This window comes from Cygnus olor, chromosome 6 (assembly GCF_009769625.2).
Source record: "Cygnus olor isolate bCygOlo1 chromosome 6, bCygOlo1.pri.v2, whole genome shotgun sequence".
NCBI lineage: Eukaryota > Metazoa > Chordata > Aves > Anseriformes > Anatidae > Cygnus > Cygnus olor.
Window position 1 is genome coordinate 17,122,099 of NC_049174.1, and position 144,179 is coordinate 17,266,277.

Sequence of the window (144,179 nt, forward strand, 5' to 3'; positions counted from 1 at the left end):
TAGAAGGAATTTGAACTTTCTCTAACATCACAATAGTAGTTGGACTATTCACTCTCTTGTATTATTTCTGTCTTAGAAACATCTCAGAACAAGAAAGAAAAAAGGAGAGAGAAGGAAGGAAGGAAGGAAGAAAGGAAGGAAGGAAGGAAGGAAGGAAAAGAAAGGAGAAAAGGAAAAGAAAAAAAAGGAAAAGAAAAGGAGAAAGAAAAAGAAAGAAGGAAAAAGAAAAAGAAAGAAAAAGAAAAAAGAAAGAAAGAAAGAAAGAAAGAAAAAGAAAGAAAGAAAGAAAAAAGAAAAAAAAGAAAGAAAGAAAGAAAGAAAGAAAGAGAAAGAAAGAAAGAAAGAAAAAGAGAAAGAAAGAAAGAAAGAAAGAAAAAGACAATTCTATTATACTTTCTGAAAGGACTCATTAGACTACAAGAGGAAGTGTGCAGAGGATAATTGCATAAGAACAAGCCAAATACTGTAATATTACTGTAGGTCAGAAGAAGAAGGCTATGAAATGTGGGCACCTACACACATCACGGCTGCTAAGGAGAAAGGAAAGGTAGGTAACCCTTTACTGCTACAATACTTTATTTCACTTTAAAACGTTGAAAATAGTATTTTTTCTGCATTAGAAATACAAATGACACATTTTTCCATGATACCCTGCTGTCCTGCTAGCAAATGTTTTCCGGTCAATCAATCAGTCGCTCAAGCAGTCAAAATCTTTAACCACATAAAAATCTATTGAGAACAAGTTTTATTTACAGTGGTGACCTGGCCAAGAAAGCTCACAAACAGCAATATGTAACATCACTTACAGACATACAATCACTATTGTATATTACTAGAAAGTGCCCAAACATATCACCAGGCATAAATCAATTATATAAAATACCACAAACATCAAATAAACCAATAAAAGAGGGAAGGTCATAACACCACCAGACATGTCATGAATAACTGCTACAAACATCAGCCAATGATTCATCCAGAGTATGAATAAATATATATATATGTGTATATATATATGCAAGCAATTCCTTTTAGATCCTTTTGTATTCTGTTAAAAATGCGTTGCTGTCTTTTGATGTCTATTTTACAACATTACTTCTATTTATATTTCACTAAGGACATTGATTATTTTTAAAGTCTATGTTAATTAAAATTGGGGGTGTTACTTGTTATATAAATGTGCATTTCAGCATGTATGTTTTGCTTTACAAATCATTGCATATATTTCTGTGCTTGCTTATAAATGGTAATACTTTGCATTTAATATTATAGTTCACTATATTATTATAGCTTTGTCTACTAAAAGAAACTGGACCTAGAACACTATAGGGAACATAGCTTGGTATAATTGTCATTGTCATTCCCCCACCCCTGCCCCAGATTATGAATATACATAATTCAAAAACCACTAAGATTTGAACTCTCTGTTTGAAATAATATTACAGATGTGTTGTAAGCTTCAAGTCTTCATCACCTCTTAGAGTCTGCACCAGTATTTGTATATTAGCAATAAGGAGTGCATATAAAACCATCATTAAATGTGGTCTTTAGAGAGCTGAGAGCTTATACATAGAACAACATATCTGTAACTGTTAAATACGAGAATTGCAATCAACCCATTTTTAAATGCTGGACTATGGTTTTCTCAGTATGTCTGCATTCATCTGTGTCTTATTCCCAGAGGTCCATGTTAAATGCTACCAGTCTAGAGGGTCCTATTCCTCCTTGCTCCCAACTGGAATATACATTTACATTTTCGCAAGGGCCACAAGAGTTTAACCTTCACAAATTCTGTTTTATTTGATAGTTTGACTCATGCTTTTCACAGGAATAAATTACTGCATTCAGAACAGATGTCCCATGCATATCTCATCTATTTGAATGGAATTTTATGAAATAAATTATATAGAATGTGCAAATTTCCACCAATTGCTTATTCAATATGAAGATAATGTAAGTAAGCATTACTTTCAATCTGTCAATCAAACTTGGCAGAAAATTAGGTAGTATCTCTCATCAGATCTTGTTCTTAAAGGGGATGTCTCTGAGCAACCCACAGTTTACAAGGTAGTGATATTGCCCATCATTTACACTCCAATAGTCTTCAGCTACTATCAGCAAGACAAACCTGTCTGCTAAATTGGCAACAAAAGTGTTTCATTGCTGAAAATGAGATTTGCTTTTAAACCTCTTTTATGGCTAAATTGAATGTATTTGAATGGAAAAAAAAATGTATGAAAACATTTGGTTTATTTATATACATTCTCTTCCAGATATGGAGCTTATTCTGAAATTCAGAATAAATAGATCATCCAGACTCTTAATCTAGATCCCCTGCTTTTAAACTGATGATATTGGCTGAAAATCAGACTGCCATCATTTCAGATTAGTCATTTTTGCTTCATTGATAACATATGCGCTTAGAAGCAAGTTCTGCACATTTAAAAAAATTCCAACCCTTCTATGCATGCATTTTTCAGATATAGACCCAACTAGTATATGCTAACACTAAGCAATTTGTTTTGCAGCATGTCACATAATTCTCTTTTTTTTACACCCAATATCTATGATTAAGAAATGTAATACATACTAAGAAAGTCTTAGATAATTTACACGATGCATTAAAGTGTTTTGCATGAGAATATAGTATGATGCAGACAGCAGAAGAATTATGTCTTTCATTAAAAGGTTTGCAACTCAGTGTGCTATGATATAACTATAGCAGTTTTTCTGTCTCGGTGAAGGTTTTTTATTTTAAACACTGCCTTGAAAACCAGGGGATGCATATGCAATAGCACTACTTTAGCTATATGTTTTAACTTAATATCACCTCTTAGTAATTACACACTGTCAGTTTACCTGCTGTCCCAGGGTTATGGGTGAACAGCTATGCTGTCACTGTTCTTCATCTCTCTGAATCTTGATGTAAGCAGTAAAATAAGATGGCATTTTTTCATTATTTAACGTTTTAAAAAAATCCTAGTTCAAAGTCTATTTGAAGCAGTTCATCAAGAATGATATACATTAAGGTCAGGATTAAAAGAAAACCAATTACGTGAAAGAAATATGATTTTTGCCATGGATCCTTTATGTGCAAATTAGCATGTGTACTTGCTGCCTAATTTAGAAAGCACCAAAGGTCAACTTACAGGGATGCAGAGTGGCTTTTGGAGGAGTTCAGAATTGGTGTTTCCTGAAGAATTTAAGCGGGAAAGAGGAATGATTCACTTGGCAAGAAGGCTTGTGCTTGGGGTAAAACCTAGTCATCATTCAGCAGGGCTTACACTATCTGAAAAAAACATTTTAGCTGGGGACCTGTTTTAACTAGCAACTTGGAAGCTTCTCTGGGTTGGAGTAATCTCCAAGTGTACACGGAGGTTGTCCTGCACCCTATTCATACCTTCACTGTATTGCTGACAGAATAAAAGTGAGAGCTCTAAGCTGATGCAGCATTTTGATGCTGTCTGGCTGTAAGAATGGCTTATAAGGCAGAAAAGGCTCAGCTCTTTGATTTTCAGGATCTGTTTCAGAGAAATTGGGGTCTATTCCAGGAGCACTGCAAAATATGCCAAAAGCCTTAGAGGTGTCTTCCCTCTCTCCCATCCACTGAAGTTGAGATCGACTTGCTGTAACATTTTCTACCAGTTTTCATTCTTCTACATTGTCTTCTCATCACTTGTCTCCTTCATTTTGTATTCATCAGTTCTTCATGTTTTCACACTAAATATTTGCTTGGAATATGTAGCTATGAAGCTGTTCTTTCTTTCCACTTCAAAAATCCTCTTCTATATTTTCAGGAAAAACAATGGAGTGTACTTTTTTATAACATCCAGACACCATAACTGGCATTTTATGGAGTCTTTATCTCACCATGTAGATCAGCATGATAGGTAGTTATACTAGTATATTATCACACTATATATTTGAGCTTCTGGTGAAGGTAAGAACGATAATATCTATCTAACATTGGTGGCTATAAACTAAAATGCAGGAGATTGAGTTGTGTATCTGAAAATCCCTATATAATAATATTAGATAGTATAAGAGCTAATACCATTTCAGCTAACTTGTAAAAATGCTGCAGTATCTTGTGCTGAAACAGAATTCCTCTGTTTTGCTGTTTTTGACTAATATAACACACAGACTTAATAAATCCAAGGCGTTTAAAGGATATTTCCATAAATTATTCTGTTAGTATGTGGACTTTGGTGAAATTTGTCAAGCTGTATTAAAAAACAAATTGAAGAAGCAGTAAATCTTTTGTTTGGCCAGAGCTTACTTCTACTTGTGTGCAGAAGGATAATGTTCTACTGTGAGTGCAAAGCTGCCAACACTGAAAATCTGTATGTCCTCCCAAATGCTTGTTTATGAAGACAAGAAAACAGCATGGCTTGTTCTGCAGTGACACTTCACTATAAAGAGGTTGTTGTATTTCTTCTGCCTCCTTCTCCCCACAGACTCTGGCAGGTTGGAGTCACAACCCAGAGGCCTTGGGCAGCAGTGTATTCCCAGAGCGTAGGAGAAACCCTTATGCGACATAGAGCTATAACTACCCCATGCAACACCATGCTCTCAGATTAATGAGAGTAGTATGCAAATTCTTGACTACTGTACTGGTTTTGAAGGGTGTGGACATCTGGATGTCTTTTAATCTGATGGAGTGCTCAATTCACCAATGATACCATGCACAAAGATGCCAACGGTATAGGGCTATTTTAGTCTCCTTCCTGCTAACTGAGCTGAATTCCAGACCCCTGTAGTGAGGTCCCCATCCTCACTAGGCTTGCTGTCTAGTTAATAATTGGCTGCATGAATTACAAACCATCTTCCAAAGGCTCTAGGAATCTGAAATAGTGAAAGTGACAGTGATTCACCTTTTGAAAATGTGGTAAATTAAGCTACAAATGAAAACTGTTATTAAGCTATGACTGGCAACTGCTAGTAAGGCATTTGGCATGTCCTGGGGGCACGGGAACTCAGAATGGGTTGTTGCTACTTTTCAAGGGATGGCCCTGTGGAAATGTATTTATTTCATACCCAATTAACTCAGATAAAAAAATAAGTCTTCGGTCTATCCAATTGTCCTTCAGCTCAGGTATTTGGAGCCAGTGAGCCTTCACCTGATGTAATTCTTCCGAGCCTTCTCCAGACCAGAGCTATGGCAGAACTGGACTATCTCTGAAATTGCTGTTGAAAGATGAGGAATTAAAATTAAGCTCAACCAAATGAAAACTCTCCATAGATTTTCTGGGTTCATCTCTGACATCCATTGTCTTAGTGATGCCACATATCTTGCTCTGCAGCAAATTTGTATGTGGTCTGTAACTCTGTGTTCCCCTTTTTCTAAAGTTCCATATCCTGTGTGCCGTGACTTTCAGCACTGAAGATTACTCACAGCAGAAGTCATTAGAAGTTGAATTTTCAATGTACTATGTCCTACATGTTACTAATTACTCATCCTCACTCTTGCCAAAATATGCCATCTCGGATAAGCACCCAAGTTTATTGGAAACTTCTAATTTTAATATCAATCTACCTTAAGTCAACAGCTGTGAAATAGAGGTAATAGCGCCTATTTAACTCAAAGAGAGAGGAGACGGGTGCTTCACACAAAGTACTGTATTGATAAGGACCAAGGCATTCACCTGACAAAATGAACTCTGTCTTCAGAACGTGCTTCAAATACAGCATGGGAAATAATTCCTGGGACAGTACACCTTTGGTTAGGGGCATACATGCAACAGGTTTGAGTTATTTTTGGGCAGACATCCATTATTCTACCATTTCTTAACTTTAGTGTTCTTGGCTCTGTAACCGTATTATTTGGGTCATCGGTGAAATGTTGAATCAGAGTTGAAGGTCAAGTGAAGAGACAATTTGTCTGTGGTTTCCAGCTTAATACATTAGTTAAATCGCATGTGTTCAAGGATATTCTCATTTAAAAATAATCTAACCCAAAGTTATTCAGGTTTTTAGTATTGTCATTCAGCTGCTGCAGAGATGTCATTGTCACTGTGTGGCAAGTGCTCTGTAACAGCCTTGTTCTGTACTTCTCTTGGTTGCTAACAAGTTTCTACACACAAGGAACTGTAGAATAGTTTTTTAGTTTGCCTTTGTGTCTGGGCTTTACATATTAATTTGAGCTGTAAATTATAGAAACATGCAAATTATATGGTATAAAACCATTAGAAACACTAAGTTCCACAGCTTCAAGTTATCTTAGTTCATATTTCCACAACATTCTCCTCAAAAAACTGGCTGCTCGTGGCTTGGACTGGCGTATGCTTTGTTGGGTTAAAAACTGGCTGGATAGCTGGGCCCAAAGAGTTGTGGTGAATGGAGTCAAATCCAGTTGGAGGCCGGTCACTAGTGGAGTCCCCCAGGGCTCAGTACTGGGGCCAGTCCTCTTCAATATCTTTATCGATGATCTGGATGAGGGGATTGAGTGCACCCTCAGTAAGTTTGCAGACGACACCAAGCTAGGTGCATGTGTCGATCTGCTCAAGGGTAGGAAGGCTCTGCAGGAGGATCTGCATAGGCTGGAGCGATGGGCTGAGGTCAACTGTATGAAGTTCAACAAGGCCAAGTGCCGGGTCCTGCACCTGGGGCGTAACAACCCCAAGCAGCGCTACAGGCTGGGACATGAGTGGTTGGAAAGCTGCCTGGCAGAGAAGGACCTGGGAGCACTGGTTGATAGTCGGCTGAATATGAGCCAGCAGTGTGCTCAGGTGGCCAAGAAGGCCAACAGCATCCTGGCTTGTATAAGAAGCAGCGTGGCCAGCAGGTCTAGGGAAGTGATTGTCCCCCTGTACTCGGCTCTGGTGAGGCCACACCTCGAGCACTGTGTTCAGTTTTGGGCCCCTTGCTACAAGAAGGATATCGAGGTGCTCGAGAGAGTCCAGAGAAGGGCGACGAGGCTAGTGAGGGGTCTGGAGAACAAGTCTTACAAGGAGCGGCTGAGGGAGCTGGGATTGTTCAGCCTGGAGAAGAGGAGGCTCAGGGGCGACCTTATCGCTCTCTACAGGTACCTTAAAGGAGGCTGTAGCAAGGTAAGGGTTGGTCTATTCTCCCACGTGCCTGGTGACAGGACAAGGGGGAATGGGCTAAAGTTGTGCCAGGGGAAGTTTAGGTTAGATATTAGGAAGAACTTCTTTACTGAAAGGGTTGTTAGGCATTGGAATGGGCTGCCCAGGGCAGTGGTTGAGTCACCATCCCTGGAGGTCTTTAAGAGACGTTTAGATGTTGAGCTTAGTGATATGGTTTAGTGGAGGACTTGTTAGTGTTAGATCAGAGGTTGGACTGGGTGATCTTGGAGGTCTCTTCCAACCTAGACGATTCTGTGATTCTGTGATTCTGTGATATAAACAGAAAAACTATTTTTAACTCTAAGAGAAAATGATATACTATCTCAAAAACTGAATATTATGTCTTGAAGGAGTAGTTAGCAAGAACACTAAAGGACACAGGAAGCTCTGTTCTTTCAGTATATGAAAAGCTTTTGAAAATTACTTGCAGAAGCTCCTGACATCATGACAGAAGAAAGAAAAGAGCTTGTCCCTGGTGGTTAGTAAAATCTAGGATCCTGAGTTCTGTACTCCGAGGTCTTGAAGATTTTGTCTCTTAATGTATTTGACTAGTTCGAAAAATGGAGCAGAAAAAATGATATAATTGTTTCATCCCACAGCCTTACAGTTTGTACATGAGTATGTATACCCATACTGTTAGAATTTGGTCCCCTATTTACAGTTAGGCCATTTTCATAACCTCAGGAATAAATAAGATATTCTCTACAAAGACCAATCAGATTTTTTGAACAATGCTTATTGTTAAGATTTAAATTCACATAAAGAAGGGCAAAAAAATTTGTTGGCTTTTTTTTTCTCCCTGTGATATTACAATGTAGATATGTGATCATGCATAAATGTGACTTTTAAAGCCAATGGCAGTCTTTGACGTCAACAACCTGATCATTGTAATTATTTTAGCAGAAGTTAAGTGCTTTGTTAAAGACTTATTTTTAAAAAACAAAAAATCAAAATCCTTACTTTCATATCATTTTGTTTATTCCAAAACCATCCATTTTACCAGGTGGATTGAGAAAATGCCATAGCAACACAAATCACTTGAGTCCTACAGCAGGGGCTTAATATTAGAACTGCAAGACCAAGTAAGCAGTTTCTGGAAACTGAGAAAACTACATTTCTAATAACTACCCCACTAATTCCCCGGTAAATATACCAAACATTGTCTTGTCATAGCTGCCTGTTGACTGAGGAACGGGCCCTTAGACTACTGAGGTTGAATGTACGTTTTCTATTTCTGCAGAAATTCCAGAATTAAAGTCTTGCAACCACTAAGGTGGATAGCAAAATTCCCATAAACCTTACCAGACTCAGGGATTTATGCAGATACTTCATCACCAAATGGGAGTTTAATGGTAGTCTCTAACACCACCTGCAAAAATGAAAAGTACCTCAGAATGAGATCTGTACTACTTTGCCATATACTTAAAATTCTTATGCAAAACATACTGATCATAAGTGAAATATGTTATTTCCTAAATTGACCTTACCTCACTATCATTTATGCATGTTTCAGCATGTATGTACAGACCCATTACTAAATGAACAATCTCTAGGCACCCCTGTAATAAATGAATGACCCTTTACACATTTATAATGTTTTAACATTTATGACACTGCTGTCTTTAATTTTGAGAAAAACAGAGTTTGCCCATAATTTAAAATTATGTGGCTAATTTACTAAATGTATAAAATGAACAATGCTTTATTTTAACATTTAAATTCCCTTAAACAAGGACAGAAGAACAATGTAGTTTATGTTAGCATTTTTTTTCCAATTATAGTGCAGATACTGAATGTAGCTATGTGATCATGCATAAACATGACCCTTCCAAAAGAGGCCCCTGGCCTTAGAACAGTTCTTACTAGTGAAATTATAGAAGCTTGGATGGCCAACAGTATCAAGAAATAATTGCGACTTTATCAGGCTGTTCTCAAGTAAGTGCTGTCACTGCCTGAATCTGGTGATAAATTGCATTGATCATGTAGGTTACAGAACCCCTATCAGTATCAAAGCAAAGACATTATATTTTGACAGTGGTGCCTTCATTGTCAACTTCTGGAAGTATTGTACTGTACTACATTGAATGGCTCATTTAATAACTGTTTATAAATTAAACAAGCAGAAAAAATATTAACTATTTGAAATACTCGGGAAATTTTTTAGAGCACTTAGTTTTAAGAGACACTTCACATTAGGTAAAAGTTTGAATTCTGGATATCGCAAAAACATTGGCTAATGTTGTTGCAGATAACAAATTGGTGAACATGCATTCTAGAAGGCAACATTAAACATTTTTTTAAACATATATATGGGTGCTTATGGGAGGGTATTATGGTGTCTATGTCATGGTCAGTTAATAACAGTTACAGAGGAGTTTCCACAAGCTGCATGGAAACCCTGGCTTCAAATCTGACAGGAGTTTTTCATATTATAGCAAGACTCTGATTCTGTATTCCCTTCTTACCTGTGAGTGGTTTAGGATTGCTGTAAAACTTTGAGATTGAACCCACAGTCCTAATATTTAATTTGAATGGTATAGCAGCAGGCTGTCATGCTGGATACTGGTATAAACAGTTAAAATGATATTTGAGAGTACTTCATTAAATTTAGACAAAAGGTGGAATTCACAGTAAAGTCAAATCCACCCAATAAACCAGACAGGTAGTGCTCATAAGCCTTAAGGAAATCTTTTGTCACCCCTTCTGGCTTGAACAGCTAGCCAAAATTCTGACATTTTTTTTGGTTATTTTAGGAGGAAAATTAATGATCGTCAGATATCTTTAATTTAGAATTTTCAACTTTCTTAATATGGGAATATAATTTATCAAAATGTGGTGGAAAAAAAATTTAGTTTATAAGTAGTGTAAAGTGAGGGTAGGTGTTGCCATTAGTCTAGGAACACTTTTTTTCTTCTGTACTCAGTATTGACTCATACAGAACAGACTGTTTTACACCAAATCTGTGACTAGAAACCGTCTCCTTGCAGGAAAAAATCCGATATCCAGTCCCTTGTGCTTCTAGTGCCTAATAGACAACAGAAGTTTTGTGTACTTGACTACAGCTTCCCTCAAACCCTTTTTTCACTAATTCTACTCCAGGTCTTCAGAAATGAGTGGCTTCATCCTTGGCCCACCTTAGCTTGCTTCAATAGGGAGAGTTAGGAATTCAAAATAAAGTGTCTCATAGGTTATGTCTGCTAACAAATTTCCACTAATTGACATCAAACTGGTTAATTTCCATATAATAAGTGTTGATTGATTCAAGGGTTTGACTGAACTGGCTAAAACTGTCCTTACAATGATCACTTATGGGCTACCTTTTTGGAACACTGGAATATTTAAGGTCTTGCCAGATTTCAAGGATGCTGGGAGTTGGAACAATGTTTTTAATCTTGGCTACTAATTATGTGGCAAAGGTATAAACTGGGCTTTGCAAATCATTATTTCCATTAGAAAGGTGTTGGAAGCAATTCCACTGAGGGCTTCCCTCCTATTTATGCAGCTGTTATTCCCATGGGAGGAGGCCATTGCAGTCCTGGCTGAAACATGGGCTTCTGTTCTGTTTCCACAGCACTTGGAAGAAAAACAAAACAGGACTAATGAAAAACACACACGGGAAATGCTTTATTATTTCATCATCCTCACCTACTGAGATCTGGCACCACTCTGTGTTTAGGAAGAACTTCTCCCGCCCTCCCTCTCTCGCAGTGTGGTTATATAAGGCTGACACTCTGTCATTTCCTGTCAGATCATTTCAGAGGAATTTGCTCTTATTTCCTCCCAGCCTCATCCCCTCCTCCCGGCCTCAGCCTTGGCTGCATGCCCCAGCAGCCATGCTGTGTTTACTTAACCGCATGGAGCGCTGGGCTGTACGGCTCGAAATTCTTGGGCAACACGCACACACGCACATCGCGAGCAAGCTCGCAAAAGTTAGCATTCCCACTCAGGAAACAGACAGTGATTCTTTTGTAAAGAAAGTATGCAGGGGCCAGTGCCAGACCTTAGTCTTTGTAGGCTATGGAGAGGCCTGACTGTTTTCACTAAATGGGGACAAAAATCTTGGATTTCTGTTGGCCCCTATGTCTCCAAGTAAATTTCTCTTGGGAGATACATTTTTGATCATTCCACATATTCAGACTAGGGTCTATTCTCAACATCTCTGTGCATCATGGAATTCATAGAGCATCACTAGCAGTTAACTTGACATTCAAACAATGTGTTAGTATTTGCTAAACATGTCTGGCTCCAATATATGTACCTACAGCACTGCACAAATACATGGTTACTCCTAACATTTTTCTACTTTGGCATACCTGTAACAGACTGGATAGATTAGTTAAAATGTCCATGCCTTATAAATGGTGTAAAACTATTTTAGCACCCAACAATGGTGTGAAAATAAACCATGCAGAAACATACTTGAATGATGTGTGAGCTTTTCAGTGGGTAAAGTGGTCACAGTTCATTGTTTGAAAAAAAAAAGAAAAAAAAAAAAAGTAATCTTTAGTCACTAATAATCTCCACACTAAGATTTATGGCAATGGATAAAAAGAACTAAGTAAACTATCTGACTGAGAAGTCATTTCTTCCTTCCCTGGCAGCATAGGATTTGTTTAAATGCTGTTAGGAGAAGGCTAATTAAAATAATTTTGCCAGAAGTCTAGGAGATCACTAAGTCCAACACGCGTGCTCTTGATCTAGAATGACAACTTGTTTCCTAACATAAACTAGAACTTTCTTACCAATACAGAAAATTAGAAATCAGAGTGAGAAATTCTTCCCTCTGTCGTAATTATAAAAATAACCATTATTTTGGGTAGCAGTCATAAAATAAATGACAATTGACATTTTGGGAAATTTAAGTTTTATTTAATATTATTGCTAATATTTATTTAATGTAAAGGTAGTAGGCTACCTTCCAGGCCAGGTCAGGATTTAATAGTTTCCATTCTACTTATGATTGATTTTTCTTGTCCAGAAGACTATGAGAATTTTAGAGCAAAATCATCGAATCATGATCTGTATGAGACTGTTATCACTAGCTGGAGTTAACATTTAATACACGTCCCCTTGTACACTAATACAACATAAGAAAAAAATTTGCAGTTTTTCATTTTATGATTCATATCTGTTTTGCTTTCCCTGTTCTATTGTACTCTAAGTAGAGGGAAATAATTGATGTAAAGAAGAAAATAGTATTTTTCCAGTCCCATTTCCACAGTATAGAGATTTCAAGTCTAAAATTAATGCAACTTTTGGAATTTTCCAGTTTCTAAATATATGAAATGGAAGTTAAAGAAATCCTAAATTGCCAAGCTAAAATTAAATTACAATAATGGAATTTTTGCATATATATTTGGAAGTGTATATATCTGGAAGAGTACTTTTTTTTCAAAGTAATTATGTCAGATAGTCACAGGTCTTTCTTTTATGATGTGATCTACTAAATAAGACATTTTAATGTTTCTGAGAAATGGTAGCAGAATTTTAAGCACATTTTCTCTATTTTGTCTAATTTGAGTGATGTCCTTCATAAGTCAGATTACTATCATATGCCATTATTTTCAAGATTATCACTATATACTTTCAGATTTCTTGAGTTTCTTTATATTCTTATCTTTCTAAGTCCTTCATAGTGATGACAGATCAAAAACAATAAATAATCTCTGTGGAAATATTTCAAACCAAAAAGAACATTTATTGTTGTTTAGCTCTCAATGAGAGAGAGAGAGAACCTAAGGAATGCAAGAGTAACTGGCTATTTGTAATAAAATAGTATGGAAAATTTATCACAAATACTGTCATCTCATCTAAACACGATTCTGCTCACAATCACCAACAATAATGTTTTTCTTAAATTTTATTCATTACTTAAATGAATTCAGGAATTCTTTTTAACTCTGTTGAATTTACTATGAAGAATTTCCTATAAGTATTCATTACATGGTACTCAAAGTCTGAGCTATGTTTCACAGAGGTGATTGGGCAAGGCATAATACTAGCTTTGACATTTTATGAGTTCCGTTATGGACTGTATGGTCTCACCATCTCCTCTTGAAGTACTGTATTTCTTTCTTGCTGGAAAAATCTGCGGAAAGGTAGAAAACTGGTTACTGAAATGCTGAGATCTGTTCAAAGTATCTATAACAGACAATTACTGTGTTTGAGTCCACTGTCTTCCTCCAAAGCAGGAGTATCCATGCCATTTTAGTAGATGCTTGTCTAATCTGCTTTTAAAGGTTTGCAAGGATTAAAACTCCTAATCTGTAGATTCTATAGCAGCTGTAAGGTACACTAGATTTTTAAATATCGGTTTTCTGGAGAAGAGAAGAATTGAGGTTTTCCAGAGAGGGATAGTTTACCTGAGAATTTGCTGAAGTTGCCAGGAAAAGACTGTCACTAGCCAGCAGTGACTAAGGCCTCAGAAAATATAGGAAAGTGGACAAAAAGGAAGGCGGGATGGAAAACTAGTCTTGAAGATAAAAATCCAAGTCATCTCCATTAAATGTACTTTAAAAATATCTATAAAAAAATCCAAGGCAATAAGCCTAGATAAAGAGGGCTATCCTAGGACTGTGATGACTCATTCCTCTGAAGACTCTGAAGAGAATAAATAAGATGAAAGAGGATCTACTGCAACTTTCTGTAGTAACTTCTCATATGGTAGCTTTTTCTATTCTGGGAGCTATAACTAAAATAATTTTGGCAGAAAAGACATACTTATCATGACAGGCTTTATGACAGGCTTTATGACTTATTAACCAGAAGCAACAGAATGACTGAGACAGCGTCTACAGCAGCAGAAAAATTGGAAGATTGTTCTACTGGGAATACATTTTGTGATCTAGTATTTTCCAAGGAAATGTTATTAGACAGAGGGATGAATTTCATATCTATTTTGATGCAGAGTCTGTAGATGAAATCTAGGATTGTACTGCTGTATTAAAAGTACTTTATTATGATTCTAAAAACCTCAGTCAGTATATGCCTGCATTTATAGGGCACATAGTAACTCTAACAGCAATTGTTTACCTCAGGATGACCTAAGAGTCCACAAAATTCCTCTTCTGAAGTCATGTACAGAAATAAAAGGGGCTGTTAGACCTGATAGTAAATGATCAGAACAGAGAAGTAGAAATATTTTTTAAATCCATGCTTTGACAAAGATTTAAAGGAAGTGAAAATGCACATTTGGGCAGTAATCTTGAAGTTATATCTATGCAGCTGGGAAGAAAATAAGAAAGCTGTTCTTTATTGCATAATTAACCCCAAACCTACTAAAATTCCTGGAGAACAGAGCAATACAATGATTTTAATAGTACACCCTGAGTCCAAACATCAAGCTCTGCTCTGCCCCATAGATGTGCTGAGATCCTCCTGTAAGTGTAATGGTGGCCAGGTGGAGGAGAGGTGGAGTGTTCCCTTTATGAATGGCATCAGTGGGAATGAGATTTGACTGGAGATGGAGGTAACCACTGGGATGATCAGGAGCAGCATGCCTATGTGGATGAGTCTAGAGAAATGAAATGCATCTAAAACTTTCTCTCTGGCCATCACAGAAAATTATAGGAATTATGATGACTTAATGGTGAGGTTAATTAATTTATGGCATTTTTCCAAGTAAAAGTTCTAGATAGGCACAAGGCAGCATCTATATATGAGGATTCTGCAGTTGCCAGTGGGTGGCTGGGAGTTGCGTCAGAACACAAGAAAACAACAACAGGTGTTTACTTCAGCAAAGGCTTCTGGAAGGGAGGTAAGGGTCTGTGATAATTTAATCAGACCGAAGAAGAAGTCAAGGAGCAATTCTTTGCACTGTTGAAAATGGTCCATTAAAGCTAAGAGGAGAGTTGTATTGATTTCAAAAGATAGAGGAGATAGTGGAAATTGGGATGCTTCTCTGACGGGGACTTTTAAGCTTAAAAAATAAAACAAAAAACACATACACTCCTGTATGTGAGACAGAACCAGGGACACTGTTAGATAAGGTGTAAATAAAGTCCTTCACTTTTTAATTGTAAGTAGAAGGCAGAAGACCATTAAGCCAGTTGGGAGACAATGTGAACCTGTGAGAATGCAGAGGGGTGTTCCTGCTTCCCTGCTCAGAGGGACCTCTCACTCTGGACTCTGATGTGAGGAGGCCCAAATGTCCTCTTATCAAATGCTGGGGGCAGGAGCCAGCCAGGCTCTAAGTCAGGAGAAAGGCAGCTGCCTAATTAATCCTCTTCAGACAGGTAGTCAGAACATTTTGCCAAAACTGAATATCAGAATTTGAATTATTTGTTTGTATTTGTAAGTGCTGACAGTGTGCTAAGTAGCACAAAAGAGAGAGTTCCTGTTTTAAGAGGCTTCCAAAATAAATATAATCTAATTTTTTTCTGGAGTTTGGCCCAGTGCCTATTAGTAGCCAAACTGTGATACAATCCTAGAGCATAATGACATACTGTGCTCATTTTCCTCTGAGAAAAATGACTGATGATATTGCTTATGAAGAATTTCAGCTCTGTTACATGGGGACACGTGTGCACAGACTGCAGGGCCATGTGTCATTTGGGAAACAAGCATGCATTCAGTATTTTTCAGTGTTGAGGCAGTTGCGTTAATGACCTGACTTTTGCTGGTAATATTCACATGTGTAAAACTCACCAGGAAATAATTAGGAACACAAGATAAAATCTTGATCCCATTGGAGTTAAAAGGAATTTTCCTTTTGAATTAGAAGTTTGCAATATCTCCATTTAGCTTCATCAAGAGCATTCACCTTTTTGTTTTGCTTTTGTGCTTCCTATGTCCAAAACCTACAGCTATATTATGTAACTCCCTTTTACCAACTCCTTAAAGAGGAAAATTAACCTTATCATAACTGTTATATAACATAAAATTTCACACTGTTTCTTGATCTGATTTTTGGAATTTAAAATGATCTTTTTAATTAAAAATTAGAAATCAGGATTTCACAGTGCAAAAGATATAAAAAGGTCCTTCTTATTCTGTTACCTAAATTGGTGGTTTAAATTTAATTGTAAATCATAAAGAATGAGATTCAATATTTGAATATATGCAGGAAATCCAATTATATACTTTATGCAATGTAGTAAACTGCTATTACCTTACCTAGGAACATTTTTAGCACACACATAAACAGATATGTTTCATCCATGCCTATAACAGGGAAAAGTGGTAGATACTTTTAACATGTTTTACTTCATCGGATTTGAATAGGGTCTTGTTTTTGTGAAATCTGGCTTGAATTCAAGTTAAAACATTGTTTGCTTTCTTTTTTTTGTCTTCCTGCCCTTAACTATTCCTTTGCAGTGTGAAAATACCACAGCCTATGGTTGATGTCTTCATCACAGTGGAATGCTTTTAAACTTAATGAAGAGTTGCAATAAATCAGTATACTTCATTCTGCTTTCTATCATCAACACATATATACTTTCTTAGGTATTAATCCCCTCAGAGATTATTAGAAGTCAATAAGACATGTTAAAAATAATTATTATTAACTTTGTAAAGGATTGTATCTAGTATCTTAGCTGGTAGCTATCTTGTCTCCAATGACGTAACATTTATACATTATCCATTCATGTATTCCTCAGAAGATTTAATATATATATATATATATATATATAGCTTACGGCATTTAACCACAGTCTTGCCTTAGGATGCTGAAGTTGAGCATATGCATTTTGTGCAGAACTGGGGCTTTAGTTTAATGGCTCTTTCAAGCCAAAACTTTATGCCCTCCTGTGTTTGTTCAGCACCTACTATGAAACATTATTTTTTGATGCTTCTTAGTTCTAGATGTGGTAAATTACTTCAGGGATAGGCTTTTTCTTTCCCCTTAGGTTAATGGTTCCAGACTTTTTACCCCAAACCCACAGTAAATTTTCACCTCAGCCCTCTTTCTATAATTGTGGAAAACCAAAACAAGTTGCTCTCTCTCTTCTTAGCTGCAGCCTTTGCAGAAATTGAAAGCTGGATCTTTCAATTGACCAATTTCAATTGAGCAAACAGCTGGTCAAGTGATTCTCCAATTACTTCTAAACTTGCAGTTTTAATATTCTTGAAAAGGCTTTGGTCAATTTTTGGACTAACACTCAGGTCAACTCCTTTACTATTAGAATTTTATTGTCTTTTTTCTTTTCTTTTCTTTTCTTTTCTTTTCTTTTCTTTTCTTTTCTTTTCTTTTCTTTTCTTTTATTTTATTTTATTTTATTTTATTTTATTTTATTTTTTTCCAACCAACCTAGTTAGATCCTAATTAAATGTGCTGTACCTGAAACGTGCCTTTTTAAATACTGAGAGTGATGGCTAGGGCAGGTTGTTTGCTTTTGCCTCAGGTTTTGCTTCTTAAAGACAACAAGGAAACTAATAATTGGGTAAAGCATTTGTGAAAGCAATACAAAGCCGAACAAAGAGAGTGTATTCATTTTGTCTGAGAAATTTCTACAGTACATTTGCCTATGGGGTTGTCCCTAACCAAGGTTACCAGCTTATTAAGGAGGTTACTATGGCAACAGTGAAAAAGGGTTTCACAGATTTCTTGATGGCCCTTCTCAGTTAGGCTTTATTCTACTCCTTGTTACAAAATTAAATATACTTTTTCCATGAATAAGCAAGTCTCTCTTGATGGTAAATAACTTCTTGACAATTACAAAACATTAGAAGTCCTTAGAAATCCGTTTAATAGTTTATGCTCCACAAGGATATAGCATATTTTATGAGATTATTTTTTGGGGGGGTCTAGAAACAAGTTTTATGCTACCTTTACTAGCAGCAAATTGTTAGTATTCAGTTTTTCTTTGAGCCCTGCGTAATAAACCTATAGTAGAGAGACACCTGACTGATAGGCCATATAAGACAGAAAATATCTTCACACTTGAATTAAAAGCAACTTTTTAAAAGAATACTAAGTCCTTAAAAGAGCTATTAAGAAAAAAAAAAAAACTTTCATGTATATTATGAACATCTCCCGTCGGATGACACTGGAGTTATCTCCATGTTGCACCCATGAAAAGGAGTAACCCTCCCAAACTGGATATAAGCAAGATATCAAGCTAGAGCTTCACTAGGGAGACTATGCAGATCTCTGGTCCGCTCACTTTTTTCCTACTTTGATACTAGATGTATCCAGTACTTAAAGACATTTATATCTCAGAGTATAACAGGAGAACAAGAGCAGTTCATCCCTCTCAGTACTTTTTAATACTTCTCCAAAAGTAAAATTACTGCTTGAAGTTCTTGGAGACATGAAAAGCAGTGGTATGTTGGATTAGACACACAGTGTTACAGTTTTTTCCTCAGCCATGGGTGCTCCTTGTATTTGTAAATGCAAGCTGAGATTTGGAGTAACAGCACAGTCCCTAAAATGAGAGGAGCTGCCCGCCCCACTCAGGTTTCACAGCATCCACATTTGTGGGAAAGTTACTCCCTCACAAACTCATTCCAGTCTAAACGTAAGCAGAGCTGTACCCTCATAAGTTTCTGGCATATGAAACGAAAGCCTAAGAACCAAAGACTTTTCCTAGCATATACAAGAAAGTCTGCTGAATTTCAAACAGATTGGATCTGCACCACAGCAGTTTTGGAGCCTCTCAGTGGGTTACTGTTACTTCGGTGATGACTGGGAGGAATGTCATCTGCCCTGTGCAGCAGAATGGAATTAAGAGCGCTGTTTCATATAAAGAAATAGTCAGAGAAACTTTCTCCCAATAGTTTTAGCTTTGAAATGCCTTCTTTACTTTTGAAGATGTATCAACTAATATATAGGCTAAAGGATTTCCAGTTGTCTCTGCTATTAACATATAACATATATTCTTTTTGCTTTGCTTTGGACTTAACCAATTTTCTCTAAAATACATCCAAGACAGATAGCCAACATCTAAGTTCATTTGGGGTTTGGGAGGTTTACACATTATATATGCTAACTTACAGGAGCCTTGGTTACCTGGAAGTCTTAAAATTAGAGCTCGACTCTTTGTGGGCACTGAATTGGACCCATTGCATTGATTCACTGCCCAGTAGTTTTCACACTGAAATGCATAAGTTACATGTTCATAAAATAGACAAGTCTGCTGGCTTTGCATAAATTCACCAACAATTTACATTGAAACATGTGAGTTTGCCACTAGCTTGCTGTTTGTTTTTGTACGAAGATAGCTGTGTATCTAACTGCTGACTATACTGAACAATTGCATTATTGTAATGTTTAAATTGCTCCTAGAGGCCTATTTTAGCCTGATAAAAAGTATAAATGAATAAATTAAACTGTGTTTCAATATTCAGCATTTTACTACTGCTAATAATTTAGGAGTTGATTTTCTTTGCCTATTTTATTAATGTATTTATAGTACACAAGGAATAGGCAGAGGTTTAATTACTTTTTATTTTCAGTGCTTACAGAAATTCAAATTCTGCACTGGACCAAATTCCACTCTCAGGATAGGATATAACTTAAGATTTACCCTTAGCTGTGTCTGCAGGGAAAAGGTTTGAGCCTACTGTGATCATTCTATTTTCTTATTTTGTTTTAATTTTTTTTTTTTGGAGAAGCTGAATTGAAAAATTTTAAATATTAAGTAATCCTTCAGGGTGTCTAACATAATCTTAACAGTTTTTTTGAGGAATGCAGATAAGGAATAATATCTTGAAAATTTATTAGGTATAGATGCTTTTTTTGCAAAAAAAAAAAAGACAGAACTAAAAAAGAAACAGTCAATTTGTCAAAACCAGTCTTGTTTGAAATATATGCAACACAAACTGCAGAAACTTCTTGTGTTACAGAGGAGAATAAGTGCTGAACAGAAAAGGTTGGCTCTTATCACAGACATCACTTAAAACCATCTTTTATAGTGCCGTAGGTACACACTTTACACACTTTACAGGGTTATAAAAAGTCCTGGTGGGTTTACAACCCACAACCATGTGCTTAAATACCTTGATGGATCAGGCCCTTAATAAGAACAAACTCACAGTGAGATGAGGTAAGAATGGCATCTAGGGAGGACTGATGGGAGGTTATTAAATGGGAAGCAGTGACACTGTGTGTGCACCCTGAATGAAAGAGGGTCTCTGCCCCAGAGACCCACCTCTGGAGGGCAGTCCTGCTGAGACATGGTGTATTCCAGGCTCTCAAGACACATCTTTTTCTTTCAAGTATCTTTTTGCTATTGAACACTGTGAGGCTTCTTGGAAGAAACATTGGTCAAAAAGTAAAGGAAAAAGAAGTTTGTTCTGTGAACAGGGAAATACCTAGCTCAAGCACCACAGAAGCAGGAATACTAGACTTAGCTGAAAATAGGAAAAGTCCATAAAAATGACATACTTAGTGCTTTTTCAGATATCAGAGGACAGAACTAATGCAGACCTAGTACAGCTTTTCATGCAGCAGACTACAACATTGAAAATAGTGGGTTTTGCACAATTAAAGCAAAAATGCAAACAAACAGATAATTTTACTCATGCTTCCACACACAGTAACACACTGTGTCTCTGTCCTCCAATCTGCTTTTCAGCCAAGCAAAATAAAAGACCAAATACAAGAGTGAAGAGGAAAGTTAATAATCAGTGGAAAAGACGTGTCACCTGTGTGTTGTGACAGCCATGGCATGAATCATGTGCTGCCCAGCCTTTCTCCACACTGGGGGATAATAATGTTCCAAACAGCAAATGGGCTTTTCAAGGATGCACTCTCAATCCCGACCTGTCTCTCTACAATCTCGTTGTTCTTAAACCAAAATACTAATATCAAATGTATCAATTTCTAGCTAAAATTCATTTGAAATTATTTTGCAACTCTTTTCTCCAGCTGGCAAGAAATCTGGGATTTCTCAGATAATACCTTCAGAGCAATAGGAATGTCATTTTTTGTAATATAATTATATAATAAAATGGGGCTGATCTGTGATGGAGATTTCCTCATGTACTTAAATAAATCAAAGCGACTACCAAATTCACTATACAGCTCAAGTCCCTCAGCAGAGTTCCCTTCAGGCATATGAAACCTATATGTGAACAGTTCTTTATACTGTTGCCCACATGAGACCTGAGGATCTAGGACTGTTGGAACAGCCTCTACCAGCAAATTGTGGAAAAGAAAGAAAGTAGGAAAGCTAGCATAATCAAATCATATGCACTGCATGTCAGAACTGCCAGAACAAAAAGTGCTGTCAATCACACAGCCAATGAGTGATGGATATGTGTATTGCACCTTGTCAGAGTCCTGAGTTTGCCTACAGAGCCATTAACCAATTTGCTAGCTCAAACCATAGCAGCCTCAATTCAAAGCAAAGGAATTCACAAATCTTCTGGCAGTAAGCCTGAGATAGATAACTGCCCTTAATAACAGCAGAGCTATGGTGCCTAGATTTTTCATGTTAATTCACTGAGGAAATACATAAGAATAATATGGTTAGCTATCCAATGTAACCCTTCCTCCTGAATGCTCTTTCCTTTGCAGGTACATGGTATTCTCTAGAACAGGGAATTTATACACAACTATTCACTGTTTTGAAAGCATATCATGGAATACAAATGTAATTCAGAGACTGTAAAGGCCCTAACACAAGCAATATTATCATTCACTTGTGACTGGAGAATTTTTGGATATTCAAACCTAGCAACTTACCGAAAGAGAAAGCTAGTCCATTAAATGGAAACCAGGAACAAAGGATAATCTTAATGCACTATCTGATTGGCAGCAGGATGTATGGCCAAACCTTCTGGAGCATGTCAAAGTTGTGCCAGCAGATTAGGGAGTAAGAAAGTTTTCTTTATTCCCAACCATAATCTTGCAACACGCGTGCACTGCTTAGACCTCAAGGTAGGCCTAAGAGATATGTCTGCAGTGTTCAAACCATCGCCTGTTAGAAATTAGGATATGTTGGCAATATCAACCTGTGCTTCAGTAAGAGTCTTCCTGCTAAATTGACATGTATCTCATAAAGATGATGATGAACTATTGTTTGATAGCCATGGTATGAAAAGTGGTGTAAATTGAGCTTTTTTGCATAGTTGTGCCGGTTTGCGTGGGCACACATCACAGAGGCTCTCAGGCCAGGCTATGTGATATTGTTGACATTCAACAGAGCTGCACACAAGATGAACACAGCTTTCAACCTGGGGCAAATTTACAGGGATTTGAAACACTAGTGTCATTTACACAAGGGAAGAAAGAGGCAGTAACTGCCAGAAAAAAAAAAAATCACTATTAGAAGGGCACACAATAAAACAAAGTATCCCCAAATGTTTCAGCATCATCTATGGGACCAAATTCAGTATTGGCAGCTCATGGAGCTCTGTAGAAAGGTACATTCATTGTACATTGTCGATTCTCATAGACCTGTAACTTTCAGTTTCCAGGTCAACTGAATGATAGACTGATGTGTATTGTCACTTTATTTATTTATTTGCAGTAATCCCAATACATATTCAATCTTTTTTCAAAAGCTAAATTTAACCCACACAGTTAGCAAGGGTTATTCCTGCCCATGTTGTTGCAAGAGACTTTCATGAAAAGCACTTGGCTCTGTAGTTCCTGCTCTCTGACAGCCCCTTAGCACTCAGTTGCATCTCTGCACCAGACCTTTGTACACCCCTAGCCAGTCTCCAAATAGCTGGCTCCCAAGATTTGTGTACCCCAATGCTATTTGCAGAAGCGTCCAAGAAGCCCAATACTTCCAGCACATCTATCAAATGATGTGCAGAAAGACCTGCAGGTGATTCTTATTCCAAAGAAAGGGGCATAATTTCACAGAAGTAGGCAATTTAGCTAAGTTAAAATAACAGATCTTTTATGAGTGATATCCAGTAGAGGAAATTCAGAAAGTGAATGGAAAGCAGAAAGAAAACAGACTTAATATCTGTTTGCCAGCAGGGCACGGTAACTTCAAACCTTAATTAAACTAAATGCATGACTGAATTAAATATATTGTTCTGAATGATCCTCCAGGTCAATGAAATTATTAACTGATTGATCTGCAAAATTGGACAGGTGATGAATCAACCCAAATTTACTCAGTTTTCACCCCATCCCCCCAATGTAATTTGTTCTCGACAAACTGCGTAAGTAGATAAAAATGGATAAGTCGTTCAGCTGATAGCCTGTAAGAGTGCTCCTTCCCAATGTGCTGATAGTGCCTAGGTGTTTTTAAGATTAACACTAGGCCCTTTATTCATATATATTTTTGGGATGCTGGGGAGGGGCATGTAAATGACTGCAAGAAAATAAGTAGACTGCAGAAGTTTTATTCAGGTAGCCTAAGCTGTCAACTGCAGATAAGGGGATGGTTATGGTGCAAAAGTCATGGATTTACCCATCCCATGGACTGATAGCCCCTTCAGTCTGCCACTATTTAGAGGTTCAGAAACTCTTTTAGAGGACCAAATATAGTATGACTCTACTTTTAATAGTAAATTTAAGCAAAAAGAAACCCAAAAAACCTCCCACACCAAATAATCCTACACTCCCTGAAAAGATGAGGCACAAAGGATAATTAAATCTCTATTTCCATTGGTTTTGTGCTAGCCACAATTACATTTCTGTAATCAAATGGAAGGTGAAAGAAAACATATAGCAATGCCTCATGCCATAAATAATGCATGAGTGGCTGTCTGAAAGAGTGAAAAACAGTTAACAAACAGGCCAGTTTTGTGAAATGTAGTCCTGTAATGTTGCCAAAGACAACTGCCTAGATTATCTGTGTTGTGAGGGTTGGCTGTGTAAACTAAAGTCACCTGGGGACATGTTAAATTGTCCTCTTGAAGGTCTTAAAAATGTTCAAATGCTTTAAATCATAAATCAGGATCTTTTGATCACTTACTCCCCTACTTTCTGGTCTCTGAGCCTGTCAAATTTCAAAAGCTAAGGGGAATGGAAAATAAAAGAACTTTTAAGTAACTTTTAAGTAAGGCATAGGCCAGAAATGATGATGTCTTCTGTGAGTTTTGTTCTTCCTTTTGAAATTACACAAAATGACAATTAATTAGGGAGAATGGTAGAATGCAACTAGTGGTGTCATTCTCTAGATTGAGGTTTGAGGCCACTGGGGTCACTAATGATCCCAGATTTATTTTCAAAATGACCAAGTGATTTAAGAATCTTGTGTTTTATTTTCAAAAGTGACTCTTTCCCATAATGAGGTTTAGGTTCCCAGACCTCTTTTGAAAATATACTTATGCACTTTGATGCATTTTGGTGTATATGAATAGAGGTTTAATATTATTTAAAGCAAAGTAAATTTAGGTGCCAATATACCTTTAAACATTTAACTCTACGTAGGTCTTGAGACCAGAGATTTAAGCTACAGAGTCACTTCTTTTTTAAGGACTTTCCCTCACTTCACACCATATATGTTATGGTTTCTTATCCAATTTGCTTCCAGTTAAATCTAGATGAATATTTAAAACATTGTGAATACTCAGTGGAATTCTTTGGGTGCACTGACACTGCTAAACAAGTTCATTTTCAAGTTCTACATCCTGAAGATTCTTCTTTGCAGGAAAGCACAACAAAGAAACATTCCTTAGGTTTTGTTTGCAGAATAATTAGTCATGTTTATTTGCACTGGAAAAATTATTAAATAATACCGCTTATCTATGAGGCATGTGATGCTACATCTATGTGGCACACTGAGCAAAAGTCCATTCTAGATGGAAGCCTGTGCTCAGCCCTTGACGCTTTTTGTTAGGTCTGGGAGAGCAAACAGAAAAATTAGAACTCCCATCACTTCCCAGGGCTTCAAAAGCCTGCTTGTTGCTGTGGCAGAGACAAGACAGCCCTGGTCACAAACCTGCCTGCCTGGGCAGAGCCCTCCATCCCATATCCTGCAGAGCATCATTTGACAAAGGTTTAGCAATTCAAACAGCTGTGCTTCTAAGCATTTCATCTAAAGGATGTGAGTGGTGAGAGCATGCGAATTGCAGGCACCCAAACAGGTGTGAACCGTGGGGCACGGACCAGCCCCTGTGCTTCTACAGACAGTGAGATGCTGTAGGCACTCAGACACTGCTTCTGTGAGACTCTGGTAGGTCAGCCATATTTGTAACAGCATTTAGTCTGTCCCAAGGTGCATGAGTTATATGGTGGAGATTTTAGAAATATAACATTGAAAAAAAGCCTTGTAGATCTATTCAATCCTACCTTTTGCTTTGCTTATAATTCAGGTTGAGTATAGCAAGTACAGCTAGTTTTGTTTGTTTGTTTTAATTTTCTGTTTCTCTGCTGTTAGCCCATAGGCTTTTAAACATTTCTTGTGTGTTTAGCAGTTAACTCAGAAACAAAATAGAAGTACACTGATTTTTCTGAGCAACTCATGAAAATTGATCTCACACTGGTAAGGGTTTCAGAAGTTGGTGCTGCTTCTTGGTGTGTGTACATAAACTGCCTCATGGTGAAAAGGGCTGTGTGACATTTAGTTAAATGAGATTGATTGCATTAGATTATACAGATTCAATTAAATCATCTGTTATTCTGAAAGCAATGAATTCACACTGTTCATTAAGAATGTGAAAAACTGATGTTGTATCTGTCTTCCTTTATAACTTGCTCTGTTATAGTCTAGCAGGACATGCTGAGCTGTAGCGTAGTACATTGGTTTAGATTATACTGAATACTAAAATTCATCTCTATCTATGCTGTTCCTCTGTAGAAATGTAAGCCTTTCTGCAGCATTGTTGCAAAGCCAGAATGCTAAGGAGGCAGACTTATTTTGTTGGTTTTCCATAACTACCATCCTTCTTTACATTTTCATGGAAAAAACTCAAAGGAAAATTCTCATTCCATCAACCATCAGATAAGGCCTGGAAAAGGCCTGCACAGTTGCTTTCTCTTTCCAGCCCAAATTGCTTTGATCAGTCGCCCAGAATGCCAGCATGGGGACCAGAAGGAGCAAACAACTGTCATTTAGTCAGCAGCACATCATGCTCAGTAACACTGATAGTATCAAGGCAAACTGAAGCCTACAAAGCCACACAAGTGTAGAATGGGGAGGGGGCCGTGACTTTATTCCTGTAGCAAACTGACCAGGGTCAGAAATGGCTCCCCAGAATGGATCTTGTATTTCTTTATAGCCATGCTAGCATTCTAAAGATACCCACTATTACAAAGAAAATATTTTTCATCTGATCCAAAGTCATCTTCCCTATCCAGTACACAATTCTTTCCCAGATGATTCAGTGGGCTAAAATCATCTATAGTGGAATTTTAAGAGTCATTTAAAGGAAAAATATTTCTTCTGTTTGCCTTTCAGAGTCATGTAAGATCCTTCTGGGGAGACTGCAGATAATATGCTTCTGTCTGTTGCATGTCATTTTGCAATGCACAGGGTCCAACTAGTGTCTGCTCAGAGGCATAACCTGAAACTTGGAAATAAGTGTTTCTTTATACTGGAGATAAAATAATTGCTGGTGTCTTGATAAGGGAGATGATTGTAGCAGTGACTGAGCATGCTGTTGGTGGCTCTTTATTAAGCAATAAGACAGCACACTAATTCCTCTTCAATCTTGGATAAACTCCACACTTATTTTCCTGGTGATGGTAACAATCATTGAGCTCTTGTGGCGTTTCAGTGTCATACTACAAATAGGAAACCAATTAACTCTTTGCTTTGATGGCAGTATTTAATTCTGTATTATTAATTTAAACCTTACTGACTGTGGATTGCCACACACAGTTGGCTTTAAGATGCATGCTGAATCAGGCTCCAAGAAGTACGCAGGCTGAGTTCCCTTAATATTTGCAGCTTTAATGCAGTCAATTAAAATGTGATCAAATGATAAATCACATTCGTGCGTTTCATTTGCTTTTCTAGGGAAAAAAAATGCAACAGCTTGGATTTATGAAGCAGATGATCCTTCTAGGGATTAGTGAACTGAGTCTTGAAATCAAATGTTGACCACACTTTTAGAGCAACAAATACAAATTATTAATCTATATTCTTTTCTGTTGTTGCTGTTTGTTTGTTTGTTTAAACCCATTTCCTTAGAATAAATGCTCAATATAGTAAAATGGAAATCTGATGTTTAGAGCCCTGGTGTATATCAACTATTACTGCCTTTTCATATAATGTGAAGTGCAGCAATCATTCTGTGATGTCAAAAACTGTTTGGGCTGTAAGACAGATGGGACTTTCAAAATGAAATGTACCTATGACTGTTTGCTACTATATATATAAAACATCACATTTAGTCTCATCTGTGATTTTCCAAGAGGAAAATGTTACCACAAGTAATTTATCTCAGTCTCACAGGTTTGGATAATTGAATGACCACCTCCAAACAGGTCTAGCAATTGCTTTTTTTTTTTTTTTTTGCCTTTTTTTTTATATTAAACTAGGGATTTTTCTTTGATTTATCATGAACACTTTCATGCTTGTAGAACAAACAAACAAAATTAAAATAAATACCTCATAACAAAGAATCAAACATTTCCTCATTCTTCCAAGTTTTGTTAGTGGGGTGGTTTGTTGTTGGTTTTTTTTTACAGACCTTAGTTTAGTAAGGTATATGTGTGACTTTAAACCCTTTAATCAAATTAATACATAGGGCATAAATAAAATCGCAAGGAGATATATTTCAATACATAAAAAATTCAGAAAGGTCTTTGGTCAATAGGACAGACAGTTGACTACCCTGTCAGGCGCCTAGCTGAAATCCAGAGAAGGAAGGACAGGAAGGCAGGCTTACTGTTTCTGAGGTTGACCTCGAAGGTGGAATTTTTCCAGAGCCACTCATTACAAACTTGGACGCTGGCACTGGGGATATTCACCTAAGGAGTGAATCTTCTGTATCCCTTGATACAGCCACTTCAGCAAGTAACTTCACTGTTAATTCTCTTCACAATGGAAATAAGTAAAGGAGTTTTATGTCTAAAACATTGAAAAGGAACGTTTACTCATTTTAGAAGAAAATGGACTTTTTCTCTTGTGTAACAGTCAAATATTTTTACAACAATGAGGACTAGGTGACATGGAATAAATATTGAAGATTTAATTTTATTTTCATTTAAGCAGAGGCTATCTTATGATAAATTCTTTCTCTGTATACTGAATCATTTAACAACTATTCACTTACTGACCTGCAGAGCATAAGGATGGTTTGCTAGAGAACATTGTTGCAGTGTCTGATTCTTAGGCAAGTGAGGTAGGAGTCTTAAAAAACAAACAGAATACTGGAGGAATATAAAAGACTTGCAGTATGTTCCCTATGTTGTAGTTTGTATGAAAATTCCTGCAGTGCTCTTTTATGAAAGGTAGATTATTTGGTGTTTATAAATATTTTAATGACTATTGTCCTGTAAAATAGTGATTTTACAGTTTTAAATTATGTTTTATCTACCATATTCTTTCCTTGCTGTCTCCTTCTCTCAGAAGTTACGTTGTATTTTGTATTGAAGGATGTAATTTGTTGTTCTGCATTTCTGTATTTAAACTTTTGTTTAAGTACATTCCTCCACACATTTCTTTAATTATTGTGTGGAGCTTCCCTCCTATGTTGATACTTTCTCTTAGAATTTTAAATACTGTAATCCAACAAACAATGAATAAACCTAACCAAACTGCCTTTTTCTCACTATGAGGGCAGAAGAGGGCCTGACTGTAAAAGTACCTTTGCTATTATTGGAGAAAAAAAAATGTTTCTGGAAAATATCTAAGGGGAAAAATAGCAACAGTCCCCAAGAGATAATTAAGTAACATGTCCTACTGTTGATCTCCAACTGGCAGCTCCAGCTACTTCTGATGACAGAAAGCTGCACTCCAATGACAGCAGGAACACCAGCAAGCCAACCTTGCTAGCACTGCAAGCACAGGATGAAGCATCGCTCTGAGAGCCTTGGATGAAGAGTGGGGTGTTGAGAGCTCTGCTCCCAGGTCTGTCAAGAATTGACTGGGATAAACCAACAAGGCCACTTTTAGAGGACTGGAGCCAAAACAACAAGCTAAAGTGTCAGGGGGAAAAAATCAATTTGCAAATGACAGTTTCCAGTGGTAGAGTAATAGACAGTTCTCAGTGATTAAAAGCTGGAAATGATGTTTCAAGCCAAAGGAACAAGAACAGTGATTTGTTTACTTCTTTATGGTACAAGTTTCTCTTTATACCACTTTGGAAATGGGTATTTTACAACAGTTAAGCCACAATCAAAGTTCACTGAAATCAAAATAATCTCAGGCCAGATTAGTGAATTTCTGGCTTGAGGAAGCATGTCAATACAGAAACACTGACTGCTTAATGTCATGACCTTTCCCCTAAGCTCTTTCTCTTTGGTTCCTGAGCTGCACTTGTTTCTTTTTGCCTTTGAGCCCATGGCCCAGCACCATGCCCGTGCCCCACCATGAAGCACAGGCCAAGGTCATGTTTCTGCGGAGGTCACAGGGCCACCAGAATTCACATTTCTTTGTAGTCACATGTCATTTCTCTCCTGTCATGGAAAAATTAATTAGCTTTCCTTGTATACCCCCATACTGAGAACGGAGTTCTTCATTTCCTTTGAGAGGAAGGGTACTGCTTCCTTTCTTTACTGGGTGAACATCAGCAAATGAAAATCATTACTGGGCTCACTCAATGTATTTGTCAGGAGATATTTTAGGTGAAGGGAAATTTCTTTCACAGGACGTTGCCTCACAAATGCTCAATCTGAAGTTCAGAGGAAAAATGAAGTGAAAATGTTGGCTTTCACCAGCTGAGATAGGAGCCTTTTTAAGGCCAGATTCTGTAAGTAGCAGGGCAATTTCCATTACATGAGCAGTTCCGTTTATTTTTGCACAAATGTCATTATGCAGAAGCACACAGATCAAGGATGAAGCTTTCACTACTGCTTTCCACCAAAGCCATTATCCAGACTTCTTTCCCCTTCTCCTGGAACTTCTGTTCATACCAAACCTGAAATCTTCCATTACCATCTCAACATCCTACATGGATGAATTTTGATGTGAAAATCCTGATTGTTCCCAACTCTAGCCATTATTCCACTGAGCTGAAGTACTCAGCTTCATGAAAATGACAAGGGGGATGTTCCTACACACAGGCTGTTCATTAATCAACACTATATATTTAATTTTTATTTTTATGGTGTGACAATGTGACTACATCCACTCTATAGTATTAGTGAATAATTAGCAGAGAAAGTCTCTGTGACTCAGAAATTTCCTCCTCCTTTACTGGAACAATGTGAGAATCTCTGAATCTAAGCATGTGGAGATGGACATCAGAAGTCGCTAGCAATGCGCCCTCTTTGACTAGCTGTCTTCTTTATTTCCTGTGAGATGGTCTTTACTAGAGTAGTGTAACAAATAATAAAGACAAATTTACATCACTGAAGAACATTTAAGTTTTTAATTACACGTTACAGTGGAAGGACTGGAATCCATATTGATGTGTTATAACAACCCTTATGAATGTATTCTAGCACTGCCATACAATACCTTTTGCAATTTGAACAGTGCTGTAGACTTTCCACAGTTAACTAGGATGTTTTCTTCCACTGATAAAGGGCCATAACATCCCATTTCAGCTACTGCTCCTCTTTTGAGACATGGCTATTTCCACCTTTGAGGGATGGCCTCATCTTCAGCCATAATAAGCCAGGCTATTGTACATCCAGCTGTTACTAAGAAATGCAAGGTATTGTCATTGGCCAAAATTTTTAGCTCAGTTACTCCACTAAATTTACTTCATTTCCTGGATCAGTGTTAGTCTAATTTACACCACAGAGCAGAAATGATCATGTTTACTGTTTGTGCTGTTGACTTAGGGCCTGTAAAAGTTCTAGTCAAAGCGCTCTTGTGCTTGGTGCTTCTTATTACACTGATGGCATAACCCCTGGTTCACAGAAGCTTAGTATCAAAATCTCTGATGAAGCAGACAAGTACACCTGCACTAAATTTATCACTTCCCTGTGAAAAATCATTGTGACTACTTGCACAGCCAAAGCTGGGCAAATGCTACTCTGCCTAAAGCTGGTCGGGGCTTAGTGGCTGTACAAGCAAGAAGAGGGTGATCAGTGTATCAGTGGTGAGGTGTTGCACCTGTACAACTTAACAAGATGGCAGGTGGGTACAGGTAGTGACTCCTAAATAAAAGGCTGCATTATCATTCTAGTATGTCTACAAGGATGAATGGAATAAAACTGTAACAGTGAGTGCGTTTAGGTGTGCAAATATACATTTAAGAACATTTAAAGAAGTCAATGCAGTGTAAAATCATCTTTACCACGTTTTGTCTGAACCATAGATTGCATTGACTGTTGAAGATCTACATGAAAAGTGAATCAAGTAGCAATCTACTGATAATTGTTACCTTTATTAATCTTAGATCTATTATTTCAGTTCCAGATATGACCAGCCTTCCAAAGGCTGGAATTAATTGACTTCCTATAATTCACATGCGGTAGAACTTTGTACTCCCTTCTGCAATGCTTAAACTTGATATTTTGCTTATAAACATACTGAAAAGATATATTCACTCTTTAGCTTCCTGGAAGAGCTAGGGATGTGAAAGGGCACAGACCAAGGGGCATTTGCTGGATCCTGGGTTGAAAGGCCAGTTTTACTGCCAAGAACAGGCTAGTAAAGGCCAGATTTAGGTATGTTTCCTTGTACTTAGTATTATCCCCCCTTCTCAAGTAATTTCATTGATTTCAGTAAGGAAGAATTGTGGACTGAAATACTAGTTGGTCTTAATAAGGAGAGTGGAACCTAACTTTTCAGGTTCTCTTCTTTTAATAGAGCTACATTTTTTTGCCTTATCCAACTATCTTATTTTTAATTCTGACAGCTGTGCTTTGCCTTATATGTCTTTCAAAAGGCAGAGTACTAACCTAGCTGAAGAAAATGCTTCACAAATCTGACATGTTCAAACTATCCGCATCAAAAGATAACTTTTTTATCTTCAATTTATTCCGAAAAAAGACTCTGGGGGGTTTATTTCAAAAAATGAAAAATGGGCCAGCAGAAACGGTGGTGTACAGCTCCTCTTTATCTGCTTTACAGCTATCAGTTTGATTGCTGGAATAGCACTGGAAAACTAGATGTTTTCTTGAATGTGGTATAACCAACATTCTATTAATACAAAATGAAAATAAGTTAAAAGCGGAAAGATAAGCCTGAGATTTCATTTTATGGACAGTAAAAGATTTGACTCATGAGATCTCTTCAGTTTACCTGCAGAGGATACTGCTCCTGCAGCAAGGGAAGCAGAGCGGGTGTTTTGAGTTGCTTTGTCTCGCGCTGAGGTATGTGAATGTGACCTGCAGCTGCTTTTGGTGTGCATCCACACAGCTGGCTGTGCACTGTGGGGCTGCAGAGTGGGCACAGAGCTCACTGCTGCCCTGCAGGGGGGGCAGGCTGGAGGACAGCCTCTGCTCACACAGGAGTGCTCTCACTCTTTTCCCCAACTTCCTCAGGCTAAATTAAATACCCTTTCTAATGGACTGTTACCTGAATTATCTCATAAAAAATTCAACATGTTCTAGGCACCAGAAGCACAATTAAAAAGTCTTCTCTAGTAGGAAATCAGGTATTTTTAACAGCCCATTTCTTTGATACAACAGTTAATTTAACCACTGCTGTCTGCTTCACATGGGCTGTGATCATTGAAGCTGTTCTATTTTCTGAGCAAAATGGGAAGTGCATGGAGGTACCTCTGCTTCTGTTACAGACGCGTTGGAACAGCTTGGGGAGAATTCAAATCTGTCTGATGATCAAATTACAAACCAGCAATAACAGGATAAAGAAACACGTTTGATGCGTTATTGCAGTTAAGTGAGAGCAAGGACAGTCATTATAAGACATGTGTATCCTGTCCTGCTACAGCTTTTAGAGAAATCAGAGATCACTTAAAGTTCATAAGACACTTACTTATTTTTTGATTTTTTTTTTCTGACACTAGTTGTATTTAAGGGATTGCAATCAGAAATAATCAGTAGCGATGTAAACAAACTCTAAAAGCAGCAAGTAAAACAGGGCTTTTATGATATTTGAAAATTTCTCCTTTGTGGGAGAAACTCTAGACTGCACACATGGTGCCTTCAGGACACCAACTGAGAATAAAGCTGCTTTCAGAGGCAGTAAGTGATTTCATTCTATTAATGTCCAGGTGATTTGTGGTGCCCATTACAGCATCACTAATGTGATGGCAAACATTTCCTGGGCATGCCATGTTTTCAATGTTCTGCAGAACATAGTCAGCTCAAGTGCTTGTACAGTGCCTGATTGGAAAAGACAGCCCCTGGGGTTCATTCTTTTCATCAGTCAAGTACTAATTCTGAAACAAAAGAGGATCTTTTCATTTCCAAAGATGCTGAAATAAACCTGGTGTAAAAGAGCAGAAGGACAGAGTAAAAGAGCCTGGAAAGCAGGTGTATAAGAGTCAATGGAAACAGTCACAGAAAATTTCCATATGCTATTCTTTTCATATAACCTTTGTCATACATTTGCTCCTTATTTTTCCTAGTTGAAAAATCAAGTAAATGTTTAGGCTATATGTGTATGCATATGTCACCATTTAATTATGTTTGAAAAGACGAGCAAAATAATGAGACGCATTTTGAGTGGAAAATAGAAATGAATGTAAATACATATCCACACTGCACACGCAGCCTAGAGGATCCTAGAGGATCTCACTTGCCCACTGTCCTTCTCTAGGGCAAGTGATTCAAACTTACCTGTTTAAAGCTGAATAAAACAGGTGGCTAACCAATCAAAGCACATATATTGCTCATTGTTTTGCTCAGTGGAGAGAACAAGGAAGTTCTGCTCTATGGGACCGGAAGGAGTCAGCTGGTTGCTTGAACCACTGGCTCCTCCACAGCACTGGGAGCCCTGCATGGTTGCACCATGGCGGTGTCCATCAGCAGGAGAAGCCTGGGCACGGGGAGCAGACCAGGAGAAGGGAAACTCTGTGACTCAGCCTCTTCACATGCAGTAGTGTTAATAGTAAGAAAAGTGGCATGGCATCTACAGGAGAAGATAACTGAGTGTGCATTAGCTTGTGATGGTTGTGTTACAGCTCCTGAAAGAACAGTAGAGCTTGAAAAGCCTGATGGAGCGGATGAGCAGATGGGATAGACAGCTCCCTTGCATCTGCCTGCGTTACATGGAGCTGTTTCAGGAAGCTCTATTTTCTATGGGGATTATATAGTAAAAGCTCCATGTAGGTCAGTGTGTTGAGTTTCCTGAGGTTTGTCTCTTGGGCATTGCAGCAACAGAGTAGGCTGCAGCTGCAGATGAGATGTAGACTCAGTGATACAGTGAATGAAGCTCTGGAGCACAATGAAAACGTGAAGGGATGAGCACAACTTCAGGTCACTGAACAATGCTGCTGCTAATCAGCTGTCTTTCTCCCACTCACTACACTCTCACTACACTCCATTCCTACTAACAAAGTGAGATTTGTTTCATCTATTTAGTGCTGTAACAGAAGTAGCTATTGAAGACCTGGAATAATTGTCTAAAACAATATGATTTTAGAATGAAAATATTATCGTTTTATAAACTCAGTCAAGATTTGGATTCTATGTAAACCAAGAGAAACTTTTAAAAGGATGATAGGGTAAAATCAATATTGATTATTAGGAGTAAAAGTGCTATAATTGAGGCCATAAAACCTTTTAAGATCCATCTGAAATTTTCCAGTAAAACTACAATAAATTATTCCTAAAGAAGTAGAATATTTGCATGGAATTCAATGTCATTATATCAGAGCCTGTTTAATAAAAAAAAAAAAAAAGAGTATTACTAATTCTGCCATGAAAGCTATTATAAGAAGAGGATTAGCACAGCTATTTTGGCAAGTTACCTTTTTCTACTAATATTTCATTGTATTCTACAAGAATCTACTGTAAAAATCTCTACATGCTTTTAGGATCTCACTTTTCATTGCTGCTTGTTTTTCTGCTTCTTGGACCTTTCAAATCTGACATATTAGATCTCTTATTATAGCTCAGCAAGAGCAAGCCCTTTTAATTTATGGAGGGCCCTAATTTTTATAATCTGATATCAGTACCAGCTGTAAATCTTTTTAATGATAAAATAAATGGAAATCTAACATGGCATTTTTGTCATCACTTCTTTAATAGTTTCTATCTTTTTTTTAAAGAGTTGTGATAAGTAGAGTTATACACAGGAATAAAATCAAATAATATTTTGAATCTACATTTACTGTGTTTAGGAGGTGTCTTACTCATGCATTATTCCACGTCTACTGCAAAATAACTTGGAGGTCGTGGATTTAACTGATAGCATGTACTTGTTCTTTGTTCAGTGGAAGGACATCCCAGAACTTTTAACTGCTATCACATGCGGAAGCAGCCATAACTAAATCCTGTTCTGTTTTTCACTTACATACAGTGAAAAGCTTTACAGATTGCTTCTACCAACACAGACTTTTTGATCACGCTTCCTCCAAGATCAAATAATGCAAAATCCTTCCTGCTATGCACAGGAAATCATCCAGAAATCGAAGATGAAGGAGGGCACAATGGCCTGATGGTTCAGGGAGGCTTCCTTCTGCAATCTGACCACTGACTTATTGGGCATACTGTAGGTTTCTGCGTGAAACTGAGAATTTTGCTTTTAATCTAGAAAGTTCTGTGCTGGTTGAGAACCAAAGGACTGAAAGACAGCTTCTCCTGTGTAAAAATCAGCACAAGCAGGGCTGGTAAAATCAGCACAAGCTCCTCTGTACAAAGGAGAAGAGGCCAGAGGCTGAGCTGAGCATGGCTTCTGGGCACTCTCTTCTACATTTTGTCTACAGTAGCTTTGTTCTGATGGGCTTCATAGAACAAGGCAAAGCTCTTCAGGATGAGCTGTTGATGCTGCTAGATGAACTGCTAGCTTAGTTGTTAGGAATTATCCTACTTTGGCAAGCTGTACTTGCAAATATTGCTTGATGCAAGCTTGTTACAGTACCTATAGCATATGATTAATATTTACATTCAGTGAATTCCACTGTGCAAAGGTAATTATCACAGTAGTCAGTTTATGTTGCATTAAACTTCAGATGTGTAAGAGTCCCCTGAAGGAGCATATTAGTATGATATGTGTGTACCCAACCCTGGAGGGGAGGAAATCCCTTTAGGCTTAGACAAAGAGCTGGGCTGCTTTATGGTGGTATTAGTCCTCTGCATCTCAGGGTGTCTGCTCATGCAGAAGGCTGAACGAGCCATGCTGTGAAGCGCCATGTAAGCTGGCATGGCCTTGCTTCAGGTGAAGGTGTTGTGCACAAACTGTCTCCCAGCACACCTGTATAAGCCTTTCCTTGAAAGCAGCTCTGTTTCCCTAAAGAACAGTACCCATCCTGTTGTACAACTCATGCCAAGATGTGCAGAGCAATGTGGGAAAGGAGGTGTTCATCACCTTGCAGGCATGAACTTCAGAAGAATCATCTGTTTGATTTAACAGTGACATTTGTGAGAAAAAAGGTCTTTGTCTGAACAAGGGTCCTTCCTGTAGACTGGTCTGTGCATGGGAGTTTCTTACCATGGCATGCTGAGAGCATGGAATTTTTCACACTGAGTTCTTGTGGTTTCACACCATGAGGCTTGAGCCTAGCATGGTTCAGGAAAAAAGTCTGGATGGGAAACTGGTGGGTGGGTTTCATTAAATTAATTGGTGGTAAGAAAGCCTCCTGCTCTGCAGCTCCTGCCATCTGGAACAGCCTTTCTTTATCTCTCTACCTCATTGACTCTCGATCTGATTTCAAATCTCAGCTGAAAACATCTCTCTTCTCCTGTGCATTATAGCCTGCAATTTCTCTTTCCTGTTATTATTTCTTATTTAACTCTAACATGTTTTCAGATGGAGCATTAGAGTTACCACACAGCGTTTTGTGACACAGCACTGTTACCCAATCTGCATTAGGCCAAGCAGCAGCAGTGAGCATTTTCCCCCCAGAATGTTAATAGATTTAAATTACCCAGATGCCTGTCAATCATGTCATTTAAAATGTATGTTTCAATTGTCATTTTAATGAATGATTTTGTGGGAGGCTTTTATTACTTTTACTTGCAGTATGCTCTGTCTTTCCTCAAGCCTTAAGGAAATCAGAAACTATCCTGAGTGTTAAGGAATCCAGACACTATTGGATTTTTTTGTCTCTTGTTTATAACAGTATATCTCTACTACAGTGAAAAATATGACTTTAGGTCATGCACATATCCCAAAATAGCATTAGTCTGAAAAAATTAGGTTGCTCAGACTATAGAGTTTGTAGGCCTCAGCGCTCACTGTAAAAGTACCCTTACAAAGAGGGTTGAGCAATGCATGTGTTGATGATGATGGCCCTCATATCTGTAAAGCTTTTCAACCAGAACACATGGGAATGGGGGTGGATAGAGGAGGGAGGTGAAAACAAATATTCACATTGTGCCTCATAATAAATCAACTGTATCACATTAAATCGAGGTATCTGTTGGAAGGCAACTCCTAATGGCCACTAAAACTGCAATAAACTGTATCAATTCAGTATTAAAAAAGCAAGGGCCCAGATTACAGAACTGTTTGTTGCTGTTCAGATAGGGCCAAATCCTGAATAGTGGTCATCTGACTAAGTGACATTGCTGTGGCTGGGATTTACTGTTACAAGTGTGTGAAAGTCAGAACGTCAAGTTTATAGGGAGGAGTAATATTTTATTAGAGCTATTGCCATCACTGAGAAAAAAAAGACACTCTAACATTTGAGTGCATAAACCCTCCTTCTGGTCTAAAATCAAAGCTGGAAATGTCAAAGAGCAATAATCTATACTATCCCCATGTTGCTTCTTTCTTGGGAGACTCATTAGTCTCTCAAGAAACTATCAGTGTAGACACTGTTGTCTAGAGATAGCTCCACTGATTTCTATTTCCCTTGCTCATAATCTCCCTTCCCACAGTATATGACAATTTTCTGTAACTGGAACTTCATGGTAGGCAGTGAGTGTTCACACCTCCCCTGCGTTTTTAGGTGTGCCACATAACTGAGCCATTCAGCTTAAGCTAAGGTCTTCTATTTTGGAAGCAAGGACAGAATTTAATGGCTTCTCTAATAACATCCATGATATTAAGATTTAGTTTAGAAGAAAATGTGTGTGCAAACCACATTGGCTCTCTTGTCTCCCAGAGATAATGGCAACTTCTAGGTAGAAGACCTTCTTTGAAAGTGTTGAGGCATATAAGCTTATTACCAAAGGGGCCATGAGCAGATGTTAGGCCATTTTGTTACTTCTTTATAATGTAGTCTTTGTGCTAGACCTATGAATGTGTTTCCTAATCTGGGATTGTCCCAAGCAGTTTGGGACACATGTTGGGGTAATGTGCAGTGGACTGAAATCACTGATCATAAACCATCTTGAAAAGAAAAATATGTGTGTTTACTGCCAGAGATTACGGAGAGTAAAAAACCTGTTTTAAATCAAGAACTGGAGCGATTTCAATTCCTTAAACTAGCTTTGTTTTAGCCTGGAAGCTAGCACTGCTTTTAAATCTCAAGCATCAGATTTAGCCCTCTGTACAAGCAAAGTACTTTGAAATGAAGTATAACCTTGTTTATATAATTTTTGAACATGACCAATGACACTGTAAGAATATACTTTCTATATCATTTATTTATAATTGTCATAAGTAAATAAAGTATGCTAATAACAATTGGGGTCCCAATCCCACACACTATCTGCACTCTTTGAGGTGATTCAAATGGGAATCGAGGGCTCTGCCTTGCTTCAGGGTCCTTTTGCTGCAATTTTCTACTTTCTCCCGATCCCTCTATCTGCAGAATGTAAAAAAAGGAATTCAACAGCCAGATGGTCACCTTTACAGTGTGGTCATCTCAGATGATGGCTGTTTTTTAAAAAAAAAGTCACTGTGAACTCTTCAATTATTTCTAAGCATGTCATTTAGATACTCCTTAGAAGGGAATGGATTTCTGAGCCTCCTGTATACCAATCTGTTAATTAGCCTCCTTATCATCCCCTAATCAAAGGAATATTGCAAGTTGTATTTTACAGAGTATTATTTTAGCAATGTTTTGTCATGCTTGGTCATTTCCTTATACTTAGAACTGCGTCAGTCAATAACTGTGGGGATATGTCTGCCGTGAAGAGACATCTGTTTACTCAATAGATCTTTTTATTTAATTTTTAATAGAGCTTTTCTTATTTTGCATGGCCATTTGTTGTTAATATATTTATAATGATTACAGTAGCTATAACTCATAACTAATGATTTTTTTTCTAAATCTATAAATATTATTTATTAAAGGATAAAAAGTCAATGTTTCTTGTAGCAGCCGTCACAAAAAAGTCAGTTGTTGCAAAATGAAATAAATATATTTCACACCTGTACTGCAACAGATCAAAAAGATAAACCTAAAGCAATGGATTTATGTTATCTAGCTCCTAAAATAATGGAGAGTAGAATTTGTCCCTTACTGTATTATGTTGCAACACAGTTAAATTTCTACACTGCATATTAAAAAACCACTACATTTTAATAGTTTGAAAAAAAAAATCTATAGAAGTGAAGTTGATTTTATAGGTTTTATAAAACATCTTGATATAGAAGGAGCCAGATTCTGCTGTCTGCTAGCCTGATGTAGTTCAGTGGTTAGAATAGTGGTCTGTAAGAAGGTATGGGGTGAATTCTGCTGTCAATTACACATTTGTACATTTGGAGTAAGTCTAAGGAAGTTAGTGCAATTTAAAACTGCAAATAAATATGGGCTCAAAATCAATTTCCTCACTTACCTGCCAAAATTGAGTTCGGGGTTCAACACACACAGCACTTTTTCCATCTAAAGAATTCATAGCACTTTAGAAAGGTGAATTAATATTACCCCCACTTAAAAAGCTGAACGACTAAGACAGACAAGTGTGTTGGACAGAATCCATGGCAGATGGGTCTAGAGATTGAAGCTCCTGTTTTTTCAGATCCATGATCTCCTCATTCATTCCCGTACCTGAATTTTGAAGGAACATCGTGAATGTTAAGAAATACCCATCTATGGGGATGTTATCCTACTTTTGTTAGCATGAGATTTTTTTAATGACTTTTACACAAAAGGAGAATAAGCCTGTGCATTATTCACCCAAATAATCTTTTGTTTCAATAGATATTATGGGATAAAGCCCCAGTACTCATTCCCAAAGTGCCGAGCTCACAGCTGCTAGATGGTCAGTGATGAACTACAGCCTAGTTTGGTAGTAGACTTAATTACTAGGCAGTTTGCAGGTAAATTTAATTTTGCCCTGAAGTGAACGTGTACTCCTGAGTCCTATTCTGTCAGTAGAACCAGCTAGAAAGCAGGCAGCTTGATGGAAGCCTGTTTGTTGTGAACTGATGGAAAGTCCAGTGAGGACTGCTATATCTTGCTGTGTGCGTCCAGTGATTTCTGCCCAGGACATGGTCAGTCTCCTCTGAAAGCTCTCAGAAAACATCAGTCTCACAGTGGTTTTACCCTGCAGAGTGCATTTACTCACATCAGGCCTGTTCTTAGGTGAAGACTCCTCCATCCTGTGTGACGTTTTGGTCGGTAGACCTGACTGAGACATTCCTGTCCTTTTTTAAAATTCCCAAACTGTTATTAGTGATTGAGGCAAACACTGGGCTCTCTAAGCCACCAGTTGGCATGGTTGTTTTGAGTCTGGCTATCAAGAAGTCAGACACTAGTCAGGTATAAGGCACAGCTCTGCAAGATGAGCAGACCTTGTAGATTAGAATTACAATTGCATGTATCAGTACCAATACATGTCAGCATGTAACTTTTTTTTTTCCAGTAATTTCACTTGTGGTTTTTTTTCTGTATTAGTTTAGGTTTTCCAGTAGGGTGCTAGTTTGATTATTCCCATATTAAAAAGGACAGGTGCAGAGGTTATTCTGTTCTATATTAAACAAAGCTGTAATGCAAACTGTGCAGTTCCTGGCCATCGCTAGTTATGCTGTAGAGCAACTACATGGGGATCTCCATAACTTATATGCAATAGAAAATGCCTTTGTTCAAACCAGCCTCATACACCAGCCTCAGTGAATCTTGCCTCCATTAAGTGTCAGTTGCCAATCACCAGCACAGATGTCCAGATAGCTCCGCTCATAACAGATAACCATTAACAAATATTTTTGTTAGGTGATTGCTCAAGACTGTATATCAGACTTATACCAGAGAGCACCTCACTGTGAAGGCAATATGTGAATTCTTCCCATTTTGGGAGGAGTTCTGCAACAAGTGACCACTCAAACATACAGAAGTCTGCACTGGGTAGTTGACTATGCAGGGGGAATAAACTTTACCTTCTATTTTATTTTAATGCACGCTAACAGATGGATTAGAAAATATAGCTAAACATCTAATTCCCTTGCACCTTAGAAAATAACAAGTCATACCTGATATTTATGAAGTTATACCAAAATAGTTATTGAATTTGCTAATAACAATATTCTTTAAAACAGACAGACGTCATTCACTTGACCAATGGGTTGAGCCATTCTTACTTAATGAGTGCTACCAATGTATGAAACAATAAAATCAAGACACTGAACATGTCTGAGGGCTACTTTAGGCCAGTGGCGAAGCACTGAGCAGTGACTCAGAGCAGGTCAGAGCAAAGGAACAGATCTAGGCAGCTGTAAGCCATGAGAGCAAACAGGGCAGAAAGGGGAGATGGTTGGTAGGGCTGGGAGTAGTAACAGCGAAGGCTGTGGCAGCACATATCCACAGCTCGAAAAAAAGGGCTAAAATAGGAATTTTCATTGGAATTTTAATGAATTCAGCCATGCTTACACCATTTTGCATTTTCTCCTCGTGGTCATTTTTTGTAATTCCTTTGCCTTGACAAGAAGAAAACTTTGTGTGCAGACCTTTATAGTAACTTCATGATTTCTTCAAACTAGAAGCCAGGAAAAGGATTAGAATCACATGACATTTTACTATTAGAATCACATGACATATTTTACTAAAGCCAAGTGCATCTCAGCTATTATTTTCTTGCCAATATTAAACCACAAATCAAAACTTTCTTGAAAAATTGCTAAGTCATTACAAGAGACATGTGACTGGCTGAGATGTAGTCAGCCTACAGAACAGACCAAACAGGTAAAAAGAGTTTGTTTGTCTTTGCTCAGCTGAAATGGGGAAGCAGAACATAATATACTGAAAACAAGAAACCAGCTGTAGCTCTTGTGAGAAAGAAAAATTATTTCAAAAGGACTAAAACCACCCCCAAAATTTAATATTGACATCTGAAGTGGGCAAATAAAAATTTGCCCAAATTTGCCAAATTTGCCAAAAATTGCCCAATTTGCCAAATTTGCCCCCATCCGAGGGGCAAATAAAAGTCCAGGGCACTTCATGATCTTGCTTTTTGCCTTTAAATTTGACATAGACTTTAAAAAAATAAACAATGGAAAATAGAGCATAGGCTTTTCTTAATTTGCTAAGGAAGTTATCTGACAAACACTTATTCTTTAGTAATCCTAAGAAACTCAAAGTTGATTTCATTTAGCTATTGTTTGGTGCAAGGTTTATGAAAAACACATAATTCATCTCTAGACAATAACTAATTATTACTGATTACTAAGAAATAAGTCAACAAAGATATTTTCCTGTTTACATTCTTATTAGACTGTATCAAGACCATCTGTATTTTCAAGTCCTTTATCCCTAGGGATAAATAATTTGTGTTGTTCATTGATTATACACATGCAAACATGTCATTTGGATTTGATACACATTTACGAAGCCGGACTTAAAGAACTGAAATGGGAAAACAAGCATTAATATACAGGAAGAAAAGCTTAAGTGTGTTGTCACAGTTGATAGAAAAGTAAATACCTCAGTGAAGTGATTCTGCAAAACTGTTATAGTGATTGCACTGCATCGGAGTTTGTATCTGGTGACTGTTCTAGGAGTTATTATTTCTATTTGCTGCTGCTATTTTTGTAGATGCCCACCACAAGAACATACGCATGCGTGTGCATGTTCATGTGAGCAGTGCTTTGCTCACAGCAGTCACAAATTGCCTGAGCTGCAGAATTCAGATCTAGATCCGGGAAGAGAATGAACAGCTGCAGAAACTGGACATTGAACATTTTAGAGGGTGCTTATGCTTAAAGGCCTAAAGCTGCTGAATAGGAATATGCTTGCTCTCTATGTCCCCCATTGGCATCAGCAAGCAGACTGGTCTCATTTCCACTTTGTACAACCTCTGTTCCTTCAAACACCACTCTGCTGAACCTTCTGCCACAACTGGAAGGATTTTGCCCTTCCCAGCAGGCTGGGATTCTCAAACTCTGAGCTCATTTCCTTTCTGCCACTGTTTTCATATCCCACCCTTGCACCTTTGCTCTCACATATTGCTAGAGTGATGGTGGTAGTAATGTGAACACTCTCATGCAGCTCTGGCTCTTTTTTTCCTCCCTTTCCTTTCCCTAATTTTCCTGGCTTCAGAAATGGATGGCTCCGGAAAAGGCAGGGAGTGCTGGGGGACAGATGCACGGGAAGAGAGGTTTCCTAGAAAAGGCAGGCAGAACTACTGGGGGATGAGCCTTGCCCCACCCCACACCAGGCAGGAGCTGCACCTTCCCAGAGCACGCAGGATTCTCCCTGCTTCCCCTTAACCTTCAGAAATGACATCCCCATCCTGCAAGTCAGCAGAGTGCCAAGTCTTCACTCAGCAAATGATGCTGAAAAATAATCTTCAAGTGCTACACATTCATTCCCCTTGCAAGAGTCAGACATGTGAGAGGCCATGGAAGGTTATTATGTTTTCTTTTCATTTATTTGTGCTCTGTCTGTGGCTTTACAGTGATCTTTTGTTTTGTGGCTACATTTAAAATTTTTCAGTCTCCTAATATAATGGGATCTGCTATCTATTGGCAATATCCAGTACAAAATAGTAGCTAATAAACTGCTCTGACTGGACTGGGGACTGCTGTACTCATGTCTTTGTATATGACAACCCCCCATGCCCATAGGGATACAGTCACAGCTCCCTAGAAGCCAGCAGGGATGACTTGTTTTTATCTGCTGATCTTTAGTTTGATGGCACAGTGTTCTTCTCTTAAATGAAGTCATAGTACCTGTGAAGCTTAGAAAGGAAATAGCAAAGTACATCTTTTCATCACCACAGTGCCCAAAACAGAAGAACTATGCTTGAGTTGAGCCTTATGTGAGCTACATTATGTTAAAAACACACCTCATTCAAATGGAGTGAAATACCCATTTTAGCTGGTGGGGCAATACGGCTCAGTTAAGTAAAAACCCTTGGAGGGCTAGTGGGAGATTATGTGTCCTGAAGAAGTAACAGGCTTCCTTGTGGCAGTGAGAGTGAGTGTGCTGATCACTGCAAAGCCTTGATTAATGGAGTGATTAAAGCAGCAGAGGGTTAGTGCTCTGGCAGCTGGGGCATAGGAAATGGGCATGGAAACTACTGGTAGAGGGGAAATACACAGCTCCAGAATCACAGGCCTGACTTGCCCTAGCAAACACTTTGATGTCGGAGGTGGGGAAGGATGAAACACATCAGGCAAAAAGGAAAAAAAAAACCTCCCACCCTCCCACCCCCCTTCCCAGCCTTGTGCTTACAAGGGAAAGCCCCTGACTTTTGGCTCACTTAGCAGAAGGCAATAAAGCTTCCTATTACGAGGCTTCCTCTGATGTATCGTAACTGGTCTCAGGCTCCAGAAATCTGATCTGTTGGAACAAAACTTACAGTAGATGCTAATAGATTCTCTAGCCCAGCAATGCTGCACAATGCCCTCCATGGCCCAGAAAAAAAAGAAAACAAAACAAAACAAACAAAAAAAAAACTTCTAATTCAGACACAGACACAGACACAGACACAGATTTCTAGGTTGGAAGAGACCTCAAGATCATCGAGTCCAACCTCCGACCTAACACTAAGCACTCCAATTCAGTCACATCCTTCTTTATTCTTCATCTTTCCAAGTCCCTGACCTGTTTCTTTTTCTTGGGTTACTCCACTTTTAAACAGAGATGAGCCAAACTCAGACTGCTTGTGCTCAAGGACTGATTTCCCCCAAAGCTACAGACTGAGAGCCAACTTATTTTGCTGGGTCCTTTACAATGGCAACAAATCTACGTGTGGCTGTTTGAGTTGATCCCATTAAAGATAAGGATCATCTGCAGAGCTGGAACCTGCATCTGGAGTCAAAATTCCCAAGGCTCAAAGGCTTTAGATCAGATGTCTGGGAATGGAGCCCTTCTTCTTTGCCTTAGACATCTGATCTAAAACAACTTCAAACTTGTAACTTCCTTCAGATTAACCTCAGCTGTGAGAGGCCTGGGGATTCACATTCTTGGCTTACTAGTGTGACTTCTCCATGCCTCATATCACCACAGTTGATTAGAAATATTTTATTAACTTTCAGCTCCTGTCTCATGCATGAAGGTTAATAGCCAAGAATATCCTTAGAGAAGGTACCTTGTATTTAATAAATGAAGACCAGGATGGGGCTTGAAAAGGGGAATAAAATTCCCCATCAGTCCACTAGAGGGTAGCTGCCTCCAGATGACAGCTGAAATCCTTCAGCCCAGCCCCAGACAGTGTGCTGTACTTGCCTGCGCTCTGCTTGACGTGACAAAGCAGCGTTAATAGGATTTCTCTCCTCCTTTTACCCTCAGTGAGCTCTAATTTCAGATTTAATAACCACAGGAATAAAAAATAAAAATGCATCAAAATTCTATAATGACTTTCCTAGAGAAAGATAGGAAAATTAGCACCAGAGAACAGTTTGCATCTGAAATTGCTAGACCTTTAAACAATAGACAAGTCGCCACTAAACAATGGGATTCTGATATATAACCTGCATTAACAAGTTTAAGTCTCCTAATTTTATATCCCTGGTATATTATTTAGTGGTATTTGCGGGCTACAAACGTTGATATGAATAGGATAGTTCATGTGCATTATGTGGAAAGAATCTACATTATATATAATGCATAAAGAAATCTACACAGCCTTCAGCATGCCAGCTGTTTCTGTTTATGACACTGAGTTATTCATGAAATCCAGGAAGACATTTTGTAGTAAAATATGCTACCTGCTTGCTTTTAAACTGGTGGAGTTGTCTGTCCAGCTAGCTAAATAATTAAGGGAGTGATGTGAAATTAAATATCACGTTTCAATCCACCTTTTCCCTTCATCAATTCTTTCTTGTAAGAGGAGCCAGGAACTAGAGAAAAATATGACTCACAGGGGCTGTTTAGGTGTTGCTATCATATGTACAGAAGGTAAAGAGAATGATAATATGCCTTTCCTGTCTGTAATAGTGTTCACTGTAGCAAACCTTTCTGCTTGTTACAGTAGAGTAAATGGGGTGTTTAATTTGGGATTCAGTGTAGTCTGGAGTCAAGGTGCAGCAGTTTTATTACAGAATACAATTTTATTGGAGACTGAAGATTTAAATTCCACCATACGTACATCTATACATGGAAGTTCTGCTTTGCAGATACAAGCTGCATACACACACACATAGTTCCTGTATGTTAAACATACTCTCTGATTTTTCAGTCTGAAGGAACCAGGGAATTATGATATGTTTTCTAGTGCACTGAAAACCCTTGTTAAAATGCAGCCTCCTTTCCTCCAGCCATCAAGAAAAGAAAACACACACGTGCATTCAAAAGGAGCAAGTGCTATTTTTCATTTCCTCTTTAGATTTTTGACAGTACCCGCAATGTCTCCAGTTCATGACCCCCAGAAAGAAGCTTTTGGTTTTGGAAAGTACTTTCTTTGTTTATCTTTTTTTTTTTTTTTTTTTTTTCCAGCAAACAGCAGCATACCCCCCACCCCTTCCCCCAGAAAGGTGTTTAGATCATGTAATCACTTCTCCTGTATTTAGTCTAAATCTTAAGATGGAAGTCTTTCAATGGAATGATTTTCTGGCAAGGCCACAATATGATGTATATATTTGGAAATCAAATTTTTTAGAATTATGACCATGTCATCAAAATAAGCTGTTTTGAAATGCACTGCTAGCTCTCCAAACAGATTGTATGGGAAAAATTGGATAACACTTGGCTTGAGCGCTTAGAAGTCAGTAAAATCAAAACACTGGGGACCGTTTCATTTCATTTTCGTCAAAATACAAATCCATCTCCGTGCGCGCGGGGGCTGCTGGTGGGGGGGACCCGCGGCGGGGGCCCCAGCCCCGCACCCTGCACCACGCCAGCCGGCAGGTGGTGCCCGCAGTTTAAGGACATCTGTCTGCTCCCTTCCTTCCCCAAGATTCGGAGATAAATAACATCCGAGCAGGAATCCTGGCTCAGATGGAATATTTAACACCCTCAGATCAAAAAATGTAAAGCTTTTACCTACCCCAGTACAATAAAAACAGCTTTAAGAGCCTTGTTATTCCTAGATTTAATAGCTTAGGTTTTTTTGTTTGTTTGTTTGTTTCTATTTACAGCCCTTGCAAACCAAAGAGAGAAAATAGTATTGCTGCATAGACCATAAATACTGTTGCTGTGGATCTATTTTATACCAGAGAAAACTACACAAAGGTTCTCAACTGCTAGCATATTTCTGTATCATCCATGTTTGCTGGCATGCTGTGAAGCTGCCTTCTCTAACCTACCACAGTAGCTGTGTACCTGGCTGAAAGGAAATTATTTCTTCACAGGCAAAAGAGGGGGCTCATCCTGCTGTGGGTAATCACAGACAATTTCCATTTAGTTAGCATTTTCCTAACCCTCTTTTGTTGTGCTCTTTGATATCTAGCTAGTGGTAGCCCAAGGTCATTGCCTGGCAGGGCTGCTATTTTGCCAGCAACGTATTTACACCAAGGTTTGGGATGAACAGTTTTTATCCAACTACTAAGAAAAAAAAAAAAAAAAAGCTGAACTCATCCCTTATGAAAGAGACATACTGACAGTCCAAGTATTGACTCCTTTATTCATATGTGCGCATAGCTTTAGAGTGAACTAACACCTAGATCTTGCCAATGACCTCAACCTTGATCTGGAGGGACCATTTATTCACTAGCAAAACATTCATTCTCCATACAAACTGGTCCTGGGACTGCTGCTTGTGTGATATTTGGTCCTCTATTACTAAACACTCAAGACACAAAATCACTGTGATTTTGTCCTCTCACCATTTGGGGCTGCGCGTCATGCACGCAGCACCATGGCTACTCCTGAGGAACTCTAAATTAGAAATCAGCATTTGGTGGCTTTGTAGATCTCAGAGGAATTACGGGCAGTCCTGAGGCAAGTGAGGGCTGTGAAAGCACTGAGACACACACAAAGGCAAGTACAGGCAAGAGAAGCCGGCCTTCCTTTAGATGAGGCAAGGGCATTTTTCATGACCACACGAGGAGCATATTACTGGTCCTAGCTCATCAAAGCCTAAGAACCACCATTTTGCAGTCACAACAGCAATAAAATGGTGGTTTGGACAGGCATGCACACCCACCTCGGCACCGGAGTTCCTCTGCTCACTCAGCAGCCTAGCTCTTTTTCTAATTATTATGAAATGGCAATAGATTTTAGATTAGGAATGAGACAGGAAATGAGGGGAAAATCCTATGTGCATCTGGAAAACACACAGGGTAAAAATTAACCTTGAAGCTCAAAGCAAACAATGTATGTATACATGTGAAAGCAGTCTCTGTATGAATTTTCTAATAACTGTAAGGTGTACCTCCATCTTAAAACTCGTGATTTTAAAATTGAACACAATATGTGCTGTTGTGATGCTGCAGAAGCCAATGAGGTATTTTTAAAAATAAAACCGTATAGCAGAAATAATTGCATCCAACTCTGAGCAGGAATTAGCCTGGCACTGCAGATGATGAACCTTGCTTTATAAGAAGAGGGCTTCATAATATGATGATTTGGCAATTTGGAGGGATGGTTATTTTCATTTTAACAGGCCTCTGCTTAATATATGTCCCCTTGGGGATGTAATGAAGGTTAACAACTTACATGTGGGAAGAAGGGATTTTAGTGATTAGGGAAATTGCCGGCTCCAGTTTGTGTAAGCATGCATGTGGCTGAGACAGAGAGCGCTTCCTCCCCATTTGTGACACCGCTGCACAAAATGTGTGTAAATGAAACATTTCTGGGGAAAAACTGTATGTAATAGAGAACTCAGTCCACCAGGGGCTGAGCTGAAGCTGTGAATACCAGCCTCTGGACCTGAGCTGGTGTCAGATCAGGTGTCAGAGGGGTTGACGGATAGTTCACATCTAAGGGTGTATCAGCATTTTAGCGAAATTCTTGCCTTGACAAAACAATGCAGGTCACATATTGGGCTCAAGCAGACAGACTGGCAGCTCAAAGAGGCAGAACAGATCATCTTTTTTGTGTCTAATGCAGCAGTGTTTTTCAACCAAACTTCCTATGTATTCCACGCAATCTGAATTCAAAGCTCAGAAGGGACTCCAGCTGAATTTTTCTCTGTAATGTTTCACTTTATAAGATTTGTTATTAAATTACTTCATAATTGATTTGGTATTAAACAGCAAATCAGAACTCTACTTTCAACCAAAACCAGCTGTCCACTTACATTTCTGCGCATTCTTGACCCAGTGTGACAATTACCAGGGGAAAAACATCCCTTTACAATATTGAATGCAGTCCTGCGCCTGGACATTCAACAATATTCATTGGCCCATATAACTTAAACAAGAGCAGTTTGTTAGCCTCATAAATCCAAGATTTGGGCTGAGAAATAAAGGTGCTGTCAATAACCCTTTAGCCAGATAATAGAAAGGGGATTATGTGATTATTCTGTCAAAAAATTAGGTTTTGTGCTTTTAATTGGCATCATATCCTGTCATGAGTCTGTAGGGTTTAAATCACAGTCCACCATGTTTGAGTGAGAAGGAAACCTAATAGTAAATCCTTTCATCCCAGAGCCTGTAGGGTTTTTATGTGAAGTCCTAATTTCTGTTAAAATACTTCCAAAGAAAGACAACAGGAAACAGTAAACATGGCAACACCGCAAAAATACTTTTCTGATGCACTATTTCTGTCAGTGTTCAAAGAATAAGTTGTATGGGCTGGAAAGGAAACTGCTGTATCATTAAAAGCCAAGCAGGCTAAAACAGCCACCCTTTTGTAAAATGGCCCCCCTTCCAACCATCTCTCATAAATCTTGTTTCAAACTAGACTAAAGCCATGGATTGACTTTGCCTCTTGCAGTAATGGCTTGAAACTGTTGTGTATCACAGTTCTGCGTTCAAAGGGAAGCAAGAGTATTTAAAAACAACTTCTGGTGCAGGACGCAATTATAACTGACAGCCAGATGTCTGCCCTGTCTGGTACAGCAAGCTGAGGAGAGATTGCAAATGGTCTTGAGACCTTTGGATCTAAACAGTGCGTCCAAGTGAGTGATACACAGATAAACAACAATACCACAAATCACTGACACCAACCGAGGGGTTGCTGGTACTGATAAAGATTTTAGATGTCAGGCAGCGGCTGACCCTTCCACCCTCCCCTCTCCGATTTTTTACTGGGCCACAAACAAAGCACGTTAGTGGAAAAGGATTCAGCCTACAAAGTGTGTTTATATGTCCACTGCCAGAAGTCCATTTTGCAAGGAAAGTCTCATGAGTATTTGTTTAGTTTACAAAAGTTAACTGGACTGCGGTGAAAGGTATTTGATATTTTGATTAAATTGAATGTCTGGAACATTTGTTGCGTCTTCTGTAGTGCAGGGGGTTCCCCCCAGGTATATTACCTACCAAAAACATTTAAGAATGGACTAACACTAAAAATGGACCCTCTTTTCTCCACAGACTGATTTGATTACTTTAAATAAAAGGCACTGCTTTCATGTCAAAGTATGTTCCTTATGGAACTGGGAGCAATTTTTAGAGACTTCTCACTCTCCACAAAGTATCCTATCTCACATGTCTTTTGTGAGGAGCGTACACACACCTACTGCCTTAGTGAGCACAGGCTTAAATGGGAGTACTCTGAAAATTACACAAAGCTTGTGGGAAATCAGCAGAAACCACTCATCTTCATATTCTTCACTAATATTCACTATGGAACCAACCAGTTCAAATGCTTTAGAAGTAGCTGAAGAGCTTTTATTGGTTTTCTGTATGCAATGGGTTGGGCCTTATCTGGCTCTTACGGCATTTTTAAAAGAATGTGCTGTTAAACTGACATACGTTCACTGTATCAGTGTTAGCCTCCAGGGAAATGGCTGAAGAGTGTTTGGACAGGAGTAATTTGAAGCAGTGAAGACATGCAAATAATGTGAACAAAACAGAAGCTAATTTTTCAAAGACTTTTAAAATAAGTAGTATATTTGATCCACCTTTAGGATCACCTTCTCCCTGTGATACTGACTTTTTAAAATATCTTACTAATACAAATTCATCTGTTTTGAATTATCTTGTGTTTTGAAACAAGATTTTGTAGAATTAAAAAAAAAAAAATCTACAACGAAAACAAAGGATGTCCAGGAGACATCTTTTTCTTATGTCCCAGTGAGAAAATTCACTGCATCACTTTATCACAGGTCTTCAGTGTGGCACAAAGACAGGTCTATATCATTATTATATCATGCAATATCATTAGAATGAAAGATAAGGGACTCCATAATAAAAAGATGTCATCAGTGATGGGAAAATTCCAATTTTGAAAGAGGACCCCATTCCAAATATCAAGCTTGAAGGATTTAGTATCCTGAAACATTTTTCAGGTTGGTTCAATGTCATTGTGATAAAAAGGATGTCACTTAAATCACAGAAACCTGATGCACAAAGTTGTCCTGCTGGATGAATTGCCAAAACTTTTATTCACAGAAGACTCAATTCAACTTGTCTAAAAACTGACCAAAACCTTTGCTGTTCCTACAGCCAAACTTACTTTGTGGAAAGGTAAAGAATGACTAGGAAGGATTTAACCTTCATTCTCTTGCTTCCTCTTTACCCCTCCTATTTGACTCCCATTCCTACAACAGGCACTGCTTGTTTGGACATCACCATTTAGGCCTTTACTGCACTTGACCCATTCAACACATATTGCTATAACCTTTTCACTTTATGGGCAACAATTTTGCAAAAAGTGTTGTTGCTTACCCCTAGTGAATTAGAGGCTTGGGCTAAGACGTGTGAACAGTCTGTGAAACTAGGACCACAGTTTTTCGCTGACGTTTCTGAAAAAGGTGGAGATACGTCTTGACTATATTCATTCAGCAAAATGGCAATTTTCCTTGAGAAAGGGCCACTGTAGCAAAGCCATTCTGTATGATGCTATCTCAGGGACTGTTGCAGCACACTGCAGGCTGTGGTGTAGACGTGCCCTAGCAGACCTTCACACTAAGAGAAAAGGCCCTGAGTTTATGCTATGCAGCAAGAAAAGGCCGCATTACTTGAAGTGTTAAAGCACTGCAAACAAAACCTTTTTTAAGTGTGAATGAAGATAAAGGCACTAGATTTCCCTGAGGAAAATAGAGTTGCCAAGAGTATGGGTGTGACAAGAAAGACTGTCAGGTTTGAATCTTCTGTGAAAAGACAGATCACATGGAGGGAGGGAACTGGGGCCAAGTGATGGCCATGCTTTGGCCAGCATTGGAGTCTGGGGAGTAATTCATGAAAGGCTCAAGAAAGCCTCTGGAGTCTTTTTTACATCAAACTGGGACATGGACACGTGCTGAGTTTTAAGCATTCCTGCTTAAGTTTGTCATTTTAATAAGCTTTGAATGGTCACATAGCCCAAATCCATTTTGATGTGGTGAGTTTTATTTTGTTTGTAATAATTTTTAAAGCTAATGATTACAATGTAATATTATGCATGGGACTCTTCTTGGAGACAGACCTTGTTTACATGAGAAACTTTTAAATAGCTTTTGCAGTGTAACATGTTCCTTGCTACAGCACTTCAAAATGGTATTTTAAGATCCTGGTATCTGTCATCTATATGACAGATATAAATATCTGTTCAGCCTTGCCTCAGAGTGCATCAGTAAAGCACTGTACACCAGAGGTCAAGAGGGAGAATAAGGCCTGCAGGTGGTAGCAGCCCTCCCCCTCCCCTGTAAACCACCCCAGCAGCATGGCTGGGAGTGGGAAAAGGAGAGGGGAAGCCACAACATGGTCTGAGACCAGGGTGGGCTACTGACAGTCTTTGTCGTGTTCTCTTAAAGGCAGAATTTGGGTCAATACGATGATGCTTGAAATTGCTCCTGGCCCCAGCTACCCCAAGGATGGCAGAGCTGCCCCTCCAGTACAGAGCCAAAGGGAAGGCTCTGCCTCATGCATAGCTTTCACAGGGCACATGCATAGCTTTCACAGGGGTGTTGAACGCCTAATCCCTAAATGCTCAGCAGGGTGAATACAGCAGTCTGATAAGGGTTTCCAGTATAAGGTAGGAAGTTCTCCAGTTGTGTTTGCTGCTTATAATTCCTATGGCTAAGTACTGCGCCTCTGTAGTTATGCTGAGTTTGGTGCTTTGAGGCAGTCGTGTTAGACTGTTTCTGTATTGCTATGTTCACCATTTATGAAATTGTCTCCGTAAGATACCAGGAAACACACTAAAGAAATAACATTTTCTTGAGAACTAGTAATGAGATACATATGTGTGTGTGTGTGTAGCGCAAGCAAAGGAAAAGAAAATGTGACTAAGCCAAAACAATAAAGAATGAAATGATTCCATAACCACCTCTCAGTTTAAGAACATAAACTACATTACAAGTGATAACTATGCTACTAAGCAAGGAAGAAAACCTCAAGCTTTGTCTAGACAATCATAAATGCTATCCCTTTCTGGTCTCGGATGTAAAACTTGTAGTCTGGAGCTACCATTTACTCCCTGGGAAGGGTTTCTGGACATTCAAAATTGCCTCACTCATCAGAGGAATTTTGGATCCAGCTTGTGCTTTAGATTAGAGTTCAGAAAGAAAAGCCAAGGACGTGGGTAGTATCGAGTTAGATAGGAGTTGCATTGATTGAATAATCTGTAGCTGCAGAAACTACAGATATTTTTCTACCTAGTTTCACTTATCTGACTTTCTTATCAGGAAAGCTTTTATGGGGGACATCTATCAGTTTGGACACAGAGGCACAGTGCTCATTGGCATATGCCCATTAAACTGTACTAAAACTACAATGCAGGTACCATTGCAACTGTCTTATTTTTATAAACTTTAATTTTAGATCATTATCTTCATGTATCTTTGTCCTCTTACACATCTGCAGTGTACTAATCTCTGTAGCAGATGACTACATAGGAAAGAAAAGGTTAAAGTTTTGATAGGAATGTGCATTTTTTCCAATCTAATGATCTAGTCACAGCTCCAGACTAACTCCCCAGCAATGTAGCCACCAAACTTCAGGGATTTTGATAAAAAATCATGGGACTGTTTATTTAAACTTTGCTGTGATTTTCTCTCTTCCCTTGGTCGCTCCCTGGAGAGTCCTCACTGGGAGGCCTGTTTTGCAAGACTCCATCACCTAGGCATTGGGCATTCATTTGGGAGGTGGCAGGTGTGGGCTCCAGTCCATATTTGGACCTACAGAAAAAGGATTTGGCTTGTGGTCTCCTGAATATCAGGGGAGCATAATGATATCTAACCTATATGAACCAGGTCTTTCTTCTCAAGTTATAGTAACCAAGTCCCTGGAAATGTTTTCATTGCTTTGAAGGACCCATATTTTTCGTTACATTTTCACCTGACTTGCGAAATGGCAGTTTTCAGCAAATAAATGGTTTCCCTAACAAAAAATAAAAATAAAAATAAAAATAACAGCCCCAAAAAAGTACTTATCACTTGTTTTGCAGGCAGTTTTGGTAAAAGAAAATGAAAGTCCTGATTGAAGTCCCTTTAACAGATTCCAGAAGGGAGTATACTTGACTTTGTGACTCCATCATTATCCTTAAATTTATTTTCAGAAATCAGAATGGGATTTTGCTGCACAAATCCAACTTTAATCAACTCAAACAACTCTCATAGAGCATCTTGTCTTCTTTACCTAAAAAATTCTGGATTGATTTTCAGAATTTATTGTTTTCACAGTCGTTTTGTAAAACTGGCTGTGGTAACCATGCATATGATAGTGTTAAATTACTACTAATCATTTTATCAGTCCATAGCATACCATAGTTCAGCTTTGTGCTTGTTGATATTAAAAAGTCACTACGAAGCTCACAGAGAAATGCTTTTAAAAACTAAAACAGAATAACATTGTCTCATTGTAGACAATAGAAAAAGTTCCACTGACCCGAACAGATCTAGGATCTGGCCTGTTACAATGATCAATACGCATCTTCTCATTTCCACCGGATTGCCAGTAGATTCGGCACTGTGCTATGTGCCTAGACTATGCTGTTTCACAGGTGCAGTCTGCTTGATCACCTATTAAAGAGAATACCAGGACATAGACAGAGGTTATGTGTAAATACAGTAACAGTGACTTCAGATTTCCCCCCGTACACACATTCCCCATGTCTCTAGTCTCATCTTCCAGCCATCCTTGGTGGAGGGGAACATTCCTCCCCACAGAAGTGACCTGACAGTGCCCGTTGGCATCTGATGGACCTCTTGTGGGGCCAGCCTTTGTCCCCAAAGGGATTAGGACCATCCCTAGTCATGCTGCTCCCTCACATTATTCCACTGAGGTTGTCCTCTTTCGTCCACGACAATCCTGCCAGCCTTGCACATGTGCCAGCCCAGGCATGGTTCCTGCATCCTGCCCTTCTGCTTCTTTTTCTCCATGATGATGGCATACTTGCTTCCTTGTGCCACTTCTGCTGGTTAAGAAGAAAACTCAGGCACCTAGGAAAGTGTTAAATTACTTTGATGCTTCATTGATTAAACAATCTGTAGCATATACATATTTATATTCAAGGAGTTTCTCAGTTTTTTCTTTCTCTCCAAAGAACAATTGCAAACGCTCCTCTTCCAAGGTTAACAATTTCCAGTCCATCACCTCTTTCACCACATCATTTCATCCTGCAGGTTTCTGATTTGATGGCTGTTATAGGTTTAAAAAGTTTAAATTGACCTTGACCTGCAAACATATGATTTACAGTAGATGATATTGTTCTGGAAAAACAAAACTTCTGTCCTGAAGCAACACTGCATCAAATGATTTACAGTACTTCTTCTGGGTCAGCTTCTGGTGTATTTACTAACACTGTACATTATTTTAATTCCTCCAGAAGCCCCGTTGCTTTTGGAGGCACTCTTCCAAGAGTGAGGCAGAATCACGATATGAATAAATATATCAAAATGTGGTCCACCATTATATTGTCATGATTTTGAAGGTAAATTCTCTGATCACTTCAAACTTTGTCTTCAGGTCTGTTTGCAAAGTCTCTGCGAATTCTTCAAATGTATTTTTAAAATACACAGATAGTACCTGCTTTCTTTTAAAGAAATCCCTATTGGCAGTATCATGAGTTACCTTGAAATATGCTATATATGTTTCTGTTGGAAGAGAAAAGTTCTCATGCTACCTTAGAAATGTGGAAATACAGTCTCACTGCAGGCTTTTGTGGGGCAGGTTTTCAATCACAGTGCATTAAACAATTAATCGTGGAATGATGAAAATATGTCTTTGTGGTGTCCCTGTGAAGCTTGAAAGTTTGGAACAAAGCATGTTAAAGAGGCAAGACTGGCATTAAAGTGTTCCTGGTATCATTGCTCCCTTTTATCTTTTTTGGCATGCTCCTTAGGAAACAGCAGAGAAAGAAAAATATGAAATTGAACACAGCGAATTTAATTATAAAACAAAGCCACCCACCTTGCTTTCAGGGTCAGGAAGTATAATCGCCTCCTTTTGACGCAAGAATGAGTTTAACAACATATGTTAAATGAACAATTATTTAAAATAAAAGGAAATGACCTTAAAAACAGCTGCAGTATCTCAGGCTATAGCACAGACAGCAGTGCAGAAAAACAGCCCATTGTGGAACGAGGGCACATGCACAAATGAGAGCACTCCTGCAACTGTACCCTTTCAAAGACAAAGCAAAAAGCAATCATTGCACAGAAGACTGTAAAATGTCTTGCTTGTATTCATTCTCACCAACTTGTTCTGCCTCTGCTTTTTTTTTTTTTTTTTTTTTTCTTTTTGGCTGCAAGACCAGATCCTAGTGCCCAAAGCCCCTGTTTACTGCACAATGGCACTATGACACTGGATTTTTTCCAGCAAACTGTATTTTAATGAATGTTGCAAGCAGTGGAAAGAACAGAGCAAGCACAGCAACACTGAATGCATAGTGAAGAAGAATAAAAAGAAAACAGCTTTTTGCAACAGAATAAATCCATTTTTATTGAAGCCGCCCACAGTCACATGACGGCGTGGTTGCCTTAAGGACAGCGCAGAACCAGCCCGAAATGGTAAAGAAATTAAGCAGGTCTGCCTCCTCCTCACACAGGCTTTTTAGCCTGTCGACGCGTTGCCTGTCCGTATCCCTCGCAGCGCATCTGTAGAGCTATTAAATTGGATAATCCCTCTGGCCTTTGATACATTTCTGGACATGATTATTTCATTACTCGCAGTATATCAGTAGGATCATAATAAAAAGGACTTCTGACAACCTGCCAAGAGTTTTGTGGCCTTGTAAACACAAAAGTGCTCTAATAAAATTTTATTAAGTGTTAAAAAGTCATAAAAAGTGAAATAACATAAACTACAAAATTTACTGTCCTCAGCAAATGCTGAAAATATCGTCCATAGTAAAATTAAATTAGCATGTAATAGACAGAGAAGCAGTGTGGAGTGGGTTTAAAAGAGGATCCAGGAAAAAAAAAAAAAAAAAGAGAGAGAGAGAGAGAGAGAGAGGGAGGGAGAGAGAGAGAGGGAGGAAAAAAAAAAAAAAAGGAAGAAGAAGAAGAAGAAAGATTGCACTTGAGCTAAATACGGGTGGCGGGGCTGGTTGCCGGAGGCGGCTCGGGCCGGGCGCCAGGCGGCGCTGTGGGAGCGGGAATGCGGCGGCCCCGCAGCGCGCAGCGCCCACCCCCGGGCCGCCGGGGGCGCTCCCCCACCCGTCACGAGCGGTCTGCAGGGATTTTTTTATTTTTTTATTTTTGAGGGGGGTGGGAGGCTTTTTTTTTTCGATTTCGTGCAAATAAAAAAAAAAAATTTAAAAAAAAAAAGAGAAAAAATGAAAAAAAAAAGGGAAATGGAGTGGGGAAAACAATGCGGGGAGAGCTGGGCTGGAAGGCGCCCGGCGGGGCCGGCAGCGGCTCCGGGCAGGGCCGGGCAGGGCCGGGCAGGGTCCCGGCCGCCCTCCCTCGGTGCCGCCGCAGGAGCCACGTAAGTTCATCGTTTCATTTGCCCTCGGCAGTACGGGGGGAGAAGGCGCAGCTGGTGCCGGCAGTGCGGCGGGGATGGGGACGGGGAGGGCGACAGGGACGGGGACAGGGACGGGGACAGCGCCAGGATGCGGCGGCGGGTGCGGGGGCACCTCCCGGAGGCACCTCCCGGGGGCACCTCCTGGGCTCCCGCCCGGTGCTGCCGCAGCTGGGCGCTGCGCCGGGGTTCACCCTCGGTCCGCCGGGAAGGGAACGGAACCGCCTGGCAAAGCAGCCCGAAATTTACCCGGGGGCTGGGGGAGGATGAAACGAGAATAACACAACGGGGAAATTGACTGCATTTTTGCGGGTAGAAAATACTTCAAGTTTCGTTGTAGGCAGGTGAGGAGGAGAAGTGATTCTCATGTGGCCAGGCTGATGTTCAAGGCCAAATCCCGGAGGGATACGAGTGGCTCGCTGCCCACGCCTGGCTCCTCTTCGAGCCCGGGCTGGGAGCGGGGACCACAAGTCCAGGACCGGCCCCGAACGGGAGCGGGCAGCTCTCAGGCAAAAACTGCCCCAAAGAGATGTAGTTCGAGCAGGGAGAGACAGCGTTGTTCTCGCCAAGAGGCAGAGGAAAATAGCACGAAGCACTTTTTAGTAGAAATTCTAAAATTCTGGACGTAATTTGCATTTTAGTAATCTTGGATTCATGCACTGTATATTAAGGGAGGGTTAAAAAGAAAAACTGTATACATATTGTGATCTATTTTGAGTCACATGAACGAATGGGAAAGTTGTAGGTGTAGTGCTTGCTTTAGTTTGAATGTCTTAAATTAAGCGTGGTTTCCAAAAATAGGCATTCATGTTTGAATATAAAGCTGGCTAGACCTGTGTGCATGTGTGGACCATACAGCATAAAATGTATATTTATCTCACTGATTCAAAACTTGTAGTGTTTTATATACCCTTGTGTTCATCACCTGTGATTAAAAGAATGGGGATATTACTGTGTAATTTATATATATCTTTACTGGAAAATGCAGAAATAAAATATATTTGAATAAATAGCAAAAAAACTTTGCTTTTCTTCCATCTCAGATTTTTATATAAAACTTCAGTAGTCTTACGGTAATGACCGCAACTCATAATGTTCACAGAAAGGAGTTGCACCTTTTAAGCTGAAGAAAAATACCACATGACATTGTCTACTACATTGAAAAAGATCTGAGCTCTGAACCATCTACAAAAACGCACAAGTTTTCCATGAGAGCTGAATAATGATTTTCTCTGCCCTCTAATGAAATTTTCAGTCTTCTGTCACCAGATATAATGTAAAGACTGCAAAAATGCAAGCAGAAAGTGTAGCAGCAGTGTGATCAAAACATCAAACTTACATGAATTAAAAAGCGAAGCATTACAGACTTCCACATGCATATGGCTAAGGTGTGTGAAAGCCTACATTACTTTGAAGAGTTTTAAGTGAAACAAAGGGGTTTGGGAGTTACTTTGCGTTCCTGAATGACTCTTCAGGAACAGCTGTGATATCTTCTGGCTTTTGGCAACTCTTGTAAGTCCCTCTTTATGGTGTGGTGTGCAGAGCCACACCACCATTATGTTTAAATCCACTCTTTAGAAATCTAATTCTGTCTCCCAGTTCATCAGTGGTTTGTTATTTCGTGCTGCACTCTGCCTGAACAAGTATGCGTGCAATATCACAGTGTGAACAAGCCCGTTTATTCTCTGGGGTTCGCGGACATGAGTCAGATTATGTGCTTGTGTGTGCAGGATCCAGGTTTCAGTGGTGAGAGAAATTATTTTTTTTCTAAATTGAGCCTTCTAATTTATGGCGGGCGGTGCAGAGCGTGTGACGTTACTTTTGCAACTGAATTTTTATATCAGCTTCAAGTGATGTAACGTTCCAACAAAAAGACATGGCAGGCAGCTATATGTTATATTTAAATGGCCGCAATAAAGGTTCGATGGCCAAGTGTCTGATTCTGCATTGAGGCACCGTGGGAGCTCCCGCTGTTTGCACCCAGTTTCAGCCCCGCTCGTTTCAGTGCCCCACATTGTGAGCTGCATCCCTGGCCGCAACCGGCAGTCACACGAGCCCTGCCTAGGAAAGTTTGCAGTCTGCCTGCCAGAAGGGCCTCAAAGGGTGAGGAAGAAAAGCACAGCCATAGCCGACCAGGATGCTTGCAGCAGGCAGGATGGATGTTGTCTGGGCTCAGGGACCAGGGCTGCACATGTGTCAATTCTTTTGCAGAGCTTCTCTAAGTGCTTGCAGAATTTAAAGGCACACACCAGCCAACGGAGGCCTATCTTCCAATACATTAACCAGATCTTTCTGAGTTGATAAATGGTTTCAGGCTTTTGTTGTTGGATTTTTTATTTTTATTATTTTTACTGTAACACAGCTGGGCCCTACACTACAGAGATAGATAATGGATGAAATCTTGGCTCTCCTGAAGTCAGTCACAAAACTCATTGACTTCATTGGAATCACGTTTTCATCGACTGCATCGTAATGTTTGGTATCAACCATATGGAAGAGATTTAGTATTGGCTTTAGAAGAAATAGAATTAGCTCCTCTACAAATGATTTGCATGGGTTGTTATCTGTTTATTTCTCCAGGTAATATAAACAGCAACACTAAGTATAAAATAGACTAATAGCTGCAGAACATTTTGATATCCTGTAACTACAGCATAACTTGACTGAAATCTGAACTTCAAATCAACAAACTTGGATTACTGTGTGTAAGACCACCAGGTCTGCTCTGGACTGTGTGAGGGCATGGGAAGACATTCAAAGGCAAAACTGACTATTTACAGTTCGTGACACTCTTTAGGACCACGGCGATGTGAAATTGTATGTCAAAGATGCGTTAATACAAGAGGCAGTTAGTTAAACAGGAGCAGCAGTATTAATTTGCAGCCCTCACCCTTGTACATTCAGTGTTATTGAATTGTGCTTCCCCTTGATATTTTGAACAGATGCATCATAATGGACTCCTTAAAATCTGATTTAAACCATAACACCAGGATGTACAATTATGTTAAAAACTGGAGGGGGGGTGGTGGTGACTGTTGGACTCCCAGCCACTCCCACAGTCATCTTTTCACAGACAGTTTTTTCTGATCTATTAGCCTGCCAGACAAGGATGGCATCTATCCAGTGTAAATACTACATTTTCAACATTTGGATGGTGTTTTGAGCAACATTTCTCATCCCCTGAGAACATATTCTTTATAAATACAATATTATCTGCAGCTCGGAGTAAGATTGTGGTAGGATGTGACTTTATAATGCAAAAGGTATTTAGAGAACTCTGTGTATGGACTCATTCTAGAATAAAATTTCTTCCTTTCAGATATTTTTATTTACGGTGAAAATGACTTAAGCACAGCATCAAACACACTTTTTTTTTTTTTTTTTTTCTGGAATAGGGAGGATCCAGACATAATTTTGGAGGAATAACTCCATGTGTAGACAAGATCTTTTGCTACTTTTTAGCAGCAGAATCTGCACTGTGCATATCTTAGAGTGGAAAGCCTCACTAGCATCTTTGGGACTTAATATCCTCATTGGACTAAATTCCTTACTGTGTATTCCAGTAATATCCCACTGACGGTGCCAGATGCTGACAGAGCTCCGCATTGGAAATAATTATGAAAATGAGTTGATCTACATCCACAGCAATTAGTGGATATTATTAGAGAAAGAGCCCATTCTTAAATTCTCATCTTTGTTTTAAATCCTTCTCTTTCTTGTCAAAGGGAAAATGGGCAATATTTGAACTGAGACCAAGTAAATTTCTTTTTACATATAGTTATTTAACTAAAACCAACTTGGCTGCTTTGTACAGTCTTGTGTAGGGGAGGAGGAATTGCACCCAGCATGGCAGTTAGATTGCAAGCTTCTGGCTGGTGTGGCTTTACATGATTGAATTATATGCCCTGAAATTTGTGTTTGCAATTTAAAAAATCTGACCTATCTTCAACTACAGAAGCATTGCTTAGGACTGTTTTAATATTTACCAGATACAGACTATTAAACTGGAACAAATATAATCCTGAAAATACCAGCTTCACATTTTCCTTGTTGTAGGTAATTTTCCATACGCATACCTGCTGTTGTGAAAGAATGTCCTTATTTCCTGGCTTTGAAGTACAGCTTCCCCACCTTCCCTTCAGCTTGTGCCTCATGACACTCTGTGTCTTGGGTCCTATGTTTGCCCAAGCTGAATAAAATGTTATCAGCTGCTGCGTCAATCTCGTTTGCAAGTTCCTGCCTGCCGACACCGAACTTGGTGTTCTGGTGGCACGGTAACACCTGGGTGGCGGGGCCGCAGGGGAAAGAAAAAAGAAATTGGAGATTTTTGCAATGTAAGCTGCATAAGAAAGATCATGGCTTTCAAAATGGCTAAAGCGTTTTACCATAGACCTGAAGGAGTGACATGTTAGTGTGGCTGGCCAGGCTCTTGCTCGTAACTGGAGCTGGGCTGAGTCCCCAGTCCGCCAGGCAGGATTTTCTCCTGAGCCCATTCACAGCCAGGGTGGGTGCTGCGGCCTGCAGGCATGCGGCCCTGCGCCAGGTCTTCCTGGAAGAGAACTTGGCCTTGCATTTCCAGCCTTTGTAGCTGCAAAAATAACTGGGATAATACGAAGCCTGAGTAAACTAAGGAGCTTGCAGGAAGCTTGAAATAATGGTTCTGAGAAGTGTGAACCATGCCCATCAAATGTGATACCTTAGAGGCCTGATAACAATGCATTCAGCGTAAGGCAGTATTAACTATTTAATGGCAAGCCGTGCCAGTACAAGTAACTGGCTAAACTGCTTGGCCTGCTGGTAGAGTCAGTCCATGTGCAGAGGAAATACAAACTTCTCAGGACTTCTCCTTGCTTCATGGTTTAGTGCCAAGGCATCTGGCTCCTGTCCCTCTGCCCCCTGGTGCTGCACTGTGCACGGAGCTGAACCAGAACATGTTTGGTGTGCCCTGGGAGGGAGGTGGGGTGAGCAACAACCATGAGGAATATGTGTGGATCTGCCTCCTCGTCTGCCTCGCTGAGGGCTCTTCAGCAGCACCACCCACGCACAGCCCTCCCTCCATCACAATTAACACCTTCAGCCCCCTAGCCAGGGAAGCCTCAGAGCTCATGTCATTGTAGTGCAAGCAGAGCAGGCAGGCCTCTGAAACCAGATTGGAAGGCATGTCCCTTCGGGTATGTACTTACACCAACGTTCTACTGTGTGAGCAAAGTGTCATCCATTCTCTACTTACCATTGTTTAGTGTGTCCAGCATGTGAAAGCCAGAGCTGTTGGGATAGGAAGAACAGCTGAAATATCTCTAATGACATGCAGTGCTAGAAAGTGCTTTGAAGTTGTATAGCTGCCTTCTTTTCTATGATTTCCAAATGCAGAAAGGAAAAAAAATATATATTAATGTTAAAAGCATCAGTCCATCTACTTATGTGTCGTTTCTATTCTTCTTATGATGACCTGAAGTGGAGAAAGCAGAGAATTTTCTTGATGGTTATAAAATGTTCGTTATTTACTTCTGAGACAAAAAAAAAAAAAGAACTACATAATATTTACCAAAGACCAGAGGCCAACATATTTAGGTATTTCAAAAAGTATATTTTTTACCTAGTTCTGTGACTCTTGATGGTGATCCTGGCTGTGTTGTGGTTCTCTGAAGGTCTCTGGAGTACCACCACCATTTTTCACCATCATCCATCTTCAACGACGTCATCTTTTTGAAATCTAGCAAATGTTTGCTTCTTTTAGTCCCATTCCTGTCAGATAGATATTTTTCCCATACAAGACAGGGAGAGAAGGACTGTACACTCAGCCTCACTGAACTGACTCCTCAGACCTTGCTAATATGCTGGGGACTGCAAGTTGTGATACCTCTTCTAAGAATGCCAGTGTAGTCTTGGGTGATCTCCATGGCCAGTTTTGCCACCCAGCATAAGAAAATACCGTTTAGGATGAATTTCAGCTTTCTGGGCTCTGAGGATCAAGCCCCAGGCTGCAGATGCCCTTCTGAGCTACTTGCTCTGAGCATTGCACATACATTGACCATCAATAAAGGCTGACAAAAGATACCCCTGCAGTTGATGCAGACCGTGAATACCCAATGCTACGTTCTCTGACATACTGCAACTGAACCTCGTAATGATGACATTCACTCCATGACTATAATTTAATGTCTTTTAGTCGTGCATTTTAGATTGTGACTTACTCCATGGAAAACGGCAAGATTATCTGCCAAAGGCCATAGTCTGCTCTCTTGACATAAATAAGCAGGTTCTTCAATTGATTGCAGTAGGAAAGTTATTCTAAAGCCTAGGCAGACCCAGGAGACCATGAAACCCTGGTTCTGCACTTAGTTCTACAAGCTCCAGTGAACACAGAGAGGCTGTGCATGGCCACTAGTTCCCATCAAAGGGCTGGGGTAGATATCAGTACGTGCCTTGGCATGTGTTGCAGCTGAAACAGTACGTTTTACTTTAGCACATAAACTACTTAGAGGCTTTATTCAGTTACTGGCCCACATTTCCTATTTCTTGTATATACAACTGCTGGCTTATAATATACTGTATGAGCCAATAAATTGGAAATCAAAGGCATATCTGCAAGAAACTTTAACAGCATAGTAGGTGGGTAAGAACTACAAATCTTACTTGTTATTCTGCCCAATGACCCAGAGAAGAGAAAGAAAATAGAAAGGAAACTGCTGACAGTTGTATAACCACATAAAAATATTAAAATACCAAGCTGCTTATGAGCATTTCATAATAAAATCCTGTCCTGATAATAGTTTTCATCCTAATTTTGTACTTCTCTGTGACTTTAATGTATCCAAACAATTTTAATTCATTGTTAAAGACATATTTCCTCTATGATTACATCTAGGTACAACAAAATTAAAGCTTTCTAAAATATAATTGCCTGGAAAAGGGAACTGCTGATACACTTTTAAGTGTAGCCCCATGACTGACATCTCTGGCAAGTTGAAATAAATAAATAAAGGTAATTGCTACATTGCTTGAGCAGTGAAGGAATTGCCATTTTATATATGACTACATTACAGTGTTTAGATAAATTACCTGATGTAGGTCAGTAAAGTGGGACCAATTAACTTTTGTCTCTTCGAAAGGCCTCAAAAAAATGATTGTTCTTCATCAAACACCCACTGAAAGGACACCTCAGCGTAATACACTGAGATAAAGAATGGATGCAGGAGGGAAATGTGCTTCTTTATCGGGTAGGTCCTAATTGTCCTTGACAGCCAACGAAAAATCACATAAAGTTTACATGAATTGATTTTATTGTTAATTTGCTTGAAATTTTGCCAGTCAAAAGGAAAAAAGAACTGAAAGATCACCCACTTTATACAGAAATGCTGTTCTTCAAGAAACCCAGGCAGCAGAAAGCTGTAGAATACTTTTGCAAGCTTTTGTCCTACATGGGCTTGCTCTGCTCTTGCTATCAGCCCTGGCTTTATGACACAGACCTTTCTTCAGTCTAGAGCCACACAAACTTTCCAGATTTTTCAGTGCTGCCTCTAATGTTTATATCTATCTCATGACTATGGGCTGCAATGTGACATTATTCTGGTGCCAAGCTTACCCACCCCTAACAGTTCATAACACATTTTCTCCCAACAGTGCTGGAGATGGCCTGTAACATAAAAAAGCTTTCTCAGTACAGAAGGATGCAGGCACAGGAGATGTTGTTACAAAGCTACACAAAAAAGCCTTTGCTATTTGTGCATGTTTATGTGCATTTCATTAGCAAAGAGGGGAAACTGCAATGGAAAGGAAACCAAGGGGAAACTTCAGTAGTTTCCTTAACTTCTTTTCTGGATGACTGGTGTAAGAAGTAGTGTGATTACTGGCATAAACTCTACCTGATTGCCACTTTAACCTTATTCCTCCCCGTATAACTGTCAATAATATATGTCCAAATATTCAGCAGTATATGATGTTAGCTGTGTTCTGGAAATAAATATTACTTGCTTATAAAAGATTTCAGTCATACAGCATTGCTACCAGAGGTGGGCAAAACACTTCTGCCAAATATTTTATTTACCCAGAAATTTGCCTAAATAAATGTATTTTTAATAACTTCCCAAATGAAATAACTTTTTTTTTATTTTTTTAGCATCTATTTCAGTGTTTGCATTGTATAGCTAGAGTCAGATTTGCTTGTGCTGGTTGCTGAAAATTGAGGTAGAGATTATTTTCTCAACAGCAAACAGTTTCAGAGTGTTTGATTTGGAGCGAGCCTGTGTCACTCCAGTCTGCAATGAAGTTGTTCTACTGTGTTGCCCTAACCCATCAAAATGGGTTAATGCACTGTAGCCCATGGTCATCCTTGTTACAAGAGTAGCATTTTAAATGAAAGGTCCTGACAATTCAGAAAGGGGGATGAAATCCCATCTTAGAAAGGAGCTTTTCTTTGCTCAGTCCCATTAAGTTGCCCAGCTCATTGAGGACAGACGTTCACTGCATGCACACATCTGGCCCAGCCTCTCTGCATGTAACATCATTCATCACGATCTGTCATGCTAGCCTTGCTGCCCGCATTCCCCCAGCATGCCACAGAAAACTTTCCTCTCTCAGCACCTTACATTTCACTCCCTCGTAGGCATCCTTTGTTCATTCTAACAACAAAATGGTGCCATTCAGGACCTGTAGCAACATAATTGGTAGTTACACAGCACATTCCTTCAGTCACTGAGAAGTCTGTGAGTGCAGGATCATGCTAGGATTACTGCACCATCCTGAACTGCTCCAAAAAAGAGATGTAAACTAATATCTTCATCATGCTTTTTGGCCCAGTGACTTCAAGAATGCTTTTTAAATTTTAATCCTCTGCATGTACGTGCTAGGTGAAGCCAGTCTGCAGAATGATAAACTGAGATAAAGTATGGCCTTACCTTACATGGTGACCAGCAGTGAAACTTGAAGTTTCACTCAAGTGCAACAACTTCCAAAAATGCTGATCTTCCCATACTGATTAAATATTAAACATCTTATTTTGTGTATGCTGGTAAAAATATAGGGGAGATGGAACAAATGAATGAGTCTGAAAATTAATGAAATAAGAAAAATGTTGGTTATTTATTGATTGGTACAGCAACATGCTAGGAAGTATTAAGTCTCTGTGGATTATGAGAGTAAAAAATATAATTACATTTGTTTCAGTGCTGCTGTATAGTTGCTGTGAACCCTGGTGGTCCAGAACACTATTTCTGCTCTTTGAACATAATTTCAGAATTTTCCATTTCGTGCTCCAGCCCTGCCAGCCAAGTAGGTCAGTTCATTACAAGTTTAAGATTATTGAGACCAGAATTGTACAGACAGAGGCATCCTGCTGTCTGTGAAAAGGGAGGCTACAAGGGCAATGCCTCCCAGGTACGACCACCAGGCAGCCCATGCCATTGATAAGTTCTCCACATGAGACTGATGGACAAGTTGAACTTCTGGCTGACCTTTTTTTTGCCACTCCACCACATGCAGTAGTACCCTGACATTGTGCATCAGCATGGTTTTCTGATGGGCTGGTTATCTGTTGTAGGCTTTGCCTCCACGTGGAGTACAATTATGCTAGGCCACTGCTTAAAGGCTGGTGTTTTAACTTTGAAATTTATTCCATTTTCTTCTGCTGAGGATCTATCTTAGGCCATTTGCAAACAGGCTTCCAATGCTCATACTTAACTCATTGTCAGAGAGGAAGAAGCTCCTTATTCATGTACTTTAGCACACGCTCTCTTTTTCAAACTCACCTTCTCCAGCTGCACCCCAAAGCCTGCTTTTTGTATCTTTGTCTTATCCAACACTCCTGCCCCTGCTGCTTTCTATGCTGTCTGCTCCCGGTGACTGCATTAGACTGTTGTTCTCCAAACAAAAAGTATGTTATTTTTTCTCTTAATTTTCTCCATCGCATCCCACCTGTCTTCTCAGTCATCTCAACTCTCTTATCTATCAGGCTCAGAACCTTGGCACCATCATTAGATATTTGCTTTCTTTTGCCAGTCTGCTCAGTATTTCAGACAACCTTTCTGTAGTACACCTGTTGTTCATCTCTTTCTGTATGTGTTCTCTCTAGTCACTCCAGACTGTGGAGTGACTCTATACTCTGTGTAGCCTTGCCTTCCCATGGCTCTGTGTGTATTTTTTTAAGTGGATTCAAGTAGTCATTTAAAAGTTAGGAATGCAGATGAATAGCTGAGTGGGTCTGTCTGACAGACCAACATGTGTTCCCAAAGCAAGGGACCAAGACAAAAGAATATGGCCTTGTTTTGGGCTACCAGCTATACACACTCAAGCTTTGTGAGAGGCAATGAAATTGGATGCAAAACCTGGGCCATGATGCCAGCTATGGTTTTGACCTGCATTCTGGATTAAATAGCAATACAGTTACTTGGAAGGAGCTGATTTTTATCAGCTACTCATCACTGGAAATATGCCCCACAGGTGCACACGGCCGCTAGCTCCTTGTGCCAGTACAGTTAGCAACGCAGGGGAATCCAGGATCGAAAAAAGAACAAACACAGGGTTTCCAGGAGAAAATTACAGAAACATAATCACCGCTTCTATTTCAGTTCTTCTGCTCATCAGAGGCTAAAAAGCTGCTTATAAGTAGCAGGTTTATACCCCTCTTTTCCCAGCACAAGATTAGGTGCTGGCAACGGTGTGGCCAACATCCCTGGCTGTTTGCTGAATATACTGAAAGCCCAGCACACCAAGCCCTTATTTCACAGCCCAACTCCACTGCATACTACATATCCACTGCTGCCTGCCCTTTCTTTTTCCCAATTGTTTTATTTCAGCTATTTAGGGAAATGCTTTATTTTTTTTTTCTTTCTATAGCTGCCTGCTAATCACTTGGATCACTCTTGGACTTAGACAAATAGCAATTAACTCAGAAATAATAAGCCGTTGAGGTTTACTAACACAGCACCAGCCAGTTCTGCCGGCACTCCACTGTAGACTAACACAGCATTGGTTTATTCACAAAAACCACATTAACTTACAAACTTCAAAAGAGAGATTATTTGGTAAGAGTCTCAGTTCTTCCCTCTGTGTTTGACGTACAATAGCAATTGTACCACTGAGCCCTGAATATCTTGCTGCTGGAGTGTGACACAGTCCGCGAGGCACAACTGCAATGAAATGTGGATCCTTCCAAGATATTTTATGCCTGTCAGGTTGGCAACAGATTTGTGCTGGTGACGAGACTTGTCGGAGCTGCTAGGCATCGCAGGCCTGTTTCTGTTTACCTTGCCAGCCCATTTGCAGCCAGCTGTTCTCCAGCAGGAGACAATGTTAAAGCAAACACCCACATGGAAATTGTCCGTAATAATTAAGATCCCAAGGCAGCAAGTCCCTTAAACACGTGCTTAATTGGTTTAGTCAGGTGAGTGGTCTAAAGCATCTCCCAAAATGTCTTCTACAGTTGTCCAACCTATTAAAACGTCCTCAAGCTGGTACAAAAGTAATTACTTAGGTCTTCCACACATATGTCATTCAGTAATGCCCACGTGGCTGCAGTGGGCGTTTTTTTGCAGCTGTCCCACAATTTCTCATATTTTTCGCTCCTCTCTCCTGTTGATCCATTGACAGTACTTTTGCCTGCCAATTTTTCAATTTGTTGATAATTAATCTTCTCACTCTATGTTTTGTTATTTAGAAACAGAAGAGGACATTTCATTCATATTAATAAAACTGATTGTATATCGTATTTCTGTACTCAAAGATTATAGGACTGATGTGGTTTTTAGAAACAAATGTGTTTATTAAATGTGCTTGAATATTACCATCCTGGTCATTATCACCAGTATTTAGAAGATGGTCTTCCCCACATTTTGTTGGTATGCATTACAAGATTAAGAATTTTTGATATACAGAAATGGCAGTGGATATCTGTAGTAACTAATTAATCTTGGAGGAGACCTAACCATTAGATAGATTGTAAACCCTGGTGTAATAAAGGTTGAATTAAAAGATATGACTTATAAAGTGGATACAGCCAGTCATGGACTCAAACATTTCTTCTGACAGAGAACCCTTCCGTGGCAGATCTTTTTTGCTTCTCTTTCTTATGAATGCCTTCTTTGGGTCTGCCAGGTGAAGTACTTTGGACAAGCAGAGTTGCCACTGTGGAAGAGAGACTCTTTGGTGAGTTAAGCAGATAAAACTTCAAGGACACAGAACATAACCATCAGCTGTCTCCAGGAGTGTGTCACTTGTTGGGAACATCAGAGCAGAGGTTCAAGGCACCTTGAACCAGTCTTTGCTGGAAAGCTCTTCTGGTTGTTACTGCTCTGCCTTAAGTTTAGCACGAACTCAAGACAATATAGCAGATACGATTCTCGTGTTGACTTTAGTCAAGTTTCTCCACCATGTTTCATTCTTATTCTGACTGGTGGAGGACATATGCACTGAAAATAATGCTTCTCAGGATCCAAGTGCTGAAAACTTCCTGCTCACAGAGCTTGCCTCAGACAGCTGTGTGTCAGCCAAAACCTCCTGCTTGGTCCCTGGCTCCCATGCAAGTAGAGAAGAGCTGAGCTGCTCCTTTCCTTCCCTCACAAACTCCCCAAACCTACCAAGGTGGTCTGAGGAAATACCAGAGAGGGGATCTCAATGCCACACTGTGTGGCTCTCTGGAAAAATAATCCATGTCATCAAAAAATGGAAAAAAGGCTGCACAATGGTTACTGCCAAATGCCATTAACCTGCTATCAACAAAAATCTACACAATGGCATGACAACAGATCAGTATTTCTGTGTATGATGAAGCATAGTGGAGCCATCTGCTCACAGTGTGTGGCCTGCGTCTCAGACTCCAAGAGCATCTGAGAAACTTGTTGCGCCTTTCTGAATGTCACATCCCTGCTACAGATGTTGCCATCTGCGTAGTAGTGCAGTGCTCTGCGTCTTACGTACCATGGCATTTGCAGATTCTTAATCTCTTTAATGGGTGTTTTTAATCACACTGGTTGTCAGTTGCAACCACCATTTTCCCCCTCATGATTGGATGGCATGAAATATATTAACGTTGGCAGATCATTGCTGCAGCAACTTTCAGAGGACCTCAGCCTCCTGAAATATTGCTACATGAAAAAAAATATATATATATATATATTGTTCCAAATCCATCACACCCAAGAGGATTCACAGGGGGGACAGTGCATGCTTCGCCCAACTGCCACGTCTCCCAGCTGTCTTGCTGCAAAGGGAATGGGTCCTTCTTTCTGCTTAAAGGCAGTCTCGAAGAGGAACGCAGAGGAAATCACTAGAACAGAGAGCTGAGCAACAGCTAAGAAACTGAAAAACTGAATTTCAGTGCCTCATAAAAATCATAAAAATCAAATTCCAGACATTAGGAACTCTTAGCCAGCACTTTTAGACACCACAGATGCTTATTATCATGTCCACATTGTAGGGGTTTTGATAATCTATGATGTAGCATAGATACAGTCACGGAGACTTTACTTACCTGCATTTATCATTCTGGAAAGATCATGTCTATTAATCACAGATAAGAGCACAGCCTATTGTGTCCCTGACAATTAGAACTCCCTGCCAGCAGAGCAGATGCAAATGCCAAGATGAACAAAATGTAAGATATTTTACAGGCTTTTTGCAGAAAATTCCTGTACATATTATAAGGAGGGTCTTGAATTTTTGTAGTGTTCTGCAAGTGAATCATAAGCCGCTCTAAATGCCCAGGCCTTGGGCAGGGATGGCAAGGCCCAGACCTGTTTCTTGCAGTCACAGAGATGCTTTAAATAGGCTTGGGGTGTTGCCTTGTTTTTGGAAGACCAGGTGAAGAGAGCTAATGTTTGCCTCAGTTGTTAGAGAGAACTCACAGAATATGGGCTTATATGTATAGGAGGTAACCTCTCGGCTGGAAGCCCCAGCATAAAGCACATGGGAAGTTCCCCACATGCAGAGATGAGGGGAATGACCCCTGGAGCTGGGCAAAAAACCTTGCTCTCTGGGCCCACAAGACTTTTCAAAGTCTGTAACAGTTGGCTCTTCTGTGCTGGGATAAGACCAAGGCACTTCAAAAAAAAAAAAAAAAACGCAAAAGAAAAAGAAGGAAAAAAAAACGTCTGTAAACTGTGAGTGGGAAAAAAAAATAAGGGAACACATAAGTGGATCAAATAGATCATAGATCTGATCTGGAATTCTGCAGGTCATGCTGTGAGCCTTTGGATTGGCTCGAGGACAGCAGAGACATCCAAGCCGGTCTTTCCTGTTTCAAGTGTGTGACCTTCCTGCTAGGCTGTGCTCTGTCTGCCCATTCCCTTTTATCCCTGGTTTTAACAGCAAAATGGAGCTAGGAAACCTTTCAGTACAAACGAGTTACTGAAATTTTCCCTTGAAAATGTCTCATTATGAGAAATAAGCACAAAAAATTCTAATCAGAAACTTCCCAGCCATCAGAAACAGCCTACTTTTTTATGCCTGAGCAAGATCAAACCTTTCAGCATTTGGTTATGCATTTTGCAATGTAAACCTCACTTTGCCTATGCATATGCTACAAAATAGTATTTTGTCTTTTTTTTTTTTTTTTGGCAAAAATACAGCACGTTATCTATTGCTTACATAATCAAGGTTACCATAGGAAAGTGTCTGAACCTCTTCACCTGGCTTTGCTACCTTCCAAAGTACTAAGGTAATTTAAAAAATACGTTGAACTCACAGAAAAAAAAAAAAAATTCTGAAGTTCATTGTATTTATTCCTTCTCTTGGTTCTTGCACACTGTGGATGTCTACCTTTCATCTGTGAAATATCTAATGCGAAAGGCTGTAAAGCACGAACACACAGATTTTCAAAGTTGCTCTGGGTTTGTGTGGTTCCTAGCACAAGGGGGTCCAGGTCACAGCTGGTCCTTGGAGCAGCTGATGGGACATGGCAAGAGTGGGCACATAGAAACCCTGATGAGACAGCTTTGGGGTACTCAGGGCTCCGTCGGAGCTGCATCCTTCAGCTGTGGCAATATGAGGGCAAAGAAAGATGAGGACTTGGAGGAAGAAAACCCAGGCACGTCTGGGTCTTACCTGAAAGAGGCTTAGACACAGCTGGAGCAGGCCCTCCTCAGTCTCCTCTTTCAGATACAGCCCTAAGGCTGCTTCAATGCAAATAATGATTTACGGCAGCAGCACATGGTTACATCTATAAGAATAACATATTTGTAAGAATTAGTGTATGATTTTAGAGTGTTTCAATGGCCATAAACAGCATTTTAATTTGTTCCTTGATGTCCCTGAAGAAGTCATCTGATATTTGAGCAATTTAAATGGGAAATCCAAAGCAGTGTTTTTCAAGTCCTAGCAAAATATACAGTTCTGCAAACAAGACAGAAATTACTCCTTTTTTTTTTTTTTTTTTTTTTTTTCCCCATGAACTGACTTGTAATTCATTTCTGCCGGTGTTCTGAGCTCTGAGTGAGCTTGTTGCTGGAAGACCAGAGACAGAGAGCACATTTTGAGACTATTTGGTTTTTGGAGTTTTACAGGTTTGAAGAGAAACAGAGTTTACTCTTGGTTGCTATATATTTTCCCTATATTTATTTTCAAATCAGCTGGGTTTTCTGCTGAAAACAGCACTCTTATTTTCTTTCCCTTGGAAGGATGTATTTATATTTTTAATTCAGAAAGGTTGCCATGTGGAGAGACTGGAAGTTCTAGGAGCAAGGTTGCAGTGTGTGTGATGGGGGCAGTTGTGTATATTCTAGCACTGTGACAGGAATCATAAGTGTGGGCACTGGCTTGCTTGTGAATAGAGGAGCCATTGACATTCTGGGTCCTGATACAAGCTCTTCCAAAAAGTATTATCCTTGTGCACACTGCTTTCCCAGTCAAAAATCCCCCCACTGCTCCTGTGCCTGCTGTCACTGCCACATGCCTTTGGGGTAAATCCTCTGGCCAATGCAGTGGCACGAAGGAGGAATTCAGCTCCATGACCCTCATTACTTGGGATAAGGACAAGCAGTAGCTAGAGAGACCCCACGTCAGGCAGGCAAAGCTCTTGCGGCACCTCAGGAGGAACACAGGTGGGAAGGATGTGCAGTGAAGGAAGAGGAGGGGATGGAGATGAACTCTCAGGAGGATCTGACCTCCCAGACTAAATGATGCCTTTCCCATACTTTAGATAATCCATCTCACCTGAAGAACATTGATCTGCACACTCTTTGTATGAAAGGATGTGAAGAACTCCAGAGGGCAGTCTTATGATCTCCCTATGTGGTGGGCATTTCCCACCACAAAAGCCTTCCTCTCAGAAAGTATTTCTGAAAAAGAAGCCTTCCTGGTGGGGAGAGCTTGCTTGCAGAGGAAAACCTGTGAGGATGGACTCTAATGGAAGGAATCCACAAGTCCTTTGGAACAAAATAGTGCCTAGCTTCTGACTAGCATTGTTGCTACCAACAGTCACAGCTTAGAAAACTTCATTTTGTAGTCAGTTCTCCAAATAGGAATTAAACACCCAGCTTTAGTTTGAAAATGAAATTAAACAACAACTTTTGCATGGGATCTGTTAACATTATTTTTAAGCCAGTTTATGAAAGCATTTCATTCCAGGAGGATAACTAAAATAATCTCAACTCTGACATTATAGATGAGATCCCAAACCCATCTGAAATCAGTATAGATGCTCCCATTTAGTTAAAGTGGCAGAGGTTTTATAGGAAGTGGCATTATTACAGCAGCATAGACATTATTTTTGTTCTGTAAAGGTGAACATTTTGCTCTACCGTTGTAGATCAGATTTTACCTGATCAAAGAAACCCTGTCATCCCATCAACCCTGGCCAGGTATGACATCCCATCAGGACTCTTAAGAGGCTTCCCATATTCAAAGGAGAATCATGAACATTATGGGTGTTTCAACATAATGGTAGGCTTTTTATTGTTTGGTAGCATAAGATGAGTGATTCTGAACTGTTATTTTTGAGGTGAAGTTTCTCCTTTCAGAGCATTCAGAAAAAAAATAAAAGGTAAATTGATGTTAACTGAAGCTTAGGTGCCATTTGCAAGCTCTAGCCCTCTTAAATTTTTTGATATAGAGAAATTTACCTTTACATAAATATTACTCATGATCAATTGAGTCCTAAATAATCCAAAGCCTTGGAAATGTCCTTGGAAAGGACAGGATTTTTCCCTATCTGAGAAATGCTTTCAGAAATGCCAAGAATAATAATGAAATCCATTGAAAAGACAAATTAGTGAAAATGTGTTGGATGCCATTGAACGAGGGTCCACAGGTGCTTTCTGGAACTGGGAATGTTTGGGGCATTGAAAAAAGGGCACAGCTGTCTGTCACTGAGGTGAATCAATGACCCTCAGCAGAGCCTGAAACTCACTAAGTCTGTAAGGTGGCCTGTACAAAGAGAGTTGTCAGCATTGATGCAATTTCTAGTTAATAAGGGGTTGTCATATGTATGGCATACTTCATCACTGTTTCACGCAGCGATTTAGGAGCTGATGTGGCTTAAGCTGAGTGACATTGTAGTGGCAGAACAGGGGAAGTCAGATATGGTCTGCGGCTAATCAAAAGGCATTTGAAACTGTTTTACAGGTAAAGCAGATATGTGTCCTAAATAGTGTATTAACATATTTAATAAAATATGTTCTTTCTCTGTCATTGTTTTCAGGGACATGTCCACCCACAAGAGCATTTGTGCAACTAGAAATGTCTGAAAATTCAATAAAATATCTGGAAATACATCAGCCCTGATACCTCTCTACACACAGGCCACCTAACGGACATTAGATACTAATGAGCTTCAGCCCTGCTGAGGTGACATTTAGTTAAATGAGTAGAATCTGTCCAAAAACATTGATTAGATTTGGTTAGGGTACATAAGCATTGCTAAAAATATAAAGTGAAATTACATATGGGGAACCAACAAACGATTTGCATCCTGAAATATTAAACTGTCTCTCATCACCTCACACACATGCCCTTGAATTGTGATGCTGGGCAGAGATGAAACTAGCCATGCTCTAGTATTGACCTAATACAGTCAACACCCAAAATAATATATGTTTATATAAATATATATGTATTTAAAAAAACAACAACAACAACAACAACAAAAAACAGGAACATGTTACCTTTGCTTGCATCTGCCCAGAGTGACATCATTGAGGTAAATTACTTGTACAGGCAGAGCTAATGTGGTAGGTGTAATGGAGACGCCTTGAAATGATATATTTAGGAAATCTGACATATTTAGGAAATCTATCAGGCAGCCATGATGTTGACAATGTTCAGAATTTGTCATTGGCCTTGAGGTCCATATGCTAGGGAAATCAAGGAAAAACAGTCAGAAGTAAATAGTTTTGTCTAAGTAGTTGTGTACCTTGTTGCATAACACAGGTTCAGGAATGAATTGATGGATAACCAGTGATATCAGCTACCTTTTTGCTGAATAAATAAGCATTTAGAAACCCTGCAGGACTCTACCACATTGCTTCCAATGAGTTCCTCCTCCTACTGAAACATTCTTATCCACATCTTCAAGGCAAGAAACCTTTTGTTGATGTTCTTCCTCTTCCTACGCTTTTCCCAGATTTTACTGGAAAAAGGTCATCTCTACTCATGCAGCTGGAGTTTCTCATCCTTTCTGAAAAACAGCAGGGAAGAAGGTGCAGAGGATTGGAAAATCCTCGGTCTTGTTTTGATGTCAGTAAGAGTTTCAGTAAGCTAAAACAGCAGTTCCAGGCTCAGAAAGGACTCTTTTATGACACTGCTTTTGGAAAGAATATTAGTAAATGTTATGTAAGCTGAGCCGAGCTGCAATACTTAAACCTTTCGTTGCTTTTCATGGCAGAGGAAAGAAGATATTATAAATATGTAAAATAAGGCAGTAGTACATTAACATAAATAACACTAATAAATTGTAAAGCTTTGTAGAAAACAGAAAATTGCTAATGGAATAATGCACATTTGTTGATTCTTGGAGCAGACACTGGCCATACATCATGCACCAAAGCAAGTGCTAAGAGCATCGGCACATAACAACATTATTTAAACTTCTTTTATGGGTGAGATTAAATAGCTATCAAAGCAGCCCATACTGAGACTGCTGATTGGTTCCAAGAGCAACCGATTCCCTTTTCTAGTTTTTGTTTGCTTATAAGAGAATATCACAGGAACTTCAGTGTTTGGGGTTCCTCTTAATATTTACATCCTTAAAGCAATACCTTCCAGGAAGCTGATCACCAGATTATCAGTAATGAAAACTGCCCTCCCAAAAAAAAACAGCTCAGAGGTTAAAAGCATAATTTCAAGTAATTCCCTGCTGTGACTATGCCTCACTCAACTTTGCCAGACAACCTCAAGAAAGGATTGCTGTGACTATGCCTCACTCAACTTTGCCAGACAACCTCAAGAAAGGATTGTCATCATTCTGTCACTTCATTTCTTTGCTGCTTTGACCAACAGAGGCATCAACAAAATGTATTACAATGGGCGAAAAGCAGTGCAGATGCATGACCAACAGGAACAGAACCAAACCCATCGACTCATCGCATGTAGAGCACTGGTTGCAGTGACAAATAACTTTTGGTCACTTTAGTCTGGCATGGATTTGAATGAAGCAGTAAAGAACATAGGCAACAAACACACACAGTGATCAAGGCTCCTGCAGAGGTGGTTAATGCCTTTATTCCCAAAGCAGGGGTTTGTAGTTAAGACTGATTGAGGAGGGTCAAACATGTTCCTGCACCTGACAGGGCTGCACACCTTCTTGAGGTAGGACATGCCCAAGCCTTCCGCCATTCAGCATTAGCAACACAGAACCAAAAGCAAAGCTGCTCTGCTGAGAGGCAAAGCTATCAAACGGCATGCCTCTAGCCAGGGCACATGGAAAGCCTGCTGTTGTAGCCACACTCCAGTAAATTCTGCAGCTTTTTTAACTTGGCCCATCCCTTCTTGTTAAGGTATGAAAATACGTCAGAGCCAAGTTAAAGGGATGAATTGCAGACTGAAAATCCTGGGTTGTTGATGCTCATTATGCCAGATAAAACAAATAATGGTGGTTTTTTTTCTTGGTTTGGTTTGGTTTGGTTTGGTTTAGTTTGGTGTGGGCTTTTTTTGTTTGTTTGTTTGTTTTTTGTTTCTTTCTTTCTTTCTTTCTTTCTTTTTTCCCTTTGGCACTAAATGGGCTTTTGAACTGAAAACAAATTCTGATATTAAAAAAGCTGTGGCTGTAAACATGGATAAATTAACAGGAATGAGCACTTTCACACAGGAGAAAATGATTCATTAACTGCTCTTTCGCCATTGTAGAGAGAACCCATTTTTGGCTTGTCCTCAGAGAGTCCAAGGATGCTTATAATACAAGCAACGTTTAGAAAAACTTCATTACACAGAGAAAATTCCAGGCTTCAATTTTTCTTCTTGAGAGAGTTCAGTAGCTGCTTTATTTCGTGTGTGCATTTGTGTATGTGTGTGTGTGTATTTATACACAAAATTAGGTTCTAGCAAAGGGAAAGTGCATTTATGCAAAAAGCAATTCATCAACCACTTCTGTGCTTAGAATTCACTGAGGTAATTTAGATACTTTAATGGCAAGGTAGTTTGGGTAAGGTATGCAATAAACGTTTCCCCCAACCCCTTCAAACAGTTAGAGTAATGGAAAATGTATGCTCTAAATGAATCTTTTCAGTAAAGTAATTCTTGTTTTAATTATTTATCAGTTAGAAAATATGAAATATAATGACATAGCAAACTTCTTTGGAACCTCTTTTCATGTTGTGGGAGCACTCTTACATTAGCTGGAGGTTTATGCCAGCTGTAACTAAAAGGCTAACATAATGCAATATGCGGCACTAATCTGTTTCTCGTAACATTAAATGAGCAGCAAGCAACTACCACTACGAGAAGACCCTTTGGATCTATTATTTGCAGTATTTTTACCATGGCCTTGACCTTAGTGATGTCAGGCATATATTACCTCTCTGCTATAATTTACTATTGACATCACGGATTAAATTTGTTGTTTCAGCTAATGCAACAGAGCAAGCAAGGTAGATTGTGAAACAAAGCCAACTGCTGAAATACGAGGGTTGTCAAGTATAAATTTACAAAAGATATTCAGACTGAGCGCAGAAGACAAAAATAAATGGACGGAGAAGCTGTTTTTGACAGACTGCAAAGGGCTAGAGACTTAAACTTGAACATTGTAAATCCAAATGTCACAAAACACTGCTACAGAATGTGAGACATGTCTATTTCTCAGGAATATAAATGGTGATAGGAAACCAAACTTCCAAGATGCTGTGCATTTTTTGAGAAGTCTATCACTATCTCCCAATAAGAAATTTAGTGATCTTTTTCTCTTTGCTTTAAAAGAGGAGAAATTCATCATTTAAATTCAGCGGCCAATATAATAAGTGTATTTGGGGCAGGAAGACTATAAAAATAGCAAAAAGTAAGTTTTGTATAGTCTTCTGCATTTCTAGGAAAGTACATTCCACTGACCGATATGTTCTCTCTGTGAAATTTATTTAATCAATGACATCTAATTAATTCTTGTTTGAGTATTCATACAGATAGCTGACATTTTCATACAGATAGCTAGGTTATGTGCCTGTGGAAGAACAGCACTGTATAAAAATAAAACACTTTATGGTACACTATGCTATTCACATAGGTCAGGCTGTGCCTTGCTGAGGGTTGCTGTGGTCTGTAGGGTGACGTGCTGCAGAGAGGAGCCATGCAGCGTGCCATCCGCACAGCCCAGGGAGGCAGCAAGGCATGCACAGGTCTGCCGCTGAGGCCACAGTGTGACCCACACTTGGCTCAGCTTCCAAATCCTCAAATGGTGAAGCAGGGACCTGAGGCTGAAAAAAGAGGAGCAGCATGCAAGCCAAAGCCTCCGCCTTGAAGGTTTTCAGCTCTGTGTTTGAGTCAGCAACATGCATGCGCTTTCTTATTTCTTTACAGCTTGAGGGAATAAATCTAACTTGAGGAAATTAAACTCTGACTCCGTGACCTAAGTAAGTTGTCAGCGCAGATTTAAGAGGAACATATCGTAGTCACAAGACCATCACTGAAGCAACTGTGGGTTCTACCAAAATATAGAGGGTACCGCTTTGGGATAAATGCAGGACAGGATTGATACCTTTCTGTGTGATATTTGGAATTCCTCCAAAACAACTGCATTTTGCAGAATCCTTTCCTCCAGCGCAAGTCTAGCTGTGGCCTTACTGCCTTACTGATGAGATGGCTGCTTCTGGCAACAGAAGAGGAGGGGACTTGAAACAGAGTTCTGGAAGAGCAGGCTTTGCATTGGAAGGGCTTGGGGTTTCTTTTTTCTTTTTTTCTTTTGCTACCCTAAGTTCCTCCTAAATCAGTTTTAAATATAAAATTGGGATGGTTAAAGCAAACTATCCCAAACCTTGTTTTGACACATGGCTAAAACCAGTGTTAAGATGAATGGTCCTATTGTGCCAAAGATGCTATGAGAAAGGACCGAGGTAGGCCAGATCCAGGGAGCCTCCACGCCCCACTGACTGCAGGCACCTCTCCGGAGCAGCTCAGGTGCACTGTGCTGCAAGAGGCAAGAGCAACAGCACACCACACAAGCTTAGCATTAATTTTGATTCATTTTGCAGATCAAGCTTGTAATGCCTTTTGTAGTACTCTGGCGCTAAACGATTTACACCATTTTAGACTTTTCCAATCTTAACATCCATTACTTGTGACAATTCCAGATAGCAATCTAATTTTGGCAAGGCAGCATTCGTACCAATGGCTTCATTCAGCCTATATATCGATTTCCTCTAAGCTCTGCTTTTCTGGGAAAATCTTTTACACTGATACACCTGGCCAGCAGATGTGGCTGTGCTGTTCTACGTGATGCAATTAATCTGGAAGGCTGGCGTCACAGTACTCTCCATGATGCTGTGGCAGCATTATTGTGATTCATTAGTGTCACTTCCTCGGCAAGTTGTAATTGGCAGTGCTATATTGTTTCTGTAAGAAGCAGTCACTGTGATGGTAGGAAAAGAAATGGCATATTTTCTTTTCTGAGGCAAACAAAGGTTATCCTTGTTTACACATCAAGTGTAATGTAAAATGAACAAGCTCCATCTTTAATTTACCTTTTCTACCTCACTGAAAAGCCTAGGTGTTAGAGGACGGCACTGAGATGCATTCACCAGACAAAAAGTGTTTCCTATTATTAATGGCTGGAGGAGCCCTCTGTGTAATCAAAGGGCACAGCTGTGGTGATATACGGCCAGTGACAAGCGGAGAGATCTTTCCTTCTCCCTGCTACAAGCTCACCAGCTTGCAGCCAGCAACTTCCAGCACTGTATATCTGCAAGATAAATAGCACGAGATATGAATATACGCAGTGCTTACAGTCTCGAAAAGTATTGTTATATCCTCCACATCCAATCATTCTAAATATGACTCGAGTGCATTTTTCACAATTTTAGGGCTATTCTTGCTGTTTGTAAGTAGATACAGTTCCTGAGCAGAGATTTAAAGCCCTCTAACGGTGCTGCTTTCTGCTGTCTGATTGGGAAGTGGATGCCTGCGTAGTCAACGGTGTCAGCAGTGTGGCTTTCACGAGATTCATAGCCCTTCTTTGTGGTGACAAGCAGCACTGAGCTTATCTGTGAAAGGAATCAGCTGAAGAACGCACAAGGAATCATTTTTATTTCTCTTATGCACCTACACCAAGACAATCTAAGGAAAGAACTCATCCTCTTTAATATGAGTGTATTTAAGGAAAAGGAAACAGGTTAGCTGTTTCTACTGTAGTTGTCTCTAGTCACATTTTTACAAAATCGGGCACAATATGTAGCACCAGTCCCTTGAGCTAAGGATGTATCAGAGCTGAGACAAAACTTTCATGCTAAGGGAGCGATCGCCAGTGAAAAGTAAGGCCAGCAAGGGTGCTGAGTAAATAAAAAAGGATGTGCCCTTTCACCTGCCAGACTTCTGTTGCTGTTGGTATAAGTGGGTCCAGATTTCCACAAAAATGAACCTGAAGCTGTTTGTGGGCAAGGCCAGCCCTTTGATGGCTCGGTGGCAGAGGGGTGTCCCTGCACACGCGCGCACAGAGGAAGTCGGTGCCGCGCTGACCTCTCCGTGAACTTTCTCGGAGATGCAAAGATCAGCCAAGAAGGCAAAGGTCAGCATTCATGCTGGTCACAAACAAAAATCAGATTTAGCCAGGCACTGGAAGAGTCTTTCTGGGTCCTTGGATTATCTGAGCAAAACAATAATAAAAACATTTTGCGAGGTTGGTTTGCAAAGTCTCAGCAAGCTCAGTTCTGCTCCGCTCGTTTGACAACCTGTTAGAAATGATGTTCATTTTTCCTATGCGATATATTTACGCAGGAGAAAAATGGAGTTAAATAACATGAAGGAAGTAGCACGACATGAGAACAATCTGGGAATTCAAAGTCAGCAGTGATACTGCTTGTGTCATGAAACGCAGAAGTACAAGCTGAAGACATGAAATTATATCTCGATTGCCTATGAAGAAAAACATTGAGTTAAAGGCAAGGCAACAGTAAACAAAGTCTGCAATTTCAGTTATAATTGACTTCCCCAGCTCTTGCGCAGTGCTTGGTATCAGATTATAACACAGTAGTATCTTTGTTTAAATCAGGGGAAAAATAATCAGAATGAAATATACAAGTAATATAATCCTACTTTCAGCAGGTCAGAAGTGAAAATAAATGTGGTGATTCTGTTTCTGCTGTAGCCCGAGGTGGACATTTGCCCAAGTGACAGCACACAAAATACATTCTAGCACAAACCTCCCATTGACTTCAATGGGGCTCTGCTTTAACCCAGACACAGCAAGTGCTATATCCTAGCAGAAGCACAAACTCCCACCATGGGAGGGTCTTTACTACAGTGCACTGCTGAGATCTTGTTCTAAGACAGGAGTTATTAGGAATGTTACCTTGTTTCCCTTTGCCTTTGTTTTTCTCACTGGCACAGTCCAATAAGGTGATGCAAATACTAAGTTCCGCATGGGGCAAACGATGAGTGAAGCACAAGAAGAATTGTACAGAGATATGAAATTTTGGTTACAGATTGAAAAGGGTACCTTTAGCTTGTCATAGTGTACTTTAATAATGGTAGATGGCTCATTGGTACAGTTTATCTAAAATATTATGAAAATTCTACATTTATCTTTCCAGAAAGTATTCCCAAGTAAAACAAAGTAAAACTTAAAAAGTTTTGCCCATGTATCACTAAGGGTCACTTCAATTATATCTCAGCCCTTTTTTTTTTTTTTTTTTTCTTTTTTGAGACTCATCTGGATTATTTTGACCACTTACCCATGTCTGGTAGCTCATAAGACAATTGCTCTTTCACCAGTAATTGCTCACTCTGGGGCCAGCTTTACTGTGCTTTCCTTTGTTAATGAAAAAAAAAAAAAATGTAAGGTTCGTTCTCCAGCTTTTGCACTAGAATACGAATGAAAATGTTTCTGCAAGATGCAGACTTTGCAGTTCTGGGGCATGGCCTGCTTAGCTGTGAGAACCGAGGAGCTTTCAGAGCAGCGAGGTGCTGCTGCTAGCACTAAGGCTGCTTTGTGCCTGCCCCAGCGGTGGGACGGCAGCTCCTGGTCTCTTGGTGCCTGTTCCAGAGCTGGCGGCAGCTTCCAGCTTCTCAGCAAAGGGGCTTGGGGAGCATGGCCTGGGTGGTAATTCTAGATGAGGCTTGGGCCGGGATGATGAAGCAAGGCATGAATTAGACAAGTTCAATGGAGGTGGTATTTAATATACATAATACTGGGAGGGCTTACAGCCAGGGCTGCTACTCTGTCCTGGTTGCAGAGCAGAATAATGGAAAATCTGATCTTTTAATCTTCCTGCAAATATTTTAACTCCTTTTAAAGTCCTTCTCCCTCCAGTGCTGCTGAGTATGTGAGTGCTCATAGATCCCACAGTGGCTGTGAAGCCTCTTCTTGTCCCATCCGCCAGCAGAGAAATATTACCCGGCAGCAAATAGACTGCCCTGTCCAACTTTTACTCAGGAGTATGAAAGCAGCTTGCCAGGGAACACTCTGGTCTACACACACTGACTTTTTGAAAAGCTGGAAGAGTCTAAGAGGACTGTAAAAGAGGCTAAGGTCATGCAAATGTTTTAAAATGGTAAACATGATGACTAATAGGCATTCAGCCTATTAATCTGAATAGAGCCATCATCCATGTCTTGGAAGCTTAATATTGGAGGCAAGCAGTAAATAATGAAATGATGGTGGTAGAGCATTCCTCCCTGCACACTTCCAGTCTTTTCAAGCAAACCTGATCTTAGTTTTTTGGGTGAAATGGCAAGTTCCATTGATAAAGCAACATGTACACGCTAAATGGACTAAAATCAGCAAACAGCCAATAATAAGTAACTGGCAACTGAAAGCCACCTTCCCCTATTGAGGTCCAGCAGACACCAACCCTCCTGTTCCATAGCTGAGGGTGGCAGGGACACAGCACCCAGACAAGCAGAGCAGAGCAGGTCCAGGGGCAGCAACCACTGCCAGCCAGAAGTCTGCGGATCCCAGACAAGTCCATAGGGCTGAGGCAGGGCTGAGGTCGAGCTGGGAACTCCGGTCAGCAATGCCAGGTCAGCACTGGTGTGGTACAAGGCAGGACTAGGCGTACCAAAGATGGCAAAAGTCTGAGCTTAAATGCAGCATCAGAGCATTTAGTGTTAGTGAAAGTGTTAGCAGGGATATTGGGTCAGTTCTTGATGTATATTATGAAGCTAGGAAAAGGTTTTTAAAAAAAAAGTATTCAAAGAAAACAAGTCAGGAAAACATGCCTTAATCTCTTAAGGTTATCCAAGAGTTAAAAGGTGACTTAATCAAAGTCTGCAGGTATCTACATAAGGAAGAGAGATTTCTGATAACAAATGGCTATTTAGTCGAACAGAAAAAGGCACAGTAAGATCCAATGGTTGGAAGCTGCAGTACTTTCTCCAGCATGGGCCATTAATCATTGGAACAACCTACCGCAGGATGTGGTAGATCATTTGAAGTCTTTAAATCAAGGCTGCATCTTTCCAAAAGAGATTCCCTCCCTCAGACAGAATCTGCATCTGATGCAGAAAGTGCTACTTGGGGTTTGCACCCTGAATTACTCAGGACTGATATGAAAGTCCTTACAATGTATTAAATTAAAGAAAGAGAGCGGAAAAAAAAAGAAAAAAAAAACACTGTGTAGAAAAAGAGTGAAGATAAATAAGTGGGTGTTATAGGGCAGCGTAACTGATTCTCATGCCTTGTCACTAAAGTTCACACAGCTACTTACAAGGGCCAATTATGGAAAAGAAGCAGATTGGGGAAAGGAAAAAGGTATTCTTTCTAAAAGACATGCCTTCTATCCTTTAAACATAGTGTGATAAAGGCGTGCTTTTAGCTCGAAGTTCATCTGGTGAAGTTCTGACTGAGCACAGTGATGGGCTCACCAGTTGTTATTTACAAAGCACGAACTCCTGGGCATGGTTAAAAAGTACCAGTTGGTGCTCTTTCAGTTAAATCCCATTCCTTTCAGGCCAATTTAATCATGCCTGAAAGAGATCTGTAAAACAGAAGCACTTTGAGTTTCCTACAGAGAAAAAAGGAAGACACCAGCCCGTGGGAGAGAATACAGCTCTTATGTCAGAAAGAGCAAATGCATAGGGTGCAATTCCACGGCTACACTTCTGAGTTCAGACCGCCTGAGTTTATGGCCAGAACTGCCATGGGGAGGGGCAGGAGTATATAAGGATGTACGCCACTATTTATAGTAACAGCACTAAGCGTTTATATAATTCTAGTGCTCTGCTCTGATGGGACTTCCTTTGTGCTGAGACCTGCACAAACACATGAGAAAAGGAGGGAAGAAGACAATCTGTGCCCTGGAGGAGCTCTCTAGCCCCACACCTCTAGCAGCCTGCACAGAAAACTTGAGCTGCTCTTTTGGGGCTGCTGCCCAGACAGAACAAGGACTCTAGTTCCCTACCTGCTTTGAGCTGCATGAAAAATTGTTCTCTCAGATTTGATGTAGACGTTTTGCCTCTGATGTGCAAACAGCTGCTGGATGAAAGTGTCCGTTCCGAGCTCACTGAGCTTTTCATGATCAGAGGGTAACAGTAAAGATCTGGATTCAGAGATTATTCTGGCTCTGCTCCATCTGTCCCTTGGGATCCGATAGTTATGTCCCTAACCCTTCTGTGACCCAAGCATAAGTAATACGTGTAGGATGGCTCAAGATAGTGTATGAGGAAATGAAAACGCATAGTGATATACCTACTAATTTGTTATCTGCATGCCAGGACACATGAATGAGGCAGTGCGTATGCAGGCTGCGTGTGTGTGCTGGATGTGTGTGTGCTGGATGTGTGAGTGTGTGCAGGCTGCATGTGTGTGTGCGCATATACATGCTGCACATGTGCATGCTGTATGTGTACACCACCACCACCACTGAAAGATGACAGATTAATTAAAATTGGAAGCTCTGTGGAGTAGGTGTTTTGTGCCTGTATTGTTCCTGGTACAGGAATGGGAGTACAAGCCCAGGTCAGGGCTCTGAGTGCTGCTACAGCACAACAATAATACTCAGTCACAACAGTTCAGCAGAGTTCCTACTGTTGAGTCCTTCAGCTCATTTCACATATTTTGCCATTTACATTGTCAAATCACTTCTCCTCTTTCCATGAGCTTATAAAAACAAACAATTAGCTAAGAAAATATCTAGGGCTTTTCTCCCCCCACAAGCCCATTTTAGTCTTCCTCTTTCTAAAGCCTGCTGTTGGGCTGAGCAATATTATCCCCCCTGGGGTCTGCGTCTCACCAGTGATGGCAGCCAGATGAGGCCATCCCAGGACCATCCCCGCAGAGGCCGAACATCCCTCCGAATTACCCCACCAGTGCTGCTGACTGGAGCAGCCAGTGTGTGGGCGGGAGGCTCAGCTGCTGTTCAGCAGTCACAGCACCGGTAGCCCCGTCTGTCAGTCATCACGGCCCAGATCCCACACTGAAACCTCCACAGGCTTCACATCAAGCCTTCAGCACTGTTATACTTCAGGAATGCGTGTGCATGTATGTGGTTTCTGGGTGTATGTTTTAATTTTGTTTTGTTTTGGAAATACCAAGCATGTCCTTTGAGACCATTAGAAATGAGTTTTATACAGACATGGTAAAAGACCACTGTAGGCAAGGATAATAAAATATGAAATTATTATGAGAGACAAAACAACTGGTTTAAAAGAGGAAGTGCTGAGTTTTTCAAGCTCAGCAAGTGTGATTATTTTTCTCTTTCATTTTCTGTGTGCCTGTGAGTGTACAGAGTCCTAATTTGAGAACTGGAAAAAAAATGGGTTTGTTTATGAGCAAGCATTATAAACTCGTCTATCAGACTCATCAGTACATGGGGCAAATCATAAATTACCATCTCAGTGTTGACTTTAAGGGAACAATGGCAGTTACCCCATGTGAGGATGTGCCCCTTATTTCTGAATCAAGGAAGCTAAGAGTTTTGCTTCTGGCAAGGACAACTCTAAAAGGAATCATTCCTAATGCAATCCGTCCTTGAAATAAAGCTCCCTCTCATCTGCATTCCCTGTCTCATCTGATATGGTCTTCAAATATACAATTTTCAGTGTTTTCATATGACACTGTTGGGATGGGAAAAAATATTTACAACATGATTCCTAACAGAATCTGCATGAAGTCATCACACGTTTGAGTTCCTGCTAGACATAAATCCATTATCTTGCAAACTGTGTTGCTCACACGGCATTCCTACTAAGCAGCTGCAGATGATAAGAGCTACTCTGCATAATTTGCTTTGAAGTATCTTTGAGACAGGATTAACCAGATGATGTGCTCTTTTTTTCTCTCTTTCCCTCTTTCTCTCTCATTGTTGTTGTCGGCAGCAGCATGCTCCTACAGAAAGGTTTGTGGATTGCAGATACCCATGTGGTATATGTGCTCCTTGTGAACAGATTGTCTGTGTCTTACTGTAAATGTGTTAATGTTTGCACTGCTAGAAATAATGGGCATTTCTCCCACACACAGAGAAATCTGAAACTGCTGAAATCAGCCAGGAAGAAACCACTGCAATTAGCCAGTATGAGTACTTGACAATACCTCCGATTTACCAACACATGATTCTTCTATTTATCTTTCCATCAGCTTTCTTTCAAGTTCAAATATCATTGTTTTTCAATCATGCTTTTGATTGAACCACAATTTCATTAGCAAGAACACTTTGGCATTACTTGAAAATTAGAATAATTTATATTTGCATTGGCTGACAACATCTGTCTTCCAAGAGACTGAATTGTTTTGTAGCTTCTTCCAAGGGATAGTTTTGTTGAGTGGAGAACCACATCTTTGCCCATTCGTTTTCTGCATCACTTGTTATACACAATGCAAAGGAAGTGACTATGAAAACGCAAATGAATATCCTTGTCTGAGTAGTGTTAATATGATAGCATGCTGTACATCTGAATGGCTGAGAAAATGAAAGGATAACAGTCTGAGCTGTGGAAACATGAGCTACGGTGAGAAAGTTGGAATTCAGATTTACTTCTTCTTCCTTCTCAACTCCAGTCCTTGAATAAAAGAAAGAAACATTTATTGGACACAAACTTTAAAAACCTTAAACTCATCAGCTTGTATTTGGCTCTTTGTCTTTTAACGCTCAAATGAAAAACCTCATCAAATTAGATTAAGATGGTAAACTAAATCAAGGTCAACTTTTTATTAACTTTTGCTTTTACCTCGCCTCTTTTTAAAAGCATTTGCTCTGAAATCTCCCGGCCGCCGCCGCTGGATGTTTAGTGGCAATACTGCAGACTTTTAGGTTTTATGGATTCTACAAGAACAATATAACATGATACTGACAATCATAAACAGATACTAAGTTGTTTCAGTTTGGAAACAATTGCAGCCATATAACCATTGGTGGGCTCTTTTATATGAACTTTTATTTTTCTCTGTACAATGACTAACATGGGAACTATCCCCTATCCAATAGAACAGCTTGTATTTGCTCAGGAAATGGTTAAGTTACAGCAGGTCACCCCTGGTACTTCATGGAAATGCTTTGATTTGTCTTCCATACAAAAACAGTTAGAGTCATTTATTTTACTAACTCCCCTCAGAGCAGAACCTCAATACTATCTTAAAAAAATTAACTTCACACATGACTTTGTCAAGAAGCTTATTTCCATCTCAAGAAAGTTCAAATTTCACAAAATCTGGACACTGTGTAGTTAAGAGGACAGACTTTGGAAATGTTATTTCCCTTCTTTTTGCTGCCCATACTACCAATTCAGCTGTGGACTTTTCAGGTGACGTTTATGCAGCACTTCCTAAGCATATAGAAATGTCTGGACTTGACCAGGTCTACGCAGCTTGGCCATTACCAAGAGGGCTCTGGGCAAAATCGTGGTCATGCCTCCAGACTGCATTCTGGCTAGTTCAAAGACTAATCTCATGGATGTGTCCACAGCAGTCATACTTTCTGAAAGCTTCTGACAATTTAAAAAATATTTGGCATATCTGAAAATAGGGAACAATTCTGGACTAATTACTTTCAAAATGGAGGAAACATAGCTGCAGTCCCCCCCAAAAAAGATTGGCAAGGTGGCTTAAAGATACAAATAGATGTAGACGAACAGCATCAGTTTGGGATATATCCTATGCCCCCATCCCCTGAAGAGCCATTTTTTACTATTAAATTTGAATATGTCGTGTAAGGAAAAACAAAGCAAAACAAAACCCCTGCTCCTCACAACTGTACCTCCTGTTGTTTAATTATTGTAGTTTAGTGGTGATAAGTCTAGTTCATCTTGTGCATCCAGATTGGTTGAGAATGCTATCTGGACTTGAAATAGAGAAAAAATAAAAGATTTCTCTTTGTTACAATTTCAAAGCACTTCACATTCACCACAAACCGCCTGCAAACAGTAAAGCTCAGAATACCAGCCTGTATCAAGTCATTAACCTTTTAGGACTCAATCAAAGCAGTGTTGTGTGACACTTTATTAATGAATGCTTTAATGTGGTATATAAAAGCTAACAAACATGGAAACTGGCAATGAATCATCAAATTTAATATTCCATCAAACATTTCATTTTGAAGAATGACACTTCTTAAAAATAGTCCAATGGCATACAAGTTCAGAGGAGTGCCTTTAATGAAATTCATCCCCCTCTTTTTAGGACTTTTCAAAATTGTGTTTAGATGCCCAACAAAAGCAAGAAAAGTACATTAAAAATTGAAGCAGTTATGTGACCTTCTAAATAACATTTGAACATATTTTATGGAATCTGTTGTGAAGAGTGAAGGAAGTTGTCCTTATAAATACACTTGCAGTTTAGGTCACACATTGTCTGCAGTCATTGCTAGGAGGCAAAAGCCCTGTTGTAAAACAGCTGGGCTTCTTGGCTTGGGGCAAAGGCAAATTCCACAGCCAGAAACCTAATTAGACACTTTTGGAATTCACGGCACCCTTTCACGATATGACCTTTTCCTTTCTGTCTTCCCCTCTCTTCTCTCCAGCTCCCCCCCATATGTCCTCCTCCCCCCACCCTCCCACCCCCTGTGAACATTTGATCCTCTCCTTACTAAATATGTTGCTTTTTTACATAAATACTGTCTGCTGGCCAAATCCAACTCTGCTGGTTATCAGAGCAACTTGGAAGTCATTGAATTGATGTCATGACTAAATTTGTCCCTGTGATCCATTTAGCTTCTGAGTGACTCAAAGCTTATCCAGTCTCCTAAAAACTTCCAAAAATATGTGCTGCAGAGCAGTGTGTCAAAGGAATGGTTTAATCCGTGCTGGAAAATTTCGGGAGTCCCCAAAGAATTCTCATCTTGCCCAGGAAAATATTCTGACATTAAAAAAAAAAAAAAAAAAAAAACGCAGAAGCATGTTCTAAACATGACTCATTGCCAGGGTACTTACCTGAATGGGGAAAGCCCAGGTTCAAATTCCTGGCAGGACTTGAACCTGGGTCTCCCAGGTCACAGGTAGGTACATCAACTCCCGGCTGCATACTGGATTTTTTTTTTTTTTGCCTTTTTTTTTTTTGGGCGGGGGGGGGCGGTGATGGTGACAGTGGTGGTATTGAAATAGCAATTCTGTTCCAAAACTTACGTTTTTCATTGAAACATTTTGCATATCTGCCAAATATTTTTCAGATCATCAGATAGGTATTTTTCAATAAACAGTATTGCTACAAATTTGCTAACCACCTATCCTCAAACATATTCAAAGCTTTTCTAAAAGGATGATAGACTTTAATTTAACTGGTACTTGTATCAAAGAGAAATAGTATTGAAAAGTACCTAGACATAAGGATCTCAGTGTCTTGTAAAATAAATGAATAACTGATAGAAATGAAAGGCTATTAAATGCCACTGAAGACGCATAATTTACAGTGAGACTATTACATATCATTTCCTTGAATTTTTTTTATAACTTAAGTTGTAATTCTTATACAAACTCATTTCCAGCCAAAGATCATGTTCCCTCGCACGGATTTTTCACTTAGCTAAAAATTGCAGGATCCATCCATTAAAAAAAAAAATAGCATGATAAATAGGATATTTTAACTGAATTGGGTAATGGAGAACTGCTGTGCCACTCTGGAGAAATGTCTATAACTCACTTATGCCTTCTGGTATTTGTATAGCATGTTGACTCATGAATCACAGAGTACCTACCATAAAAAAAAAAAAAAAAAGTCTCCTTGACAAAAATACATTTTACTCAGCTGAGATTTAGAGTAAAGATTCATGCCTAACATTTTTAAAATCACAAATGCTATTGTTACACTTGGGGAGTTGTTTTTGTGTATCTGCGGACTTCAGTAGTACACTTCCTGTTCCGAGTTCCACAAAGCACTAAAGAATTTCTTCTTGTCGTGCTCGAGAAGGATCATTCTCATTTTACAGATGGAAAAGCTGAGGCAGAGGAGCTCATCGAGCTAACCAAAGGAGAAGTGAGGCTCCACTCCTGTTGTCCGTGGTTGCCAACACCAGTGGCAGGAAGCTTGCTTTCATTGCAATTACCCAGTAGCGATCCCTCTCCACTGTTACCCCTTTTCAGATCAAATGGGCTTTTTTGGCTTTTGGACCACTCTGCCTGCTTGTTATGGAACTACGTGTTTTTTCCCTATTCAGAGGAATTCTAATATATTGTGGTTTTGTGAGGAAAGAAGTACAAGGGTCTAGGCAGATTTTACTGAAATAGGTGGAGTACCACGCGATGTCCGTATGCTTTTGTCTCAGCTGGGAATGACAAGCAACAGTAATTGTCACAGTCACTGACAGTAGTAAAGGGAAGAAATTGAACAGGTACAGGGTGTGCAGGGGATGGCCAGAGCTGGGTTTTCCTCCAAGGAAAACGGGAGCTCATCTCTCAAGGCTTGTGGAGCGGAGGGTCAAAATCAGCTGGTACCTGGAAGTGCCAGAGGTGCTGGTGAGAGGAGACCCTGGCAGAGCAAGTCTCAGCATCAACAAAGAAAGAAACAACATCCACAGGGCTCTCTGTGACTGCAGGCAGACACGATATCACCTCTGCTGCTGGGATGAGCAAGGCTTCCACAGCTGTCCAGCCACAATGGGTCACGAGTGCCGGCTGCAGGTGCTGTGCACCCCAGTGCTGCACCTCCAGCCAGGTCTGGTGGGGTGCAGCACCTCCATCATCCTGGGACCCCAAATATCCCTCATTTCACCTTCCAGAACAAGCATGGATCCATCACATGCTGTTGCCATTTGCACGGGATTAGATATTTAAATCAGAGAAAAATATTGTTCATTATCATTTGCAAGTATCATTTTAATCACAAACTAAACCTCAAAGCAACACTAAGCATGTATGATTGCTACCTGGTCAGCATCATCAAGGTCCTTTGGAAAAACTAATTAGTATGTTACTATATATCTACATACCTCGGAGATAAATGTTGTTTGCATCTCCTTCCCTAATGACAGAGTAGAGATTGTTCAGTAAAGCACCCTACCTCTTAATATGCAGGGTTTGTTATAGGAGCGGCTCAATTCATATTTCCACCAGTTTGATGGTAAGTGAACAGCAGTAGCAATATTAATCTGCAGTAACCTGTCAGTGAACTCTACAGCTAATATGATGTAGTTATGATTTTACCATCAATCAGAACTGAACAGGCCCTGGACAATCCTTACAGCACTGCCTCAAAAAATCTAATTGTGCAAAAGCTTCATCGGTTTCCAACATTTCTTTTTTATCTGTCACAGACTTTTGGCCTACTACACAACCTTTTATTATTGGTCTTATTGCATTAGCTTGTTGGACAAAAAAGAAAAGGCTAAATCTAAGGGTTCCCCTGCATTCCATCATTTGTTACCATGCGGGATCCTATTTGACAGATCCATATTATTTTAGATTTAGATAAATATTATTAGGACATATGGTTTTGTGTGAACTTTTGAACCACTGATTGCCAACATATAAAAAAAGACAATATTTTCACCTCTACATTTGCATGTTCAAATGTAAAAGAAATATAAAATAAAAAATGGAAGAATTGAGCTGTATCACAGAACTCAATCTTAGATGAAATGTAAAACCACCTTTTTTTTTTAGTTAATTTTATTCACAGAACAGAAGAGTGGTTGAAAAATGAATTATCAACAACAAATACAAACTTTCACAGAAATTAGAGTTCTATTAGTAATTAAGATAATGACATTTTTCTTTTGGGGCATTTTTAGTACAACCATCTATTATGTAGTTTTGTAGCTTAAATTAGACGTGTGTGTGTAAATATCATAAAAGAAGCACAGACATGCATTCTCAGCGAGAAGCTTTCTTTCAAACACTGGCTGTAAGAGATTACAACTTGCTGTAAGATACATTACAGCCATACATACCATTTCTGGTGAGTTTACTATGCCAGAAGTTCTGGTGTAACTTTTGTGATTTTAAACATATAAAAGCATCAAGGAAGATGAACTATTAACATTATCTGTTTAGTCATTTTAATCTTTTGCATCTTAAATGTAATCAGGCTTTTCAGAACTGAAATTGCTAATCAGCATGTTGGATAAATGTTTCCATTCTAAAATGTGCACATTTAGAGATAACAGCTGGCTGTAAAGAATATATTTATATTTGAGATTTAATGTATCACAAACTTTATATTTGATTTCATTTAGCTTTACTCAGAAACTGAGAATATTTTTGCTAGCATGATCTTTTTTGACAGCAGTTTTACAGCAGCAGAAGAGCACAGAGTAATAAATGAGGTGTGCATACAATGCATTATGTACTCTTTAAAGCAAGCGTGTCCTTTTAATAAAACAAAAATTTTTATGCAGTTTCAAATTATTTCATCTCTTTCTAATGTGAGCCCAATTCATGCAAAGCAGTAAAGATTGTGCATGCCCAGAACACAGACAGTACGTGCTCTTCTGCACTACTGTGATTGTTCATTAATTTAGCAGTCTGCCTAAAAAATTGAGGGAAAATCACTTTAAAAAAAAAAAAAAAGAACTCTAACGTCAAAGAAATATTTTGACTATATGAACATCAAATGAATAGCTGAGTTTTAGCCCTCGATCAATCATAATGTAAAGTAATTGTAATCTAATAAAAATAGCCATACAAAATAGGGAAATGGCTGTTGCATCCTGTTAAAAACATGTAGGAATGCAGCTTTGGAACTACTGAGAGAGCCGAGGTTGTGGAAAGACAAAAACAGGATGTTAAATTGTTACGACAATTGGAAGCAACTGATTTTTTTAAGCACCTATCGCCACTCGTGATAATTTGTTAAACTGCCTCTAGGGGGTTCTGTGCGACTGCGATTTTGAGAACACCTACCACCAGGTCAGCAGAGGGAGAGGCACAAAGGGTGTGAGGGGAATTTCCGCTCGTGGAGAAGATGTCCAGCCACGTCCTCATGGCTGCAAATTGGACGGCTACATTAGCCTCAGTTTTCTCTGAAGCAAAAATAGCAAAAGAAAGTGGTTCAGATCTTCAGCCCGCTTTAAAATGTGTACTGTCATTATGGTAATAATAGAAACATGTGTTATAATTAATGTAATTACTTTAAACTGCATATATGAATTTTTTAGGCAGCTGTATTCAAAAGCCAACCACAAAATTGTTCATTCCACTTTGTGTTTTTAACAATGATTTAACTTTTTGTTTTGGAAAGCTGTCAGTGAGGAATGCTAGTTTGACTTCATAATTTCATACCCCACTTTTTGCACAAGCTTAGGTCTTTACTGCCCTGTGATATTTCTCCTCTATACTTCACAAATCAACTACAGCAGGTTATACAGGGTTCCTGCTTACTTCAAAAAAAAAAATCATTAGACTGTTAATAATAGAATGAAAAAAAAATAATGTAAAAGTTGGTGTGGTACAATGCATTGTGCCTGGCCAACCACAAATATAGCAATAGAATTATAAGCTCAGTTGGTTAGAGAACAATAATGCCACATCCATTAAAATGAGTTCAAAGATTAATAACAGTATAATTAAGAAAAAACCTCAAGCCATTCTTTAATGAATATTTTAACAAGAGTAACAACATTCAGGGATTTTTTTGTACCTAACAACTCTATTAGTCCAGATTTTTCAAACATGAGAACATTTAGTCAGAAATCCCGATTTTCTCCAGAGAAGGTCAGTGAATGAGAAGCTGGATATTACAAGAGTCTGCTAAATCATTCTGGTTTCTTGTGATGCCTGCAAAACAGCTCGCGCACTGCAACAATCCAGTCCTCTCAGCCATCAGTGGCACACGATGGTGGCTCTTAACCAGATGCACTTGTAGTGGAATTGACAGAATTAGAGCATTCGAGTAATTCAGATAATGAGATTTTTTTAACCTTTATCATGCACATGTTTTTTTGTTGTTGTTATTAAAATTAAAAAAAAAAAAAGGAAATAAATGAAGATTCTAGCTGTCACCACTTTTACTATAAATTATAAAACACCTCTAGATATTCAATAGATATTCAATAGTTGAGAGGCCCTATTTCAGCAGAGCACTTGGAGACAGAGTTAATTTTAGGTAATTTTAAGTCAAACCTGGACATTCTGCTGAGTAGGGAGGGATGAATCCAAGGCTGGCTGAACTGGTGTCACAGTCCATAGCTAGGCGTAGGCCTGTGAATGTTTATTTTTGGCCATGGTCCTTCTCATGATGGAGTAACCCCTCTGGGGCTACTGCAAGAGAGCTCGGCCCTCTGCCTCCCAGCACGCTTCCCTTCGCCCCACCTTTGCTTTCCTCCCTCTTTGGCAATCCAGATTGAAATGAAAGTTGGCCAAAATCAAATCAAGTAGCTTGTGGTTTTAGCTGTCTGGGGGACTTTGGGCAAGTTTCGTCCCAGTCTCTGCATGTAGCTAGAGCCAGCCCACACCACAGGCATGCGGAAACTGGGTGAGGGGTTCGGCAGCCCCTGGCGTGTGGGAAAGGTCTCTGACGGCCTCGCAGAGACAAGGCGCCGCCTTGCCGGGTATTTGTGGCATGGACATCATGACAAGAGTAGAAAAAGCACAGCAATGGGCTTTGAGAGGGGCTGCAAAACATACAGCAAAATTTGATATTGTGCAGCTCACAAGAGCGTGTTGCACTTCAGACAGAATATCAGCTGCTCGCTAAGTCACTATACCTGTACATTTCTATTTGGCATTATACTGCGACTGCAATATGAGTTGGAGCAAAACATAACCAGCAAGCAGGGAAGCAGAATTTAAAAAATACTCAGACTGATACATATTAGGTGCATTTTTTTCTCATTTTAAGCATATTTTAAAATAAAATTGTATGTGTTTCAAGACAGTTAAAAAATACCTTTTCTTATACTCAGAAGACCAACTGTACTACAGAGATTACACCAGTAATTGCCTCTTTTATCCCACAAAATAGATATTCATCCAGTGAAAGCAGGTGAGCAGAACAGCATCTTCTCAGCCCTTCCTAACCAAGGTGGAGGTCTAAGAAGTCCTGGGTGTTCTAAGCAACCCAAGGGATCCCTTCTGAACTCCCCTTTTCCAAGACGATAGCCATTCTGCAAAGGGTAAGATGTATACTTGACACAAGGACTGTCTCCGAACCAGCCCACAAAAGAGGTGAGTAACATGAGTAGTGAATGTCTCTCTCTCACACTGTGGTCAGTCACAGGAGGCCTCATTCAAAGTACAGTGAGGTTAATGAGACTTTATATGTTTGCTCCAAAGAAATTTGTCTCAGATTCTGTATAACTATGAACAGCTAAGTGGAGAAAGACTAGAAAAATAAGAGAAATCAAAATTCATAAAATTGAAAACAAAATGGGTGAAAATGAATCAAACACATACTTTTCAATATTAAACTATTTATTTCAAGATATTTTCCTTTTTACCATTTATTTCTATTATTAGCCTAAGTTTCAAAGGAAAACATTATTTTGAACATTAAAAAAAAAAAAAAAAGACACACTTTAAAAATTAGAAAAATTTCCCAGTATTTTCTGAATCAAACAGTTCTGAAAGCTTTTTGGTTCCAGTGACTCATTGTTTTTAAGAGAAAACACACCATTGTTTTCTCACGCAGAGCTCTGGACCAGTCTACATGTGACTCCCTATTCCCTTGTGAAATTAAAGGGAGAGGATTGCTGTCTTGTCAGACATTGGATCCATTGCTTAATACTTTCATGAAGTGGGTAGGCAGTTTGGGAGTGTTCATAATCTTCTTTATACATCAAAAAATAATTCATAGCATTGTGTGCGTAATGCAATAAGGAGATTAATGTCAAACTTAAAAGGAGCATTAACAATAAAATAAGATTCATAACCACTGCATGAAAGCTCTTGAAACTAGCTGCTCGCCTGGCTATTTTCTGATACATTGACCTTCTGCACAAAGTGAGGGCAGAATTCACAAGCCTGTTCTCCATTCCCATCAGAGCTCAGGGGAACGCTTATGACCACAGCTGACCACACAGCCTCTGTGCTTTCATTCTAAGCCAAGAGGCCAATAGTTTCCTTCATAATTGAGCTGAAGGACATTTAAAAATAATTAATAGGATTTGGTGCAACTAGTATTATTTGTTGTGTTGTGTTCATTCTATTTTTTATTGCTTGCTTCCAGAGCTTAAAGACTTTTCTTAGGAAAGGTTGAATACCAATGGTTCTGAAAGTAGTCCCAAGGCAAAGCAGAATATAAATAGCTCCACAAGCACAACAAGCTAAAGGCTCCACTGAGGCGAAAGAACATCAAGCAATTAAAAAACACTGAATGATATAAATAGGGAATAGCCCCTTACAGCTGCAGACCATATATATTAAAAATACTATCAGGAACTGAGTTGTTTTTACGTATGAAACTTAGGGAAGTAGCGCACAAACAGGAAGGGTGAAGGTACGGGGGGAACAGTCTGTTCCACGAGCAGAAAGGAACTCTCGAGGGTTTCCCTCGAGGAAGGAGCAGGCTTGCCACCCCTTGGAGGAGCGTGTGAGCCACTGCAGACCCACTAGTAGCACCCAGCCTGGCAGTTGGGCTCCACGCTGCTCTTGCATTTTGTAGTCCCCAGCCAACCTGCTGGAGAGCTGACAGGGCAACCATGTCTAAGTGATGGGCATGGGCTGGACACATGGCCGGGGTCTCCACCACCACCACCTTACATATTTATTCATCTATTAGATCATTACCTACAGCATAACTGTTTGATTTTCACGGGGGCTGGTTTCTCCATACTCTCTGTGATATCCACTGGCAGTGCAAACCCATCCACATGTGCTAGCCCTCTCTGATGGTCCTATGTTACCTCGAAGTTCTCACCCATAACGCAATTAAATTTAGTAGGCAACCTTCTTCTTGGATGAAGACATTAACACAAAAAAAAAAAAAAAAAAAAAGATTTTTCTATTTCACCCAGATCATTTCACAGACCTCTCCCTGCTGAATTATTTAGGGCTACGATTAACAGATGTAGGACTGCAGTTCATGGGAGAGAGAAAATGAGGACTGGATGTATGCAGGCTCAATTCTTAGCAGCTATCTGACTGCACATTAGAAAGATGTGGGGTTTTTTCTCTCTTTTTCTGTGGACCCTGCAAACTGGGATTGGCTTTTCCTCTCCACAGGAAGTCCTGACATGCAACCAATGTGCGAGGCCTTCTGAAGTCTCTCGAGCCCCTGAAGGCTGTGTGTATTTTCTTCTAAGTAGGGCCCTACCTGATGTTGCAGCACCATCCATCATGTCAGCAACCAGCACTGCTCTGGGGACATGATTTGTTAGTTAACACAGCCTTTGTTAGCTGGCTCTCCAGTAGCACACACCGATGGAGACCTGCAGCTTTCAGAAAATTTCCAACAATAGATAAAAAAGGGCTTAGTGAAAACCAGGCCAGGTGCAAAATATACACTGATTTGAACCGATCAAAAACTTGGCCAATCAAATTCATTATCTAGATTATGTTCTCTACCACAGAAGCTGCACTGGGAGACAGGTTACTTTTTGGATTAAAATCTAGTTTTAATATCCTTTTAAATATATGTAAGGTGCAAGAGCCCTGGGTGGAAACTGGAAGTATATGGACTTTTCTCTGTTGTTTTTTAGCGCTTTATTTATAAATGTAAGAGCAAGCATAGACACAGTGCAAATATTCTAACAACTACCAGTGCACAGGAGTACAAATTGGTATGCTGCATCAGAGAAATAAAGGAGAGGGCTGATAGAATGGGGAGAGTAATTTACTGTGCACTGGTCTCAGCTGCCAGTGATTGCAAAGGGAACTCAGCAGATGTTTTTTTGATAAAGGTTGTTTCTTGCTGCAGCAGCAGCAAAATCCATAGCATTATTCTGTAGGACTTTGCACATCATGATTCTGCCATTTCAGTTTGTCTTAACAGCTGGATGATTAAAAAAAAAAAAAATGTTCCAGTGGATTATTTGAAATTTGTCATGTTGATTTAGTTTCATTACTGTTATTAAATTTTATTCTGGAATGGTTTACATATCGAGAATGCATAATGGGTTTCTGTGTAGCCTGGGATTTATTCCTTGAATGAGGAAAGGACTCTAGTGTGACAAAGTCATAAAGCCTTATTGACTTGATCCTTTGCCATAAACACAGGATTCAAGGAGTTAGGCCGAATATTAAATTGATATGATGGTTGTATTTTCATCAAGAGAATAGCCTCTTCCAAAATAAAACCTCACAGTAAGTCTAGATCTACAGAATTGTTTCAGAATTCTACTATTCCCAGGATAGAAAAGGAAAATATTCTCCTAATTAAGAACTTTGTAGGCACTAAGGTTGAAGAGAACCAACATAAATATGCATATTTAATGCACTATCCAGATCCTGAAGCAAAACAAAATAAAATTAAAAACGTAACAAAAATTAAAATTATATTGACATATGGAAGGATTTAAACAAGCAAAAGGATGCTTCTAAACAAAGAAATTCTGAACACGGAAAGGGCTATCAAAATTGAAGCTACACTGAAAGACAAGATGAGCCAACTAAAACCTTATACCCAAACAAATTGAAGTTACAGAGGGTACTCAAATTTGATTTTAGTTCAGCTTTTGGATCTCTTCTTTTCTGATGGGACCACTCACAACTCTAAAAAACCTTTGGAGTTGGATCTAAATTTTGTGGTGTAAGCCAACACTTAAATGTGAGTGACTGCCATTTTGTCACATTCCAATTTGCACGTAGGAGAAAGCTGCCATGTCATATAATGTAAATTATGCAAGATTGTATGTCACCTCAGAGAGATATACTCTTGCTGATTTGTAAATTAAAGACAAACCACAAAAGTTCCTAATTCCTTCATAACATAACTACTCGTGAGTTTCTGCTGAAAGACTGCCATCAAAAGGCAATAAATCTTCAGGAAATAATATCACAATGCTAGCTTTAAAGCACTCATGACTTTTTCCCAACTTTCTCTGGAATATTTCTTCCAAAAGAAAGCAGATGGCAAAATACTCAGTGAGTCAACTTTTGTGTTCAAACACTCCCAGGGGGTTCCATTAATTCGAGTTGTCTCTGCAAAGACACAGACATGAACAGAAATAACTGCCCATCTTTGCCCAGCATCACCATGTTTTTTTCCTCAAAGTTCTTCACTTTATCAGAAGTATTATTTGAAACCAGCATTGTTATTAAGTGCACTTTGGACGCAGAAGCATATCGAGAGAAAATACAAATTAACGCTTTTAGATGAAGTGGATTGACAGATCCAGGGCACGCCCAGGTCCAACCTGGACTGATCTTCTCCCGGTGAGGCCGTTAGATGGGTAGACCATGAACCGACCTTTTTGCTTCTCTGCCAACCTAGCTACGCAAGCAGCAAACCCAGGTCTTCTCTGGAAGCCAAAGACCACCACTGAGCTGGAGTTTCTCAAGAAGCTAAATCACTGTGGAGCATCAGATTTATTTATTTACTGGTGTACCAGGGAAAAACAAACTCCTGAGAAGACAGATTTTCAGAAGAATTCAGTACTGGCCTCATTCTGTCTCTATTGATGTCAGCAAAATCCACTGAAACAAAATAAATCCAATGATGGACAATTCCAAAAGTCTCCCATCCTGTAAACCATGAAGAAGTTCACGACAACTTCATTAACGGCATTGCCGCTAACGAACAAAGCCTGGCCGGGTCAAGGACACCGCGGGTGGTGCGGGCAACGTGCGCCTGTCAGCGGGGAGCGCCCTCCCGGCGTGCTGGCAGTGAGGACCTGCCGTTGCCAGGGGTGACAGCACACGCAGGGGGCCCGGGCCTGTGCGGCCTAGGAGCCAGCGCTCAGCCCAAGAAGGGAAAAAACATCAGGGACAGAAATGCAGCAGCAGTGGCTGAGCACCAGGGAGAGCCCGATGCGAATATAACCGCATTCCTTTCCAGTGCGATGAATAAACATCAGAAAACACAAGGAGCATGTTCCAAGTAACAGAGGGATTTTTCTAAGAACACAGCCAGCTCGCTCAGGTTCAGCAGTGCAAAAGCCAGCAGGGGAGCTGGGGCAAACCCACCACAGCGCACTGGCTTATGGCAGCTTGGTGGCACCTCTGTGCAGACGAGCCAGGCCAGTGTCCTGCTGCACCTCCTGCACCGAGCACCCAGCCTGCCCAAGAGCGAGGGTTGGGCTGCAACATTCCTGCCAGCACCCGCTGGCAACAAGGTTCAACATCCAACCTGGGATGGGAACATCCAACACCTATTTTGAGTGAAGGCAGCCAACAAAACAGCCAACACGTAAATGTAGCTGCTCCATCCTCAGACCACACACATTTGACATTAGTCACCCAAATGCACATTACTTTTCAGGTGCTTTCACTTCTTGAGCTTGCATACTGTGCGGAGACTACTAAGCTAGTCCCAGGTTTAAAAAAAAGGGGGGTTAAATTTTAATAAGCGCACAAAGCTGTTAGCTTGACAGTCCTGTTTTCCATAAAGCTCACATTCATAACAAGCAATAAAGATGGAAGCTTACTGCAATATAACCCACAAGTCTGCCTAAAACATAGATCTGAAGAGATCCCGATTAAAGGTAAAATGTAGTATGGGCTTCATGCCAGATCCATCCCTTGTTTCTTTATAATAAGAGAAAGAGTGCCAACTATGATATAGTTTTATAAGTAAGTCATCTATTTTCTAGTAACATGACTGAAACTGCCCATTCATTACATGTAGGCACTCAAAAGCCAATACTGTTAGTTGACATCACTTTCCTTCTTATCTCTAAGTAAGCCAAGAACACATAACTTTTTCTGATCCTGTTTCTACTTCAACACCAGTATTTACTGCATGCCATATAAAATTAGGCATTCCTCTGCTTGAAAGGATAGAATCAAATGAAAGCCAGAGAACTAGCCTTCTTAATGTGGTACTTTTTGCAATTTTTATCTATTTCTTCCGCAAGATTCCTCTGTAAGACACAAGACTGTAGCAGAACATCATTTGGCTCATTTGGGACTAACATGCTTTGCTTTGAGTCCATTCAGCACAATCACCATAGATTCATAGCACATTGAAATCAATTGCAGACTTTGCATAGACTGTATTGAACTTTAGCTGCATCCCGCAGAGCAAAGAAAGGACAAGATACAGCAGGAAGGAACAATTGTTCTGTCAATTAACTGGTCCACAGTGCACAGCCAGCATATCTGAGGGACTACAGGCAACCAATATAGCATATTCCACAGGAATTTCTGTTCTGAAAGAGTGATCCCTACCTGCACTCAAATTAATTGCTGAAAAAATGTCTGTAATAACAGAAACTTAGCTATTGTTAGAACCTGCCAGCATCTCAAAATCCTGGTCTATCCAGCAATACACCTCAGAATGACAAGTATTAGAAATGTAAAAGCATTGTCAAATCAGATCTCATGTCTTTCTCCTGACAATGCAAAATTATTTCTTCGTGCTTGTGTATGCTTTATTTTTGAAATATACTTAATTTCAGTGTTAAAGTAGCTTGGGTAAACAGAACAAGGAAGAGATTCATTTTAATGATACCTCTCTACAGATCTGATTCATGCCACACAGTTGATTTGCCTCACTTCCATCCTTTTGTTTGCCCATCTTTAATAATAGAGATAGTAATATCTGTCTATTCCCCAAGACAGTTATGCTGATTACTTTATCACTTGCCAAAATCTTTCAAATGAAAGAAACGTCACAGAGGCTATACAAGACATAATTTGGCCTTTCACTGCATTTCTTGCTTCCTTTTTGTGTTGAGAGCCAAGACTCGTTTCTGATACCTATCATGTTCTGCTCCTTCTCTCATCAATTATTTGAAGAAGTTACTGCCATCCAAGGTTATGTTTCTAATGATTTTTTAGTTGTGTAATTTAAAAAGTGTAAAATCACTCAATTACATCTTATTCTGGAGATCACTAACTGTAATTATACATGGAAATGATGAAATGGAGGAAAACCAGATATACTCTCATCCACTTTCAAGGTCTAGCATAAGAAATTCAGGTCAGATATGCTTATTTCAAACAATTTAAGTACGCCAGTGTTTCAGGACAATAGGACTGGCATCCAGTTACAGTGCAAATGTTTGTTTACAAAGATTTCATTTTCCTTGCATATATTGTGGAACTATATTAAAAAGAAATGTTTCTCTTCTGACTCTTTGGCCAATCAAGAGTTGCAAGTAAATGTAAACACAACTAAAAAAAGAATCCTCAACACAAAAGACACCCTTTCCCAGAAGCTTCAAACCCCTCAAACCAACTGAAAAAACATGCTGCAAAAGTTTTTTGTTAGCCAAAGAGTTCATGGATATTGCTCTTGACTCTTTTAAGGGCTTTTGTAAGTATTCTTTGATTCTTTGAAGGAAAAAAAAAAAAAAAAAAAAAAACCTACTGAGAACAGATCCTTTCACATGAGAGGAATAAATGAAATGGCTCTGACACCAAGTTCCTTTTCAGATATTTCCTCAATGCCAAAAACAAAGATGAAATGGTTGGAGCACTGAGGGAGGATGGGACGAGAATCCTGTGAAAGAAACTGCAACTGATAAAGGACAAATGAGGGAAATGTGAACAAAGACACGCACCCAAAAAATGGACAACCTGCATCTGTAGGACTTACAAGACTTAGCTAAACTCATCTATGTTCACCATGCATCAGCCAAAGAATTGAAAAAGTTAGAGCAGAGGGAAAGGTCAACATTACCAACTTCAACAACAGGAAGGGTATTGCACCCAGACACTCTTGTAAATAAAATTTCTGTTCCTAAGAGTCACTGCTTCAGGGAGTTTTGGCTGTAGAGTCTTTATTGAGGACAGGGAACTACAGCAAACGTGTATCAGTTTTAATAAAAGTATGATGTTGTATCTCACAGGATCTTAGCTGAAAAAGTAATTCACATTGGCTTGGTCATTTCCATGTGGCTTTCAAGTTGTTGAAGTAATGAAATTACAGGAAATAAGCTGCAATGTAGTGAGGTGGTGGGAAGTCTCCTGGCTACCATGTGGATGACTGCTAGGAACAGTCTGTGTCTGACTTCTTTATTAATGATCTGGAAAAGGGAGTGCACAGCACTTTGATGAAGCTCACAGATACGAGTATGAAAGACAGAAAGATCAGTGTACAAAGAAAATAATACAGAATTTCCTAGAGCAGATAGAACCATGGAAAGAAAATAACTAAATGAGACTCAGCTTTGAAAAAGTGCAGGCTAGGAGGGCATCTGAGAGGGAATAACAGGAAGGAGAAATCTGGGATGCAATAATGATGAAAGAGATCTAAGTGAGATAGCACATGCTAAATGACATGAATTGGCAACATGATATGGTGTGAAAAGGCCAGTACAATATTGAAGAGAGCAAACAGTATCACATAACTGAGAAAGGAAGAAATAGCCACTTTTACTATGGGTGCTAGTGCAGCTCCATCTGGAATATTATATGCATTTCTGGATATTGACAAATTAGAGAGTTCAGAGAAGAGCACCCAACATGATCCAAAGACTAGGAGGATTGATTTATGAGGAGAGATTAGAAGAGTTAAATATATAAATTGCTTGGCTAAGAAAATGATTAATGGGGGACACGATAACAGCCTACAAATATTTGAAGAAGACCACCAGTGAAGGAAAGGCATTTTTCAGCAGGATTCACAGAGAACAGCTAAGAGTCAGGAGGTGTGACTGAGAAGCCAAAGCATTCACTGAGGATCAAGAAATGCTTCCCAAACAAGAATTATGATAATCTGTAGAATAATTTCGCCAGTGGAGGGACGGGGATCTTTTACTTGTGGCTTTTAAATGCAGAATTGAAAAATCCCTCAGGAAACACACACACTACAGTCTGAGTGCCCACAACTGCAGAGGTCTGGACCCAGTGAAAGTCCACTTTCTCCACAGAGATGAATTGGGCATAGGAGAAACGACTGTATTTGTAAAGACGCTACATTCTTATTTGTGTTTCTCCCTGTGCTGTTTGCTATTGTGGCATTCAGCAAACTGAAATAAACAATAGCTGCTGCTATAGCAGTACTTTTATTATTTGATGGTTGTGGTGAAATTCTCAGCACCTGTCTTACACTTGTGTGAAGATAACAAATCAGCAGTCTGATATCCACAGAGCACTTCCTGTGACTCAGTTGGCTTTCCTGATGAGATATAGTCAAGATAAATATTATATGCCAGTGCACCTTCCTTCTTTTAAGGTGAAAAAAAATAATAATAACTGTATAGCAAAGCCTGACTACTCTGGTTATGTCAGGAAGCTCAAGGCTGGCTAACTCCAGAGAACTGATACAAGCATGGCAAGGCGTAGAGCTGGCAGGTAACTGAAATCCTCCTTCTTCCAGTCACAGGGTGTTATCTAGGGAGACACAACACCACAGTATGTGTCATGCAACAGCAACAAAAGTTTAAATCTTGCCGCTCCCTTAGCTAGATATATCTCACAAAGTTAGATTAATTGTGAGTCTTTCATCTTCTGCCATCTCTGAAAGGCCTTATCTTTATCTCTGCTTTCAGAGGTCCATAAATTTCTTCGTGTTCAAAGGCTCCATCCCTTCCCCCAATCCCTCTCTAGTTCAGACATCCTCAAACTCCAGCATGACTGTCAAGTCTCTCTGTATTTAATCCCCTTAGATTATCTCCCCCTTTGTACTTCCTTCCATGCCTTTCACCAGTTTCCTTCCAACACTTCACCTGGTCATTTCATCCTCCCTGAACCCTTCTCCTGGCAACTTCCCTGCTACCAAAAATGTTCCCATCATGGGCATCAACACCACTGCTTTCATTTTTTCTGCTACATCTTCTGACCTTGCTGGTCACCTGCCTGTGTGCTGCTCAGCTTGGAATACACCTCGTTTCTGGAAACCCCAGCTGCCACCAGACTAACCGCAAATGGTTTAAGCAGGGGGTTTCTGAACCACCCCAGTACTAACCTAAAAGGTTCTCATGCATGTAAGTTTTAAAAAGATTAAATTTGTTTGGATGCCTATACTTTTTCTGTGGATGTCTTCCCCACCTCTCCAGAGGCAAGATTATTTGTAAATTCTTGGCAATGGTTATGATTAAAGCCTTCGTGGGAAAAGCTAGGGTGAAATACATTTAGTTTTGACGCTTGCTTTCTGCCAAGTAAAGGGATTTAAATCACTAAACGAAAATGGATTTAGCTTATAACTAGGCAGCTATTTTTTCAGTGTTGTTTTTATTCATATTCTTTTACGTCAGATATGACTGATTCAGGTGAATCAGTCTCCGTACACTAGGTTACCATAATTATGCACTATACCCATTTCAAAATTAGTTCCAGCTAGTTAGCTTCACTGCAAGACAATTCACGCTGCCAATTGAGAATTCAACCTAGTTTGATGATGGATTCATATAAACAGCAAAATCCATTATTTATACACCGTAGGAAAATAAACTCTCTGGCTGGCCGGGGATATGAAGCATGTGAAGGGTTTTCATTTTAGATGGTTGGAAATTTTAAACTCAAGCAGCTTTTAATCAACATACCATTGAAAACAAATTTCAGCAAACACATTTCTTATTCAGCAGCAGTACAATGTAACTGAAAATAGAAGCTCCGAAAGCTTTATGGTCTATTACTCAACATGTGCTTATAATAAATTAGATGTAAATAGCAGTTATTGTGTAACAAGAAAAGCAAGAAAAGACGACCAATTTCAATAAGCTGGCAGGACTGAGAAGAGGACCATTTCTGCCCTACTGTTCTGAAATAATTGCTATAATCCAAACATTCACATGTATCATTGTTTTCTATTATTATCAAGTTACAGTAGCCCTACAGCCTCGAGCCCCATAATACTAAAATATTTTGCAAAGCTGATGCCAGTCACCTAGATTATGAACTAGGCACCATTATACTTTAACTATTATTGTAGACGTCAAAATTAAAATTCACTGAAATAGAGCGGAGTTCCTTCTCTTCTACCTGCAAATAAAAGGAAGACAAGCTGGTTTTATTTCTGGCTCTGAAGTTTTTGATATTCTTAACCTTTAACTCTAGGTGAAGATGGCCAATTGGGAACCGCACAGATAGACTGTGAAGCATACACACCCTTCAGACTGACCAATATATGGGCTACAGTTCTTCACACTGGCAACGTAAGAAGAAAACATTATAAAAATCAGTGATGGATTCACTCTGTGTACTAAGGGCCTCTATCACCTCCTGCATTAACCACCACCTCGCATTCCCATCTGGAACCCCTGGAAGCTCATTTATTAGTGCAATGTCATGGGTTCTCTTTAGTTTCTCAACTCAGCACGCTGGTTGGAGGCGGCTGGGTGCTCTCTCCATAAAATGTGTGACCTAGCACAGGCTGGGAGGGCAAACTTGCTCCCTCTGGACTGTGTATCCTTGTGAGCAGAGTGACAAACTGCTTGTTGAACAAATTTGTGAAAATTTGCTGCAGAGTCATTTGGGGTGGGCCACTACTGATAAGACTTACAGATTGTGAATGGGAACAGAAAATCTCAGTGAGACAGTACAAGAATTAATCTTTTTGATGTGTAATAATAATTTGTCGTGAAATAAAAACACGCCAAGTTTGAAGGCAATTTTACAGGAGTGATTGCTCTGACAGAATCAGCATGTGGAGCTGTAGGTATTATAGCAAGCAGCAAGGGAAGCACTAGCCTAGAGGAAATGTGCACATAGCCATCAGCAGGGCAGGCACAAGACAAAAAAGCTAAAAATTCAGGTGAACTTTTCAGCAGAATCATAGACAGTATTACAGCCGATGGCAATAGAAGTGTTTACCTGACAGAAAAGCAGTATGTGCCACTTCAGGTTGGACAGTGATGCACAAACCAATGCAGTACGAGAATCTAAGTTATTCACAGTAACAGAGAAGTCAAAGGAAGAAGATAAAAGTCCATTACTGAGTAAAAGTATGTCAGTTCTACAGCTTCCTCAAGAGAATGTCTTCACTGGGGAAGCAAAAGAGAAAAACAGCTTAAGAAAAATCTCAGGACATTTTCCATAGCATAGTGACAAATTGCACCTTTTCCAGTTTGTTAGCTATTATATATATCTCCAGTAGGAAAAGGATCAGTGGTACATATTTATCTTTCTCCATTTACCCCAGGATGAAAGCCTGTAGAAAAGTATGTATGCCTTTTAGCACAAGGTGGCTGGTGCTACATATTCCCAGCATCTGTTGCCAGTATACAGGAGAAATTTATATGGGATTTTGTTTAAAGGTACTAGAAAGGTGATTTATCCTGTGTTGAATAAAAATACCAAGAAGAATACGGCAAGGTTAGTTAGGCATGGATAAACCCTTGAGAAGGACTGAAGATAACCTATGTTGCCTGAAAATTAAAAGCGACACCGGAAAACCTAAGACTCTACACACATGCCAAAGTCAAACTAAATCAAGCAAAAGCTCAGAAAACAAAGGCTCCTCAAAAGTAAAGTAGGCATTGGTTTACATGGGCTGGAAAAACAAATCTATATATCCTATTTTTCTTTCTTCGCTGAGCTAGCCCAAATATAAGACATTACAGATGAGTGTATGTGTCAAAAGCATTGAATTAGTTGTGACGCAGCTGACATAACTATAACTGACAGCAACATTATTTAGCTTAAGTAGTTTGCAGTTGAGTATAGACTTAGACATAATCTTGCCAATGGAACAGTTCCCACCCTAATACTTGGGTAGGAAATGGTGCCAGATTAATAAAGATCTTATTGAAAAGAATCCAGAGCCAGAACCTAATCCACATTTAGAACAACTGAGTTCCAGGATAGCATCAGTGATGCACGGAGCTGTCACCTAAGGACTTTGTTTTTCTTCCTATGGAAAGCTAAAATTCAGACTAGCTACATTATTAGACATTGGAGACTTGCAGAAATGGAGGGTGAAATAGCAAAGCAAACTCCTCAGTTAAACTCAGTGTTCTCAAATCCATCTCCTCCCAGAATAAGGGTCAGAGCTGGTACTAAACTTCATGGGGATTTTGAGCTTCCTGGCTGTTAAAGATGTGTGTTTTTAAGAGTAATTGCTACATAAGTAAACCATTCTTTTTTTTTTCTTTCTTTTCTTTTCTTTTTTTTTCTTTTTTGTTGTTGTTGTTTTTCTGCAACCTCTGCTCCATACTCACTGCAGGCCACCAGCATACACTGTTTGCAATCCCCAGCTTGATCCATTCTGTTGACTTACATTACAACGTTGCTCTTTGGCATGCATGAAATACATCATGATTTTCTCTTACATTGCGGAAATAGAATCAGTCACATATTTAATGCAAACTTGCAGTGTATACTCCTTCACAGAATCACAGAATTGTAGAGGTTGGAAGGGACCTCAAGAGATCATCAAGTCCAACCCCACTACCAAAACAGGTTCCCTAGAGCAAATTGCACAGGTAGGCATCCAGAGTCTCTTTCAGGTATTGCATTTATGCTTAAATTTGTATTTGGAATATGAAACTTTTTATTCATTCAGACTGTTTTATATAAATGCAGCAGGTCTTGATATTTTTTCAAGGGTGATTTCAAAGGGACTTTTTAAATGTTACAAACACTTAATTGGAAGATCAAGCAATAGGGTGATTTTGTCTAGATCATAAGTATTTTTATTCTAAGAAATATACAACTGTAAACACATTTTTGTCAGAAAAAAAGTACAAAATCTAAACAGATACAGGAAAATAATCTAAATATCAAAGGCAGTAGACTTTCATAGCCTCCACCACAAAATACTGAAATTGTCAACTGAATGTAAAGAATTGTGCAGAAAAGAATCTTTTGATTCTTGCATTCTTTTGGCTCAACAGCTACTGCAATTTAAAGAAGCAAATTACAGGCCCTTGCAAGATGAGAGCTTCTAAAGCGCTCAATTACTCAGGAACCAATTTGTTGTTCCTCTTTGATAAGAGTTGGCCATCTGACTCTGATAGATGATGACCAAGAGTCAGACTAACTGCTTAAATATGAACTGCTCCTGGGGGCAGACAATTTTTGCTATTCACTTTTGAAAAAAAAAAATGAATCCAAGTGAACCAATGTAAAACTTCACCTATTACAGCTGCAGCTGTAAATCTTCAAATTTCATGGCTGCATATTCTTAGTATGAGAGAGTGCAAAGCATATTCCTTTACCAGGACATGAAAAGCAAAATTCCCTGTGTTGGAGCAGAAGCTTAGACATATGCAATTTTTCATAGCTTTGAATCTTGCACGATGCAGCGACAGTGCAACACGAGTTGATTTTCTCCTTCCTTGACCGTGCCTTTCTGCTGCACCAAAGGGAAATCCCCAGAGGTGCTATGGTGATTTAGCACATGCCCTAGGCTGCACTCTCCAAGTTCCCCTTCACTGCAGGCCCTTTTCTGCTCCCTTGAGGTTGAGCAAGGATCTAATCTGGAAACTGGTGAGTAAAAGTCTATAAAAAATAGAATCATTGAATCATTAAGAATGAAAAAGACCTCCAAGATCATCTGCTCCAACCATCACCCTACTACTAATGTCAGCCACTAAACCATGTCCCTAAGCACCAGGTCCAACCTTTCCTTAAACACCTCCAGGGACGGTGACTCCACCACCTCCCTGGGCAACCTGTCCCAATGCCTGACTACTCTTTCTGAGAAGCAATGTCTCCTAATTTCCAACCTAAACCTCCCCTGGCGCAACTTGAGGCCATTCCCTCTAGTCCTATCGCTAGTTATCTGTGAGAAGAGGTCGACCCCAAGATCCACACAACTTCCTTTCAGGTAGCTGTAGAGAGCAATAAAGTCTCTCCTGAGCCTCCTCTTCTCCAGACTAAACAACCCCAGTTCCCTCAGTCACTCCTCACAGGACTTGTGTTCCAGGCCCTTCACCAGCTTCGGAGCCCTTCTCTGGACATGTTCCAGGACCTCGATGTCCTTCTTGTAGTGAGGGGCCCAAAGCTGAACACAGTACTCAAGGTGCGGCCTACCCACAGCAGAGTACAGGGGAACGATCACCTCCCTGGTCTTGGTGGCCACACTATTCCTGATACAAGCCAGGATGCTGTTGTCCTTCTTGGCCACCTGGGCACACTGCCAGTTCATGTTCAGGCGAGCATCTGTCGTCACCCCCAGTGCTCCCTGGGACCTGGACCATTTCCACTGGCATTATAGGCAATATCAGCCAGGATGGGGCAAAAAAGTGGAGGACGTAGGACTAGAGGGACTGGCCTCAAGTTGCACCAGGGGAGGTTTAGGTTGGAAATTATAAGAGATTTCCTCTCAGAAAGAATAGTCAGACATTAGAATGTGTTGCCCAGGCAGGTGGTGGAATCGCCATCCCTATGGGTGTTTAAGGAAAGGCTGGACGTGGTGCTTAGTGACATTGTCTAGCAGGTGGTGTTGGTGGCTGGGGTATGGTTGGACCTGATGATCTTGAAGGTCTTTTCCAACCTTAATGATTCTGTGATGTCTGGGTTGCTGAAGACCACCACACGCATTCATCTTCAGGCCATGGGCATATCCTGTCGCCTCGTGGCGCCAGCTCGGACCGACCAGAAGTTTTTTGTCTTCATCCAAAAACGAAAATTTAGTTGGAGCCGCAGGGGCCAGCCCTGTCTCCGTGCCCCAAGCCCGCTGCCCGGGCGGTCGTTGCGCCGCGCCGCCGCTGGGTGTCGCCCTTGATAGTGCCGCGGCGCGGAGGCGGGGCGCGCGGCAGCAGCACAAAAGGAGCGGCGGCGTTGTTGCCGTCGCCATTTTGGCTTGTCGCCTCTCTCGGTGTGGGGTGTGGGGAGGGGCGGTTTGCCGCCGCCATAAGCTGAGGTTTAGCCCTCGGGGGGGCTGTCAGCAGAGCCGTGCGTCAGGATGTGCCTGGCCCCTTAGCGGCTTGCTCGGCGGGGGAGAGCCCGGCGTGGCAACGCCCTCACGGCCGGGGCGGGCGGCTGATAGAAAGCCTTTCCCGCCGTTTTTCGTGAGGGGAGGAAGCGCGCAGCGACAGGGGCGGCTGCGGGCCGTGCGAATTTGATGAGCAATTTATACCACAAAGGAATGCGGTGTACTGCATGTGCTCAGGGGGCGGCTTCACGAGCGGCTGATACAATTTGCTGGCAAATTGAATTTGGGGGCACAGAGAAAATCAAATCAGGGACAGAAAAGTGATAAGAATGCTGAGCAAGGGCTTGTCCCAGAAATCACAGATGAAGACTGATTTCGCTGCCATAGAAATGGCAGAGCACTCCCAGCTGCCTGAAAATCAAAATCATGAGGAGATAGTGTAAGGCAAAAGTGCCCAGAAGTTGTTTTTGTTTTTTCCTCTTGGAAACCAAGAGTCAAAGCTGGGGAAACGTACATGCCTTCCTGGTCCTTCACAGGAAGGTCCCTCTCAGAGTCATTTTTCCTCACATAGCTTAAACCTTCCTCACAATGATCGCCGAGTTTGGCCCGTGGAGGTGGATGTGGAAGGTGCCTCTGGAGAACGCATCTAATGGTGTTGCCTTGTCCTGTCCCCAGCGCACTCCTGTGAGACAGGGTGACGTTCACCTGTGACCCTATGAGGAGAGACGAGGGCAGCACCCGCAGCAAGGCATGGCAGGTTCATCACAATGCCAGGTGTCATGTCTGGCAATACCTTTTCATGGGTATTTCAGGATTATTGTAAAAGGGACATTTCTGTCTAGGGCTGCGGGTTAGCAGCAGACCACATCTAGACAAATTCCTATGGCACTGCCATTTGCAGCCACTCACATGTGCAAGCGTATCGTGAACACTTACTAAAAAAAAAAAAGGTGAAGAAAAATGAAAATGGAAATGAGGAGATGAGAAGCTTGTAACAGAAATCATTCATCATGACAGCTGCGTGCAAAGGTGAAAGATACTTAACACCTTAGGCAAGAAAAGGACCCAGATCTTCTCTGACATAAACCTTGATGTAGGCATTTTGATGTAAAAAAGTAGGCTCAATGTAAACCAGTGCAGAATCAAGATTTTTAACTCCTATGGGAAAGCTGCTGAGCCTAAATGAGGTTCTGTCAGAGACTTAGATAATGTCTCTTTCTGAATTGTTCAGAATGGCAGAACTGGCCAAAAATGAAAACTTTAGGAATTTGTCCCATTCCAAAACTGAGTTTTGCAAGTGAAGTACGCTGTTCAGAATGATCAGCTTTAAAATGCCTTAAGAAAAATGATTATTTTTGGCATGGCATAATTCTGTATTCCATGAAATACAGTGAACAGCTATCATCCTGATTAATCCTGGTATAGCAAAAACACATTGTTTAACTCAAGCAGCCCTTTAAAGTCAGGCTGTTACTTTTCCTGTGTGGGATTTTCTCTCAGGATGCTGCCATCGTTAGAGGGCGGGAATTGGAACTCTCCTTGCATTGATGGTCTTCCTCCTTCCACAAACCAGGTGGAGGGTAGCAGAGTCCAGCCCCCCATTTATATCCTGGAAGGTCTTTGCCCAGCCTGTGATGCCTTACTGAGTTGTGGAAGGAACTAGTGGCAGTGTGTTAATAAAATATCAAAAATGTTGCTTTCCTCTTCTGCCCATCTCTTTTCCTACTTGGTCCACAAACTTTTCAAAATAGCTTACTGCAGACTTTCATAGGAGTTTACAGGAAGATATGTCTTACATCTTTGTAATAAACTGAGACATTTAAAGAGAGCTGGGAATCCCCTTGGGAGAGAAGGGACCTTTAGAACAATTCTTGTCACAGCAAACTGCTGTGTAATTTCAGCTTTAAAATTTTGCATGTGAAGTGTCAAATCTACAATCATCAATACCAGCAGCACTGATGAAGAAACATTGGCAATCTTTGAGAAGATGTCTAACAATAGCAGCAGGGACAGACTGGGAGCCAGTTGGGTTTTGTTTGTTTCTTGTCATACACATTCACACAGGTCCACATGCTCACTAGTGGTCTGCTCAGGCAACAAATCACTGAGCGGTATGCAATGACATGCATATCTAGATATCTAGACAAGCATATATAGATGGTTTTACCCACACATTCTCCTGGTCAATAAAAGTATTAAATTTGCCAGTTCAGATAGAATTTAGCTAGAATACTCACTAGTTGAAAATGTCTTCAAAACCAAGCAAAACAACGTGTTAAGCTGGAGTTGGTCGCTGCTAGCCTGCTAACCTTTGGTAAAGACAGCTAGGCTGAGTGTCTCTACTGCTTAGCACGAATCAGAAAGTGCAGATAGCTGTAACAGGTCTTGGGGAAAACAGCAAATGTGTACCCGAAGGAATTAATGAATACAAGTTTTTTCTTTTATTTTTATGTTTTGGCTAATCCACCACATTTAGCAGCTTTATTAATTTCCTTGTTTTAAGAATGAGCAATCCCATGTTTTATGCACATTCTAAACACTGCTGTAGCAAAGGTGTAAGGTCCCAAAATCTGCTGTATGCAGTTTGTGTCATGGCCTGACATCAAGAAAGACATAAAGAACAAAAGAGTATCTTGCAAACTACTGCACAATGAGACATACTGATGACAATCCCCATCCCCAAGAATCCGTTACCATTTCTCTACTTGTCAGATTAGATATCATAGAATCATAAAGGTTGGAAAGGACCTCCAAGATCACCTGGTCCAACCGTTCCCCTACCACCAATGTCAGCCACTAAACCATGTCCCTAAGCACCAGGTCCAACCTTTCCTTAAACACCTCCAGGGACGGTGACTCCACCACCTCCCTGGGCAACCTGTCCCAATGCCTGACTACTCTTTCTGAGAAGCAATGTCTCCTAATTTCCAACCTAAACCTCCCCTGGCGCAACTTGAGGCCATTCCCTCTAGTCCTATCGCTAGTTATCTGTGAGAAGAGGTCGACCCCAAGATCCACACAACTTCCTTTCAGGTAGCTGTAGAGAGCAATAAAGTCTCTCCTGAGCCTCCTCTTCTCCAGACTAAACAACCCCAGTTCCCTCAGTCGCTCCTCACAGGACTTGTGTTCCAGGCCCTTCACCAGCTTCGGAGCCCTTCTCTGGACATGTTCCAGGGCCTCGATGTCCTTCTTGTAGTGAGGGGCCCAAAGCTGAACACAGTACTCAAGGTGCGGCCTACCCACAGCAGAGTACAGGGGAACGATCACCTCCCTGGTCTTGGTGGCCACACTATTCCTGATACAAGCCAGGATGCTGTTGTCCTTCTTGGCCACCTGGGCACACTGCCAGTTCATGTTCAGGCGAGCGTCTGTCGTCACCCCCAGTGCTCCCTGGGATGGGAGCAGACACGGGGGCACTGGTGAAAACACCAACTGGCCATACTGTGCAAGGAGGAGAAATGGGCACAGACATGTATCCACAGGAGTCTGGGTGCATTTGTGCTTCTGGGTTGCCCAAATTTCCATGAAACCATGTTAAAATTCTACTGCTGCTCAAACTGCCGCCATCTTGGCTCGTCACCTCCCTCGTTGTGGGGGTGAGGGAAGGCAGAGGCAGCCATCTTGCAGCACCTGAGCTTGAACTTCTGGGTTGCCCAAATTTCCATGAAAACGTGTTAAAATCCCACTGCAGCCCACTGCGCTGTCTCTGGGCTCTCTCCTCACAGCATCCAGGCTCTGCAGAGGGCAGGACATGGGCAAAATTTACCTGTGCATAAGCAAGTGTCAAAACCAGCAGATCTTACAAAGCATGTGTTTCAAGGGGACCATTTCCACTGGCATTATAGGCAATATCAGCCAGGATGGGGCAAAAAAGTGGAGGACATAGGACTAGAGGGACTGGCCTCAAGTTGCACCAGGGGAGGTTCAGGCTGGAAATTATAAATATAATTGTATATCATTATATAATTGTTTATTATATATGTGATATATTATTATATAATTATGTATTATATTTTATATAATTATACATATATAATAGTGTATATTAAATAATATATATATTATTATATAAACATTTCCACCAGTGGTGTGACTATTCATCCAAGGTTTGTCCATCCTCAATCAAGGAAAACTGTGGCAGGAATAGTTATCCTCTGCTTCTGCTGACCCAGCCATTAAGATGCTGCTGGTGACAGAAGTCTTTATGCAAGAGGATGTCTGTTAGACTTGCAAACTTTTTTATATTTGCTACAATCAGATGATCTCACTTTCAGACTGCTGAACTGAATTTGAACAGGCAGGTGAGATTCCTTTGCCTGTCAACCAGCAGTTGTAGCAATCGTCCTAACCACAGTTGTTCTAAATAAAATCACAGATGTTGAAGTCTTCCTCTGCTTTGCTGCTAGTAGCAGAACACAGCTCATGGCAGTTGAGTTTCTGGTGCTTTCAAGCTGGTTTTGAGGGCCATATGAAAATAAGTTGTTTGTCTAACCCCAAGTAAGCAAAGAAGAAGGAAATCTTTCAAACAAATGGTAAAGATCCTCAATCCAGGCCCTTTAATGTAGCAGAAACTAGTCATAAAAGTTTCATTTTTGCAGTGAAAGGATTCTTTTGATGTACAGAATGTAGAATAAACTTTGTAGATATGTTCTAAACTCCAGTACAAGGTGTGTGTACTGAGGAGCATATGTTCTAGATGGAGCTGCTGTGCAGTCCAAGCACCTTCATGGCCCCTAGGATGACTTGTGCAATTTAGTCAAGCCTGTGCACAACTAAGGTAACTTAGCAGACTTATTATGAGGTTTCATAATAAGTCAGACTCTGGGCACCAGGGAATTTTTAAGCCACCTTACGCTTAACTTACCAATCTTCTCACGATAATTTCTTATTTATTATTTAAAGAAAGTGAAGGTCTTGACAGCACCCATATTCCTGAAGCAATTGCAGTTCATTCATAAAGAAACCCATTCAGTATCAAGTAGACTTCAAGCGAGTCGGGGGTCCTTGCTGCTTCCCATTACGAGGGGTTCAGATTAATCAGTAACTAACTCTGTGGTAGAACAGCAGTACTCCTGGTTATGTGGCATAACGCTAGCATGAAGGCAGCATTCCAGACAAGACAGATAGACCTCTGTAGGGGACTGTGGCCCTATCTAAGACAGTAGAGTACGAGTAGAATACTAGGATTTTACAATGAGCTATCCATGTCTGAAGTCTGATGAGATGTGTGTTTCTGGCTCAATTCTGACCCTACCCATTCATATTAATTTTTGGAAAGCTTTTGCTTTCATTAGCAAACATGTCTGAATTCTAAATTGTCTGTCAGCCCAAACTGGATCAGTTCAGCTTCTACAAAGAGGTAGTTGCTGAAGCATGTATTTTCCGCTTACACAAGACTTGAGCTTCAAACATTATGGCACTTTTCTGTCCTCTGCTTCTTCAACAATAGAATGTTCCACGGAAATAACTTGGTGCATGTGAATTTCCATGACACCATATTACTCCTGAGCACAAAAACATTTCCTGAATTAGTTGGCCCTGGTCCATGTAAGTGGTATAGAAGGGTACCGATGATAGGAAGGGATCCTTTTAGAAGGAATAATGAGATAAAAAACCATCTAAGTGTCATAACAAATGCTGTGTAAAAAAATCATTTGAATTCCTGCCCCATAGTAATGGCCTTATTTCCAGAATCTGCAAGACAGCAGAATAAATAGCACAAAACATCAAACTCTTTTGAGATTTTACAAGATATGCTGGTTGTGCCAGTAACAGAAAGTACAGGAGGAAAAATACCTCCATCAAGCTGTATTCAAGCGCTTCCTGATGTATTTAGAAACAACCAAATGACAGAAAAATATGGTATATATTTAAAGTCCCTTATTAACACTTTGTCTGAGTGCAGAATAAGGAAAAAATGCAAAATTCATCAATGAATAAATGAATACTTAACAAATCTGAATGAAGATAAATTGAAATCTTTTTATAAAGACAAACAAATACATCTTTATTCTTTATAACGTAGGGAATAGCTCCACGTTGCACATGACCAGCTATGCTTTATGTAATAGGGTGAAAATGTATTGCTATGTGAATTGAGAAAATATATTTTTAAATTTCCATAATGGAGGAAGGCAGCATGTCTGAGGTTACTAGCATTTTAGATTATTATTACTGAAGACATTTTTTTTACATCATTAGTTTTTAATATAGATGCTGCTTGCTTCTGTTTTGCAATTCACTCTGGTTGGTAGACTGAAGATATAGCATGTGGTGGCATGGAATGTAGGTTCTGTTAGAACTAAGCAGATATTTTACTGATTTTTACATGTATATCTAGTAGAAGCAGTTTTCTACATTTTTCTTTAAACACCCATCAGTCCTAGTCTTACCGCATGTAAGAAAAATCAACATCACAAAGTGAACACATTTATTTTTTTAATATATCCATTTGGGCAAATGAATTTTCTTACTCCACAAACATTTGTCAAGAGTAAATAAAGATTATCTAACAGTTTATAACAAGGCTGTAACAGTGCATTTCTTCCTCTCTCTTTTACATTCCTACATAGATTCATACATAGGTTTGTTTTCCTTTTTTTCTGAAAGAGACGCATCTGTAATTCAGAAGTATTACATAAAACTGCTGTATAAAGTTTGTCCACTAGGTGGTCCTTAAAGACATATTTAAAGAGATTGGTCCAGGTTTTAAGTCTTCATATTTAAACACATACAAATGAATGCAAAAATCTATTTTAATATCATAATCAGGAGCTGTAGCTAAAGTAATTGTAAACATTGTGTTCCCTCCTCCTGTATTCAATATGTATTCATCCAAGGTAAATAATCTGAAGAATATTTCATACAAAATCCTACCATGCATATGTAAGGACTTCTAAAAGAGCAGGTCATTCAATTAACAGTGAGTAGCAGGGCTAGCTATATATGTGAAGAAAACCTCATTTGCAGCTCACATACTCTGTTCATACTCCATGGACACTGAACACTTGGAAATAATGAGTTTCATTGGCATTGAGTGGTGCAGGCAAAAGGAAGAAATGATCAGTCAAAAATAGCTGTAAATAATACATAGTGCTGACAAGAAAATACTTGCATTCCAAGCACAAGGCTTTTACTCTGAGACAGCATGAGACATGCCCAAGTCTTTCTGGAGAAGATGGAACTTCATCAAAATTAGACTGGTGTGGAGCTTCTCTGAGGTGTTTGCAACAAGTGACTTCTCTAGACAACTAGATCACACAGAGCCACTTACTTTTCTGTTTGTACTAGTTAGTCCCAGATAGGAAGGAAGGGTCATCGCTACAGATGGCACGTACAGCTGAAGAAAACTCCATTCCATGAATTTTGTGGAATGAAAGATGTTCTGATAACATCTGCTATCAAAAACTGAGATGTATCAAGAGCAATGAAATCTTTTCTCACAATTCTGAGCTTTAGGGATGACAAAATTCAAAGAAAGAAAAATACAGCAATTTACACCTGTTGAATAGGCAATGATTACAAGAACCAGGTAAAATTATTCATGTCCATCTCCCATATAGGCCAAATGGTCTCACCATTAAATTTTTCTAATTATAAAGTAGACACCTTTTCCAAGAGTTTACTAACTAAATGGAAGAAAATAAACTTTTCAAACACATTTTTATGATAAACAGGGAAACCACGAGTCCATGAAATAGATCTGCCATCATTATGTGATTTTTTTAATTACGTTGCTGTAATTTTTTGGTGTGGTAATGGTAAATTTCTAAATACATTGTACTAATTTCCATATTCATTTCTGACTTAGTTCTGATTTCAAGTGTGTAAAGTATGATTCCATTAGTTGTTACTGATTCATAGCATAGACTGTGTCTTTTTATTAATGAAAGAAAAAATAAGAATGGAGTTATAGAATGTAATGAGGTTTAGAAATGACTTTGCTTCATCTTATAGCAGTTCTGCTGAAAATTATTACAAGATTGGCAATTCTAAGCTGCATATTGCTTGTAATACAAACCATGCCTAATGAAAAGAACATGCCTAATCCAAAACTTCAGAAAGGCAAGAGACTCGGTATTCCTCTCCTTCCTTCTGAGCAGGGCTTCTTGCTATAAAGTAGTAAATTTACTCAGTATTACTTTCTAGTAGAAGAAAGAAGTTAATGCTGTAACAGAGAAGTGGATATATCATTCACAGAGTATGAGCAGGGTGGAGAACAGGTATTTTTTTCTTGTTACTTATTCTGATATCAACTGAGCTAAACAACTACTGACTACTCTTTCTGAGAAGAAATGTATCCTAATTTCCAACCTAAACCTCCCTTGACACAACTTGAGACTATTCCCTCTAGTCCTATCACTAGTTACCTGAGAGAAGAAGCTGACTTCAAGTACTGTGTGCAGTTCTGGGCACCACAGCACAAAAAGGACGTGAAACTATTGGAGAGTGTCCAGAGAAGGGCTACAAAGACGGTGAAGGGCCTAGAGAGGAAGACGTATGAGGAGCGGCTGAGGTCACTTGGCCGGTTCAGCCTGGAAAAGAGGAGGCTGAGGGAAGACTTCAACATGGCCTACAGCTTCCTCATGAGGGGAAGCGGAGGGGCAGGCGCCAATCTATTCTCTCCAGTGACTAGCGATAGGACCCAAGGGAATGGAGTTAAGCTGTGACAGAGAAGGTTCAGGTTAGGAAAAGGTTCTTTACTGAGAGGGTTGTCGCGCACTGGAACAGGCTCCCCAGGGACATAGTAACAGCACCAAGCCTGTCGGAGTTTAAGAAGCGTTTGGACTGTGCTTTCAGTCATATGGTCTGAATTTTTGGGTAGATCTATGTGGAGCTAGGGTTTGGACTTGATGATCCTTGTGAGTCCCTTCCAACTTGGGATATTCTATGATTCTGTGACCCCCAGCTCCCCCCACCTTCCTTTCAGGTAGCTGTAGAGAGCAATAAGGTCTCCCCTGAGCCTCCTCTTCTCCAGACTAAACAACCCCAGTTCCCTCAGCCGCTTCTCACAGGACTTGTGTTCCAGGCCCTTCACCAGCTTCATAGCCCTTCTCTGGACACGTTCCAAGGCCTCAAATGCTTCACAAATTGAAAGAGAGAAACCACTGGTTGCTCCGGTGACCTTTTGTGTGTCTTTACTAGTTGTGTGATAGGCCATAGATATTCAATACAAGTATTTTGGAGACAAAGCAAGCTATGTGGTCCTGTGGGTGAAGTTTAGGTTGGAAGAATTATTTGAACTGGCATAGAGTCAAGACTAAAACTTGTGAAGGAATTATAGGAGATACCCATTTACACAATTCATACTTCATGGTAATTGACTTTTTAAAGGAATACTGGTAAGAAAGGAATTTTTAAAAAAAAAATAGATAAATCCAACAGAATGGTTTTCAGTTTATGGAATTCTGGTACAACATATTCAAAACAAAAAAGTCACAGAGAATAGAAAGAAGACACAAGCCACAAAAAATAAATAAAAATGCTTTCCCCTTTCAGTGGCAATACTTCCTATTTGTTCAAATCTTTATGTAGTAAAAACAAATACAGCCTTTAATAGAACAGTCTTTTCGCATTAAGCTTCTGAACAGGGAATTATCCTCCTACTCTAGCTTCTAATTTCCTCTTCCTGCCCCATATATAAAACAGCTGGGTGCGGTTGTCTGATGAGACCAGCTGCCTTGGTCTCACAGACTGTTTACCCCTTCCTGCCTGCTGTACAAGTTCTTCTATATTTAGGGGAAAAGGAGTAACATGAGTAATTTTGGAGTGATTTCTTGTGGCTGTTTTAATCCCAACGTCTCTTAAGTCCTTCGGAAGCCAAGAGAGTGCTATGTTCATTCCATCACAGAAACTGGAAAGAAGATGTAATAAGGAAGGAGGAGCAATTTGAGAGATGTATAGAAAGTATGGGATGAGAGTTATGGGAGTTTCAGCTGTATGAAAGGAGGAAAGCACTCCTATTAAAAAAAAAAAAAAATGTGGAAAGTAGACCTGGTCTGAATGTGAAAGCTAGGCGGATTGAGGCAAAGAGAATTTCTTCAATGACATAAAGAAGCTAGTAATCATGTGGGGTATTTCACCATGATGAAAACTGAGAAATGCTGGGAAGAGATTAATATACTCTTCCTTCTTCCTCTGTTTTAAAGCTATGCTTGGCTTTAGCTGGTGGGCGTATATCCATTAGGTTTCAGTGATACTAATAAAGACTTTTAGTATGAACAAGCAAGTCCTGTGTTATGGAAAACATAATTTAGTTGTGGTACAGAGACAACCTGCAGAAGACTAGAGGAATGAATCTGTGAGTCTTTCAAAAGGATCAGTTAAAGAAATAAGGCAATTGAGATGAGATAATGTCAATGAAACTGAGGGTGGGAGGGGGGTGACATTTATTTGAGCATACGCACCGGAGAGTGTTTGAAAATAATACACAGAAGGAATGAAATGAAATAAATGACAGTGAGATATGTCTAGGACACAATCATTTGAAACACTAATGACAACATCTTTATTGGAATGTGGGGAGGAAAGCCAGATTGGAAAGGATCTTAGGTGGAAGTGGTGTCAAAAAAACCTACATAATGGTGTTGACAGCACAGAATAAGCTTAGAGATGAAAGGAGAAGTCAATTGTGTTTGGGGGGGGGGGGGGAGGGTTGGGTGCTTTTTTTCTATTTCGGTGGTTGGTTTTTTTCTGCTTTGTTTTGGGAAGGGTTGCTTGGTTTTTTGTTTCCTTTTTTAGGAGACAGATTTCTCTGTATTTCCCTTACAGAAAAGAGTATTTAAAAAATAAAAAATAAAAGAAAGCAGAAGGGGCCTGCAGGAAAAGTTCGGGAGAAGGAATCAGAGGAGGTCATGGGCTGACTGGAGGAAAACAGATGAGAAACTTATGCATCTACTATACAGACTAAATGGAAGTGACCTAGGGGACAATGGTGGAAGGCAAAGAGGTAAACAGATAACGGGAAGATCAAGTCATCCTCTGTCTAGTCTCTTTTGAGATACTGATACAGTCTTGTGCAGTGAAAGGGTGGTAGATAAAGGCAACGAAGATCTGAGTTGAAGTCACAAGGGGCTGCAGTCAAGAAACTTACTTGTGTTGGGAGAGGTATTCTGCTGGGACAAGACCAAAAGAGGGGAGAATAGGTTTCTGGTGGGGAAAGCCATTCTGGTCACAGGCTTTTGCCAGAGACATTCTTGAGCACAAGAGCAGGGGTGGAGGAAGCAGATGTTTGAGGGACTTGGCAAAGCGGACAAAAATGTTGAGGCACAGAAGAGTTGAGAGGGGGAAGGAGGGGTCAGCATGCAGTGAGAATCAACAGCGTTTGGAGGAGGGGGGCTTGAGAGCAGATGCAGAATTGTCTGCCCTTTGCTGATCCGAGGCAGGCCTTGCTCTTGAGAAATGTCAATTAGTAAAAGAAGCAGCAACATGCATCCAAATACAACAAGGCAACTTAGCATTTGTCTGGAAAAACAATCAGAAGGGTAATTTTATAACTGTCAGTGCAAACCATTTCACCAGCAACGAAGAGGCACGTTAGGGTGTTTGGGGAGAGATGGAATCCAGAGAACGCTGTCTGGTTCTTGTGCTTCCCAGCAGACTTCCATTGCCAGGGTTGCAAACAGCAGAGAGAAGAAAAGGAAGCCCTGGAAACTTCAGGCAGTGCAATAAGGTAGAACTGGATGGAGACTTAAAATAAATAAAAATAAAATAAATGTATGAGAGCATCCAATTTTCCATGGGGAAAATAATCAGTTATTCTTTCACCCAGTGAACCATGCCACTGAGCCAGGGTGCCATAGATGTGGGGAAAGCTAAATAACCAGGGTCGCAGATGACTTGTTTGCCTCTACAAAATTAGAGAAAAATGTCCTCCAGTGACATCATAGGACTGTTTTTCACTGTTTTTCCTGTTTCACAACATGATGATATTCCTCAGCAGCATGATTCCCATCAAACATGGATTCCCGTTTTATGAACTCTACCTCATTTTAGTAAAAGAAACATGATTTGGCAAGAATTTTTAGCACAAAAGTTAGCTCTGGCAAGCACATCTGTAAACATTCAGCTCTGCTCCACACAAGGGAGTTCCATCTGCAAATGTTACATCTAGGAATCAGATGCAGAGATGGGGCAGGATATTCTCACCACCTATTTATAGAAGAATGTATAAAATACTATAAACTTTGCCACATGTGACCAAAGCCACATGACCCAAATACTAAATTATTCACGTGCACACATACAAACAGCAGAAGCAAAGCAAACAGCTTAAAAAAAAGCATAATTGAACATAAAGGAACCATCAGGAAACATGTTGAGTCCCTTGTCATTTCACATTTCATGCAACACAGACAGGACGCCTTATCCCTTAGGTTGCTAGACATTAATCAAACATACTGCCACACTTGAAAGGATAATGCTATCTAAGGAGAGAAGCCTTTTGTATATTCACTTTGTATTCTTTAAGACCTGCAGACCAAAGTAATGAATGGCATCTTAGACCATTTTTCACATGAGGAGCCAGTATGTCATACAAAATTTCTTATTCCATACCACACTGTCCTTCCATGTTATGCTGCTTGTTTTTCAGTACCAGGATATCCTTTATTACACTTTTTTTTTTTTTTTTTTTTAAGATTATTTCTGGGCAAAAGAATGGCTTTGTTGAACTACCCTGCTCTTTGCATTTCTTTTTACGTAAGCAGTCCTAATAGCTATGTAAGCATTGTAAATCCCCTTTACTTTACTTCTCTCTTTGCCCCATTCTTTCCCCAGAAATATAACAATTCCTGTGGGGTCATAGTGGAACTAGGAAAAAGGCTTTCGCTTGCTGCTTGAGAACACTTCCAAAGGATTCAACTAGAAGTCAAATTGAATAGAAGAGTGTCTTTTCTACTGACCTGTTCTAGTGGCTGGGATTTGTAAAGATCATTCATTGGCAATATATTTCATTACAATTCTAACTCTAAAATGATGAAGCTTAAGCTGTGATGAGGTGTGTCTTTGCAAATTCCTTTTCCTTCCTCACCACCTCCCTCTCCCCTGTCCATTCTCCTCCTCCAGCCCCCACCCTCTTTCTCTTTTAAGACAGCCTGTTTCAAGGCTGGAAACTTACCACTGCCTGAGTGACAGCATCTTTGCTGTAAAGCTGTTGGGTAAGCCATGATGTGGTCCGTGATCTCAGATCCACGTATCCACATTGAAATCAGTCCTGTAATGCCACTGCAAAGCTTTATAGAACAGTTGCTGGAGGATGCGGGCCATAGCCTTGCCCAGCCTTGGAATTGCCATCCACAGAGAAAAATTGTGGTAGTTACTCTACCTTTGGCTTGGTGAGTTAAGCTTGTCCAGTCAGCTTGCATGCTAGGCAAGTTAGGATGACAGTGTAGGTTCAGACTTTAAACAGAGACTAGGATGCCTCTGGGTCCTCCCTACTTACATGTTTTTGCATGGTATGGCTTCTTCAGTGGGGAACTCCCCCAAAACAGATATATGGCCTGACACTTAGAAGAGTGGCAGACAAGCCTTTGGAGTCAGCTGAAACATTTGTGGGAGTCTGGAAGCACTTTAGAGGCTGATAGATAAGAAGTTAGAAACATCTGAAGTTTTGAGGAGGAAAACAAGATTTATGGTGACTATGAAGAGCAGGAAATCGAAACTGTTAAGAAATCAGCTTCAGGTCATCATAAAGTTCTGATCCCTAGTTTCACATTAAGGAACAGAATGCTACTAGAAAATCCTGCCTGTGGTAATAAATAAAATTAATAATTAGCTACTATATACTGCTTTTCATCTATAGATCTCTGTGATAAGAAGAACATAGTGAAAGTCTAATTTATTGCAGCTAAATAGTTGACTGTTAAACATTTCTTTTTGTGAGACTGTAAATTCTACCTGTTGACATAAGCTCAATCTTAGCTGCTTTCTGGACTGGATTGCTTTATCGTTTAGAATTAACTCCTTGCAGACATTTGCAAGAGTTATTGTTTCTTGCAAGTGTATTATGAAAAGGAGAAGTCCCAAAGGAGAGAGAGAGGAATAAATTGGCAAAAGGCTTCGGCACTAATTGTAACCATGGCTACATTTATTGTTATACAAATCAATTAGGACCATATTTTTTGAGTCTTAATTGAGGAAAACTGCCATTATTTTTACTGCAAAACTTGGTCCTAGAATATGCAATCTTTTAATCACATCATTTGTCTACCACTATAGGAAACATTTTCTTTAGTACACACTAAAAATGTAAGACCATGTTGCAAGGTGTACCTACTGTACATCTTTTTAATACAAGTAATAAAATTCTGAAGTGCCTGTTGAAATAAAATGCCAGGGAGAATTTTTGTATTACTTAAAGGCTTTGGAATTTGCCCTCTATTTAACCACAGATTTTGGCTTTAATTCTGAAAAATGATAAGTAATTTGGAGATGCTTTGTTTTTTGTTGTCCCAACTGCAGACCTTTCACATGAGCTCGGGGTTCATTTCCAAATTTGCTTTTCATTGAATGAAGTTCTTTACAGTTGTCCAAAAATAGTTGGCCCAGTTATTGGTCAGTGTTCCAACATACATTTATATAGGTTATGTATTTTTATATTTAATGTATGTGTCAAAAAAAAATACAAAAACTAAAAGACAAGAAAAAGAAAGTGTGAATTTGTGTCTCACAGTTGTTTATTATACTGCAAGCGTAAAGGAGACATATAAGATTAGGACACTGTCTTTATTATATTTTGGGAGAATCCAAAGGTTATCCTTTGTTACAGGTTTGTTATTTGTGTGAACAATTAATAGGGATATACGTCCCTACATGTGGCTGGAAGCTATACTTGGAAGCAAGCCAGAACCCACATGCTTAGACATATCTGATGGCTTAGCGTGATCAGAGAAAATAGACTGGTGACTCTTACCTGCTGAATCTTCTATTCAGAAAAATGTGGAAAAAAGGAGGTAGAGGGAAGCATGGGTTCAAATGTTCGATTTATCTAAGTCATTGGTATTTTTGCCAGACTTCTTTTTAAAGTCTGATGAAAGTCATACGAAGATGTGTATGATCTTTCTGAATTGCATATGACATGGATGCTGGCTGGTGACAATTCTTTTGCGTATCGTAGCCTTGAACCAAAGCCAAACAGATGCTTTTGGGAAGTTCAGCTGCACACATAAACTTTGAAGCCCTGAGTCATCATTAGTGTAATAAAGGTGTGTTAATGTACTTTGTCCAAGGAGAGCTTCTTAAAAAATCCAATCAGAATTTCCCCAGCCACTCAGTGGGGTCATCCTGGCAACTCAAGTGGCTGGCCTGGTAAGGACACTGCTAAACACACTTTCCTCGCTGAGGAAGAATGAGCTAGGAGGGGTGGGAGTGGCAGGGAACTCATGGGGAAGCAGAATGTCTGTTGTTAGAACAAAAGAAGGACTGCAGTGAGTGGTGCTGCTTTGGTGATCTTTTTTTGGGAGGGGAGTGAGCGAGAACTTCTAAAAATAGTAAAATGTGATTGTCCAGTACTGGCTTTTGCTGCCATCACACACTGGAGTTCTGCTTTCAAGATTTATTATATCACTCTTAAATCTCTTGGAGTCATTACAATCTTGCCTTTCATCTAGTCTGTATATAAATAATTGATCATCATAAGGATTGAAAACTGTGGAAATGAAGACAGCTTAACACAGATATTCTTTATGACATCAATTACAGGGGGAATCATTTGATGAGAACAGAGAATATTTCAAATGGTACAATAATGCTAGCTTCTAAAATTACTTTGTATTTTAAATGAAATGTGTACACTGATTGGTTCCGTTGCCAGTTTATGGAGAAAAGTATATTATGGTTCAATGAAAAAGATGGTTAATTATCTGCACACAGGGCTCGCTTCACCCCTCCCCTGCTTCTCTTTTACACTAATATAACTCTGTTGAAGTAGCTGTGTACAAGTGGAGTAATGCAGTGGTGAATCAGGCCTATATTTTGTAAGTAATTTATTGCAAGCATTTGCAGTACTGAGAGAGGAAACGTTCAGGCGTGTTCGTTGTTGAGATTTAAACTCCCTGAGCGTGCATTCAGCTGGCAGCAGTCGCATGTGCTGGGCCAGGGGTGTCATAGGGTTAAATGCTGAGCGTAGCAGCTACAACAGTAGCTGAGCACGTTTATTGTATTAAAACCTGGTAACATGCTAAAATACTGTAAACAGCATCATTAAACGTGTTGAAAGGAAGTTGAAGTTCAAGTGATTTTTTTGGATACTTTATGTAGTGTTGACTGGTGAATTTATATATTTGGTTAACTGGAGAGGACACTTCCTCTCCCTTTTGTTAGCTGTCTTGTTCAGATTTTGTGTTGTTCCGCTCTTCATCCATGCACAGGTTATGGGTTGGTATAGGACCAATATTCAAGCTACTAAGGGAAACTAATGGGAAATGTAGAAGTATTCATGGCATGCTAGGAAGTGTTCACTATTGCCTGAAGCACCTGTCTTCTGCAGTGCCTTTAGCTGCTAGGAGCATGCAGAACATGTGCAGAGCAATAATGCCATCTTATGTGGCATGTCGGTGGAAAGAATGGCATGTCAAAAATGTGTCTTCATCTGTGTGAATGACCGATAGTGACTCTATTGTAATGGGTACTGAAAAAAAATAATCTCAAGTTAAGTGTAATGTGTTGAGAGTTTGGTTTTATATGAGCTATTTCTAGAATTAGACAACATCAAACAAAAATACCTTGTGTAATTGTTTTATGGTGGACAGTCCCAGGAAATGATAGGAATTGGGTGTGAAAGCAGAGCTAAATGATGACTTTGAGTTCCTGTGCATTTGCAGTCACTGAAGAGCATTCCAATTAGCATGAGTGAGAAAGGCAAATGCTTTTTTCCTTGGGGTTGATGTGGTTAAATGTTGCAACTGCAAAGTTTGGGGAACTAGGACAGGAGAGATTGAAAACTATAAATTTATGACAAACGAAAATTCATGGTGATAGCTAAACATTAGCATTTATCTTGCTGGGGTTGTAAATAAAAAAATACCAAAGCGTGTGCTTTGAAGTCAGATGGTTTTCAAACTGAAATATTTTTACAGACACTGTGGGAATAATTCCTGTACAGATTATGGTAGCTGCTCCTTTGACCAAAATTATCGTAATAGGTCCTAATAGTTCTTTTTTTTATTGTTATTTATTCTTATTGGGGCAGTCCTTAGAAGCCCGCATTACTTATGCCATCTATGTAGTAGTATAGGTAGGCACAAAACAGTTGGTTTGCAGGTAGAACTGTGGAGCGGTACGCAAACAGCTCTTGAGTTCCTTTGGATGTGTTAGTCTGTGGTGTGTAAGGAGTTTGGAGGAGACACTCGATTTTGGTGTGAAACATTTTAGCTTGGCTTAGTATTCTGTGGTATTAGTTAGAAAAAGTACTCATCCTCTCTTTTCTCTAGAATGCTGCTACAAGAAGCAAAATTTTTTCAAACCCCTGATTCCAGACAGGGTTCTGAGAGGCCTTGAAAGACCATAGCCTCTCCAAATTTAAAGTGATATGTATGAAGCAAGAAAAGGATATATTAACATCACCAACAGGCAGGAACAATGACCCACCACTAAATGTGAGGAGGTTCAGCATAGCAGACTCCAGTGCTTATTACCTGTTTAGTTACTCCATAAAATATTGTTTATTACAAGTTGGTTTTTAGAACTCTTCTCTGCCTATTCTTTCTTTTGTATCTTGACGGTGATCATATCTAGCAACATCCTGGAGAACATATGTGTTGCATATTGATCCTGTCAATTATGCTTGCATGAAATCTTGCATCCTAATGAGTATCATTAGATTTTTTTGCAGAAGCTTTTGTGACATTATTACAGATAGCATATTATTGTGCTTGAAAAGAAAAAAAGTGCTAACAGCAATAACATCCAAACCTGCATACAGACAGCTTTAACAAGTGACCTTATAGACATGCATACGTGCATGCACAAACAAATACACACACACACACAGAGCGCTAAGTTGGAGAGAGCACTGGGCATCCAGGGGATCAAAAGGACAGGAGATAATGGAGCTTTGTACAGCAAAGAGAAGTTCAGAGACAGACTGGGCAGCAGAAAGTGTTGCTTGAACTGACTGGGAAGAAAACTGTGTTCCTACCATACAGCAGCATCCATTCTGAATATCACTTAAGTGCACATTTTCCAGGCCAGGTTTGCACAAATAACAATCTGAATACATTTCCATATTTTGGTACCAATCAATTGCATTTAGATGTTTCTTAATTGTAACTTTACATAAAGAAAGATAAATGCATGTGAATAATGATAGGACTTAATTTCCAAGAGCTTGTGATTGCTTTGAGAAGTTAATGGGAATCACCAAGTGTAATACAATATCTTGTTGATTTAGACAGTAGTTTATTTTCTGTGTTCCTTCATTTGAGAGACACTCAGGTATGAAGAACAGATGTGCAGATGTTAGTCTGGTGTGTAGTGTGCCCAGAGGGAGAAGTGTAGGTCAGGGATGATTTTTAAAACATTTCTGTATAAGGTGTGGGATGTAGTACCTTTAGGGTTTATCTTTCTGAAACTTCTAGATGACATTTCTAAATTGCTACTGAGAAAACAAGCCCTTCCATCTCAATAATATCAAAAGGAAGCTGTGCCTAAGAAGTAACTGTAAGATCTATTCCCACTGCTGACTGATGTAGTTTTTATTTGCTATTTTGGAAAATGCTCAAAGTTGTTTTTCCTTTTCAAATCATAGCAGTGTCCTCTGGGAAAACAAGTACAATGCTTTTGAAGTTGTGTCCTTGCAGTTGCTGACTCCTGCAACTAAAGGGGTAAAGTTAAAGGTGACGAAGCCATAGGATTTTCAGTTGATTATGAATAGTGGTGCACATTCATATTCTAAGGACATTTACAAGAAGTTTGAAGGGAGAGAACTAGGTTTGTCTATGCAAATTCAAGGACAAGTTACATCTGACAACACTAAGTACTGAACTTCTTCAGCTAACACTTAAGCAGCTAAATCTAATTGTAATAATGCAGCCTTTTAAAGTGCTTTAGCAATTTCTAACCCTGGATCTGCATGAGCTTTATAAGGCCTAGCACTGTTTTCACCATTACTGTGGTGTGCGTGAGCCCAAGTCACAGACTGGGACAATTCCAGTTAGATTCTGTGGAGATAGGACAAAAACAGAAATTACAGTAAATTTGTTACATGTTAAAATAATTATCTGACACTCCCAAGGTAAGATTCATGTCATCAGCTTGAGCTGCCTGCAGTTTATTGTCCTGGAACACGTTCAGAAATGGAAGGATAAACTGGGGGCACCTCAGTAGTACTTTGATCTCTCCATTACTGCTAAAGGGAGGATGGACAGGCAGCCCAGACGGGACTCCTGTAACTTTCAGACAGTTGAAATTAAGTGAACCTCACCCTACCTTGGTAAAATGAGACTAAATTCCTATTACTACTTCATGCTCACATTTTACCTTTTTTATTTTTTTTCCCTGAGTTTTTTTCTACGTTTCCAGCTTGTTTCAGAAAGAAGAGGAGATTGCTTTCTGTTCCCTACTCGATACTTTAATGATTACTTGGCTGGCTTGCTGCTCAGCTTCCAGCTGCCTGGAACCTGTGGGTTTTTAGACAGGGAGATACCTTCTAGTAAGGAACTGCACTACTCAATATTTCCCTCATCAGCAACTCCCCAACTTCTCAGCAATAGTATGATTGTTTTATTTCCTGTTTATTGTCTAGAGTGTTGCCATGTAGTTGATCAGTAATATAAAATGTGAAATTTGTATATGTGTGTGAATATATATATACACACGTTTAGCTTTTTTTTTTCTTGTTTGAAGTGTGTGATGTATATGTTATATATGTCAGACAGAAAGACAGCAAAAATGCATAGGTGTAATCTGTTGCTCCTTTAAGTGGTATAAGGTATGGTTTCTGGCCCCTAGAGACCACGCTGGACAGCAGGATGCCTCTACTTCATGTCCTGTGTGCATCTGTTGAGTACCTTGAAGCATCTAAAATGGCACTAGGCCTGGTTTAAGCAAGCAACAGGCTTCCATGTGGTATGACTGTATTGGCAATGGAGGTTCTTTGCTACAGCCTCTACCCCGTCTGTAGAAGTTTGAGGTGTGGAGTGTGGCTGTAGCACATTTCATGGGGATGCTTTAGACTAAAACTATTAATGTTTATAAGGCATTTGGAAAGCCTGTACGAGTATAGATTTCAGCATTGTTGTAATATTAAGATCTTCTGAAATTCTGAAGTTTCTGAACACTGTAGTTCTATCAACAACATCTGCATTTAGAAAGATATAGCCCATCATTACATTTTTGTGTGAGGTTAATTCAACAAAATATTTTAAAATTTGACTCAACTGCTAGACTTATTGGGCTAGTTAGAGACTACTCTAACAGCCCAGATTGTCTAGATACCCACAAAAAAATGTAACTCATACTCCTGTAAAGAGTGAAGATGAAGTACCTCCATGGCAGACCTTTTGGAATTGCTCCACTTGCTTCAGTTCTTGTCCCATTAAAATCATTGGAAAAAAATGTTCTTGACTTCAAGGGGAGCAAGGTTAAACTAGTGCAGAATGTTTTGAAAATTCCAAGCTAGTAATTTAATCTTCGGATTTAACCATAATGGCCCTTGCAAGCTTTTTTCCAAAGCTGCACTCAAAATAAATGATGTGTTAGTCTCTAATAAATGGTCCTTAGTAAGAGTATGTATTATACATCCTTTGAAAAGTCATTTATTTCTTATGGTGGGTTTCTGATTCAGCTGTCTCCCCAGCGTGCCATTTCAACTATTTCTCCCTTTTAGGAGTTTGTATAAACCCTGCAACTTGCCGTGTTTGTGTACAGCAATGCATGCATCTGGGCGTAAAAACATGAAGAGGATAACCTCAGACTTATTAGCATGGTTGTCTTCAGATTGAAAAAATACTTTCTGCTGTTTCATTTCATAGAATCAACTTCCTGATTTCTTGCTTATTAAATCATGTAGTGTTTATAAAATAAAAGACTCCCAGGCTGTCAGTCAGAACTCTAAAGCCTTTCGCAGACAATAAATTCACATTCCACTAGTTATAAATAGAAAACACTATTGCAGTGCCTGTAAAACACTCTGTCTGATGATTGTATGTTCTACTGCACCAACAAATCAGAAAAAGAGATGGTTGGGATGCTGTTGTCAACATCTTTTTGCTCAGAATTTCCATTGAGCCAATAAATGAGCTTGTGCGGATGATTTGTAGTATCTGTTATCACCTTTCATCAAACTGTGAGGAGAAAGGAAATACGGGATATTCCAGATGGGAGTCTGGTACGTGTGTACTGGAGAATCTGTTTGTATTTCCTCTGATTGTTAGTGAAGGACAGTGGGGGAGCTATTGCTTGGTTTACTATGTTTTTTTGTACTAATGAACATATCCAAGTGACTCTTGTTAATACACTCTAATTTACAGTTCTTCTGGGAGAGGGTATTCATCTTTTCAGTAGCCTTAATCCTGTTGTATGTTTTGCACCACTGTAGTTTAGAACTTACAGAAATTACTCTGCAGAAGAGTAGATTTCCTCGTTTTAGCTGTTGTTAGCCAGCTTTTCCTGTGTGTTTTTATTTATTACTCTTAGAGTAGGTCTCACTAGGATACTTGTTTCTGCAATGTCCTGATTAATCAATACTAATATAGTTTGCTGAACATGTTTTCCACTTGAGTTTCTGGCCCCTTTATTAAAAACAGAAGTATTTGATATAAAGAAATATATCTACAAAGCACCAGGGTTTATTTTTTTCTATAAATGCTGCTATGGAGTGGTATATATCTGTTTGGGGTTTGGATATTCACTCATGAATCATTTGGATTTCTCTCATACATCAGCCACAGAAGACCATCCATACTTACATTCTAGGAGCAGTGGCTTGTCTCCTGGTAATAGTGAGACAGATACAACCCATTTTGTGTTGAGCATTTAGCTAAAGGACATAAAAAGCAACGTAAAGCAAGTCAAGATGCAGAAGCTTGACAGAAGTTACCAGAATGCTGACTGGATGAGACACGGATCTGTCTAGCCTGTTTCTGTTTCCAGCAGAGACAGTAGGAGAGACTATCTAAGGAGAGCCTGCAAACTTGGCCTTTTCCATGGTCTGTTCTCCTCATGCTCTCTCAGCATGGGCTGTTAGAGGCCATATGCTTGTGCAGTCTTCTTAGTGGTCATGGACCTGTTTTCCATGAATTTTCCGCTTGAACCTGTTGACATTGTGTGCCTCAGTAGTGTCCTGTGGCAGCAAGTTCCAGAGCTTTGCTCCTTGCTGTGGGAAGTACTCTAATTTCATTTGAATCAGTCTCCCGGTAGTTTCGTGGTGTCTGCTACCACTTTTTCTAGTGTTTCGGGATTTTATTCTGTTAGATCAGCTATCCACTTCCTTTCTTATATTGTAAGCTGTGATCATACACCTTTTCTGGCCTTTCCCTCTCAACACTGAAGAGTTGTAGAGTACGTAGTGTTTATGATAGCTGCTCCATCCCCTTGATGATTTTAGTTGACCTTCTCTGAATCCTTTGTAACTTCATTACAAAATTTAAAGTCATACTGTTGTGCTACAAGTGTGTCAAGCAAGAGAATCTCCCCAATGTCCTCAGCAGTAAAGGTGGAAACAAATAGTTCACTGAGCACCTGGGCTGTGACATTATTATCCATGAGTGTCCTTTTTTATACCTTTGTCATCAAGTGGTCCCACTGATCACAACATAGCTTCCTGCGTTTGATGTGTTCAAAGAATATTTTATTATCAATTTGGGCACTCTTCAAGTACTTTTTTAGGCCTGTTTATTCCCTGTTTACATTTGAGCTGCTTTATTTTATGTGCCTTTCTGTTCTGATTTCTGCAAGCTTACCAGTTTTTTAAATGCTGATGTTCTGCCATTGCAAGCTGCCATTGCTTTCTTATTGAGCTGTCCATGCTGAGGAGGTTTTAGACTGCTTTGTTTTCTCTCTGGTCTGTGCCACACATATTACCTAGGCTTCTAATACAGTGTATTTAACTGTATTTAACATCGGTCCTTCTGTAGACTTCTTGGTTTTTGAACTAACCCTTTCAGAATTTTTGGAGGGGGGTTGTTGTTTGGGCCTTGTTTCTTTGTTGTTTTTTATGTTTTGTTTTTGTAGAGGATATTATCGTGGAAAGCCTACCCTGCTCTGTTGCAGCAGTCTGAATTTAACTTCCACAACCCTTTTACGTCATGGTACCAAAATGGACTGTGACTACAATCTTTTCCCCTGTCCCTTAGGTATTTTGTGAAAAATTCTGTCTTTGCACCTGACAGAAATTGGCATATGGACTTCCTGGACATCAAAAAAACAGATATCTGTGTCTGAAAAATATAATCTCCCACTTCCACCTAAGCCTTCCTGCCCTTGAAAATTCCCTTTTGTTTCAGAAGCATCCTGTGCTAAAGACGCAGTGACAAATGCTTACACTGCAGACTTCAGAAGACAACACTGAATCCTTGTATCAGTTTCATGGCTAAAATTGAGGTTAATTTTACAGTCATTTATTTCACTGGTATCCCATTTAAGCTTCTCAATTCAGATAATGCTGCCATACCACCAGGTAATAATAGTAGCTTATGTTTGCACTTACAAGAGCGGCTAATGCCCAGATTGCCAGGCAGTAGCCCTGGGCAGAGCCCACCAGTTAACCCAGACTCCTGGCTGATAACATTGCAAAGGAATCCCTCTGACTCAGGGAGAAGATGGTGAATTAAGTTACTTGCTAGCCAACCTGTCCTGCCTGATGCAAGCAGCAGAAATAGTGGGCTTGAAGGAAGGACGTATTCAAGGAATCTCTGCAGGAAAGCAGGGATTCACCACTGCCTAAGGATACTGAGGAGGAAAGAGTGTTTAAAAAAAGACATTTCAAAGAATGAGAAAAAAGGGAGATTGTCCTTGTTTTTAGTATGGAGAGGAGCATTTTTTGTAAAAGTTTGGCTAGTCTGCTCCAGGCAGGTGAAGAAAACAAAATTCATGAGGGATAAAGTGAAACGTTCTCCTTGAACAGGAAAAGGTGGGGGAGAGGGAGAGAGAGAGAGGGAGAGACATTCACCTGAAATGAAAATAAGTGTGTATTTCTATTGCTTACATTGAATTTTTTATTATTATTTACATTGAAAACTTTACTTCATCAGCATGCTGAAAACAGAAAACATGAAACCCCTGAAGAGATTTGAAAGCAATGAAAATGTTTCAGATTTTCATTAAAGAGGGTAGTCTCTAAAGACAAGAGAGCTTTCAGAACCTAAACACCTTCAGTGCTTCAGTAAACCAAACCAAGTTTTGCCTGGCAGCTGGAAGATATCCCCTGTGGGTCCTTTGTGTTCCTGTCTACAGAGTTGACTGAGTAAATATGCAGCAACAAGGAACATTCTTATACCCCGTATCTGGCATTTGCTGGCTGATATTTTTAACTTAAGGCAGATACAGTTCGATAATGTTGCTTGCACAGCTCAGCAGTATTCATCAAATATGGAAATGACTTTTATAAATTCACCTTGCTGCATCTTCGGCTTGTAACAGCTGTCAGGTTGCATTTTAAATTTGAAGAACTCAAGTGTGGGCTTCTGGGAGGGTGTTAAATCACCACTGGGGCTCTGAATAAGAAGTGTTAGTCTGTTCCTGGAGACAGAATACATTAAAAGTATTAAAATACCATAAAAGTAAAGTCAGCCTGAAGAGCATATGAAGTCTGTAGCAGATAAGGTGACAGGAGGTCAGAATTCAGAAAAATATCTGTTTGAAAAAGGAAATGTTTTCTCTGCCTAAACTGGTATGGATTTCATGGGTACCAGATCTATGACAAGCAATGCAAGGAGTTTTACAGACTAAGGGCAAGCAGACTGGTGGACAGCTTGGTGGGTGGCAGGGCAGAGAAATGGTCTCCAGGTTCTAGGGACAGACTGGACAGGGCCTTCCCTTTCTTCACTCTGTAGACTGTTTGGTCATGGCTTGAGCATGAGGCTCTGCCCAGATCTTTCTGTGACAAAAGTGGGTCTCTAAATTGGCTCCTTTCTCTAACCAAACTCAGTACAGATCACTGTTGAAGCACTGAAGACCACCTTCAAGATCTTCCTCTTGACATGTCCTCATTTTGGTTCCAGCTATTTTTAGTTGATATGCTAGTGATGTTATTAGATCCACAAACATAGTGATTACTTTTTTTTTTTTTTAAGTAAAAATTCAAACTAGCCAGTGATGTATGCATATTTTAATATTTTTTATATAGCTGGAATTGTGATTGCCACAGGGATATTATGTGATCATGTTTGGGTGGAATAAATAGACAATGATGCCAGAAACTTGAAGAGAAAGCTGACTGTAATACCACAAGCTGTAGAGGATTTAGGTTTTGAGCAGCTTTGTAGTAACTCAGTACACATTTCCTGTGTGGGTTGATGTTTGTGCTAAAACCTTTCACTTTTTGTGAATATTTTCACAGATTTACAGTGATTACTCAACTGTTTACAAGGAACAAAATGTGACCCCCATTAATCATAACTAATCAAATTCAGCATGTTCAGTCATAAAATTTTCAGTCATTCTTTTCACTTCTTTCATCTTTATTCATATTTTCCAAGTTACTCATGAGTCGTAAATTAATATTTACGGTTACCACATGCTGGTATCTGAGAGCATTTTTTCTTTTAGTAGATATTTAGTTTAACCTGTACATAGCCAGGAGAGCTCTGAACAAGAATTGCTTTCTTTCTGTGAAATTAATGTTCAGGCAAATTGCAGTTCTCGTGGCTCTTGGAGATTTATCTAAAGGAGAGGGGAGGACAGTAGGGTAATGGGAAGCTTGCTCTGCGTCTTGCCAGAGTACCTCAGCTCTGCTTCACAGGGCTAAGGGAAGTGCTTGGCCTTCAGGTTACTGAAATCTTGTCACCTCAAACAGCTGCCATGTAGCAGACTGGCCAGTTTTACCTGATAGAGCTGCTCATCTCTGTGTGGATGGAGCAAGAGTGGCAAACTCCTCGCTTGTATGGTTTCACATGTGGCCTGTGGTGGGTGTGAGGTGCTGCTTCCCAGAGGTTCTCTATCCATTTGTCATTGCTGCAAAACATTACATCCCCACTTCCAGAGGCTTTTCAACTTTTTGCAGTTACGTAGTAAATGACAATGAAGTACTCACTTCTGTTGCTTTTCTCTATAGCAATTTTTAAGGTCCAATTGGAACTTTAAGTGCAACTAGTGATTGTGTCACTGCTGGCTGGTTGCTGACTCCACTGATGGTTTGAGGCCTGCATGGTGCTAAACAACAGACATGCTGAGTTCTGGTGTGTACTTGAAGAAAGGCCATTACGAGTTGAAATGTCAGCAGGGACCCCATGCACCTGTAATAAATGTAAGCTTTGTAATTAGTAGCAAGCTGTCGCAGAGGGCTACAGACATACTAAGATTAATTTTCACAACGGCGTGCCCAAAGTTGTTCTATAACATAAGGCAACCAGTTAACATTGTCAAGAAAGACTATCAAGTTTCTGCATGTCAGGCCTGATCACAGAACGAGCCTGTAGGTTCCTAGTGGCAGCAGCCTTCTTTCCATGCATTTGTCTAGAGCCTACCACACCACTTGAGTGAAAACCAGAATACCTATAAAGGTACACTTCCTTTATGAGCACATCTTTGTTCCTCTGCTGCTTTATGCATCAAAATCACTATAGTAACCAATATTTACAGGGCAAGGGGAAGAGAGTAAAAAAAAAAATGCCAAATTCCAAGTGTATACATATATATTTTACTCATAAGCACTGGAGTTGCCAGAGAGGTAGTCGGCAAAGGGCCTGCAAAAAAAAAAATTCACAAGTGGAGGAACTCTTCTGGCTACCTTTTTAAGGCTTTGCTAGTGCCTGTGGAAGACAGGTGGCTCTGGATTAATATAAAGAAGCCTCAGCTGAGGGTAAGTGACACTGGAGCACACTTTAGGCAAAAAGGCATTTCAAAAGGTATCATAAAGCACGTCTAGACTGGAATTTGTAGTTGAAAGGAAAAACTATTATCCTTTGGGTTGAAAAGTAACCCATGGCTTTAGGCATTAGTGAGTTTTGATAAATGACCTGGTTTTCCCTCTCCCCAGTGTGGGAGGCAATTGGTTTCCACTGTAAACCTGGACTGTAGACAATTTGCTTTATTGTATTTGTAGCAAAGGTAGCGTAGCCTAATGCAACAGAAAAAAAGAGATTTTGAAAATGTCTTCGTTGTGTGTTTATTTGTAGAAAAAATACGAAATAACTATATCGCACTTCAAACTTGAAACTTTCCATGTGTTTATTAATGTATGGGATCTTTTTTCTCCCATTTAATGAAGTGGATGTGTTTTCTTGGAATACACATTAGCATGATTTTTGGTAAGTTATAAATGTGACATTGCTATCGCATATGAGCTGTTTTGGTCAAGAGCCATGTTAACTGCCCCATCAATTACCCGTCTAAATGCCTGTCAAATTAAGAAACTGCAGCTCTGGGCCCCTTAGGGTTTTTCCTTCTTTTAGGCAAAGACTTTTTGTTTTCACTCAGTACTTTTGATCTCCTTATCTTTCTGGAAATTTTCTTGCTTTTCTTTTTTCTTTTTTTTTCCTTTTTGAGAGAGAGGGAGAAAAAAAGTCTTTGTCTATGTGGGAAGTAAACGGGGCCTTGTGAAATCTCAAACGCCTCACAATGCTGAAAGAGTCAGAGCATTTGTAATTCCTTTGGGACAGGTTACTATTGTGAAGGCATATTTGATGTCTTGGGTAGAGTAGCAAAGTTGCAAAGGTAGTTGCTGTTATATCTTGTTCTGTATATTATAAAAATGCTTACCATACTGTGCAGTGTGTATGTTAGCAAATGCTGGCATTTCAGCTGTGACCAGGTATACATTCACATATAATTTCCTCTTAGTATATTGTTGTGCAGAACTTTTTCTATTTCTAAGAGTCTAAGACAAAATATCTGTGCCACTTCAGAACACACAGGTACTTAATTCTGTATGTTCAGTAGACCAAACATTATTGAAATGAATGTGGTGGAACACAGCTGGAGTTAAATTAACTATTGTTCTCACAGGGTAGGCTAGATTAAAATCCATGAAAAAGGAAAAGTTAAAAATCCTATTTTTATTTTAATGGCTCCAAATTCAAGCCTATCTCAAGATGAGCAGCTGGCAAACATATGACATTTTTTCCCCCACAGATCTTATAAAAACCAATTTCACATCCATCCAGCCCTCTTTTTCTAAGGGTGCTTGCTGGCACACCTTTCCTGAAGGAAGCGGTCCACCTGGGAAGGTTGTTGGGGTGTTGGCAAGGCAACAGACCTCGTGCAGAGACAGTGCCCAGTGACTGGGAGCAGGGCACCCCCAAGGAAAGCCCAGAGCTTGTCCCCAGCTTCTGACTGACAGGTGTGTGACTGGGAACCTGGTGCAGGCTCTCTGCAGCACTGCTAGATGTTCTTCCCCTCCCAGAGAAGCTACCAGTAGATGGGAAGAGCTCAGAGCTTCCTTTTCTACCTGTACTGCAGTATTCTGTAACTCTGATGCTGCAGGGTTGTATGAGAACCCTGCATAGTCCTGAGAGTCTCTGTGTAACATTAGTTGGCTTATACATATTTTATTATGTTTGGTTGTTGGTGAGAGTCAGAGGAAAATTATTTCCAGATTACAGTAAAGGAACTTCATACTTAATAAGTGTTGTTAGATCATTGACCATATTAAAATAAAATTTTAAAAGGCTATACATCAATGTTTAGAGGAAACTGTTTAAAAAAAAAAAAAGAAAGAAAGAAAGAGCGTAGCATTATTGGCCTGAAGATACTGCTGAACCTTGGGAAGAGATTTGTGCCATGTTTCTAGTGACACTAACATCACAGAGGATATAAACCAGTCATTGGCACTCTCTCAAGAAACACATCACTGTAATTCGTTATAACAATACCACTGTGATATTTGTTCATAATATTTATGAAAGCTAGGCTATGAAAACAGTATGCACTGACTGTCAGCGGTGATGTATCATTCTTTAAAAGAGAATATACATGACAAAATGTTTTAAATGAACTCTAAAAATATACTGGCGAGTTAAACAATTTGGCTGGTCTTTCACTTCATGCCAGGAGGTGCTTCCCAGGACATGCTTCTGGATGACCTTTTTGAGGACATATATCAAATAGTCATGTATTTATTATGGTCCCAGTCAGTCTGCAAAAGCAATGATGAATGTTGTGTAGCGTACATAGTCATTACAGCTCTGTATAATACTCTGCTCAGTTTCCAGTTGCTGTCTTTTCTATGGAAAACAGAGCTGCTTGTGTCATGTCGACCCAATAAACCCAGCTTTTACCCACAGTGTTCCCAATGGCATTAAGCTTTATCTGACCTGGCAGGGCGATACAGATGCCAGGAGCCCTGGAAGGAGGCTTCTGCTCTGCTTCCCCAGTTGTGTCTGTGCCCAACAGAGTCCATGGGGAGCAGCCTGGCTCCCGTGTCTTGGGAGACTTTATAAGCCCTTACAGCTTCCAGTAGCACACTGGGATTCACTGTACTTCTGACGTCAGGGTAAATCTGGATTTCAGGACACTGAATAAGGAAGCACACTTCTTTTATGGCTGAATGGTCCTGATGACATGCAATTTTTCCATCTACCCCATCAGCTTCATGGGGAACACAAGTAGCATTAATGTTCTGATGGCTGTTGCAACCAGGCATGGGTTCAGTCCAGTTCCTGGTGAGAGGAGGTCACTAGTCCTGGATGAGCTTAAGCACAAGAGGAAGCTGTATTTTGAAGATGGTGTGGTTGGGCTGAGGCTGAACAACAGCAGTGGCAAAGCATGTACTACTTTCCCACTTCAAAAGAAAGAAAAGTGAGATTTTGGAGTGGTTTGGGGACATAGTTTACTAGTAAGGGAAATAGAAAGCCCAACTTCTGTCTTTTCTCTGACTTTTCAGAAAACTCTGTCCACTCTAGTTCACTTGCTCCCCGATAGCTTGATGACTTGCTGCATTAGGGTGAGAAGGGAGGGATGAAAAGCAAAAGGGAAGGCAATTGCCTCTTGCCATCAGGCATAAAGACACCAAACAGAATTCAAGCTTGTATCTGTCAAAAATGTGGATAAATCTAAAATGACTTTTTGAGCTTAGTTTCCTGGATTTGCCGCCCTTTGCATGAATGCCTAGATTTGAGAACAATAAACACCATCACTGCAGGAAGCCCTAGATTTGAATTGTGTGCATGCAAAGTTATTTATGAATCATCCATTTTTATTTAGCCATTTCCATCTAAGGTAGTTGGCTCAGTTTAATGATGAAATAGCCTCTCCAGAAGTTCTGTGCCAGATCAGCTGATTGTTTGAGGGGGAATTAAACTGAGTGCCAGTTTTTTGAAAGATTTTTTTAAACAAAAATGATTTAGAAGAGATAAAATAGACAACACGCTAGACTTACTGTAGTCAAGGACTACAAGTTAAAAATGTAAGCATGAAAAGGAAAAATAATGGCAGACTGAGATGGAGTAAAGAACAATAGGAAAAGCAACTAAGAGACCATGGATAACAGGGAAGGAAAGATTAAAACTGGAGCAGAGATGTTTATGTAGTGCTTTGTGCAAAAGAATAAATTCTACTTTGTATTTTTAGCTTCTTCTCTATCACTTTCCCTCTCTCCTATCCTTATTTATACCTTTAATTATATATTATATATGTAATCCACTCTATATTTTGGCTCTGAAAGTGTAATAATCTTTTACCACTTTCTTTTCTAGTTTAATTAAATCTCAGTTTTATGGATTTTCTTAAACTCACATGTCTCAATGGCATGAATTTCCTCTTCTCTTTCATTACTTGAGTGTATTGATTATTTGGAAACAATACCAGGTACTAGGAACCAATGTTCGGGTACATGCATTTTAACAACCATATTAAGGATGACTGTAAAATTTCTGATTCATGCTGGGATTGCATCCATGCCAAGATTGCATCAGTGATTCTACCTCATAATTTACACATCACAGCAAACACAACTAGCTGTCCACACATAATGAAGTTTCACTTGCACCACTAGAATCAAGTCTGAGGTGAAGCTGGCCAGGAGTGAAGGAT

General features: G+C 39.7%; 3 long non-coding RNA genes across 5 annotated transcripts; 1 reads left to right on the forward strand and 2 right to left on the reverse strand.

Moving 5' to 3' along the window:
• The first annotated feature begins 249 nt into the window (after positions 1–249).
• Positions 250–110,323, forward strand: LOC121072402. 2 transcript variants are annotated; one of them, XR_005821192.1, is made up of 3 exons: positions 250–547; positions 97,215–97,417; positions 108,293–110,323. It is a non-coding gene; the product is annotated as an uncharacterized LOC121072402 (long non-coding RNA). The 2 variants fall into 2 exon arrangements; XR_005821193.1 differs by lacking the exon at positions 250–547 and adding an exon at positions 58,174–58,294.
• On the reverse strand, positions 54,092–55,528 carry LOC121072403. Of its 2 annotated transcripts, none has more exons than XR_005821194.1 (3): positions 55,469–55,528; positions 55,253–55,386; positions 54,092–54,253 (listed from the first exon to the last, which is right to left on the reverse strand). It is a non-coding gene; the product is annotated as an uncharacterized LOC121072403 (long non-coding RNA). The 2 variants fall into 2 exon arrangements; XR_005821195.1 differs by lacking the exon at positions 54,092–54,253 and adding an exon at positions 54,397–54,543.
• LOC121072404 lies at positions 79,802–81,421 on the reverse strand. The gene is made up of 2 exons (XR_005821196.1): positions 81,066–81,421; positions 79,802–80,157 (listed from the first exon to the last, which is right to left on the reverse strand). It is a non-coding gene; the product is annotated as an uncharacterized LOC121072404 (long non-coding RNA).
• Positions 110,324–144,179: the final 33,856 nt, after the last annotated feature.